Source organism: Balearica regulorum, chromosome 5 (genome assembly GCF_011004875.1).
Source record: "Balearica regulorum gibbericeps isolate bBalReg1 chromosome 5, bBalReg1.pri, whole genome shotgun sequence".
Classification (NCBI taxonomy): domain Eukaryota; kingdom Metazoa; phylum Chordata; class Aves; order Gruiformes; family Gruidae; genus Balearica; species Balearica regulorum.
This window is the reverse complement of record NC_046188.1, coordinates 22964247-23100855: the sequence shown is the minus strand read 5'-3', so window position 1 is coordinate 23100855 and position 136609 is coordinate 22964247. Positions and strand designations below refer to the sequence as shown.

The following is a 136609-nucleotide window of genomic DNA, read 5'->3' as shown; positions in this document are numbered from 1 at the left end:
TTCCATGGAAACTAGCAGGACATGGGAAAGATGTGGTATGTTGGACTGAGCACAGTATGCTCTTGAATTAATACAGCTGTTTGCTGTTACTAATGGATAATGGATATATTTGCACATTAGTGAACTTTCTTATCTCCCATCGTTGCATATATTTTGGTCTATTGAAAGAAATCTGTGATACTGCCTTTATGAACAAAGTTTGATATTCTGGTTTGTGTCTTGCATATTCTTTCTTGTGCTTGATAAAAAAATATTTAAAAAGCTATTGGAAAGATCCAGGCAATAGACTTTAAATAATTTATTTGCCAGACCTTTTCTTGTAAATGGTTGTATCCTATAGATATTCTCTTGCATTTCTGCTCTGATGAATCCCTTTGGCCATTTTTGGTTTTGTGTATACCCTTACATAATACTTGCTATTTTAAATCTATCTCAGCAAAATGTATTATTTCTGGCACTCATATTTTCACTACAATACTTTAGAAATAATGCAGAGCACTGGAATAAAATGTTTTGTTTGAAATTGTAAGAGGCTCAGCAAGTTTTTCTGAAGGTTTTAAAATATTTTTCCTCCAAAGTTAATACTATTTCTCTTGCACTCAACTTTACTGTTCTCCTTGGCTGGCCTACAGCCAGAAAGATTGACCACATGACACACTCACAGAGGTTTTGGGTTTTTTCCCCACCCCTAGCTGGGAAAGAGATGTCCTAAATGGCCACCTCAATGCAGCAGGGATGGAAAGGAACACTAGTAGCACTGCTGAGCTCTGGGGTTCCAAAACCATCACAAATTACATCCAAGATAATCAGAAGAATCACCTAACAGCCATGAAGTCCTCCTTAAAAGACTAAACCTGGAATCTGATCTTTTCCATTCTCCTTTCTAAACGTAATGTGCATGTGACAGCCACAGTGACTGAGGATTGGACACTCCGTGAAAAAACACTTGCATAGGAAGAAGTTTGTGTGGTGGAGAGACTGTAGGAATTCTCAGAATAACTAAATGAATCTGCCCATAAGCAACCTTACAGAAGATCCCACCCTCCCACTAGGTCTTCCCTCACAGCAAATGTCCCTTGTGCCGTATTTGCCAAAATTTATGCTGCTATTTTTATGTTCTCATCAGTGGGGGTAAAAAAGCGATTATCTTTGCTATATGGATCCTTGTATTACCTGGGAAAAAAACCCATGAGGGACAACTCCCACTGCTGAAAACTGTCAAATGGCTCAAATATCAGTTACCTCTTGACATACCCTCCCTTTCCCAAAAAACTCAGCTGACTTCAGTATCCATGCACCTTGCCACTGCCTGTAATTGTGTTCCGTCCTACGTGAAGCTCTAGGGTGCAAGGAAAGCTTTTTCTCAGTTGTAGATGCTAACTGGCATCAGCTAGGACAATTAAGCTTATAGGCAAGAAGAAAATCCAACTGGCCAACAAGTGACAAGAATAAATATTTCTTTCTAGGAGGCCTATGCTCTTCAGTCTATGCATAAGGGACTGGAAAAAGGATGTGAACAGTAAGATAACAAAGTTTGCCATAACATTAAGATATTCATAGCAATAAGATAAACAGATGGCTATGAAGAAATGTACGGAGACTTCTTAAGACTGAATGACTGGCAAGAAGAATTCAGTGTACATAAATATAATACGCATGGTAAAAAATTACAAACTGACATCTTAAATGATGTGCTCTGTGCTGACAACCCCAATTCAGGAACAAGATCTTAGGGGTACAGTAGGTAAGTCCATGAAAATACCAGCTTATGCTTCCTGCAGATCAAAAAAGCAAATCAAACGATATCATTGGGAAAGGACCAGAACATAAAAATGGTAATTATTGTATCACTGTATAAATCTGCACCTTGAATAATGTAGCTCTTACCTCTCCAACAGAAAAATGATATAATAGAACTAGAAAAGTTTTCAGAGTAGGGTAGCAAGAAGAATGAAGGGCTTGGAGTTACAGCTGAGGAATCACCAAGTAAAGCGGGACCCCTCGGACTAGAAGGGAGATGACAAAGCTCGATAAAGTCATCAGCAGGCTGGAGTAGCTGTTACTGAACTTCTTGCCAAAGGCTGCTGTAGGTTATAAAGGTTGCACAGGTTCATGGAGAGACTGAGAATTCACAGAAGAGAAATCTGTGGAAAGATTCTAAAACCACAAAAACTGTGTCTCAGGATGCTTCTGAACTGTGAATACACGGCAGATGGGAGGGAGTACTTGGGGAGTGCATCATACACACCTGCCTATCCTCTCATGCTTCGCTCGCCACACACTGTCAGCAGGTATCACTGTCAGGATTCTGACATAGATGGACTTTTGGTCTGTTCCGTGGCAGCTGCTTTTCTTGTGCTTTCACAAGCAAAGACAGCTTCAGCCGCACCGTCCTTCAGCAGGCCTGACCACAGAGCCCACGTAGATAAAATATCCAGCTGAGTGAAGAACAGAGCATCCCCTGTTCGCAGCACTACCTCCATGGATTTGACCCCACGGCTCAAGGCTAGCTGCCTTCTCTCAAAACCCCGCACAGAAATGGGAAGAGCCAATGTTACCACTCTTCAGGGCTTTGTCCGGCTGTGAGATTTCAGATCGGAGAACAGAAAATCCTGTTTCACGGTGGCAGAGAATGCCATTTTTCTCTCTACATAAATGTCTGTGGTTCTATTTGCATAATTTGGTGGTAATACATACACTATGAAAGATTTCCTTGCTCAGACACTGTAGGAAAAAGCTGTAAAGTTGAGCTGGAGCCTTAGTTAAGAAGACTTGGAACTTTCTCTGAGCAATTTAATTTAAACTGGCTATAGCTGACCTCTGCTAGTCTCCTCTCTCTCCACCTACAGACAGACGTAGGCATCTGTTCTAGATGATGCCATCTGCAACAGGTCACTACAGTCAAAGTAAAGCACACCCTGCTATGGTATCCTGGAATCTGAAAATAGCACAAGTAATGAAAGGTAAATTTCAAATCACTACCATAGCATTTTGGTTTATTAACATAAATGAAATGCATTTTCATTTCCTTTCTTTGCTGTATAATTTAAATATTAATGCTCACAGCATAGTCTTTGGAAAATCTGTAGCAAAAAAATCCTTAAAAAGTGAAGTTTGATTTGAGCAGTCTTCCTATGCTTATGTGTTAAAATGAACCAAACCCTCCCTTCCCGGTGGTTTGGCCAGGCTGATGAGTGATAGCAGCATAACCTGTATTCTTTTTCTCACAGATGCCAGGCATCCTCACTCCAAAACCGCCAAGTAATCAAATGGTTTCTGGGTTGCAGTTAAAATGGACAGGGTGAGGCACAAAATTAGCTGCGTATCACGCCTTTCTGTTACACGCTCCCCTCCTCCTCGGTAAGCATTCTGAAAATGTATGACGTTGTACTGCACTTGGGTGTAGGCTTTGTGGGCTATGGCACAAGGTATTGAAGGGCCATCATCATGCCATGGAACAGAAGATGGTTAAGAGGTCCTAGTGACGCACACCGAGGGATTCTTACAGCATCGTCAACCTAGAATTCACACTGGTTCAATAATACATCTGCATAAAGCTGAAATACTTGTTATCTGTTCAGTCATCTCCATCTGACCCGACTTATTTTTCTGTGACTAGAAATAATGATGTGAAAGTGAACAAATGGAAGTGCTATGAGGTCAATACACAGTATGTTTCAGCAGCAGAACCTGTTAGTTCCAACTCCCTATCCCCATCCCACACCTACCCCCCATGCACACACATTGGTATGAATTGTCACAGTACCTCAAATTATCAGGTTCTCAGATTAGACAGGATACCAATCCTGTGGAAATGTGTATTTTTTGTGACTGCCAGTCCTTATTTTCCACCCTGAAAATATTGAGTAACTATTCCAAAACATGTAAAAGTCTCATCAACCGTAGCACAGGACTTGGACCTCACTGAGGCCATCCTGAACTTACTCCTTCCAAGAGCTTACCTTCTCCAGGATGAATATGAATCAACTTGAATCTCACCGTACTTTTTGGGTAGGAGCTTTCTGTGCTGTCCTGATTATATGCAATGCCAAGCCTTGTATGTGTGGTCATCTGAAGTCCTATCCTTACTGTTGCACATCTATGCAGTTCAGTTGAAGCTCGCAGAGCTTTGTTAATTAGTTAGAGGAGGAGGAGCACACCCATTTTGATTCTCAGCTATTCACTACACAGCTGGGATGAGGACAATCTCCTCCAGGTTATTTTTCTTCTCTCTTTTAAGGAATTAAATCTGTTGTGAACATCAACTTAATTCACAACACATATCTAAGAGCTCACTAAACAGTCATTACAAAGTGATTGGAATTGTTGGATTGTTACTTGCATATATACTGTGATACTTTTTATAAGACCTACTTTGCTGCCAAGAAGAGCCTCCCTGTTGCAAACACTGAGACTGGTAACTGGCTAGATTGGCAAACCCATGCTCACTGTCTTAAAGCTGAACTGTTTCAGCTGAAATGACAGCAGCTTTTCTTTGAAAAGTGAAGAAAAATGACAGTACTCCCTGTCTTTTGTGAAGGCAAAGGTGCAGCAAATCAAACCCAAGCAGTAACATGGCTTTTGACAAAAAAAACCTTCTCACTGCAAATTCTGAGGCGGTGTCTGAATGTCTGTCTGCTCCATGGCTTGTGGCTGGCTGGCATGTGCACGATAGCACTGAAATACCAAACAGCATGAAGGTTGTATTTGTGCTGCGCTTACAATGCTGGTTTCAGAAAGAATTCCCTAAATCATATGTGGAATATTGCTGCTGCCTAGAGGGAGCTGTGGAAACAACAGATCATGTCTGTTTTAGCCAGCTACAGATTTCCAGTTAAACTCAGCAACAATATGTCAGCATAAAGCAGCAAGAAGTACTTTTTGAGAAAAGGCAATTAGGAAGGGTGGCTGGCACACTGGCAGATGTGCCTTCCACAGAAAAGTCCAGGGGAAAAAAAAGAAGTGTTTTTTTCTTCCTTACATACACTTCTCTTTCAACAACTGAGTATGTTTGCATTCTATCTTTGATACGTAGTGTGGCTACCTCCTTTTATCTTTATCCTCTGTGCCCTCTGTTTCCTTTTTCCACATTCTCTTTACGTCTACTTTCTCTACTATGGAAGAAACGCCACGCCCTATTTGATGGAAGTGCTTTACATTTTCCATCTATTATCTAAAGTTATTTAAGCTACATGGCAACATAGACACAGCAACCTCAGGGAGAAATTAGAAACCTGTTTAAGGATATGACAACTATTTAGGACAGAAAATGAAAGCCAAAAGATATTCTGAATAAACATTAACAGCAACTTGATCTGCTAAAATTAAGAACTGCTCCACTTTCGCTCTGCCCCCTCCAAAAACCAACTGAAGTAATATGTGCAGAAGTGTCTGCAACATGAATATATTTCTTCTTTAGCCAACCTATTTTTAACATCTGTATCATCATCACGCTTATCAAGCCATTTTTCAACTCTCTACACATACGCAGAATTTTACTGGATGCTGCTTTAATGTTTTAAGATTAAAATTACTTATTAAAACCAGACAAATTGAGTCCACAAAAAATAGCAGGTCAGAAATATTCGCAGCACTGCTTTGTCCTTGTTAAAAGCTCAAACAAGGCAAGTTCAGAAGGAAAGAGCTTCCATCCTGCAAAAATTCGACTTTTCTGAAAAACAGGCAACCCAAGACAGAACAAAACCTACAAGCAGAGTTTCCACAGGGTGAATTCTGCAATACATCCTTTTTAGAAACACAGAACACTGGTTTCCCAGGAGACCATTACCTGTTGAATCCAAACAGCCCACCTGGAGTCAGCCAGTTGTTCCTCTGAGGGGAAAGGTCTGTACGAAATCCTCGGACATTGGTACAGCAGGACACACGAGGAACCCTATCTGCAGGGACCTTGCAGCAGGATTCCTAGGAGAAATAGGAATAAGCCTTTGGGAAAATCAGGAAGCCAGGTGGTGTGGCAGAAAAGACAGCCTGCCTTATTTTGGTAGTCCAAACTGGTTTTTCCATCACCAGCTAGGAAGGGTTTTTCTTTACCTTGGCATTAAATCCTGAAGAGCTCGGGCACTTGTAAAGCAGCATCCCAACTCTCTTGGATTCAAACGTATCTTCTGTTCCAGACCTCTAGAGGGCTTGTCCTGCAGCACAGTTTCTGCTTCGCTTGGTACCTCTAGCAAAGGGAAAGCACTTCTGCCTTGACAGAATCACGCATCCGCATGTAATGCATCTTTTGTGTGACAAGATTTTTTGATTTTTGTAATTTATTTGTATCTTTGTTTTGGATTTGCATCTTTGTTTTGGATTTGCTATTGAAATACACTTACCCAAACTGAACACTTGCTGTTTTCAATTTCAGTAACTTTTTGATTACAAATGGAACTGAAAATGAAAACAAAAACTATGAAATGTAAACCAAATACATGCAGCTATGTGTTTTTAAAAATAGTTATCACTACCAGGCATTTTATACTACCAGTTCACCAATATCCATTTTCAGAGAGGGGTTTTTGACCTATGGACCCAAATGGGCAACTCAGCATCATTTGTAACACAAAGCGCTATTTTTCAGTTATTTATTCTCTCTCCCCCATTACCTCATTATTTCAGATAACCTCTTTCAGGTCAAGCCAGGACATGCACATCTATACTATGTAGAAAGATGTAATTGCACAGGCATTTCACACAAAAATAATTGGGAAAGTCTTCACTCTAAAGAAAAAAAATTGTCATAAAAACACTTTTCTGAATGTTATATAGCCACACTGAAGGTCAAAAGTAGTTCAACTGCAGTTCATTTGGCTGTACTACACAGGTCACTACATCTGAAAGGATTCGAGTGTTTTTGGCATAATCCCATTAGTGGTAAAAAAATAAGTTTGAAAAGCCGAGTGACAGAGTCTACTTTGAAAACAAGTGGCAAGACCTTCAGTCTTCAACACAGTATTTTACAAACAGATCTCCAGGTTAAAAAACTAAACAAAACATGAAGTCCAAAGCTGATACAGTTTAAGACAAGGGATGATGAGCCCTTGAAACTAAATGGCACATACTGAAAGCTACGCTAATAGCCCGAGATTCTTATCCTCTCACACCTCTACAATTAAAATAATAAAGCCATAAAGAAATCATACTGATAGGAAAAAATCAGGTATTTTAAAATATACTTGGTTTTACGCCAAAAATATCCTTAAAATACTGTGCTCGCGCACAGCTGGGAGAGCACAATTAACATTCACAATTACAACGTTCTCACCTTTCCTAACAGGGATGAAATCCAGGGGTTTTGTTTTGTGTTTTAACTTGAGTTTGCTACTAATTTGTCACCATGTTGCTTTCCCTCCTCTTTTTAGGGTCCTTTTGAAAATATTTTGGCCAGAACAACAGGCCATTTTTCCAAGCTGTTTTTTTTTGGTAAAACATCGTAATTTCTGATACTTATTTATGCAGAATCATCTCCACATCCTTTTCAAAATGACAAGTAAGACAAATTTTATGGGAAAAGCAGTAGTTTGTTGTTTTTTCTTTAGACTTGGCCAAGTGTTGAGGAAAGGAAAGTGTTTGTGAAAGGAAAGTATTAGGGGGAAAAATATCCTCGAGTATTAGAAAAAACCAAACCACCCACTCCTTATGATTCTTGCTTTGCTATACCTTTATATCACTATAGCTAAAAGATTACTTCAAAATCACCGCATTCCACAGTACAACCCCCCATACAGGCAGTACAGCCGATAGCTTACATTCCTTCTAATTACATTCAGAATTTCAAGTTCAAAATTTAGGTTTAAAAATAAAGCACAAGCCATGCCTCAAGATACTGCTTTTAGCCAGGAACTAAGATGTCACCTGCTTACCCTGGAATGCAATTCTGTCAAATCATTTTCACTGGTGAAAGAGAAACCTTTATGATCAGCCAGCTCTCACCCAAGAAGTCTGTATTTTACTTCTCGATATTGTCTTTCATTTCCATTTACAGGACTAACATCCAGATGGCTCTCCAAGTTATTCAACCAATTTTGTCTCAAGACCTAAGTCTCAAGTTACCATAGGGAGAAAATTCTTAAATAAATACGGAAGTCTGGCCTCAAGATTAAAATGTGAATTTTTTTATAACATTGTGATGATGTTAAATGGAAAGTCTACAAGGCAAACTCAACAAGTAGGTGACAGTGAAGTTACCTGTGTGTGATGAAAATAAATTCAGAATCTCCAGCGTTATTACATAATAGTCATTAAGCCTCCTATATTAAACAAATGCACATGCAAAACAGTAAATGAAATGGCAAACATTTTTAAATAACATCTTTAATTAAAGTTTTTGCAAAGGCAAAATATTAAACTTAAAATAGGTCTTAGTACATCAAAATACTAAGTTCTCTAATTGTATTCCAAGCATGGCCTTTGAAACATATTATCCTGTATATCACAGAGGAGCAACCTTGATCTGCAATTGTACAGAATGAATTTTACAAACATAATAAATATATTTACCCCCTTACACATAACAGTATATGTACAACAGCAGTTGACAATAGTAGCTCAGAACAGCAAAAAAGGATATTCCCCCACTCCGTAATCTATTGGTACCCTATGCACTCTGGAACATGTCTCATCAGATGGCTGTACATATAGCTAACCCAAGGTAGTTCTTCCTGTTAAAAAAAGCTCCTTTTGTTCCACAATGTCTAATCCACCAAATAGTAACTAAAAGACACACTGCATGAATTGCCTGAAAAAAGTAGACAACAGGGAATCCAACGGACTGGTTTTTACACATTTCCCAACCAATCACAGCAATGGGAAAACAAGACTTTAAATGCCAGACACCAACACATAATAATGTGCAACTTTCTTCTTCTTGTATAGTCACTAATCTCAAGTCTGAAAAGAACTCTAATTTCAGTTGGGGGTGCGTGGGTGGGGTGGCACACGATAAACTCCACGATGCTGTGTAAGGCAGCCCAGTATCAATCCAGTGTGCCTTATCCTAAAACCACTGTTCGCTTCCTGGACATCTTATTGCATTCTATTAGGAAGCTTTTGCTTTGGGGGGAAACTTTGGGGGGCTTTATTGTTTTAAAGGAGTTTTCACAAATTGAAGAGACTGAATCAAAATGAACTTTAGTTAACGAGGTCTCTAACTCCTTCATCGGAATTAAGAAATTTTACTCTGGTAGTGTTATGTGGTGACATAATTACTGTCAAGCGCTGGAATTATTTTCACAGACTCAATGAAGTTTACTTTAACACTCCTAATTGTGCAGCAGAAATAGAAAAAACATTTATTAAAAAAATCTGTTACATGACACAACATGTTCTTGGCTCTTTTCTAGAAACTGTGCTTCAGAATCACATATCATATTCTTGGAACTAAACTCTGACCACAATTACCACTTTAAATCGTGTTTAGAAAACTGAATGATGTTCAAATGCAACTTGTGAGTACAGTACAGGAACAGGGAGTATGAAGCCTCAAAGAAATCTTGTTGCTAACCAGCAACTGGGGGAATAAAAACATATTTTATTTAAATAGTCCAATATAAAGCTCCTTATGTGACTAAATTCTCTATTATCTCCTTAACAGAAAACATATTTCAATTTGTTTTCAACTTAGATGTTTTAAAATGATTGCACACACTTAAAACCCAACAGAATTAGAGCAAAAAAAGTTGCTTTTCTGATGGAAGCACTGCAGGAAATTTACTCTCTCAGGAATCAAAAAGAAGTATTGTCATACTGGCAAAACAGGTACTCTGCAAACTGAAAAGGCACAAGACTCCCAATTTTGCCCAGTTGCTCTACAAGTTTCCATCAGCCATCATGGTTATAATTATGAAGTTCTCTTTCCCCATTTTTCCATCATAAAAAGGTGCTCCATTATCTGTGCAAATTTTAACATAAGCCCTCTTGAAATCATTAATTGTTTCCATAATACTGAACTATTTAAATGGGAAAAAAAACCTCAACCCAAAAAAAAACTATTTCCAAGGGGGAAAAAAAAAAAAATTATGAACTATGAACATGGGAATCCCTTGCCCTCTGAAAGGAATGGTTTCTTTGGAACCTAATGAAATGGTCTGTTCAGTTACATTATTAAAACCATGATTAAAAATTCAAGTACAATAATAAAATTAAGCAAACTACATTCTTACAGCAAGCTGCTACAATAAAATGAAATTAAAACATGCTTTTTGATTTTAAAAAAAGGAACACTTGATGTAGCAATAAGAGCACAGTTTGGTATGTTCATGTTTGACTGGCTTTCCGCAAACTTCACAGGTATTTGTATTTGAAGACAAAACTTCTTATCTGAAAAGCATACCATATAATTAGCTTGCTAGAGACTGTGCAAGTTTAGAAAGCTACTAACATCCTTCAGAACAGGCTAAGCTTAAGTTACCTTTAAAGTTCTGCTATCCCTTAAAAAATAAATAAAAAGGCTATGCAGCTTCTAGTATATGTATGTGGATGAAAAAAAAAAAAAATCACTAAGATGTATGGAAACAAAGTGTTGTACAAGTAATCTGGGTTCCAGTAGTATAAACAGGAATCTATAGCTAAAGGGATTTTTTTTTCTCCTTTTATTGGTTTGGTTGTGCAGCATTAAGGGAATTTTGCTGAAGTCCACTACTTAAGACTTACTGGAAACAGATATGGAAAGGTGAGGGAAGGAATTAGTTGGTACATTATTGATTTCATTGCAGTTGTACACAGAAGTGTCAACAGTGGTAAAAAAATAAAAATAAAATATCTGCTTTGTTCAGAAGAAAGCAAACACCGATCAGTTTGAGATACCTTGAAGCCCCAAGCCAAAAATTGTCTAAATTGTCTAAATGACAATTCAATTACTTAAGAATGAATTAGAAGAAACATCAATTAACTTTTCATAAAGCTTATGTATGTAGATGGCTAACAACCATATGGCTCTAGACATAGCCGACAGGCAGTTTTAGTCTGTGTCAGTGAGAGCAAAGGTGTACAAAATCACAGCAAAAAAATCCTGTTTTGAGTTTTCTATGTACTGAGACTATGAATGCACTTGGAGGCAAGCAAATCAGAATGAAAATTAGAGCAGTCATTACACACTGCTAAAATACACTTGTGACTTTGTTAAATGATGTTTAAGAAGTTTCATTCTCAAGCAAAAAAAGGTCAGAAATCATGGTTCAAATGTCTGCTCCTGAAAGTCTTCCTCAATTTAGTTAAAATTATCCTTGCTGTGTCCTTTATTAATCATCTTTCCAAGCACCCAATGAAACATAAAATATTTTTTGAAATGGTGAGCCACATGAACACTCCTTCCTCAACAGTTTCTTAAGTATAATGCCCATTCCCTCTCCTCATTCAAAAGTAACTGCATTTCCAAAAGCAGGGTTTGCAAGAATAACTTATGCATGAAGAAAAGGTGTTCACTTCTCAGGAGAGGAAGGGAAGGAGGGGAGAACAACCTTGTTGCTTTTCATTAAAAAAACAAAACAAAAAACCCCAACCCAAAACAAAAAAAAAACCCCACCACAAAACCACACCTCTGGAAAAGGCAAGTGAAAAAGTGACTACACAAGTTTAGTGCATCCGACTGCTTGATCTTCTGTTACCAAGACAGTCTAAAGATACTCTAACAAAATCTGTGTTCACAAAGCTGTGCAGCTCTCTTCATGAAATTACATGCCACCTGGAAACTTTAGAGAGATTAACTGCTGCAGGTAACTTATGGCTATACTTTTTAGTAAAGTGGATCTTTAATTAACAGAGTTGCAGCCAGGATGTTAGAATTATGTGATTTTCTATATTAAAAATTTAGTCAGTCTTGTCATCTGTTGAATTATTTCTGGATGTCTGGACTACATATGTAGTAATCAGGTGAAGGAATGCATCTATTATGCTGTTACCTACACATTTGATTCAAAAGGTCTCCAAAGCCTTTTTAAAAAAAATCAATGGAAACTATATTATCTGTTTCAGTTCAGTGATGCTGAACCACCACCAAACAGCAAGAATACAATTAACAAGTTAAGCTATCTGACTTTTGTAGGGGGGAGCTACAGTATTTGCTTAGTATTTAAAAAATACAGCCCTAAATAAAAGGTATCACGTACATGAAATTAAAATAGTTTCGAAATATAAATGATCATTTTACCATTTTGTAACTGCTAGGAACAACAACCTGCTTATGGGGAACTGAATTGAAAACAACAAACAGATATAATAATTAATGAGCATATCAGAATTAAAAATATTTTCCTTATACAAGTTATTTAAAATTTAACACCTTAATTCTTACCCTTCTGTACAAAGCTTGCACGCAGTTTAAGTAATATTCTGACCATCCTCACTACCAAAAGGAAGTGTTCAAAGCAAAGATTTGTACACACAATAAGCATTTTCAGATTAATAATCTATCAAAGGGAAGAGTTCCTTCAATCAGTGGAAGAAGTATTTTAAAATCTTAAATCAAGGGAAGAAGAGGGAGGGGGACGGACAAAGCCTTACATGCTAAATACCAGCTGTAGGTACCTGTATGTAGAATTGATAATTAAGGTATTCCTAACACACAAAACCAGCTCCCAGACAATGCTATAGCTGCTACAGTCCATGGCTTGCTCATCTGAAGTAGTGTCTTTGTTGCCACATTTTACCTTTGTTCCAATACTTTTGTTTATTGTTTATTTCTGATGTGCAGATACACATTTTGATTGGAGTATACGTCCAAGTCTCAGCCTTTCCTGCTTTTGCTTTTTTTTTTCCTTTTACAGGGAGTTTTATTGTTTTGTTTTGTCTTTTAAAACTTCACCATTCTGCGTCCCCAATGGCTTTGGAAAATACATAATCTCTTCCATTAAGATTCATGATGCCATCTTTGAGATGAAATTTCCATTTGTTTTTACTTCTGTGAATCTAAAAACAGGGAAAAAAGTTTGAACTATTACTTTGCATCAGAAACAGGTAATAATGTGTAAGTAAATTATAAGGGCAAGGAAAAAAGAGTAACTATTAGGCATACATTACTAAATTACTACAAATATCTTGAAAATCAATTCTGCATTTAGCTATGAAAAACAAAAACTAATTAGGCATATAGCAGTATTTTCTGTTTTCATTTTTTAAACCAGGCACAGCAACTGTCATAAAACCATGCAAGCACAGACGCATTCCAAAATCCAAAGCATACAGCATATTTTTAGAGGTGGTTGGAAAGGAAGAAGAGGAGAGATATATCCTATATCCACCTGTGATGCTTTAATTTTATCATCTTTGATTGTGACAGCCACAAAACTCCACTTGAAAGCCAGAAATCCTCATTTCAACCACTGTAACAGAAAGACTAACATTTTAAACCAGGCCTGAAAGGGTCAAACACTAAGTTTTATGTGCACCTCTTGTCTAAACCCCATTCTCACGAAAAATAGTTTGATTATGTTATGTATAGATGGATAGCAGGCCTATTTAACTTTCTACTTCTAATATTAGACTTTGACTCCGGGTTTCTGAAAGTTAAGTTTTAGTTAAAAGGCAAGTGGATTATTTACAAGGTTTTCACTCTGAAAATCTCTATGATACAAAATGCACAAGCTGATACAGAATATATGTGCTAGTCTTCTATAATTTCTCCGCAACAGTGAGTCATTGTGTATGATTTACATTCCAATTCTCATCGTAAAGTATCAAGTGAGAAGAGTAACACCTCCAGTATTGGGGATGATGGCATGAAGCTTCAACCTACAGCCTTCTCAGTTAAAACACTGACCCTTTTAATGCTTTCTGTAAAAGGAATTTGTAAGATTAAACTGAAGAATAAAACAACAGTTTTATTCATATTGTCTTTACAAAAATATTCCGTACAGAAGTAACTCTTCTTTCTTCATGCCCATTCCCAAATACTACCTGACTACAGGAAGCAGGTTGAGCAATAAGGTGAAGATCAGAGAAGATACAAGGACAAGAAATAGCTGTAGTATTGCAAGACTTCAATTATCTTATGCCTACCGTGTAAACATCAACGTGCAGCACTGAGGCTGTTTCAGATATACTATACAGTCAAGTCAAGCTTCATGAAGAAGCTAAGTCACAAAGCACACAATCCTTTTTTTGGTTCCAGACAACGTGCAGGTCTTGAGTTAGAAAATATCACCACAACTAACAGCAACTATGCAAGATAAACATTTTCCCAGGAGTAATAAGTTGTCAGTAAATCCACTAGAAGAGTGTTTAACTAAATTTATGTTCTTATGTTTAAAACTCAAGGAAATTAAACAAAAGTCAGTCTGAAGGTAGAAGAGTACATTTTGCAAAAAAATAAAAAAACCAAAACCAAATCAAACAAACAACAAAAACCCCCACCACGTACTGTAAATACAGAGCAGATAAATACCTGCCAGCTATCAAAAAGGGCATCAGAAAAAGCAAAAGACCACCAGTACAATTAAGCAGCAGGACAACAAGACATTCAAAGAAAGCAAAGATCTTTCAGAAAGTTGAAATGCTGTCCAAAAGAGAAAAAGATTACGATGAGCTTTTGCAGATAAAACATAAAAATTTAATTACGTGATCTAAAAATGTTAAGAAAATTTTACAAAAGGCATAAAACCAAGGAAACCCCATTGCAATTTTTCAATTTCCATCAAGGACAGGAAGTCTCATCACCTACTATTAGTGCTGTAAAAAAAAACAGTACAGGAGCACCACAACAGATATGACCATAGCACTCAATCAATTATTAGTGCTATTGTTTGGTCTGTGCTCACTTTAAGCTAAGAAGTCAGTGGTAACAGTAAATAAATAAACAAGGAAAGGCCTGTCTTATATACTCTACTTGCCCTTCCAGATGGCATTCAACAAAAATCCCTCATGAGAAGCATTTGAGCTGCCATGAGGTAAGAAGGAAGGTCCTCAGATGAATAAATGAATAAAGATGTGAAAACAAGGGGTAGGAACACTGTTTTTACAGTGAAATGAGATCATTCCAGAAGAGATTTGTGCTGGCTGGAGTCCTGCATCGTTTTAAGAATTCACTAACCATCTGGAAAATGACAACAACGTCACTGATGATACAAACGAACAGTTACTGAAGAGCTGCAGAATGATGTAACTGCCCTAACTCATTGTGTAATAAAACAATGGTGGCATTCAATGTATGTGAAGGTAATAAGGATGAAAAAACAATTCCAGCTCACATGGATAGAAAAAATGATGGGTTTGACTTGACAATTACAAGTCAGGAATGAGATCTCAGTATTCTAAGACTTTCCCACGAGAACATCAGCTCTGTGTTCAGTGGGGTCAAAAGCACACATGAACTATTGCACGACATTGCTGCATCACTTAATAAATTGAAGGTTCACCTGTGTTATGAATAGCTCTGATCCTCCTTCAACCTTATCTACCTGTATTCAATAAGATACAGAAGAATAAAACAGATCTGGAGAATGAAAGTAAGACTAATCAAATATTTGGACAGCTGTACAAATAATAACCAAGTAAAGTGTAGCTCTGGTTTCAAAGAGATGACTGAGGAAGGTTATGGTGGTCTGCAGTATCATAAAAGGCACCCAGAAAGCAAACCAAAACACTCTTCCCAAATAAAGAACAAGGAGGTATGATATGAAGCTAATGGGTTAAGAACTAGGTAATTCTCCACACGACATAATTCATTGATGAAACTTCTTGTTATAAGACAAAGTTCACAAGGATTCAAAAATTAATCAAATTAATTTCTAACATATTAAGGAAAAAAAATCCTCTGCTGGCCATCTGATACAAAGCCACTATCCCTCCCTCAAGAGACAGTTGCAGAAGGATTGTAAAATGCTCTACATGAGCATCACTACCTGTTTGCCCTTGTCTCATTGTTCCAGAGGCACCCATCATCAGCTGATGCAAGACACTGCACAAGAGTGAACTCTGAGCAAGAGGGAACTCACAACTGAGCTGATCCTGTGTATTTTATAGAGGCAAACTGAACAATGATCGTTTGGTAAGTGATGAAGGCCTTTCAGAGCACAAGGCAGTAGAGGTTAACGATGGACGCTGCTCCCTACTGAGTTCACATTCTTAACTTTGAAGAGGGTGAGGATTTCAGAGTAGTTCCTGTTGCTCAGCCTTAGCAGCTCCTAACAAGCTTTTCTGACTGCTATTTGGAGGTCCCTCACTATCCTCACAAGCTGTCTCGAAACTAACAGTTTTGGATTGCAGTCTGGAGGAGACAGATGGCTGGGATGTAGATACTGATGCCACTTTCCTCTATCTTAAATTCTCTGTTGAATCTGATGACAAGTTTAAGCAGAGTATGGGCATAACGGAAGATTTTCTAACCAAGACATTCTTCACAACGTAGTAGATTTTATGCAACAAGCTTACAGCTTTCTTCTCCTTTAAAAAGGATTCTTATTCATTGTAGTCCAATTAATATAGCATAGGAAAAGGAAGAAAATCCACATTGAATAATCTTTCTGCATACTACCTCAGTAAAAAGATGTCTGATATCCTCTAGATACATTTAAAACAATTTCAGACATGGATGAATCCTTGCATATTCCAGGGCAAATATGCAAGAAGAATTTAGTCACTATAGAGGAGGCAAGACAGTTCAACAGAATTTAAAGCGAAATAAGCAAAAGCATTCCACATTGCCATTTCAGTGAAGAATACATAGCACAGAAAGAACCTTTGCCCCTGATAACTATTCTATCATCAAGAAGAAATATTTTTAGCGATCAAGGAACAGTTTTCCACAAGTCTAAATCGTTATGACTGCTTCTTCCATTCATGGCCACAGCAAACGTACAAACTTAGTTACAATACTTCACTTCTGAGCCCAGAGGACTGACCTTTTGTTAAATGTCACAGAAAGATATGGTAAAGAAAGAGAAAATGCAGCCAATTTTTTCTAAGCTTTACTCATTACCAAGTACAAACATATCACACAAATCTGTTTTTAAAACAAACACTAGCTAATTGTATATTACCGTTCACATTATAATCTTTACAGGTCTACCTGTACTTAACAGTCACAAAGATATTAAAAATTACGACTTGATAGGAAGAAGAACAGAGAAAGTACAATTATTGGATTCTGTTCTGTAGAGATTACCTTATCATACTGGCACACAACAACATTTTCCGTATCAAACAGTTCTTGTCCTTCCTCATCACTCACATCATCTTCACTGTTAAGAGGCTCCTGAAACACATGCGAAAAGTTAAGCTGCTAAGATCAGAGCTGTTACTTTGATTATTCACATGAGACTACAAGTCTAGTCTATGAACTACAGGACCTAAAATGCATTTGAGGTGGGGAATATTAGGCTTTCCAGCAGAGGGCTGATGTACATACATGCTTCCTTCCTGCCCTCCATCCTGAGATGTCCTTACCAACTTTAGTCTGGAACTTCAGTGTCCAGGCCAGAGTCTGAGCACTGCAGCCTTTTGTCACTACAACCATTCTTGCTCCTTTACTGTAAATTTTCTGGTACTTGCAATTTGTCTTTACCAAAATTTGTCATTATGCAGATTTGAATTTTTCTAAAGCATCTAAGCAGCGGAAAGGCAGCATTAGTTACATCACTCCCTATGTGCCATTAAAAATAGAAACTCCATGACTTACATTTGATGTACCACAAACAGAAACAGACCTCAATACATGCAGAAAGTTTTTACAGGAGGGGAAAAAGATGATGATTTATGATGATCTTGCATAGATACATACAAAGTAACTTCTCCAGACCTTCTAGAATGTATTTTCATGTCCCTTAAAAATTACTTTCATTTTTTTCTTCTTTCTGCTAACACTGTTCCAGCAGAAATTTAGTGGGGTTTTTTCCATCTCATGCAAATAACAAACATTTCAAAAGCTAAACCAACTTCTAATAAATGCAAAACAACTCTTCTGAAATCTTCTGTATAATCCTCATCTTCCCACCTAGTTCCAAATATATAAGCTAAACGGGAGAGATGCTAGTGAGAGAAGAAAAGGAGGGACTAGAGGTTCTAATTCGTTCCAAAGTAATGCTGTATTTAAGTGACTTCAAAAGCTTTAAGAAAGTGGTCCACTCATTAAGTAACTGCTTATGAACAAAGGTAGCAAAAATAACAGCAAAAATAACTCTGGCATGCTGACAATAAAGTCCTGGCATATAAAAGAATTTCCATGAGAACGCTAACATTAAGGCACTATTAAAGAACTTAATATTTAAGCATGATGACCTATACTTAATAAGGCAACTATTAAAACAAACTGACATCAATGCTGATCAATACAATGGAAAAGTGATGTGAACTCACCCTGTAAGATGTAATAGAAAAATACTGTTAGACACCCCTGTAGATGTACTACAGAAAAACTGATTTAACTCCTTGATAAAAATTAGAAGTTTTACCTGCATATGCTGCATGGATAATACAGACTGTGAAATGCTACGTATGCTCCTCATATTGGCATTTTAAATGGAATCTTAAAATAATTAGAAAGGCTGCAGAGAACTGTGGAAGTGTTCTAACAGTTCAAAATGCATTTTAGGGACAGATTTCAGGAGTACCAACTTTCCTGTCACAGGCTGAAATAACATTACTGTTAGCTTACTAGTATCCCTCCCTTCCCCTCCCCCCCAATTTTTAAAAAATTTCTTATTCTTGTGGGGCTTGTTGGTGCAACACACCAAAACTTATCAAGAACTGCTGGCTGAAGTCCAAAATCAAGCAAATTCAAATTCTAAATTGAGCACATACTGTTAAGAATACAACAGGTTACGAAAAATATTCATTCCTGCTCCTATCTGCTGATTTCATTAAATCAAGGTCAAATGTGTTTCTAGAAGGTGCTTTATAACCAAATTTGAGTTCTCAGGCTTGTTCTGGTGCAACAGAAAGCAACGGAATAGTCAGTGAGATACAGGTCAGACCACAACCATTGGTTCCCTCAGTGAACTAAATATACGCTCTCCTTTTTGTCAATCTTCCTAACATCTTGTTTGTGTACGCTCTCAGTCCCAAGTGGAGTTGACTATTTCTGTTTGTTTATGAGGGTTTCATAATTTCATGGCTGACCTCTCCAAAACATCAGAAATACTACTGCTGAAGTTTTCAAAAGGGCATTCATGACAATTAACTGTTTTTGCTGTGTCCCTCATCTTCTCCAGCTGCATTTCAAGGTGCTTTGCTAATACACAGTTTCCACAACTTCAATATGGGAAATAAAGAACTTGAAGAACAAGGATAAAGTATTCTCAAAATTATTGGAATATAGTATTATTTGAAGTATACAGTTTTCTTTCAAATACTGCAAAAAAACCCCAACAAAAAAACCCACAAGCATACTCCAGTCTGAAACAGTGTTAAGTTTACCTCTTCGACTTGGCCATCTTCACCCCCATCTTTTTCTTTATCTTCCTCTTCATCATCATCATAGTCTTCTTCCTCATCTTCTTCTTCTTCAGATGATGTGTCCCCTGCTCCATCAACTTGCAGAACAAGTGGTGCTTGTGGTTGTGCCTGCTGTTGTTGTGGTTGCTGCTGACCAGCTGCAGGAATCTGTGCTTGAGCTGGTGTAGGGGCAGCCACTGTTGTAGGTATGACTTGTGTTTTATTTCCTGTAAACAGGATCTGCTGAGGCTGAATAATCACTCCTGTCTGCTGGGGAATCCCTCCAGGGATAGGAGCTAAAACCTGATGGAATACCATTGCAAGTACTGTGGCTGCTAACATAACAGACTACCACATCACTTACTTCACAGAAAACAATTCAAGCATATCAATCTGACTTGCACTAATTAGAGAAACAAGAGTTACAAATATTCCCCCTATATCAGATACATAATTTAATCTTCACTAACATACCTTCTTTCACTACTCAGTGTTAATTTTCTGCATTTTACATTGCTAAATCTAAGAAAACCTACTGTCTTTCCATTCTAAAATGCTAACTCTACCACCTCACCTGAGTTCCAAGCACAGCAGAGGAATGTTTAAATTCAAGTAAAAGACTATTTTTAAACTTTCTATATAAAATATTTAACTTTAAACTCTCTACAAATTGTTATTCATGCTTAAACTGCAGGACTCTGACACAATGCTCAATTCAATGCTTAGAGAGTCTGGACACACAGTTGACCTTGTAGCTGAACAAAAATCCTTGTAAAACATACTGTATTCACTACTAAAATAACTAAGGGGCGTGTGTATGTGTTTGCTTTTAGGTATTTTCTTTGATATGTTATGTAACACAGAATAATTTTAACTGATAAACACATTTTTAACAGTATGTAGACTACGATTATGCACATAATGTAATTGTCTTTGGGGGCGCACAAAAGAAATTTTAAACTGCAGCCAGTCATAATTTGGCAAGAATAAAAGTGACATTGAAAATGACATTTCAAAATTGTTCATTTTTTTAAAAATACATTTCTTAACACAATTATGTCTTCTTTTTTTAAATATACCATTTCTGACTTTGTGTTCTATTTCGATTTGCTCACAAAAATGCAAGCCTCTTTAGTAATTACCATAATGTTTTTTCTTTCAAGTGTACCCATTCAAAAATTTTTCTTTACCTGCTGTATAACAGGTGCTTGTACTCCACCAGGCTGCATTTGCGGTATGACCTGCTGCTGTAGAACAACTTGCTGCTGTGGTTGAATGATATACTGAGCTCCATTTGCAGTTCTAACTACTTGGAGGATCTGGCCTATAATAAAATAAATATCAAATTAATCAAATGTAGAAATTCACTTTAAAAATTATCTTGGTTTAGAAGCTTGTTTCCTGGAAGAACATCAATGACAATTAACGGAGAGATACTATGCTATAGCAGCTGTGTCAGAAACAAAAAACTAATAGGGTTGTTTACCATCTAAATACGATGGTTGTTTAACATCTAAAAACTCACACCTTTGGAGATGGCCTCCAACTCTGAAAAGCAAGAGCTAAGATATATTCCAACATTTCTAATCAGTAAGATGAAGGAGGAGAAGGAATTAAATGAGACTGAACTTTATACATTTCCCTCAAAGACTGAATTTATTTCCTGTTCTCCCTCCACAGCAAAATGCAAAGCCCTATCTACTGAAATAGCTTTGTATGTCTGAAAGAAGGGACTATCCCAGCCCCTTGCTTAAGAAAACATACTATAAATATTTGTAACTGAAGAAAAAAAAATTCTGACCATAACAGAAGTAACAAATGTGAGCTGCAGATTATTCTATGCTATGACAAACATAGATGTGATTCCTTAAAAATCAGAAATATTTGAATTTCTGGAATAGCTACACATTTAAATTTTATTTCAACTGCATATCTGTTAAACATTCAAATGTTTAAAGCAGGGAGGCTAAGTCCCAGGTGATTCTGAGCAGACTAAAAATGATCAATCTAAAATAAAATTAACATTGCCAGCAAAATTAGAAATTCCATTGTGTGTGCTTAGCAAGTATGAGAAACCTTAAGACATTCCTCATCTGAGTCACAAATGAAGTGAATCTGCTCTTTTATAACCAGTCCAGTATCTGTGCTCAGATCATGCATCACAACGCTCAGAAACACGCAAAGCGGAGAGACAGCAACGCCTGCTTTGTTTCTTCATGCGCTTCTCTAAAAAGTGGGGAAAGCTCACACAGAATCTAACCCACACCACTGTTAAGTCAGAACTACAAGGTTCATAAGACTAGCAAGTCGGTGAGCAGAAGAGTCCAGGAGTCTAGTGAAGAGATTGCACTACCTTGTAGGGGTAAATTCCCAGGTTCTGCTTTTCAACAATATATAGCAGGGAATAAAACCCAGAATTTCTCCCTCCCAAGCACCCTCAAAACCATTGCTTGATCTCAATGTTAAGACAGTTACCTGAATTTGTAAGGATCTGCTGAACAGGAGTAACGCCAGCAGGGAGAGCCAACGTAGCTGCAGTGGCTGCAGCACTCTGAAATACAAGAGAAGCTTTTTAACCACAGATGTTATTGTCAGTATTTCATCTCACAACATACTGCCTGGAAATATGTAGCTTTTTGTTGCTGTTTACAATGTTTGCACACAAGTTTCTCCAGCTATTGAAATGCAGGCATTAATCAACTGTACATTATACTACATATAAAAATTATTTTCCTTCTTCCTTAAAACGAGGAAGACAGAAGGAACAATCACTAAGCATCACACCTTAACCCAGCTCCACGTGGTTTCTTGGTTTATCTGCAAGCTCAGCAGATGTTTTTCTCCTCTGCCTTCTCTGCTGATCTACTAATAAGAGTAAAACGTTGCATTGCTCACGTGGCAAGTTTACTTATGCTTTTTGAAAGCAGCTAAAGATATGGGCCTACAAGTCTGAAGAAACATAAGGTATTGAAGCAATGATCATGTTCGCCTGTCTTGTTTTCACGAGGAGTTGTAATCAGGTTTGCACTTTTCTTCATTCTGCAAATGATTTGCATTTCAAGTCCTGCATAAAACAGCTCTTTTGAGTGAATATACACATACAGTGTACTGACTGTTCACAGAATGACTAATTTTTTCTCTCAAGACAGCTGGTTAGAAGAGAAAGCCAAAGACTCTCAATGGGTAACGATTTGAACTTACAAGGAACCTGAATTCCAACACAACTATGGGAGCTCCAAACACAAAAATCTGCATTAAGTCCTTAATTCACAGGAGATGGACTTCTCCAGAGGCCTCTCCATTTCAAGGGTCTAACTAACTTCAGCTGCCTATGGAAAAGTCTCCCTCTCCCCACTATAAAGGAACCACGGCCAATTACTCTTTGCTACTGAAAGGATTTAAACTTTATTCCTGGGTAGAGTGCATACTTCCTGTTTATAAGATGTACGATGTCCCCATATTGGCTGGTCAATGTAATATTTACAACTGCCAGAATTAGAGATCACCAAGCAAAACAGAAGAGTGCTTGCCTGCATCCTCATGTCCCAGACAAATGCAGATGAATAAACTCTCATTACTCTCTGCCTTCCAAGATATTCTTTAATATCAATTTAAGTGTTTATTAGAAACACACAAAATAATTCCAAATTGATTCTGTAATTATTTACTGAACATTAGTCTTCTGCAGTATACAATTCATCTTCATTTTGACAGCAGCAGTTTTAAAAGCATGGCATGCTCATTTTTGCAATACCCATCAACAAGATCTAACTCAATGAGACAGACAAAAAACGTTTACGTGTTGGACTTGGGAAGTTACAAATCACATTGAAATGGTTGTAAAACATGGAAGAAAAGGGTAGATGTTAATGTGCTCTTGGCCTCTTGGTAAATCACACTATTTGAATAATGAAGTTCAGGTTCTTTTCTAGAATAAGGTCAGCAGGTACTGGAGAAGCGGAGGGTAAGCACACTGCTGCAGCTTTGACTAATCATGAAACTTTGTTTCGCATGCTTTTACTATGAGAATGATAAGAATGTAATGAATTCTGGTCTTAATATACATATTTAACTCATATTAGCCGTTGTTTTCATCACTTTGCAAGCAATTTTTTTTTTAATTAAGCCAGGGTGTTTAAAGCAAGGTAAGATAACCAAAATTAACCTCTAGAGAGAAAACCTTCAAGAAAAGGGTAAATGACCAGACTCAAGTTTTATATACTATTACAAAATTAGTGAATCAAAATAATGTGACCAGAAAAGATTGATGTAAATTGATAAATAATCTCTCATTTGATACAAGCCTAAGTTTCAGAGTAGTTCATGTTTTTTCCTGCATCTAGCAAATACAATATGCTTGCATCATATGGTTGTGGCAGTATATGACAAGCACATCACCATGCAGATTCATACCAACAGAACTCCAGTTTCTGATTTAAGAAAAGTTTTAGTTAAACACATTTAAAGCAGATGATCAAGGCAAGTCCTAGATTTGTTATCAAAACTAAAGTCCTGGATTACTGTTCCTAGATTGTCAATGCAGCAGCAAAACTCAGAAAGATGGTAGATAGCTTTACCAGAGTGTCCTAAATTACTTTTAAGCACCTGATGACTAATACCAGATTTGTGCTTACTATTTTATCAAAACAACTTAGGTAATGACAGTGTATGCATGCTTTTCTTACCATGCCCGACGCATTCATGTGTGGTATCAGCTTGGAATCTGGCACAATAACCTGCTGCTGAGGTGCTAGAAAAAAAAAAAAAAAAGCATTTCACAAAAACTATGCAGTCTGCCCAAAATAACATCCAAGCCAGAATAACTTAGAAAGAACATCACCCAAATATCAGCTGAACTACTGAGTAGCTACAGAAACGACTACTGAGCAGTCTCTGATCTTATTAAGTTTTACTCTCAAGACAATATACAACAGCAGCTCTGAGCAGCAATACAGCTATCTTGGTTTTACAGATCTTATTTCAAGGCTTCAGTTACCTATTCTGACCCTACATAAAGCAAGATTTAAAACACATTTCTGAAATTAAAGGTGTTAGTGAAACATTGATAAACTTGATGTTCAGTTATCGGAGTTCTCCAAAAACATCAATTGACTCATAAAACAGACTTAACTCTTTTAACAGACAGTTAACTCTTAAAACAGACTTAAGCAAGGATTGTAGCAAGATGAACAGTACATTAACAGGATGTACCAGTTAGCTTGAGTTAGGTCTAGTTAGCATAAGCTCATGATCTTCACGGTCTTTCTAATGTAGCAGAAGCAGATGAAATATGATCAACCACCTGCCCCAAACAACAAAATAGTTTTGGTGTGCTAAAAGAAATAGATAGCTAAACTATGCAAACAACCTGTTGATCATCTAGAAGTGAAAAAGTGTCCTAGTCTATGGAACAATCAGGTTGCCAGTGCTAGTATCACTGACAGCACATTGGAAAATGACAGGGTAATTTGAATAAACTAGTAACTGACAAGGTATTCTCCATCCAATCCTATAACCAACAACACTTAAGAATACTGGAGAGAACTGAGAGTGAAGCCCCACAACCTTGCACCAAGATCTGAGGCCATCTCTCCAACTTTCAGGGGACCCAGGGAGGGCAAAAGAGCCCCAGGAATTCTCACGACCCTGTGCCAGGACCACACACAGGACAGCAAAATCACCATGCTGATCGTCCTGATCTCTCTCTGGGACTGCACCAGGTTATATAAGTAACTATTACACCATGTCCCCCATGGAACAGGGAAGTCAAGTAATTCATAGAAGTGCATGTCTGTGATTAAAGCGCTTTGATATCCTAATTTCATTTAGTCTCCACACTGTCACTTGGTCATAAGCCACAACATTGGGCAACAATAAATCAGTGTAAGTGAATTGCTATAGGCAGGATCTTACTCTACCCTGACACACAAATGGAAGGACAGCAACCTCCATATTAGTGGAGGCAAACCTGGTCAGCAGAGTACAGCTATTCAGCTAAGGAGCCACTAGAGGTCTTGGTGAGTAGACTTTCCAGGTTCTGCTGACTGTAACTTAAGCTGAGACACCTGGAGCATTTGAAGCCTCTGTGTATTTAGGGGTCTTAATCTCAAAATGAATTTTATCCCAACAGTTGAAACTGATTTATGTCCAGCCAAAATACGAAGTACTGTAAGAAGAAAAAAACCAAACACCACCAAAAAAAACACCACCAAGGAAAAAAGCCCCAACAACAGGTTCTTGTCACACTAGTTCTCTCCTGTTTTGAATACATACGGTATGGTTGGCCTTTGAGGTTTTTTGGGGGGGGGAATCATGTCATAACTATCTTTTGTGCCTATGACAACACAGGTTCTGATCCATGAGATATGATAAAAAGACTCAAGTCTGTGATGACTACTACAGATAAATATTTTATGCCACAATTATATACACACTGAAAACTCAACTCAAGCATTTCACAGGTGGCAGATTTGTTTACACAGCATATCTGCAGTAAAGTCCAGTAGTATTTATCTTGGTTTTCAAATGAAACTGTAATTGGTGAAAATGTTTCCGTTAAATTATTAATGGAGAATACACAAGACAATAATTACAAGAAACAATACTGTTATGATGAGCTAAAATATACCTTGAAAATCCACACCTACACAGTGTGTAATCTTTTAAGACCACAAAAATACCCAGCCATTATGCTTTTCACTTGAAACTTGTTCTAACATGAAAACCATCTCCTACATATACTCAAACTGTTATACAAGTATTTTTCATGTCCTAGCAACCACTTGTACTAAACAATATTGTATTTTTAAATTAATTTGCTCCTAATGACATTACTACCTCATGACTAAATTGTCAACTGCCTATGTATATTGGCTTGAAATTACAAAGCTAATGGATTTTTGACAGAATCTGAAAGTCACGTATTCTGAAAATGTAAGTTACATAGAAGACCAAGAGAAGAATTCAGCTGTTCCAAAATCTTCTGAAGATTATGACTAGCACAAATACCAGAATATTTTTTGCCAAGACAGCTCTCTTGACCCATTAAAGAGAGGCAAGTAGAGACAAAGTTTAACATAAAGACACAAAGTTATCCATCCGATAAACATCCTGCCCTAGATTTATAATATGCTAAGGAGTTGGTCTAACTTGAGAGTCTTGTGCCAGGGCAATTAGAGAGTAAGTCTGACCTTGCTGAGACGCTGGAATAAGGACCTGTTGTGGCTGAGACTGCTGCTGCACAGTCTGCTGTGGCTGAGGTTGTGTGTGATGGTGGTGGTGATGATGCTGCTGTTGCTGCTGCTGCTGCTGCTGCTGTTGCACCTGCAACAAAAGCTGCTGCTCTTCTGAATGGAAGCCATCTACAGCCTTGGACTGCATCAGCTTGTTCTCCCACAGCTAGTTTGGAAAAGGAAAGAGAAATCTCTGTGAACCATGTTTACTCATCAGGATTTGTAACAATATAAAGACAGTACTCCAAAACTGAATTTGTTTTCACTGTTTATCTTGTGCAGTCTACTTAGCCAAAAAGCCCTTAGGCAAATACAGACTCAAGAGATAACTCTACAGAGCTAATGTTTTAAGAATTAAAAGAAGAATTAAGAATTAATTAAGAATTGTCAGTGGAAGGTTAAGCTTTAACACTCCTTCCTTCTTCCAACTGTGGAAGACTCATAATGACCCTAAAAGAAGCAGATAGAGAATAGAGATAAACTGGTAACTAAATTAGCCTTCAAATTTTCACTTCTCTACCTTCTTTCTTTCTGACCTCTTTAATCAGAAAAATAATTCTCTGTTACAGCTTTCCTCAAGCCATTCCTTCTTGGAACTCCTCAGTAAAAGCTGCTTGAAGACTACTGTCTCATAACACACTCCAACAGAAACTACCAGTGTACCTAAGATAATACCTCTGTACAAGCATTTACACAGTTTCTAACACAGTATCAAATTCAGCTTCTCCAGGCCTTCAGATCTTGCTGTCAGCTGACATGTCTCCCAAGAAAACCACAGATGTAAAAAAAGTAGCTCTTGCAAAAAGACAGCAATGCAAGCATTCCATAATACATCAGCATCAAAAAGACTACAGGCAACCACAACTCCTGAGTTCAAATCCTGCTAAGGGCTCCCTAAGCCTTCCTCTTCAATATGTTGTTTCCCTTCTTGTCTCTTTCCTCATTAAATCTTTTCTGACATCATCTGCAGAACATATCTGTGACACAAACACCAAGGTGCTTTTCTGATAGTGCTCAATCTGTTTCCACCAAGCCAGGTTATGGTTTCATGGAAAAAAAAAGAAAGTCTTCACCAGTTTCTGTCTAGCCAAACTCATAATTCCTTTCCCACCCCATCCATTTTTTAATACTTCAAAAATACTGAAAGTGCAGGACATCCCGCTTTCTGAAGAAGTCCTTATTCAACAACTGAGATAAGCAGGCACCTATTTTCCCAGTTTCCTTTTACTTTATTTCTTCCCTTTTTTTTTTTTTCCCTTTTTTTTTTTTTTAACCTTTCCCTGTCTTTTCCCTTTTGAAGGGCTTCTTTTACTTGGGAAGAATTTGAAGAAAGCCATAGGAGACCCATTAGAGCTCAGGTCAACATACTGCCTTTCTTTTGGACCCTTGGTAACAGTTCAAACCCACTGTATGTAAAACAATTCTGAATCTGAGAGCTTCAGAAAAGTGTGATGCACACGGTGCAATTTATTATGTACCACCCCCAAAACCAATACTTTTGCAAACAACAAAACATACATGCAAAAATCTGACAATGCATCCAACAGTGCAACTCCTCTTCTTCAGAAAGACAAAAACATCAAGCAGAGCAGGCGTTTTATTTTTCCTACAGAGAAGCCTTAAGAATTGTCTGCCTCTAAAATAAACATATTCTCCCCTTTCTTTTTTAAAGATGTAATGTTTCAGGGACTGAAATAACACTGTGAATTCAGATGCCTGCTGTTAGTTTATGTCAAGTTTGACATGCCAGATTAGGGAATGTAAACAAGGTGAGCAGATCTCTCTATACAGCAGTGTAATTCAAATGATATGGGGCTGCAGACATGCAGATTAATACAATGCTTAGCTAACTAAAAATTAGTATTTTTACCGAGTACAACAGCAAGCAGATCTGAAAACCAATTGCTGTATTGGTCTATTAAAAAAAACCTTTTAAGTTGCTACTTACTGTTTTGAGTTCCATAAGAACTTGTTCATCCACTCCTTCATCCAGAAAAACTTCTCTGACATCATTGATGACATCTTCTATCACAGATCTGTACAATTTAGGCTTTAAAAAAAAAGTAACTAGTCAACGTTGTTTTGAAAGATTATCACTTTAATATTAAAATAAGATTCCCCCCCAAAAAAAAAATCCTCTGCAAAGTGCATTACAGAATACACTGCATGTTTCTGAGTGACTAAAATATCCAAGAAGGTATAAATCAGCAAGAACAGTTCAAACAAGGTGAAAAGGGAAGGCATTGTTTGCTATCTTTTGTGACATAACTATGGCACGAGTTTTCAAGCCACGAGGAACGTAATTCAAAACAGAGAAAAGGAGATTGTTTTGCATTCAGTATATTTGTTTCCTGCTTGCATGCCTGTAAAATACTCATGTCAAAATATGTTAAAAGTTCAAAAGGAGATTAGATAAATGGAGAGAAAAGAAACTTGTTAGTGCTTGCTAGTTCAACAGGAACCAAATATGCCTCAGAATGATCTCAAGCTGAAAAATGTTGAAGGCTCAGAAAACTGGAAGCATTCATCTGAATGTTCTGTTCTTCCTTACACATCTGTTTACAGAAACTATTGAAGACAGGACACTAGGCTAGACAGACTTCTGTTTTCAATCAGTACTTACTTTTTTACATTAGAAATTTCTCAGGGGAAATACTACAAATACATTATTATTCTATTATGCTGATTTCATGCCTAAACTGTCAATGATAAAGTGAATTATTAATTCGCTTTAGGTTGCTAAAAGAAGTTCTGGAGTCTCCAACCCTGGAGATACTCAAAAGCTGTCTGGGCATGGTCCTGAGCAACTGGCTCTAGGTGGCCCTGCTTGTAATGACCTCCAGAGGTCCCTTCCAACCTCAACCATTTTATGAATTTTAAAATGACGGCACAGTTTTAAAAAGAGAATATAAATACTTAACCTTATCAATTAAAGTGCAAAATTTAACTCATAGGACCACAAGCGTACTATGCATGTGCTGTACCGTTTAAACAGTACAGCTTGGACCTCTCTACATATATGTGAACCTCAACAGAATTTTGGTTGGGTTTAAATATCTGTGCTATCTAATTGGTAGCACTACGAGCTCTGAATTACAGTTAATTGATCTGCAGCCTGTGAACCATATATACTTCACTGACCGAGGCTGTTCCTTGGGGTGGGGGTAGACCCTTTTTAAACTGATCTGAAAGTAGCTACAACTTTGTGTAAGCTGGCATCTTCCTCTACCTTGTTCCACAACTTCCTTAAGCAAGAAATCCCAAATGACACCACACACATCAGATATGTTGTATATACGCAAATCAATCATTCTGTACTCATCCAGTGGGCTGGGCACCCCAGGAGGGCTGTGCCTCCAATACACACACAGAAAACCTGCACCAAGCACATGCACTTAGTCCAGAAGTGCTGGAACTACACAAATTCACTGCACGCACTTGAAATGTTTATTTCATGCATACGCAGTTGCTTAATGCATCCCAGAAGTGTTGAATCTATGACAGATATGCTAAAGATTATATTGCACACATGTTACGGAATTGTTATGACTATGTTATGGTATCAGGGCAGGGGAATAGCAGCATGTGATTTACTAGTCCAGGAAAAAGCTGAGTGGTCAATAAGCACAAAAAGAAGTTTGCTTTTAAATGTAAAAAAAACCCCAAACCCAAGCAAAACCAGCCTACCCTCCTCCCCCAAAAAAAACCCCAACAAAACCAAAGAAATGTATTGATATTACAAGAGGAGAAACGAACCTATTTAGAAGCCTAGAACTAAGAAATAAATACTTTCATGGCTGCTTAGCGCATGATGTCCTTAGTGTTTAAAACAAACTCCACATTGGGGCATACTCAAGTGATTTTTCTTACCAAAAAAACCCCAACCAACCAACCAACAACAAAGGAACAAGGGGAAAAAAAGAGAAAGTAAGAGAAAATTTTAAAAAATCCCAACAACCAAGCAAACACCACAACCAAACCTGACATACCACTCTGTGTTATTGACCACACATCAGTATTTTGGCAAATGGCATGCTATCAGCACCTTATTTTTTTCTTCATTCTGCATTTCATCAGTTTGCCATTTTTCAGCTTTAAAACATGCTGCTCCAAATCAAGTGGCTGATATAGTAGAATTCATCCTTTTGTCACTTGTCTCTCAAAAAGAAATTCTGGCCTCAAGTAACAGGGTAAGGTTGCCATCCTTGAAACGTACATTTACAGCACCTATGTCCAATTCTTAACTTCTCCAACAGAACCAAAACATACCAGACTACTTGCAGGTTTTTCTTCTTTCAAAACAATATTGCATGCTTATGCATCCAAACTTCAAGCACAGCATTAGTTGTGCTTACAGAGACATTTGAAACAGACTTTCAAAGCCAGGCTACTCTTGGGCGCTAGTATTTTAAATCTGCATAGTGTATAACTTAGAAATACCAAGCATCATTAACAGGATTATTTTTCCACTTAGATTTAATTCATAGCAGATGCAAAAAGACATTCTACTTAATAACATTAAGTCTTATTATTTCTATAATTAAACAAATTGCATAAAGCTTACACAATTCAACTAGCACAGAAATGCTACTTAACCTATTGCATATATTGTTCCTTATTGTATTAAAAGCATCTGTTTCTTAATGCCAAAACCACATTCTGCAAATAAACATGCTTAACCTCAGGCATGTGAGTTACTTAAGTCAAGAGAACTACCTGTATGTCTGAAACTACAATCAAAATTCCTGCAGGATGGGGATTACATTTTATCCTTCAACCATCTATTAGGTCCACTTTTCTAATAAAGCAGATTTTACACAAACAGCCCTAGTAATTTCCACCAGCAGTTACTGCTTCCTCTCTCCACAGTCAAACATTTTTGTCAGGTTTATTTACAAAGCTTCCCCAGTCTACAAAGCCCTAGGAAAAAATATCAATATTCAGATACAACAAACTAACCCTACAGCCCAACAGTCTGCTTGGGAACATTTCCTTTTTTCCTCCTGTGTAGTAAGGGGAAAAAAAAAGAAATTCAAAAAGCAGGATACTGGTTTCCAGTGTTCAGCATTAGTTTAGCAAGAGAGCAGAAAGGCAGGTTAAGAGCATAAATGTTCGCTCTGCCCTCGACACAGCGTCCTGCACAACTTCCAACAGCCCGAGCAGGCGTCTAAGCCCCCCAAAAGACAAGAGCAGCACAGAGGCGCAGTGAGATGAGTGCAATGCAGGTTAAGGAACCCACCAGCAGTTTGTACGTGCACGTGTCTCTCTGCACGAGCCAGAGCACTGGATCTAAAGTACACTGGATCTAAAGATGGGTCAGAATTTTTGGATGCTGTTGTAATCATGCAGTATCACAATATACGATACACTCATGGCTGCATGATTAGAAGGAAGGGAACAGAGAAGAAATTATCTGCAGGCTTATAACGAAACAGTGTCTGTCCGATTTTACCTATGAATGTTTACGTAATACTTAGAAAAAATCCTGTCCGGTTGAAAACACTCTCTTGTGTACATGCCTACTGAACGTCCAGCCCAGGCGGAGGCAATGCCTTCCACAGAGGGAGCAACAATGCCTTCAAGAGCCATCCACAGTGGAATTTTGAAGAATGTCACAGAATGCTCCTTTCCTACCTCAACAGAGGCAAATCCAGCAAGAAAGACTACAAAACAGCCTCAAGCCCTGGTCTTTAAAAGGAAGTACACTGTATTGTTTTAGATACACACTAAGTGTTGGCTTCAAGCATTATTTACATGATGTTCAAGCTGTTTATACAAACCACCTAAGACTCTGGAGTTGAACGACAAAATTATTTTCATATGCTTCTTACTCAAAAAATAAACATGGGAATACAATTGCTGAACAAGATGGGATAGCAGGTGAGCTAAGCTTTCCAATAAATTTCCACATTCAGTCAGAGAAAGCAATGAGAACATAATGGAAACTTTAAAGATTGCTATTAAAATAATCATGCTTTCATCTGGTTTATATTAAAGTGCCTCCCTCATAAAGAGTACATTGCTGTAAACTTCAAGCTCTTTTAAGAGCAAAATACTCAAATCACTCTTCAATAAACACTATTCCAAACACTTACTATAGATTAAAGACAACAATTAAAATTCCTGATTTATTAGATACAACCACAAACACATAGAAAAGATTTGAAATCTAGTACTTCCCCCTCTGGGAACATAAGGAAACAATTATATTTCACTTTCTCTGTGTATCTTGTAAAGAAAACTCTGAGTATGGTGAGACTGCTACACACGCACATACACTCCAAATCCGAGAAGCAACCAGCAAGCTATTTTAAGAAATGCCACATGCCTTTGGGGGCTTAGACTTCCTACATTCCTCCAGTTTCAAGGGTACAAAACTTGCATCTCTTTGTAATTATTATCACAACACGTGGGATTTCAGCAGTTTGGGGTTCCAATAACCAACACATTATGGAGAGATATACCGTGGCATACTTTGTGCATTTGACAGCAGTTTGTTCCTGGTTGCTTCTGCAGTTATCCCTGAAATGTCACTAATCTCTCCTGTCTGTGCAGTTACAGCTGGAAGTTAGCTGTATGACAGCTAGAAGAGCACACTGTAAAAGTTAACTAGTTTTGGTCACAATTACACCAAAGATGTGTGTAAAAAGAAGTAACACACATAATCTACATCGTAAGCATTAAAATTTGAGATTTTTATGTTGTCGTGGACTTTTACCAATAAATTACCTTTGCCAGCTACAAAATCTTATACTGCATACAACTGTTAAGGTCTTATATTTGTCCTTTATTAGGAAGAACAGATTGCTGGCAATTCAGATTTGATCGGATGCTGGTGTGATACAACTGACACATTAGGCTCAAAGTCTAGCTTCCTAAAGTTATCACCTGGTTGCAATATTTCAAAATGTTCCTATTCATCTTTGGTAACCCTAGAGTAAGCATCACGATCCTTGCTATTGAACGAGACCTGAATTTGACAAAGTTGGCCATGTACTATTGCAAGGTTTTACTACTTAATTGAAAATTAGCCTAAAGCATACCTACTTGAAGCAGGCTCATTTTAAGCTTGGCTTTTGCTGTTCCAAACACAATGTTAAAACACAGGCACCTTCCAAGAAAACTTTACAGAAGTTATACCAGTACAGAAATACAGCCAAAAAAAAGCAAGTCTTAGTAAATTGTTGAATCAAAGATATTTACAAGTACTCTGAAGATTATTTTTACATATACATGTGTATATATAGCTATTCAGTACTATCTCGGTTGAAAGAGAGAAGGTAAAATCTCTAATTTACTATACAGAGACAGATCATTTTCTTGCAATCAAAAAATAAAGCCAGAAGCTTATAAACTGAAGGACAACTAACAGATTCAGATCACACACATGCGATACACACCCCACCGAGTAACTGCCCTGCACATAATGGCGGACTACTTCGCTAAAATTTTCTGATATAAACCCTAACAAAATATCAAAGCAACGATGCTACTTTGCAATTGCAGGCAGCTCTGTAAAATTTCAGATTTGGGAAGGAAAACTAGGATGCTTTGCATTTGCTTTTGTATACTGTTTTGCAGTATAGTAAATACTGTATTTTAAACCTGGTATTACTGAAAATTCTAAAATCTTTGCTCAGCCTGGACTGTAATAAAATATTTGTACACTTTAGTGACCAGAAACACATGGAAATCATTGAGTAGTATCTGCAGCCCATGACCCACAGACAAAACTTTAACATTAGCATTATTTTTAGGGTGACAGCTGTAGCCAGACCTTGGCAAAGCGCCATGAAGTAAGTACCACATCTCTTCTTGATGTAACGGGTAAAAACTGTTTAAACTCTGCTTTCCCCACCCAACAGGAAAACTACTTCGAAGAGCTTATAGGAACACAGGAACATGCACTAGTTGTATACTACTGACAAAAAAAAGAAAAAAAAAAAAGGAAGAAAAAGGTAAACAGTTTCAAAGGCAGGAGAGGATGAATGAAAACTGGCTTTGTGCAATGCGTAAAGTCCGTTTACACCGGCTCGGAGCCACCCCCCCGCCCCCGCCGGCAGAAAGCACCACCGCTCCGCAGGCCGGTGGCGACGGGGACGGGCAGCGCGGAGGGAAGGGAAACCCGGCGAAAGCCCGGCCAGGATCCGAGGGACAAGCCGCCCGTCTCCCAGCCTCCGCCGCGGACGCATGCACCTCCCAGCCCGCGCTCCGCGGCTCGCTCCCTATTTAAAGGCTGATGTGGTGTTTAAATGGAGAGGCGGTGACGTGGGGCTGGAAAGCACCTTCCCATCCTAGCAGAGTCTATATTAGAGAGCGGCAATAGCTCTATATAAACAGGGCAGCCACAGGGAGGAGGAACACAAGGAGCAGGGAGGCAGAAAGGCAGGGGGAAGCCATGATGGATCTGAGAGCCACAAACAAGGGGGCCGAGCCCGCCGCCGGGACGCCGGGTTTGTCTCCTCCAGCGCTTCGGGGCGGGGGTCGCGGCCGGGGGGCGCGCAAGGGGGAGAGGAGCGGAGAGGAGAGCGGCGGCCGGGGGGGCTCGGTGGCTGCGCAGGTTTGTGTGACTGCTTGTTGCAAACCTCTGTGAGTACAAGTGCAGCAGCGAGCCACCCGCCAAGGTGCAGAAAGCACGAGAAGGGAACAGGGGGGAGAGGATTGGGGTTTTTTTTTCTTTCTCTCTTTTTAAAATAAATACTGCCTCGCTCGCCGGAGAGAAGTTGAGGGCTCTCGCCCGGCTTAGCCGAACCGGCCGGGCTGGGATAAGTGCTTTTCAACCATCGTCTCCTTCTTATAAAGCAACATAAAATGGCTCCAGCGGAGCCCCGGCGGGCTTCACCGACACCACAAAACCGAAACTGGCGCGGACACCGCTTCCCCTCGCCCCGGGACGGCGGCGGCGGGGCAGGCAGCAGCGCCCGCGCTCCCCCGCCGCTCGCTCCGGCTCTCGCCCCTTCCCCGGGCGGCTCCCTCCGGCGGCGGCGGCGCCCCCCGCCCGCCAGCCCTCCCCGCCGGACCCCCAGACCGCGGGCGGCGGCGCGGCCCCGGCCTTTCCCGCGGGGCTCCGCCGCCCGCCGGGCCGCCCCGCCGCCCCCGGGCCGCCGCCCCGCGCCCCCGCTCCCGCCTCCCCTCTCCCGCCGCCCCCGGCTCAGCTCTCTCCCCGCCGCCGAGGCGGCCGGCGCCGGGCGCCACAAGTTGGCTCCCCGCCGCGGGGGTGAGGCTGCCCCGCGCCCCCCCGCCGCCCCTTCCCGCCGCGGGGAGGGGGCCGGGACCGCTCGAGGCGGGCGGCGGGAGGGAAGGGAGTGCGGGGGAGGGGGCGGCGGGCCCCGCCGGCCCCCTCCGCCCGCGCTGCCCCCGGGGCCCCCCTCGCCCCCCGACCCGGTCCTTACCACGGGGTTTGTGTTAGTCGAGCTCGCCATGTCCCGAGCCCCCCGGGACGCCCCCAACCGCGGGGGGGGGAGTCGCCCCTAAAACAATAAACCTGCCCGGCTGCGTCCCCCCTGAGCCCGCGCGTCCCGCCCCGGCTCACGGGCAGACCCCGCGGCCTGGCCCGGCCTCGTTCGCCGGCCCTGGGGCTGCAGCCGCCGCCGCCAGCCGCCCGCTCTGCCCGCTTCGCCCCTTTATATAGCGAGAGCCGAGCAGCTGCGCGAGCGGCCAGGGCGAGCGGGGGACGCGGGCGGGGGGGGCGGCGAGGCACCGCGAGAATGCGCGCGAGATCGCGCCGGGCCGGGCGCCGTCACGTGAGGCGCCCGCCCCGCCGCCATGACACCTACCGAGGCGGAAGTAGCCGCGTCAGGTCGGGCACCCGGCTCTCGCGCAGCCGGGCCTACCGAGGCGGAAGTCGCTGCGTATCCTCGGCCGCCGGCGTCGAAGCCTCGCCCCTCCCCGCGCGTGACGTTGTGCTGCCCGCGAGGCGGGCAACGGGGAGGGAGGCGGTGCAGCGGATGGAGCTGGCCGGCGCCAGGCTGTCCCCGGGCCCGGGCGGGACGGGCCAGGGTAGAACGCGGAGTCCCGCGGGCCGACAGCCCGAGGCAGCTGGTACAGCCGGTCACAGCTGATGTCAGGCTGGGGAGACGTTAACTCACCTCGGCTCGGTCCTGGGAGCTGCTTCCTCCTTGGCAATCGAAAACCGCACCCACAGCTGCCTGCTTCAGGGCAGAAACGGCCCTTCCTGGCCCAGGAGAAGGGGGTCTTCAGCCCTGGCTGGGCCCCTGAGCGCTGGTGCCGTCCCTCCCAGCAGTTAAGCAGGCGCCGAGGGGCCACTGCTGTAGGCCCTAGAGTGCTGCTGGGCCCTGCGCCACCACCTACGCTGGTAACCGAGACCAGAGCAAAATCTAAGAAATGAGAGATACCCTCTGTCAGGGACCCACTGCGGCCCGCAGGCACTCGCAAATTTGCAAAATTGCTGCTGCTAGCAGTTCCTCACAGGATTGGTGGCAATAGGATCTCCCAGCTGTGCAAGGAGCTGTCAGAGCCTTGCCAGCTGCCTTAACTTCCATTTTCCCCTCTTTATTGCCTTCTCTTCCTTCTCCATTCTCTCTATTCCCTTTATCTATGGCAATCTGTGAGATGCACGTAATACAGGAAAATCTCAACCATGAGTACTGGTCCATCAAAGTTATCTTCACCACTGCCACCTTCGCTCAGGCCTCTTAGCACAACTTCTGAACCCTGCTCACCCCTTAGGTCTTCACCACTGTCACCTATGTAAGTCCTGCTCAAGCACGAGTGAAAAATAACACTGAATTCTGACTCTGCGTACACGAGGCATAGCAGGTTACATCTCTTCAACTAATACTACAGTACTGTGCTACAGACTGCATTGGTTGTGTTACCTTCAGCCCCAAGTCCCACCTATTAAGTAGTGTGAGCAACCAGGGAACACCTGTCTGGTATCTTTTGATGGGAGGGACCTAGTGACTACAGGAGACCTTCCCATCCCATTCCTCTAAGTCCTTCGTTCCTACAGTAATGAACACCCCCTTCCCTTCCGGAGAGTTTGTACATGGACATGACTGGTTTACAGGGGGCCAGCTGATGAAGCCACTGTTGACTGTGCACACTCCTGGAGCCCTGGCAGAAAAAAATAGCATAGTTTATGAAGTTTTACCATTCTCAGCTGTCAAACTCCACCTTTTTGCTGGAGTTTTCCACCTGTGTAGCACAGCCAACAGGATTGAAGAGGGTCTGCCCCCTCAGAAACTGTAATTCATGGTCTGGTGAACTACGGGGTTTGATTGAGGTGCTAGTGTTGCTTCACTTCCAATGCCTCTGACAGGAAGGGCAGCAATCTCTCACAGAGCGTACTTCGCTGTGAAGCAAAACTGCTGAAGTGACGGGCATGCCACCAGGATGGAATCAGATTGCCATTCATACCCTTCCTCTTTTCCACACGAGGCACTGGATCTTTCCCTGGAACCCCCTCCCTGTTTTTCAGAGTGAACAAAATCGAGCCCTCGTAAGAAATACCCTATTGAGTCAGACTAATGGTCCAACTAATTCATGGCAATTCAGCTGCTGCTTGGGGAGAGCAAGAGAGTTAGCCGCTTGCTGAAGGCTGTTCACCTTGGTTTTCCCCAACATCACAGCTGCCTGCTGTATCGATGTTAGGGGATTCTGCTTCATTTAGCATTTTGTTAGACTGGAATAATGTACATGTAGGTGTATAGTGCAGTAGCAACACTGATAATCTGGATAGCATCAGTAGGCATAAGCTACATAACAGCATTACTTTTATAGTTAATGGTATTTATCTGCCAACATTCTCTCTTGTTTGCCAGTCAGGCATGAATTATATTAAATTTGTGTGTTACCCTGTCTGTCTTCTTTCTCCCTAAGGTTTCTACCACTCAGGGTGGTTTCACCAGGCTTAGCGGTAATGTTGGCTTTACTGTTGGCTGGACACTTCTATTTTAGCCATTGTACTCTCTAGAGTTGAACTCCACGGTGATGATGGACATTATACCCAGGGCAAAGATGATGACATTTGGGTAAACTTTCTTCTTCACTGCAAAAATTGTGCCAAACATGGGACAGTGTAGGGAAAGCACATTTGCACACAAGGTCAAAAGCTGGTCCTTGGTGTGCTAGAGGAGGAAATAAAATTAAAAAGTTCCCACTCAGTTCTAGGCACAATCATCTTTTTCTACCAAATGTTTGAGACAAACAAATTGTCTTTTATAGCCAACTCTGCACTCAGAGGCACAGAGTCTACACTGAGTGCCCTGGAAGATTCTGTCCTGTTAGTACCACAAGCATCCCTTGCTTCTCCTCTGCAGAGGAAGTGACCTACTACTGCAACAGTAGCTTGATAAGTTAATATAAAGAGTCTAAGATACGGGGATATTTTTAGTTCATCTCCTTTGTGGTCCATCAGAGAACTACATCTTTTAGAAGAGATATTTTTGAACTTGGGGGGGATGGGGAATGGAGGGGTGGGGAATAGTATGTTTTTTGGTTTGATTGCACTTCCATTCTTAAGTTCTTGGCAAGTACTAATGCATTGTTCTTCACAGCATCTCTTTCAAGAAGATATCTTGCAAAGGGATAGCTGATATATAAGTATTTGCTAATGGGGGGAGGGATGGGGCACACTTGAATCCAGAAACTCAAAGGTGCTAAGTACCTGTGATTGCCACTGAAAAACCACCAGCTAGCAATTCAGCTGAAAATAAGAACCACAAAATCTTGATGCCAAGTCAAAATAAATTAAATTTGTGATCTTCAGTTTTTATTTGTGTTTTTTTTTTTTTTAATGGAAGGGTTTTTTGTTCATCTGAAAATGGTAAAAATAATCTGAAGCTACTCATCTCTCTCCCAAGAGCGGACCATGAGCACGGCTCATCTCCTACACCTGGAGAAATCAGTACCCGATTAGTATTGGCACGACCTCATTTTTCTTTGAAAACATTTCTGATCATACAGCAAAGCATCAAGTACCTAGTATGAGGTGTTGCTGACACACTGGTTTATAATTTCTTAGTTCTCAAAACAACAGAAAAGCTTCTGTTTCTGTGATCATGTCGACCAGTTCCCTTCCTCCCTCAGAGGGTGGTTAAGCAAGGAAAACAAAAATTGGTCTTAACTATATTATACGAGTGCAAACCTTAACATAGGTGACAGAATAAGGCTTACCATCAGCATGCCTTCCGGATCTGTCATCATAAGTCTTGTCCACAATACCAACCTGCTGTTGTAGTTGTGCTTACAAAAGCTCCCACTGTGGGCATGAAGACAACATACAATTTTCAGCCAGTATATTACACTCTTGCCTTAAAAACAAGCTAAGGCATTGAACACTTTTCAGAAGGCTTTGGTGACATAGTAGTAGTAGTAGTCATCAAGGAAGTAAACTTTCTGCCCCAATCTCTGTTTTCCCCAAGAATGGGCAGACATATATTTAACTTTAAATTGCAACAGCAAGTGTTAAAGAGATAAAACAGGAGCACACAGAGAACCAGTCTAGAAAGTCAGTCTAGAAAGTGTTAACGGGAAAAAGCTGCTTGAAGTTACACTCACACATTGTGAGTTTAGAGCTTATGTTCACCTCTATGTTTAATTCACTCTTGCTGCTTCCACACACTGTACCACAGAGACAATATAACCTTAAATAAAATTTGAGGAAAATGTGGTGGGTTTTTTTTTTTGTCATTGTTGGTGTCTGGTTTTTTTAAGTGTCCCTACAGAGCTCAAAAAAAAAAAAAAGTAAGTGGCCCAAGCCACAATCGAAAACTTTGGGCACCAGCAGAAGTTAACAACAGACACATCATAGCAAAGCTTTTCTGGATGCAACTAGCCCTCAAGAGTCAGAAGAGATGCTGACACATAATGGCGCTCATGTGATATTAATTTCAGACAGTGTTAAGGTTTTGTATAAAAATTCTTTGATTAAAAGGTATATAAATATATATATATATAAAGTGACATTTTCCTTCTAACAGCCTGCTCGCCATGATCTAGTAGCTAGGAACAAAAGCCAGTAAACATATCCCTCTTGTCTTCAGTGCTAGATTTCACCCCCCCAATTTTTTAAGCAAGGCAACAATGGAATGAAATAGCTCCCATCAACCTTATTCCAAGGCATCTCTATTTTTCTAGATGGGTTTACTTTCACATCTAGAACTTGAAGCACAGCAATACGCTTTACCAAAGCGCACAAACACCACTTTTAAGGGTCTAACACATGCACAATTCAACTGCTTTCCTCACAGCCCAGAGAGGACCAAACCTTGCCATCCTAGAGCAGTGTGGTTTGTCTCTAGGGACCTTTCAGAGGGCAGACATTAATGTTTCAGCAAATTCTCAGCTTGAAGTGCTAGAGCAGGCAAGGCCTTCAGAGAGGCTTGCTACACATTAAGCTTTTATTTCATGATGATACTTCTAGAGTCTCAGGCTCGCTCTGCTCTTGCCAAGTGCTTACTCAAGCAAAGTAGGAAGCACAAAGAATTTTTCCTTTAAGATAGACTAAGACTGTTTACTGTTAGAATACGTGCAGTTGTTTGAAAACAGCTTACATATACACCTTTCTCATTAGGGCATGTCTAAACAGGACAGTAAAACTATGCACTTAGTTATCCAGTCAAAGCCACATAGCTGCTCACATTAGAAAGCCATCTTCCCTCCTCCAAACAAAATGTATAAATCACATCTTCACAGAAGACTATGTGAACAGATGACCAGCTACTATAGTTGTTTTTTCACTGTAACTCCTCCTGTTCCCATATATCTCCGACAGACCCGTCAGGCCTTCAAAGGCTGAGGAACAACACCACAAAACCCAGAGGCCTCTACACCCACCAGGAGACTTTCTTCTAAAGCTGCTACTGACTGCCAGAGCCTCTCCTCTAAATACTGTGATTCCTCCTCTAGCAGAATCACAGTTCCCTGTCTCTTTTACACACAAACTCCATGTCAGATTTAGAAAAACTATTCCTTTTCTAGGACCACTCTTGCCCCCTCTGCTTAAGTAATTGGCTTTCCTTAGCCTCCCTCAGCCCATCCCTCAGAAAATCACTTCACACAGCTGCACCATGGTCTTTATAACAGCTGTTTCTAGTAAATGATCAGGTACAGCTGGAAAGGCACCAAACTCTTTCCTAGGCTGTTGCCACGTGCTGCGTTCATTTGCGCCTTAGCATCGGTTTCTGCTGTTGTAGGTTTGTACATCAGAGATTGTTTCTTTCACGTATCTGGTTGACAAAACTACGCCTGGTTCGTAAAGGCGAAACTTAATTGAGACACTGACCCCGTGGTTCCCACGACCCTCAAGCATTCAGTGATAATGAGGATTTCAGGCATTCGTACTTCCTTCCCGTACCACTGCGTGCTCCTTCCGTCCCTCTGCCGCCACACTCGGCTTTTGCAGTTGTGCCAGTTCCTTGCTGTGCCATTTTTATTTTTTTTTCCTGTGCTGGCTAATTTTTAACCTGGATCAGTTTCCTGATCTGGTTCATAGGGCAGCCCCACAAAAGACGTGTTAGTGTGACTGAAAGAGCTGACAGGAGTAGAAATAAGTGACCAGAGGAGGAAATGCTTCAAAACAACATTGTTGCCAAATGCTTTGTCATGTAGAAAAGTCTCCAGGCTTCCTTTTATTGAAGAAGAATTGGCCATTACTGAAATGCACACCCCGGCTTGCTGTAAGCAAGCTATAGTGCTTGTAGTAGGAAGATTACTGGTCTTAGGACAGAGACCACCCCTTTATTTTTTGCATGTGTATACATGTTTGACCTAATGCTTAGGTCTCTACAGACTGAGTGGATCATAATTTGAATACAGAGTACTGATTCTTAAATAGCTAAAAAAAGCCCCTAAAATTCTGAAGGCTAGTGCTTCTCTGCAAGGGCGTGAGCTAAAGGAGTACCTTCACCCTTCACGTTACACGTTCTGTCAGTACTACCTTGCTTAAGTGCTTTTTAAGTAGTAACATTAATCACTCGGACTGTGACTGTTATGAATCACAGCTACTCGACTGTGGTGAGATTCTGATAACAGCCAAAATATTGCCGACTCTGATCCATGAAGCCAAGCAACAAAGAAGTCAGGTAACAAAAAACCTGCACTTAAAATACCAGTTAGTCTCCCTGCACGCAATGTCCTGCATTACTGATCTAAAGCAAAGCTTGACCTAGCATGTTGATAAATGTTTTTACTGATTACTGCCATATATTCCAGCTAACGGCAATGATGTGCAAAGGTCCACAGCAAAACCGAATTCACTTCAGCAAAGTTATTCCTGATTTATATAGGCATTGGAGAGTGAAATATTCATAAGGGAAAAATTTGCACAGAGCAATCTATAGGCTTCGCAAGCCTTACATATCTCAGACTCCACGTGGTGCCTTAGGATAAAGTAATCACCCTAGAATATGCCTGTATACAAATATGCAGCGTGCAACTATGGCATGGTGCTGGTCTGTGTGCATGATAACCCTGTGATTCATTTGGGAGCGTGTGCCTGTTTGCGTAGCCTCGGCTTCCCTCACACAGCTGGGAGAGTGGGAGACTGCACAGCAACTGCCAAGCAGGGATGTGCTGTGGTGTATTTTACTCAGCGGTTTGTCCCACGGCCACACATTCACATGTCCATAAACCAAAACTGCTTTTGTGCAAGGCAGGTTTGCTGCACTTCGGATACTCGCTGCCTCTCACTTAGTATGTCCGTGAGTATGTCTGCGCCCAAGTGAGTGACCTTGCAAACCATGCAAGCTTCTGACTTGCTGAGGATCACCTGGAGCTGCTTTAAGGGCAAAGAGGCTACAGCTTTCATGGAAAATCCATGGGTGTGCCCTACACTTTACAGCCTATTCGGAGGTGATCATATGTCCCCTCTGGGACCCAGCGTGAGAGGCATCAGACAGAGAAGATGAATAAGAAGAATCTTTGCTTTTTTGTTTTGTTTTGTTTTGAGGGTTTTTTTGTTTGGTTTTGGGGTTTTTTTTCTTCCTCCTAGATGAGTCCCAGGGTTGTTTTTCACAGGACTGGGTGGAATTTGCAGGAAACAACTCCAGTTCAGTTTTGGCTGTGTTCAGCCTTCCCAGCAAGGAACAGTGAATGTGAACTCAAGTTGTGGCCAACCTGTGGCTGATGAGCAGTTAACGGGCAGTTCCCATGCTGAGGCTAATTATCTGACTGGGAAAGCTGTGTTAGTGTGAGGACTGCTGGGCAATCGGAGTCCCTGGCTTTGAGAGAAAGGAAAACAGCAGGAATGAGCCAGCCCAGCTCATCCTGTAACAGAGCTATAGGACCCTAGGCATTTATTGCCATTTCTAACCTGTGACCCATTTCCAGAGCTCCTCTCTGCTCTAGTCTTCATGCTAAATGATGTGTAACCTGGGAGTCTTGGGCATACCAAGATTTTGACAGCTGCAAATATGTAAAAAAATGTGAAGCTGCGCTTATAGACCAGAGCTCACATTTTCCCTCAGCTGCTCGTTCCTACTCCCTGCCTTGCTGCTTTGGATGAATGATTGTTTTTCCATCTTAAGCATCATCTTCCACTACAAATCTTCCTAGATTTGCAATATGACCGACTGTCATCAGCCATCTCATTTCTCCCACAGACTGACTCTAGACAGATTAGTAGTCAGCACATCTGTGTTTCTGTTGAAAGAAAACATTTCTAGTGAGGCATCCCATCGTACCCACTATACCTGCTTGCACTCTGTTTTATGGTATGGGCAGAGCATGCGATGAGAAGAAAACAGCACTGCCAGTTTATGGAGTTTTCAGACAGCTGCATTTGTGCTGGAAGGACTGATGTATACTCTGACCCGTCTGGCCAGATGCAGACGCAGTATTAACGGTTATAGGGCGAGGGCCCAACACTGCCTTTATTGGATATGGTCTGTAGGCACCAGGGATGATTTTTCCCAGGAAGTTCTAGCTGTTGCTGCAGCTGGCCCCTGGCAGAGTCTGTACAGGGCTGGGCTCAGCTCCCGTGAATGTTTTCGCTGGCCAGAGGCCAAGGAGGTGCTGATGGGTATCGTCTAACGTGAAGCAGATGAGAGTACCTTCAAAGCCAAAGTGATAATATCTCTGTCCACATCACCCGGACAGCTACATAAATGTATGAGTGGTCAAAGCCAGTCCCTTGCCCTACTGCCAAAGCCAGCTGAAATTGGAGATAAAGCTGGAGGATGTGGCGAAGTGACAGTGGTGCAGAACTACGGCCACTTTCTTTTAGACCTAACAAAGCAAGACGACCAGCAGTAGCACTTAAGCTGTGCAGCTTATTCTCTTTCCATTGCTGTAGACCTCTGCTACAAATTTCCAGATCCATCCTGCCCAGTTTCCAGCCATGGCTTTCAGGATGCAATTTTCTACATGTTGTAGCAGGCAACGTGCTATATTGCTATCAGTGTAAATTGCTCAGAAATGAAGAATACAAGGGCACAGCGCAGAGACATTCAAGGTAAATTATGCTACAAATGCTATAAGTCTGCTGAAGACCTTGAAGGGAGAAGATGTTCTTCTGGGTTAGGGAAACAATGGAGGGACATTAGATCTGCATTCAGCTGGGGCTTTATCATTCCAAGGCAGCAATTTAATGCTATTTAACTTCCTTATCGTCTGAGAGGTAGTCTTTTATTTCAGTTAGCTCTTCAGATAGCCTGATTTCTTAATGTTTGAAAAGGACTTTGTAATTTTTAAATGGAAGACGATAGGAAAGGACAAAGTGATATCCGAAAATGTATAGGCCGTGAGTTTTTGCATCAAAGCAGTTGACTCCAAAGTTAATTGTCTACACTTTCCAGCACTACTTGAAAATATCACATAACCTGGAAAATACCTTCTTAACTCCTAGGTGGAGCTCATACCTTTGACTGACTTGAATCCGAACATTCAGAATCAATGACAAAATGCAACCAGCATGAATTACCACTGGTTTTATCAAACATGTTCAGTTGTTCCCACATGACAGTGAAAAAGAATCTCTCCCTTAGGCAGAAAATTTTCCACGACAGGGAGATTCCCAACATAATGGAGCTTTTCTGGCAAACTTGAGGAGGAGGCTTATATCAGGAAGGTGACTATGATGAGTGTGGCTGCACGGTAAAGGTTTCTTTTCCAAGTTGAAAGCAACAGATGTAGCCACAAGAGGGAGGTAGCACTCCTATGCCAGTATAGTAACGCCAGCAGAAAACAAAATAAATCAGAGAAATACGTTTTCAAAATTTCTCTCTTTGTGCTAAAATCGTCCAGTAGCACTCTCATTGAGAGCAATGACTATTGGCTGTTACTTCTATAAAAGTAGGTTCGTAATGCATAGTAAATGTTAAATTATTAACTTAAGCTGAAAATCAGTAACTAGTACATCTTTTTCTTAAAAATTAGGTAAGAAATCACTTCAGGACAGATTTAAACTGATTTTCATGTGCTTTTTGTGGGTGCTGGGAAGGAAGAATGTCCCCATGCTGTAAGGGAGTTATTTCAAAGGCATATAGTTGTATTCTTGCCAGGCTTTAATACAGCAGGACCATTTTGTTTCAGGAAGGAGACTTTTTTATTACAAATTACTTCTTAGAAAATAGAGCACAAGGATGCATTTGAACACTTCTATTTCCATAGCACCTCAGCAAACAGATAAGGCACTATCCTCAAATGGTGCCACTACTTATCGTATAAAGTACTTTCACTGGGCAGCAGGCCTTCTAGGTTCAGTGAGCTCCACAGACAAAGGTATTTGTCTGGAAGGAGAGGCCAGGTCTGGTGTCTAGTTCCTGCACCGACGACTATCTCCATAATTTACTCAACAGAATTTCAGAAACTGCAATCAAGGATTGACACACCTGGTCCGTACTCTAAACCCTTGAAGCCTTCAGTCCCTCTTTTCAGTCTTGTACTGTCTCCACCTCTGTCCTGGCACTCTAGGTAGCCTCAAACAAGGAGGAGAAAGGGAGCCAAACCCGTTCGCTCACTGCAGTGCAGTGCTCTGACCACCGAGCAGGTTTATAGCACACAATGCTCATTCTGAGCACGGCAGCAGATTAGAATCCTCGAGAGAGGGAAGGTAGGAGAACGCTTGGCTTGAAAGCCCAAGCTGGACTTGGCTGTATAACCATCTAGGGCTGTGGTGGTTTGAGGCATGCACAGGAACAGGAGGTGTACGTAGACATCTTTCATGCAAGTTCATGAGAACTCCTGGGAATTTTGGTGCTTGCAGTACAAGGCAGCAGCTGCATGGGGGTTTACTGGGTGGGAGTAGTGGGCTTGGCTGCCCAGGTCGGGCTTAGCCGCAGCGGTGTCCCTCAGGGCGGTGGGGGGTGTCTATCTTCTAAAGAGCGGCCAGAAAATAAAAAGGTCAAACTACTGTTCTTTCCATCATACAATGCAGAATTGTATAGGCCCATGCATGCCTGTACAACACACATGTATGCTTTTGTTTTTAAATAGACAGTAGTTAAAAGTTATCCTTTTACAGCATTTTCTGTTGGAGGTGTTTGAAGTGCTTTATGGACGTAAATTTAAACCGATTCTGTGCATGACTCTGCAGACAGGTAAGGACTACTCAAGTGAAAAGAGCAGTCAGCACCTCTGAAAAATTTCTCTGTTGGCCTTTTCTCAGCTAATCATGAAATAAATTGAGGTAGTCGACTCTTACACCCAGTTTTGAGATCTAACTGGTTTTCAGTGTGTCAACAACGGGCCAAATTCTGCATGGGGTTCACAGTCCTGAAAACCAGTGAGACTTGCATTGGTTGAGCGTGCCCGATGCAGCGGGTCAGTAGTCCAGGGAAAACCCTGGCAGCTTGCAGTGACCACTAGAGAGCAACAGTCCCTCAGCTCCAGTGGACCCAGGGAGCTGCGCGCACAGCTGAAGGCCTTACCGTTCCCATCTGTAGTTCATGTCTCCAGGCAGGACCCGTACCACGAACCACAACTTACCAAGCAGAAATGTCACTGTCAACTCACACCTTCATCATCTTGTGTCTTTTACAATTGAGGCCCTTTACAATTTGGGAGCTGATTTTGATAATGTTGTAATGTTGTTCAGTTCCAAATCCAATTCTATTTGTTCACAAACCTTCCAATCCTTCGTAATATTAATTTTTTTACTGACTGTTTTTTTCCTTTGTTCCCAGGGGCAGTATTCGTAGACTGGGACTTCCCAAGTCACATTTTTTGCATAGTTCCTTACTTGTCATGGGACTTTATGAGGTATTAGCACACATTTTTCTCTGCTGAGATTGTAACTTCAGCGTATCCTACCTTGCCACCCGCACTCCCCTGGTTGTTCCTCTTGCACCAACTGTCACTTTCTGACTGCCAGGGACAGTTCTTCCTCCTGGGCAAAGGGTACCTATAACAGCTTGGGGCGGAAAAAAAAAACCAAACAAAAAAAAGCGCCTGCTCACTGATGCAGTGCAATTTAAACAAGATGCTATAGTGGTTGTGCTCTATTCATCTCTTAGCTGAAAACTCTCTGCAATTTTGCTTTTGTTTCTCTTGATCAGAAGCCAGAACTCTGCTATCGTTCTGCCTGCACTGTGAGCTGACATGGGGTTTTCTGATTGCATCCCTTTTTAATCTGAGTACTCTCCGTATTAATACAATTGCTGAACTGACTGTGCCCTAAGAGATTTCTTTGCTTCCACACAGAGGAGCAGAGCTCTCCTCTTCTGTTCTGCACAAGGGAAACCTTCACAAAAGAGGCTCTCACCTGAAGAAATGACTTCCAGCTGTATTCACCATGTATTCACCCTATCCCTTCAGAAACTCTTTAGGCCAAGTTGATTGATTGCTCCCAGTTTATCTACAGCCCCTGGGGCAGTAGGAGCTGGGAGAGAGCAGAAGGCCCCTGGCCACGGAAGGACTGACTGAACCCCAGCACGTGTCTGCCACATGATGTGGCACCCCGGTGCAGCCGCAGGCAGTAGTATGGTCACCCCTCTCCATCACGCTTTGCTGTCCCATTATTAAGGGTTAAGAATGACCCCTTTCACAGCTGGTGTTTAAAATACTATTCCAACTACTTTTTTATACATGGCAGTGGCTGTTTTAGGCTTCTAATACTGTGACCAAAAGGACAGCAGTTTTTTTCTGGGACTGGTGCGCTTTGTGTTTCAGACACATCTGGTGTGACACGGACCTGCACCGAAGCCGAAACAATGGGCTGCTGCTCTATCTTTTGCTTTACCTCAGCTGACCTTCAGCAGCTTTTGTACTACTCATAAATTTACAACATATCTGGATTAGATGGTAAGGGCAATCATATCAACTAAGAGCATTGAAAGAAAACTGGGTTTTTTTTTTTTTTCTCTCCAAATTGTGCTATCTCACTCTAGTGATGTCTTTTGTTTGGGTACACGTTGCACTGGCACTCTGACTTCTCCATCTCTGGTAAGGTGTTATTTTGGCTTGTCTCAAAGGACTGCACTATTGCCAAAGAACTCTGAGCTCCTTTTTGAGCTCAATTTTTTCTATGACTTCCTCTTTTTAAAACTATTTTGCATATTATCAAGCTATCATGGTTAATACAATCATACCCTCCCAATTTGATAGTAACATTTCCAAATGTCACCAAATGTCTCAATTATAGTACATAAACTGCTATTACTAACAGCCCCTGAATCTATTTAACTTTCCTTCCTTCTGGCTGACCTGATTTACTCTTGAATAACGAACATGAGGCGTTGTTCCCGGCGTACCTCCATTTTCCTATACCATAAAATGATTGACTTACTGTCAGTTGTACTGAGGCACAGTATGGAGAATGCGCTGAGCTCAGAGCAGCCCTTATGATGCGTATCTGATTTTCTTTGGTCAATGAGACTGCCGAGCTCTTCAGTCTGATTCAGGGAGTGCTTTTGAGAAAACCAGCAGACTGCAACTGGTCTCAGTGACTGGGAGAGAAGTGGAAAGATGTATGAAATGATACATGGCTTACTCAAGTTTGAAAGAACACAGAGAATCATAGCAGGACTCTGTAAATAGTTTAGACCTTATCCTTACACTTGCTTTGCAAACAGATGTTCTGATCACAAGAAGACACCGCCCTCACATGTATTCCTGGCTTTAGCGGTCGGCGAACAGAAGTAGGACCCACTGACCAGAAGCTTCAATTCTCAATTACTTTGTTTCAGGATGGCTTCATTCAAATGTTGGCTCCTCTTCTATGTTACGTCAGCACTGCTCCACACATCAGTTATGTGGCTCAAGCTCTAGGGCTGCTCCGTTTTCTTTGCAGTCTATCATTCAGTCTGGATGATCAAATGAAATAATCTCTTTTCTGTATATAGTCCCATAATTTATGTCCTCCTTTATGCCATTCAAAATACTCCCTCTTCCTCTTCTGAATTAAAGACTTCTGACTTATCAGAATATACACCCCATAGAACTTCAGTTTCACAGTGAAAATGTGGATATGCTGTTTCATCTTAACATTTATTTAAGTTTTCCCATAGTTCAAACAAAACATGACATCCTATTTCAACTGATAAAATAAAAAGAAAAAAAATAAACCACTTCTACAAAGTTAGCCAGTGTATAGACTTTCTTATTTTACAAAACAAAAAGGTAGGAACATGTTACAAAATAATCATCAAACCAATGAATGTCAATAGTGCAAAGAATGAATTGCAAGTATAAAGGGAGGGAAGGAGGGGGGGTAGGACGGATGGGAGGATGGATGGATGGATGTGTGGGTTGGTGGCTGAACAAAACAGGAAGGCTAGGAACAGCTATGCCTGTTATCACCCAAAATTTCGTATCTCAGACAACTCATGATGTAGATAGAACTTTAGTGTCAGAAGAGGGTAAGTACTTCATCACTTCACAAGTGATCTCTGTGTGCTGCAGATTCTTGCACTGGCCAGTTCTGGAGATGAATACAGCTAAACCCACAAGCTGCTAAGAGTCACTGAAAGGAATTTTTCACCCTCTGGAACAGAGGTGACCTATCAAGGGCTTGATTAGTTTGTGCATTCAAGGGCCAAGGAAATTAACTGAGAGTTTCATGCAAGCAACAGAGTAAGTACCTCCAGGCTGAACTTTGTACACCTTTTCCTCTTGCTTTCATGCTCTTTTGCATTCAACTGCTCTCTATCCTGGTAGGTGACTGATCGAGAGGGAGTTTTAGCAGCTACTGTCATGTGGACAAGTAGACCAACAGGTCTTGGATGTCCTGTCAAGTAAATATGTCAGCCAGCAACCCACCAGAAAAAGGAAGTTATTTCTGCAATGTTTTTTATACTGCTGCAATGAAGAACCTAAAATCTGTCCACTTCATAGGATGACTAAATTTGAAGCTAAATAAAATAAAGGGCAAAAATAACATCAGTCAGTTACAGTATTTCTCAGCTGAATTTGCCCCTTTTCCCCTGCTAACAGAGTGTCCATAGTTAATAAATGTACGAGGCATTCACTAAAATAAGCTCAGCTGCCCAGAGATGATGTTCATCTTTACCCCTTGTGATCAAAGACTGTTTATTTTTCTAGGCACAATTCCCTGCAATACCTCAAGTCTTACCACAGTACAAAAATGAAACAAAACCATAATGAGAAATAGAAAGAATGCTGAAAGCGGGAATAGCTTCAGGGAGTAGAAGTGTGCTTACCTTGAAGGCACATTTCTTGCACGGAGTGTTTGAGTACTACAAAGCTTTCAAATAAACCAAAGGACAGTGATTGTATCTTTCTCAAAAGGAGTATTAAACTGAAACTATTCAAAGAGATTTTTCCCCAAGATAAAAAAAAAAAAAAATCAACATCCCCACTACAGGCATAGCTTGTATCTAAATCCTCTCCGCTACTCTAAAAACTGACAAAACTCTCAGCTCTTTTCCCCTTACCCCCATCAACAGTCTGTCGAAATTACTGCTGCCCCCTATGGATAAAGAATGTATGGTTCATGTACATAAAGTTCATACACTGGCAATGTCTTAACACTGAAAAATTGGCACTGTTTAATCAAGCAAGAACAGTGGAAGCCACAAAAAGGGCACTTAGGATCCTGGTGTTCAAATGCTCAGCACTGCTAATGGTGCTGGACTGAAAAATTAATGCGGTGGTGACACCGGCCGATACCAACGCTAGATTTTTCTAAAGATTTTGGTTGTTAGTGCTCTTTTGAAAAATCAGATTACTTTAGTTCTTCAATAGAAAATAAGATCTTTTGAAACTCTGGCCAAGGGATTCATCCTAAACTCTTGAAAATTCAGTGGCAGGTACACCAGCCAAATATTCCCCAGAGATCAGAATGGATTAAAATAGCTTTTTTAAAACCCAGAACACTTTTCTAGTTTTTGCCTGCATAACTCCATGAGAACTGGAAGAAATACTTCTGTTGTACAACTAACTACATAAGAGAGATCAGAGTCAGGCCCATACTCTTTCTTTCACTCATTAACTTTGAATTAAAAAAAAAAAAAATCAGAGATGAAGAAGTAGAGAAATTAATCCAGAAACCTCCAACACATTCATCTTTCAGTTTTTGGGGTATGAAATATTGTGTGGCTGGAGTATGAGAGAGACCGAATAGTTTAAGAATTCAACAGAGATGGAAAATTATATTCCTTTGATTTTCTCCCCTCTTTAAGGAGAACAACATAATTTTGTTTATTTGCTATCACTTCTCTGTGTTTTCAAGGGCTGGGGGGCAATAGGCAAAAATTCAGACACTGAGCAGATGAGAGTAGGAAATCTCCTGACTGTTTCTTTCACAAAACATTCTCACGCTGCCTCAGCAACATCTCGGCACTCCTTCAGCTTGGTTTTGTTGGGATTTCTTGCTGGTCCTTTTCAGAAACTGTACACTAGGAGCTGCTGTGAAAAACAGAAAAAAGACCCAAAGTTCTCTGAATGCCTTTGAAAAGAAGAATGGATTTTGTAGAGAGGAGTCGCCAGCCTGTAAAAGGGCCGAGAATCAGTCACGAAATCAGCCCTGTGCTCTCAGATATTTGACAATCTGTACAAGTCATCATTTAATACATAATAACTCTTTACGCTTTATCAGTAATTTTAATCCACTGATCTCAAAATGCTTAATAAAAGTGAATAGCCCTCTTCCATTTACAGAGAGATGTTGCAAATGCTTAGTACTAACTGGTGTGCTCCGAGGAGCAACCTGGGCTTCAGTAGGACTACCTGCAGCAGAATATTTCAAGCTTATTAAAAAGTCCTAGAATGACTGAGGCTTCACATATTTACAGTGGTATACCTGTGTAAATATATATCACTAGGCTGATCTAGGCCTGAAATTTAGGTGCATGTAAAAAGGCATTTAGAAGTTCCCTAGAATTTATTTTAAATTCTACTGCTACCGGTTTTAGACTCAGTGTAATTAATCTCATGTTTTATTTGGGATTTTAACATTGTAGTGATTTTTATAGGAGTCACAGTGAAAGTAGTAAATTGACAGTGTATTAATTTTCTGCTATATGAAATGTAAAATAAATTTTTAACTTTATAAAAAAACTTTCATTTTAATTAATTATGATTTTAAATTACATTGCCAAGGCTTTCCAAATGTGTGATTTTAAAGTCAGCAGTAACCTCTCAAAAGATAAATGATTTAATAAATTACTTTTTTTACATTTAAAATTACCTGAAGACAAAATATTACGCAAGCCATGGAAACAACTACCAAAAAATTGGTACTTTAAACAATGTTTTCTCTGAAAATATATATGAATGAGTGATTTTTGCCTTCTGCATTTTAATTTAGAGAGAAGTTTTAAGACTTGCTGTTACTTTCAGCTAAGTGGCGATAAAAAATTATCCGTGATGGAAGCTTGTTGTTAATCTCTGAAAAGAGATTTTGTTTCCCAGGTAGTGGGAGTTTTATAAAGATACAAGTTACTTATATTGTAGGTTCAAGGTAGAACATGAAGGTAATATTGCGCTGGACAGATTTCCAAGGATTCTCAGGAAGGTAAACAACATTGTCTGTTAAAGTAATCGTGTTCTGACATTTTCAATAACCACCCACCTTACCCATCCAAGAAAACATATAAAAAAAACCCAACCCCAACCCCAAACCCCAATGCTTTTCACTTAAATATCTTTCTAGGCAGGAATGATCTAATCTTAGCAAAGTCCCTCCTGTATCACCTCTATTATAAGACACATTCCCTGTTACTAGCAGCCATAACCACGTTCAGTCAAGCTAACAGAACAGCCCAGACTAACAAAATTTTAAAGAAATTACACAGGCTTTCTTGTAACTTGTGCAGACCCCACAAAAATGTGCACAATGACATGTTGTCGTTCAGGGGATGAGACTGGAAGGGGTGAATAGAAGAACAGCTACGTGATTAGCTGTCCTGTCTGTAGTTCATCTGCTTGACCATTTACTGTGTTTAAGATGCAGAGTTTGTTGATTCTCCAGAATGATGCTCAGGTTTTTCACTCTGTTGACCACTTCAGAAACGAAATTTTGTATCATTTTTACACTCGATGCTCCCTGGGTTTTATTTGGCAGTTCAGAAGGAACTGAATCTGCCAATAACCAAACCAACAGGCATACAAAAAATAATGCTTAATGTAGGAGGGCAAAATTGCAAGTAAGATAAAGGCTGCTTTCTGGTTTGGCTGTGATGGTGGCCAGACCATACTTCAGTGCAGAACCAAGATGGTGAAGAGGCAGAAAAGGCAGGCTTGACTGTAATATGAGTCATTCTGTCTATACCCCAACTGTACTTAAATCGTTCCAGCAAAAGCCCATGGGTCCACTCCAAACAAACCACTGACAAGCTTCTTCTCAAAGTACGGATCATCACAAGGAAAAATAATACTCTTCAGAGCATTGTTTTAAAAGTAGTACTCCATACTTTTTTAAAGAAAAATACCAAAACCTTGCAAGTCCTTTCTTCCAGGTCTGTTAATTTGACCACCCCCCTTGGGACTTGCAGATTGATCTTCCTTCACTGCGTGGCACATTCATTGACATTTGCAGTATCTTCTCCCTTCAGATCCTCATTCAAGCTTTTTTTCTGCTCTATTTCGACCTGGCAGAGGGAAAAGGAGGAGAATATTTGTAATGAGAAAGGAAGACAAAAGATTCAAAAATCTTCCTTAGTGGCAGTTCATGTCCTGCTCAGGTGAAGAAACTTTTGGTAAACGGAGAGGGTTCTGAAGGGAAATAGACTGAGGAGGGAAAGCTGGATTTTATTTAGTGTAAGTGTTTCCAGTCTAATCCAAACAGTTTTACAATTCAACCGTGTCATGGTATCATTTCCAGAAGAGATAATGTCATGCAGAGAGTCGGTCTCACAAGATTTTATATTCATTACCATCCCCATCTGTACTTTGAATCCAAACTCAGAACCAAATCTGCAGAGGATAGGTGGCTTCCTAAGTGACAGCAGAAGACCAGCCTCAATTTTAAACTCTGCAAAGACTGATGTATAAAGCAAAGAGATTAATTTTCAAAATGCACATCTACATTTGTGTTCTAAATTTCAACAACTCTGAAAACTCAGGGATAATCCAATGTTTAATTCTTAAAAGGGATACTTAAGAAGATCAAATATCATCTCCAGGAAATTTAAGGGAGTACTAAAAATGTAATTACAATTACCATTTAAAATATTTGCCATGAGAATCTTTTCAGTATCTCTCATCACTGCTCCTGAAAAAGGCAGGTAGGATGCCAATTTCTCTGCTGAGTGATCAGCTAACATGCAAATTTTGGCATACTGAGATTCTTGGCAGGTATATACGTAGTGCATTTTCCCATCTGCTCCTCTCCTTAGAGCAGGCAGATAGAAGAAATACTTAAGCAGAGAAGTAATGCGATCTTTTTGTCTGCTGTAGCACTCCCACCGTAGCATTTGCCCTGAAAAGCAGCAAAACTCCCTATTCACACTCTTACCCCGGTAGCTGGCTGCACGTATGCTCTTCCACAAAGCAACTGCAAGCAAGTTTATTCCATCTTTGCTGAGGGATAATCCACTGCTTGTTTGCCATGAATCAATAGGCTGCACCTGGGTAGCTGCTGCACAGACCCTGGCATGTGCCAAATTCCCACCTCATTTGCCCGTGGTAATTTATTTGTCTGCCCACACTTTTCAAGACAATGAAGTATGCAAAGTAACCAGGGTGATTGCCACATGCTTGGTTTTACCTTGTAACTGTAGTGTGCTGAATAGTTGACCCACTTCCTCACGTTAGTCTTGTCCTCAACAGAGATGGACCGAACAGTGGCTTTGGACGCAGAAGTGGTGGGCATGTCAAATTCCACATCGACATAGCGGACAAAACTGGAAGGCACTTCCCGGTCAGAGCCAAGCTCTAGGTGACAGAAGAAGCAGTGAGGATGGCCAGAAGCTGGAAAAAAGAGAGCAAACAGACATGAAAGTTGTGTTGGATGGATCAGAAAACACAACATCTAGGAGGAAGCAACATCATGGAACTGCAAGAAACCAAGATTCTGCCTGGGTGAACTAGTTCATAGCAAGTGACAGTATCTTCTTACCTGTTTCAATGCTGTTGGAGTTTCCAGAGGAATTAAACAAACTGCAAAAAGGACTGCCAATCACTCTAGTTTGCTTTGCGTGGGTGAAAATATAAGACGTAAATCAAGAACAGCAGGGTAAAGGTATTTCTCCTCTTCTGATTCCCCCAGTGTATGTAACATGCTAAGTACGTCGTGGCACATCCTTCTGAAATGTCATGTACTGACAGTAAGGAAAGGTGGGATTTGGCAGATATTTCACGTTTATTTGAAATTGTTAACCCCAATTTTAGCAAAAGAAAATATACTGGATAAGGTTAAATAACTTGCCTGGGTTCAAAAAGCAAATTTGTGCACAACTTGGAGATAACTGTTTATTCCTTACTCTAACCCATGACAAGGTGGCTAGTCATTACAGATGGCAAGGTGAAGAAGTAATCATGTTTAGCTGTCATCTGTAAATGATAACCTTTGTTATTATTTTTCCCCTTTTGTTTTGCTGGACAGCACTGATGTTTACAAATTAAAAGTAAGGACTGCTAGTCAAGCTAGGTTGGTTTTATTTCTGATTGCTGCCAAGTCCCTAAGCTCTTGAGCAAGTCATTTAAGGTCTGCGCCTCAGTTTCTCTGTCTGCAAAATGAGGATGGGAGCCTTCAAAGCCATCTTGGGCTTTCTGATTGGAGGGATCCTATTATCTAAGTATGTGTAAATGAAAGTAATGTATAAATAAATGAACAGCATCCTTGTCTGCCACTATTACAAACTTCAGGATTTCTAACTACTTGTTCACTGGGGAAGTTCTCCACACAGCTCAGCAAGGTGTACAGGACAGAGACAAGGAAGGAGGAAGGCAGGCAGAGTAAAAAGAACCAGGTGGTGAAAGCCCAGAAGCTCTTCCTGGGAAGAGGAGGAACATGTTGCCTGTGAAGGACTTGCAAGCCTGGGCCTTTAAAAGGAAGTCAGGTCCTCATCCAGAGCTTAGGCCAAAAGCCAGCCTTGTTGAGCTGAAGCTTGAAAAGCAAGCTGTGGGATTTTGAGATATTTCTTGTCCCAACAGGATGAAATTGAACAGTCTTTAGAGGGCTTAGGGATTGCAACATCCAACTTAGCCTCTGAAACAAGAGTTGGAAAAAAAATTCAACTCAGTGTAAGTCTGGGTAAAAATTTCATCTAGAGTCAGCCTCATACTTCCAAACTGTCTAGGCAGCATTTCCTCACAACTGGAAAGTTTATAAACTTATGTCCGTGCAGCAAAGCCAATGAGAGGCTATGCAGTTCAGCTGAGACATGCAGCACCACAGCTGGAGCCAAGTAATGAATGAGTGGGTGCAGTATCAAGCAGATATAAAAGCTTGAGTTCTGCAAGCATTAAAATACATGACCTGCTTTTCATCAAGATTAATTATCCCAAGCAGAGTGCTGACTCAGTTACCCTGGTTCTAGTGCGACCTGGAATCTCTCTCTGATTTCTTCTACTAGGAGTACTCACTAACAGAAAAGACCATGCACAGCGCTCAAAAAAATATGGAAGTTATTAATTTAAACCAGCTCAGCGTGGCAAGCAACCAGGTGAACTGATTAAGAAAGCAACTCTTCCACCAAAGCTATAGCAAAAATACCAATCACATCAGTGTTCATTAGTGTTCTGAGTGTGAGGCACACAAGGCACAACTTCTATAGACTTTGTTTGTTCAACAGGTTCACTCAGAGCTCTAATGGACAGGTATACTTTTTAGTAAAATCAGGAGAAAATCAACAGACTGCTTTTGTTTTACATTGCTTGCTACTAACATTTCATTCTCAAAACCAAGGATCTGATAATATAATTCATAAATATATATACATGGGGTACCGTGATTGGAGGGAATCTGTTCCAAATTACTCTGATGTCCCAACATGTTTGGATTAAAGGATTTAATTTACTTCAGAAAGTATACCAGGCAGCAGGCCTGGGATCCACAGCCAAACTAAAGTTCAAATATCCAGGTCCAACGCTCTGCATAGAGGCTACTACATCCCTGCTTTGCTGGAAGAGCATTTTCCCATGATTGAAGACCGAGTGGATGTTTTCCTAATATTCTGCTGGTGGCTTAAAAAAAACCCCAAAATAAACGTGGAGTCCAGCCAGCTGCAACTGAAACTCTGCAGAGCCTGTAAATAGGTTTTCTTTATCAACTGCTTTGATCATATTAATTATGAATATGAGAAGGGCAACAAAGTTTAACAAGCTATTTTTGAAAGGATTTCAGCAATGTGCTCAGTAGAGTCCAGTCCATAGCTTCTTCTTAAGTCAAATCATAGTCAGAGTACACACAGTCCTTCATCTGACATATGCTTTTCAACGTCCAGTCACAGGCACACGCTTTGGCTACTAAATAATACAGACAGACAGTGCTGATAAAAAGTTCCTATAGTGAGAGTGCAAAGGGCCCCATTGCATTAGAAAGCACAAAGAAAATAATTTGATAAGACAGTGAAGCTGCTGAAATAATTCTTAATAAATTGGGTGCTGGAATATTACAACTCGAATGCTAGCAGTGAGCTTCAGGGGGGACCGGCTCTCCTCCCCTGCTGGGGTACTGGCTGTCAGGGCAGACCACAGGCACGGCTGATGGTGTCATACACCTCACATCTACACACAGCCTGCACCAGTTTGCATTCAGGGAATGGAGGGAAGCACAAGAGGTCCACATGGCTAACTGGAGACCTCTCGAGTTCTTGGGATTGCATTTGCAAGGGACTGATGTGTTAGAGCACACAACGTGGGTGGATGGATGGATGGATGGATGGATGGATGAAGGGTCCTGTAGGGTGTGCATATCTATGTGCTCCTCTGATAGGTACAGGGGGCTGGCAGATAGGCACATGTGCTGGAGGGAGTCATGCAATGCATATACCCCAGGTCATGTGGATGGGTTGCGTGGCCTCTGGAGGCAGGGTGGAGCTGGACTGTGGCCACCTGCAGCACTTCCCCCCAGCTGCAGTGCGATGCCTCTACCTCTCTCCTGCTCTGGAGTCCCAGGCACCAGAGCAGTTCAGCAGCAGACCAGACATTTACAGAAGACCCAGAGCGCTCTTAGGGCAGAGCTGCAGGTGCCACAGTAAGAGAGCATGAAGTGCGAGTCAAGGGAACATTTTTATACTTAATGCTTGAGAACTGCATAATTTATAGGGACTTCTGCAAATAGGTGGAGGTGAAGTATTATACGACTTATGGGTAGGGCTGGATACAGCCAAGGATGCACAAGCTTGGGAGTAGACCACACATCAGTATAACATGGTCAGAAGTGTATGTGGTCCATCAGGCAAATCTAAGAAGGAGCAGGAATCAATGCTTTCGAGTACCATTTATATCCCTCTCTGTTTGCCATATACTTTCCATAAGGAAAACCATGGGACAAGTACCGTCAGGAAATGTAAATAGTCCCTGAGAGGCAAGGCCAGATTTCAACTACACTTGGCCTGCCCTGTCATCACTTTGGGATTCCCTCCCTCTCACATACCTCATACATCCTGGCCAAGACAGTGCTTGCAAGGCCCTTCCTTTCCCTGAAATTACATCTGACCTGACCGGAGGGGTGAGGACACTTTCTTCCTCTCAGGATGTAAACAAATACTAACTGACCTGCATTCCACACAGTGACACTGATGGATAGATGCTCTGTGGCAGGGCTCCAACAGCAGCGCCAAGTCTGTGATGCATTTCTGCCCGACACAGGGTATATATAATAAAGCCTCACACTGGGAGAGATGGGATCAAGGAAACAAGAGACATAGATCAACATCTCCCTCTAAGTAGCAATGGGTAAGGGAGCATCCCCTCGCAGGAGGCAGTAGAGCCAGGAGGGCTGCCTCTTTTCCTGGTTTGCTACCGGCATGTTCTGTGATTCTGTTAAAGTCTGGGGGCTTTTGTTTTCCCAGCTGTAATGTCTATACAGTATACTGAGATCTTTGGAGAGAAGATGCCACAGAAGGCCCGATTTCACAGCATCTCGTTCCCAGAGCTCATGCAGATGGCATAGTGAGATTTTCCTCACAAGCATGTTATTGCTCATAAACAGCCCGAGGTTAATTTTTCATTGCGATATTTCTCTTGAGTTCCCAAGCTCTCTCTTCTTTCGCCCCGCACTCCAGAAAACATGGAGCCTTTTGTCACTTTTGTCAGTGATATCCATCCACATTTGTAACTTATGGTGTAAGCTGGTCGTCTTTGGCCGAAATGTGATCAGAAAGATTAAAATACTTAGATCACTGTTTTGCTGACACTATAGCTCAAACTCAGGAAAAAACATATGTCCTTAGAAAGTACCAAATCTGGTACAACACTGAACTTTCCTTCAGGGAACACTGGCTACAGAAACCCTCCCAGTCATCCAGCTGCATTACTACAGCATTAATACTAACAAGTCCGTCTCATTTGTAAAAAGCTAGTCTAGAGCAGAGAAATCAAGAAGCAGAATTCACTACAAATAAAAATAAACCTGAGTTGCTCAGCTTTATTGGAACCATGGATGAAACGCAGGAAATGGAATGACTGGCAGTGATGGCCAAAGGGAACGGTAGCTTGCCCATATTATTTGAATGTTTAATTATGAACATGTTACTAGAAATAGAAAGACTTGTGGGGTTTATGTTTGTATTCTCTCTTCAGGTTTAAGCTGTATTTACCTGTCTGCACTGATTAAAGAAACATAGCCATGAACTGGTGTTCGGAAATTTCTTTTTTCTTAATGGTTGCATAATGTCTTCTGTCCTCTTACAGTCCCCATTCCAGATACTTTATTGGCATTAGTAGTGGTATATACGCTGAAATATATAGCACTGGCCAAGTATGCTTGGCAATGCATGGAAAAGAAATCATATGTGTTGGAACTACAGCAATTTATCTGGTCCTGTCATTCAGCCCCGTAGCATAGTATCTTCTTGCAAGTTATCTGAAAAAGTCCTGCTTCCAGTTACAGTGCCAAGCACACAGAGGTGTTTGATGCCTAAGCCCCATAGTGTACTCATAAAAGCAGAGACAGAAGGTGTATTTTTGCATCCAGAAAACCTAAACCTGTTTTTATCATTATTAATGTTTGTAGGATACATAAAACTACTGCAATGAAGGGTCAGATGCATGCTTCATGCAAGTGATGTCCTTTGATACACAACAGAGGATGATTTATCCCTCACTATGTAAACCCAGTATTATCTATATTCCAAAATATGTAACTCCTTTTAGTTTACTCTTGCAGAGATGGTATGCACCACTCACCTGAGTTTTTGTCAGGCAGTCGGTTTATCCTCCATACGATGGAATTAAAGGCATGCTCATATTTGGCAGTTCCCAAAGTCACTCTCATCACTGGCTCAGAACCAGACAGACTGGTTGATCCGAAAGTGGCCCCCTTGTTCACCTTGGCTTTCAAAGATTTCTCCCCCAGAACGCTCTCTCTGCGGAAGTTCTTCACCCACTCGTTTGGCACTGGGTAGCGGATCATCACGTTTTCACAAGGGACCTGAGTTAAAGGGTCACGGTTGGAAGAGAACCCAGTGGACATCATCAGCCAGCTCTGCACCTCCACCTCAGCACCATTGATGCTGGCAGCCGTCCTCAGGGTAAAAGGCAAAGTTTTCTCAGCAAAGACAGTTCTGAATCGCATCAGTTCAAACCGGCAGGCATCCAAAGGGTTGAACAAGATAATACGGGAATTATTAAACATATCCTCATCCACACATGAATGGAACCGACAGCTGTATAATTTAATCCACTTAGTGGTAGTAGTGGGCATAATATCCTGCCTTGCAACTATTTCATTCCCTTTGATCAGAATATCATTAAGGCCCAGTCTGCACTCTGCCAGGCCAGAAAGGAAGCTGAGAACATAGATATGGGTCAGCACACTGTGCTGGAGAATCACACTGTCTCCTTTGGCCAAGATGCCATGAAACTCATCCCTGACATCAACTGTGATTTCTTCTTCTTGATAGTTTAGTCCCACTGTGCTCAGATCTGTTGATGAGGCTGGCAAGTTCATCAATGTCTCTTGTACAGCATTGATGAAGCTAAGGAAGTCTTCATAATCCGTAGTCCCAAGCTTGATAATTTGCTCTCTCTCTGCTGTGTGAGCAATGGCTGGCTTAGGCTGATACTTCTTTTTCTCCTTGTAGGTTGTGCGATCCAACCGCACACTGTGTATCCTTCCATTCTCATCATAGTTCTGGAGTTTGCGCTCTGAAATCTCATGATTGATTTCAAGTTTGAATTCCCGGAAAGGTTTCTCCAGTCCTTTCTCATAAAAAAGCTGTATACATCCACTGTCAGTCAGCTTGACGTATATTGGTCCCCAGTGCCTGGATGACATAATATTCTTCTTCTCTGGGATCCTGAGCATCATTGGCCATCCATCCTTTGGCTGAGCTGGTGCCAGGTTAAATAAGGCTGCATCCAGATCATATGGCATCATGGGGTCATCATCAGGCAAGGTAGGGCTGCTCACACGATCTGGGTCTCCAATCTGGAGTTGCTTGAGCTGCTCTACAGCTTCTGTGTGGGTTTCACTTTTGTTTGTCTCATGGAAACTGATGGTATCAGGTTCTTGATGGAGAATAATGAGAGAGTCTCTTTGGCTTTTGCCTGGAGCACTGGAGACAGAAGAGCTTTTGGAACGCCTGTCTCGCTCCTCAAAGAATGAGCTGAATGGATTGATGGGTGAGGGCTGGACATCTCGAAGAGATTCATCCAGGAAGGGATTAGTAGCACTCCATGGTGGTGTTTCAACAGAAGGCAACTTGGTTAAGGAGGAGAGATCTAGTTTCTGAATTTTGGAGAGGTCGCCCAATGTGCTTTTAGGACGTTCTCTTTTCTTAAAGGATGCAATGAGGTTAAAGTTAACATCTGGAGTCTGTGTTTCTGCAGGTGGGGCATCTGTTTTTGAGGGAGAAAGGTTCTGTGGTGAAACACTGACTTCATTGTCATCAAAAGTCACCCAGCTCGGGAAGCGAACTGTAGTTGGGGTAGATGAATGCCCATTCACGGAGGTGGTGTTCAGCTGCCAGTTGACAGCCTCCATATCTATCTCTTCATCTTCCTGGAGAGACGAGGAATTGTCTTTAAAAAAAGAGGGGAGGGGAGGAAATTTCAGCTAATTATTCTGAAGTTACCTAGTTCCCTCTGCGAAAAGAAAACCACAGTTTGCACAACAGTTTGCATGCTCAAGAAAGGCCTATTCATATGTTGGGCAAGAAAGATAGTCAAAAGACTTGGCTAAAATGCTGAAGAGTCTGGCAAGAATTAATGAAGAAATACAGTTGCACACAGAAAACGAATGCAGTAAGAAAGACAAAAGGAATGACAGCAATGATTGTACTGCTCTCATTCCAACATAATGACCTAAAAAAGACACTCAGCCCACATGTTGTAGTGATTTTTTAAAAACTTCCCTCTCTAAACTTTAGACTGCACTTCTCTCCACTTACCTTCTGTCATTTGCCTGTTTTGTTCCCTCTCACTCTTGTTCTCATTTTTTCCCCATTCTGTCCCTGTACCTAGAGAAGAATCCAGTAAGGAGAGGGAAAGAACCTTGAGGAAGAGCACTTCTCCGCTCTGTCCCCACAAAGTTGGCTGCACATTTGCTGTTACCACAAAAACATATGGGGATATGGTGAAGGCACCATAAATGGTGCCTAGGTGGCATTTTTGCCCAGGATCAGTTCAGCAAAAAGACTCTTTGGCTTACCCAGTGGGAAAGAGTTTGTCAGTCCTTGGATATCTCTGAAAAATCTCTCAGAGAAGCTGTGATCTAGGGATGTACGTCAGGATAAGGAAAAACATATTTTTGACTTGTATTGTGGAAGCTGTCCTCATCCTCTGTCAGGACGTGGCACCTTTGACTGCTATTTTCCTAGTTTCAGGCTCTGCCAAGACACTTCCCAGAAGCCTGTATCACACTGTGCTATTTCAATCCCAGCTCTTTCTGGAGGAGATAGCTGCAGTGGTAATAAGGTGTCTTCCAAAATGAGCATAAATTCTCAGAGTTCAGAAATTAAAGGGTGTTCTTCCTATTTTCTTCCCACTGGGCTAATGAATCAGAGTGCTCCTCAAAATGAGCAGCCAGCCTGAAATTATAGTCTGCGGCTGCACCATGGGTTTGTCTGCATATGATACAGCACTGCTAGCATTTGTGCCTTTTCCTTCTGATAGATATACAGATCCCATCTTTTACACAAGTCACTGTTCTTCAGTACAAGCAGAAAAGAGACTGTAAAATCTAGCACTTTGGTATGGCTGTACACCTGTGATTTGAGCATATTTTACAACCTTAACAACAACAAACTATTTAAATCATTACTTATCTTGCCACCAGTTCCAAAAAAAGATGGGCTTGATTTCCATTCTGCTTCAACCATAATGGACAATTTGAATTTTTATTCCAGTTACCATTTAGAACATGAAATAGGGAATATTCATATTAGCCAAAGTCCTGCCATTAGCTCATTATAATGTCTTGGGTAACTTGATTTTCTGGGCCTCTCATCCCAGCTGTACGGAAGTTCACCCAACCTTTTGATCTACAAAACACATCATTCAAGTTGTAAGGGTTATTATAATTGAAAATTATATGTGAAGCAGAATGATACCAATTTGTTTTTCAAGCCACAATAATAACAAAACAATAACAAGAAAAGATAGCTTTTACAGACTATCCATGCATTGCAAAGTGTATTTGAAAATAAGTGGCACAATCTCAATTTCTCAGATTTTCCTCTCTACCCTGCCATTTCACTTCCAGCTTTGCACAATGCCTCTCTGTAGTCCCTGCCACTGGTTGCACCACTGCGTACAGTGGTGGGTCCTTTATCTGTTAAGTTTTGCCATAAGATTATGAATAGATTTGTGTGGGGGGGAAAAACCCCAACTGCTTATCATCCATGACCACACCCTAAGTAAGAAAGTAATAAAAAATCCACCAAGAATAAGCTGACGTAGTTCTGATCCGCAGGTCCACACCAATACCTTCTATGTTGTCTCATGCCTTTCCAGTACTTTGGTCAGCAAGCGTGTAGTCCTTTGAAGCAAAGCAAAGGCAATGAAATAGTTGGGTAAGCGTCTCTGTTTTTATGGTGGTTCTGGGAAATCATTCCTCATTTCTTTTAGGACTTCTAACAGTCCTATGTTTCTAAGGTCAGGGTTTCTTAAGAGCAGATCACCTCTTTGCTGCCTGCAACTACCATTTTCCCTCTTCCTGTATCTTAGCTTTTGAATTGCAGAAACCAAATGTGATTCCATAAATAAAGTATTAACACTTCTGGTAAGTTTGAGAGAGGCAGATCAGAAGACCTCCTTGAGAGTCCATGTAAAAAACACAGAGAAATCACCTGAAAAAAATTCCTTCTAAACCGAACAAGTTTTATAAAATGATTTTTTTTTCAATCCAGATGCCCAGAAATACAGCAGAAGCATTAAGAGGAGATGGTTTCGTATATGTAATAATTTGTGTAATTTTATTTTCTAGAAAAAAAATCAATAAACTGTTATGTGATTTGGTATGTGGAACTGTCAAATTTGAGAAGTGAAATAATCTTTCCTTCCCAAACTAAAATCAAAAGTACACTCTTCTGCTGCCAAAGAACCGTATGGTTGGGTTTACAAATATTTGAAGAATACAGAGATGGTTCTAGAAAAGACAGGTTTTTAGCTTTGTCTGTAAGAGAATAATTAATAGCAGGGAGGATAAAAATAACAACATGCTAATGCATCTAAGCATCCCAAGAAAGTTCCTGAGAACTAGATGAAATAGTGTGGGTATCCAAAGAGAAATATTGGAACCTCTGCTGCAAAGGCAAGTACAGCACAGTGAAAAATCTTGACATTGCTAGAGGATGGCATAGACAATTACTTCAGATTTTTCCCTTCTTGACTTTTGATGAGTTCCTGAACATGGGTGATAAAGTTTAAAATGTGAACGTCCTTAGATTTGGCAGCACCCCAGCAGGTCTGGGAGAGGACACTTAAGAAAGTGGTTCCCTAGATTAGATTAACTTCTTGCTTTCACAACTGTTTTCAAAATTCCTTCCTACAAAATAAATCAAGATGATAGCTTGCTTATGGGGTGCGGACAGTCTTCAACCCAGAGTTACTCCTAACTGAGAAAGACTACATCTGCATTAAAAAAAGGAAGAAGCAACCAAAGCAAAGCACTTGCTTTTCCCTTCTTGACCGACTGACTTTGCTTTCCTAAGCAAATGACTTTGATAGGTGTTTACTTTGCAAAATTAAAGTATCTTTTAATCGTCTGACTTTGTCACACTCCACCCTGAGAGGTTGCTCCAGCCAGCTACAAAACAGCGGAGCAGATTTACCAAGGAGGTGAAGGGGACAGTATCTCTGTCTTCTTTCCCAGTGACACCAACACCACGTGAGCTCTGGGGCAAGCAGCCTCAGGCTGCCCATGTAACTATGCATCTCTGCATTCATTCTCCCACATAAGTGGTGGCTGCAGCCAGCACTGGCTGTACCTTACTACATACATGCCTGAACATCATTACTAAGCCATTAAATAATTTGGAAACTTAAGTCTCCAGTGAACAATAAAATGCCAATATCTGCACTGTAAGGTTTTTTTTTTTGGTCCACAGGCCTCTTAATGTTTTGTTGGCTTTGCAAATGTTCAGTAGCAAAATGGTTAATCATTTCAGTATGATAAACTGGAAAACAGCTTTGTTATAATGGATGTAGAACATCTCTCTGTGATTGGCCTCTTGTGACTCACTACAAGGAAATAAGGCTTTGGTTCCCTTTATTGTATCATCTTTTCATTTTTCTGTTTCAACTGTTTTGGCCAAAACCACCAGGTAGTTTCATGTTACTTATGCCTGGGGGAAAGGCAGCCATCCAGCTGCTAAAGGACATCGATATTGCAAACTGTTTATGACCAAAACTGTGCCACAGAAGTAGGAAGAAGATCTGAGAGTGTTACACACCTTTCAGAAAGAAAGGCAGATAATGACTTTAAGAAATGGACCTGAGAAAAAGCCTGGATTTTCAAATTTCTGAGTACTCATCTATTTTGCCTCCTGAGAGAAATTAGCTCAGAGCTTCATGGCATAACTGTTTCTGTTACCTGAATATATTAATTTACATTTCATTCAGATAGCTCTGCTTTACACTTTAGTCTGTAGTAGAGGCATACCCTTAACATGGTCACACTTTCCATCAGGGTACTTGCTTCCTTGGTGCAGCCAACACCAGTCCCTCACACAAAGTAAGCATTGCTTAGTGGGCATAGCTGGATCTATTCTAGGACTCTTGCTGGGAAAATGATCTACATAAAGTCCACCAGACATTGATATACAGGCAGGTAGTACTTCAGATGTGGCCTTTATTAGAGATCAGCCGGGTCGAGAGGATGCCAGTTACAAAACCTGTATTGTCTCTGTATAAGCAATGACAGAAAAGCAGAAAGCACAGATAGACAAAATATGGGAGAAATCATGGACTAGGTTGTTGTGCAGTTATCTCTCCATGATAAAGGTTATACTTTCACATACTTTCTGTGATGTCCATATCTGGTCGGTTCCTTGCATTTCTTTTCCATAACCAAGTCACAACAACTGTGTCTGTACATTATTTTTTTTTTGGTGGTCTCTTGTGTTTCTGATGCTCCCAAGACAGAGAGCATAATTTAAAAGATATTTAAAGTGAGTGAGCTATTGTTCTGAACTGATACAACTGAATTCCTATTTCCAGCCTTGCCACCAACCTGCTATGTGGCTCTGGGAAAATGCTTCCTCACTATTGCATCACATTGCAGCTTCCGGTTCTCTTCCCACTTTTTGTAATTTTTGACAATGAGAGTGTTAAATGTGGAACAGTGATTGTTCCTCTGTTACTACAATATTCAGTACATTTCTAGGACTCTCACGCAACACAGTCTAAGTGTGTCAATGTCACAGAGTTGGACATAAACTTACAAACTAATTCAATTAATATTTCTGTTATATCTATGCATTTGCAAAGAGTTTCAAGTTTGGTACAAGCTATGAAGCCAGGCCTGTTTTTGTAAGCTTTCCTGTTTTTCACAGCTCTGTTGATGGTGGAAGATCGAATCTGTTACTGCTGCAGACATCAGCGTAACCTTCTCTAGCTAAATAAAGCTACAGTAGAAAAGTGCCAGGGAAATCGATTGCAAGGATCTGCAACTCAAAGCACAGAAGACTTCTTGTCAATGGGAAGTTACTACCTGCTTATTTTGCACAGGGGATATCCCTGTGAGGATAACAGTTATTACCTCCACGTGCTTCCTGGGATATGCTATCAGCATATAGTAGCATTAAGGGACTACCTAGAAATGTCCTTTCCCAACCTGCCGGACACTTTCTTCCCGTGAGCTTCAGAATAGGCTTTGGAGACAGAAGAAGAGGCAATCACCTTGCCTCCATGAAAGACGATTATGGGGAGGGGCTGGAAAGCCCCAAACCCGTTGACCACCAACACCCGACGGGCTGGAATATAGATTTGTAAGCATTCCTGCAGATTTTGAGTGTCTCTACAAGATCTGATGTGTGGAAGAGATGACTGGTCGCACAGTCCTTGCCCTCTACCCCTGCTGCTGAACACACCACATACAAAAATTGAACAGCAATCTAGTTCTCCAGTGTGTTGAACTGTTAATACAAAAGTTATGTTTTTAACCTCATACTTTATGGCACAGCTAAGAGACATTTCAAAATCATCACAGACTAAGTAACCATCAGGAGAAGGTGCAAGATGAAAGACTGAAGTCACAGACCTGATCTCTACGGTTCCCTTTGTTATTCCTTCTCCTCCCACTTGACAAGCTTCTCAGATCATGTTGGATTCATCCTTAGATAACTTTTCAGTTCATCATACTCTGTCATATTCTATCACTACATCTCCTTGAACTTGGGTGTCTAAATTTAGGCCATATAAATCAGTGGCCTGATTAAACCTGGTGTAGTTTTATCCCAAATCTGCAGTACTACATAGTCTGTTCCCAGCAGTGAGCTAATGACTACTTAAGTATGATGCCTGTTGCTTGGTTAACTGTTGCACATTCATCACAAGTCCCAAAAGAAGTTTAATTGTCAAAAGAAGTTAAATCATCTGAAGTTACAAAGAAGTTTTATCACAGAGCTTCCAGCTTTATTTAAAACACAATGAATTTCATCTATGTTCAATTAATTTATCCCCATGAGTCTCTAATCTTTATAAGAACTGCTATATTTCATTTTAAATGTAAGCCATCATGCAGATACTAAACTGAAGATGAAATACAAGCAAATTATGACTCAGCCTGTCACAGCTAGATTGCAGCAACCATCATATTGCAAGAAAACTGTTGGAAAGGACTGACCTCCGTGTACTATCTTAAAGGACCCTAGAAGTATTTGTGGACTTTGTTCGTTCATGTTTTGACATTTTCTTATTATTCTATATGTACACAAACATATGTATTTATGGGAAGGTAGGAATGCTGCATTTCAGGCATTCATGCTTATTGTACTCCACTGCCATGAATTATTTGCCTTGTGTCTCCTTCACTCATGCTGCCTCTTGCTGCTTGGAGAGGGAAGAGAACATCTTCCCAACAACCCGAGCCTGACCTAACCATTAAGAAACCATTATCAGACTACTCATAAGACAGTGGTAGTTGCAGCTGGAAGTCGCATTGCAATCAGCTATCTATGATGCTATTTGAGTGCCTTTTTTTTGTCTCACCTGTTTTCCTCTCCTCTGTTTTTTCAACCGGAGAAACTAAATGTAGACTGAAATTCAATCAGAGCCCTGTCATTATTCGTTCAGTAAAGAAAATGTTCAAGATAACAAAAACAGTTTGCAACTTAAACTTTCCTGCATTATTTAATTGTGTTAGTTAAAACTCTGGCTCATGAAAAACCCCCAAATAATTTCAGATGTGATATGAAATAACTGAAACAATATTTCAGCAACTCGTAATGTATGTACAGTTTTCTTGTACAGATCTCAGCTACGCCGCCTGCTCTAGGCTATAACTATAGTTTTGTAAAAGTTTCTTACATGTTCTGCTGTCTGTACTGTGCAGTAGGCTGGGCAATCAGAATGGATCTGGCAAGTCTTAAAACAAAACCAAACGTGTGTAACACACCTCGTGCACAAAACTGGTAAATTAGATTCCTACAGCAGAAAGTGTATTTTCCAAATATACTGCTTAGGTTTTAGTCTGTAAACACTTAGAAGTTAGTGTACTAATACTCTTAGACAGAATTACAGCCAAGAACAAACACACAACCTATTGATAAATCACCAAAACATTGCAGCCAAGATACATACACAGCTTTGAAATAGAAGTGCCTGTATGCCTGGGTCTCCAATTAATACCAATTTATCATTTGAACAGTAGATTACAAATTAGACATAGTTCACACAAGTCATGGACAAGGTTGTTAATGTCTTGAAGAAACCGTTCGATCTTCATGTCAGGTAGAAATTACACGGCAATAAGTTAGAGGCAATCATGAACTTTAAAAGGGAATAAAACTCTCCTAGCTAGAAGAAATCAGGTACTCTAAGAAAAAGCAGTTTATCACTTAAAGGCAGCTTGCTTTGTTCTTTTTTTTTTTTTCAGTAAAGAAATTGAAGTAAATGTTTTGTTCTTGTAACATACTTAGAAAAAGTGGAGTTCTCCTCTTAGGTTTAAACAATGGTAGGAATAGGTCCCAAAACTGTTACAGAAAAGAAGGCTTTTTGATTTAAACCCATTTGAGAGTCATAGATCTAGAAAGCACGCATTCTTCCTGAAGATCAGTTCATGTGCTTCCATTAGCTGGCCAGAAGGTGGTACATTAAGACTGGTATAATTAGAAGAACTCTTCAAGATTTTTACAAGATTTAGACAAGACTATACCTGTTCAAAGAATTCACAATATATATGTCACATAATACTATTGTTTTATAATTAAGAAACATTTAAGCCAAGTTGTGAACAGATCTCACTTAACTGGTGGAGGAAGCATTAAAACCTGCTTGGTTTCCCTTAGAACATATTTCTATTAAACAAATATAATATACTCATAAAGTAAACGTCTTAGCAACTAAGCATACCTACATGACTCATTAGAAAGCAACTTCGTTTTCATCCCTGAAGACATAGCATAGATACGACTGACATATTTTTACCACTATGTCACCTAACTTTGTTCTCAGCAAGGTGTGCTCAGGCTAGAGGTTACCAAGACTATGACTACACATTAGCTTTAGTCATTATTACTACCATCGGAGAACTTGTGCTCCCAGTTTGGCTAGGCTAGATAAAGCCTGTGTGTGAGATGACAGAGCAGAGCTGGGAAACACAAAGCTGAACCTGTTCCAGCAGAGGGATCAATAAGAGAACAACAGGTTCTCTGGAGAAGAATGAATCCCTCTGCTTCATCTTTCATCCAAGAGGAGAACAAGGAGCAAATGAGAACGACGGAAGACACGCACATGGCATTTTTCAGAAACAGTAACTTTCAAGGTACACTGGCGAAAATAAACGAAGTCAATTTGCCTCTGAATGTACTTTGGACTTTGCTTCTCTCCACAGAAGTCTGCTTCGCTCTCTGATTTTAATCAGCAGTACCTGCAGCATATCTCAATAGTGGAACCACCACCGAGACAAGGTTGTGAAGAAATACTCTGAGACCAAATAAGGATAGAGAAATGCTCCTGCTAGCCCAGGATGTTTCAGGAAGTTAATGATATTTGGCAAGCAGAATAAATCTGTAGCCATTCCTACAAATGCAAAGACAATGCCACTCCAGCTTGTTGGAGCCGATACTAGCATCCATTGAACAAGGGCTCTTTTGCAAAGAGCAGTTACATAAATCTCTCATACGCAGACGATATTCTACTTCATTATGCCATAATTTTACAAGCAATATATGATGGACTGGTAACAAGATACAGAGGTTTGCAGACCTCTTAAGTTTTGTCTTCAGTGCTTGAGATGATAGTACCATGTGGAGTAAGCCTGACATTTGCAGTGCCAGATTGCAGGTGGAGATGTGCCAGCTAGCGGATCCTCTCAGAATTTGGCGTCCCATTAAGCAGCATAACCTTTGACTGCAAAGCAACACACTATGGTCTCACGCATCAAGTTATGGATCCAAAAGGCAGCTGCAATACTGCATAAGCATGGGGGCCTGGCTCTGTTGAATAAATGCGAGAAATGTTCCCATAGCCATAGAAAAATTGAAGGCAGGAGACCATCACATGTGTTAAGTGTCTGAAACACTCTGGGTTTGCTATTGCATCAGTTCAGAAACTGTACTGGTAGTGACCACAAATAGTAACACCAGCTGATGACAACCTGGTTGTCACTGCAAAATAACTGGCTGATCTCTAATTCCAAGGTGGGCAGTTCCTGCATGACTGAAGCCAACATCACCCCACATATCTGCTCAGTCTAATGATGATTCTGTAGCAAGAAAAGACAAGTCAGTACACAGGGATGTTGAAAAAGCGTGTACCAGTGCTCAAGTGACTGCTTACAAAAATAAACACTGATGGCCATCTCTGCACATCATTTAGAAAGAGGCAGGACAAGGCATATCAGGGAAAGAAGGAGTGTGTTTTGCTTGATGACTGACATAAAAAGGTACAAAATAATTTATATTGTTAGACAAAGATTTGAACCTCTATACTGCAGAGAAAAAGGTGATTCGGGGGAAGAAGGAGAAAAAATAGACATTTGTTATTTTACATCTTCAAAATGCACTATTGCCAACACTTCTGGCTCACCACAACATTTAAAAATAGTAGCACCAACTTCCTCATTCCAGCACCCAAGGCATTTCCCAGGATCAAGTTTTATATCATATCAAGTCAGCAGCTCACATCCTGTCTGCCAGATTTGTCTGTATATCTCAGGTTATCTGTGCAAGAGGTAATCTTATATTTATACACTACCTTTATCCTGAGCAACATCAAAATGATTTACAAGTTATGCCACTGCTGTTATTTCAAAAAACCCAAAGACCCATTTCCCAATTTCTAATGTAAGGCTCTGTGGAAACTTCAACTTCAGCTACATATTTTAATAATTTAGTTACCTGATGAACTCTAAAGACCGATTTGTTCCATAGACAACACAGGTGATACATATAAATTATGGAAGTTAACAGTGCTCCACTTTTGCCTGAAGCTTATGCTAATATTTTTTCCCCCTGTAGCTTGTTATGCAAACATTTTCTGCTTAAAGTGCAGAGAAGACCATGTAACTACGTGAGGGTAGCCAGTTTGGCCAGTCCTTCTTGACTCAAAGCATATGGGAGCTCCAGGCTACAGTGAACTTTTATGAATTAACAGGTGAGGTGCTCAGTGCAAAGGTGAGAGGAGCTATAACAAAGCCGTGTGTAGGTGAATTTGTTTTTCTTTAATTCCTGGAGGGATTTTTGACACATAACACAAAGGATTGAAGGAGACTAGCTGGAAATAGTGTGAGAAAACAGAAAGGACAGCCTGATCTACGTGTAATGCCTGACCCATATCTCTAAGGATGCACCTGCCAACACAACATCCCCATCCTCAACAAATAATGATAATTATAGGTGCTTGAGAAGCAGCATGATGCAAAGTTATGACATAGGAAAAGGCTTAGGTGCTCACCTGAACTATGTGTTGTCTAAGTGACCTTCAGCTAGAAATTTATGCCCTCTGCTCTGCAAGTTTCCTCTCTGTAGCAAAGCAAAAATACTGATGTAATGGAAAGTGTTAATGGCTGTTGTCAAGTGCATTTGATGAATAGGCTATCATAAGTCATGTGAAAGCTTGTGGGCTTTCTAAGGACCATGCAGGATAAATGGAAGAAGCAAGGGAGCTCCTGTAGGGAATAAAATAATTGGAGACGGTAGAAGCTGTGGCCCTTGGCTGAGCAAAACTTAACTCATGCATGCCAAGGAATTTCCTTGTGCGCTGGGTACTTGCAAGTAGGTGTGTCTGGATAGAACAAATAGCAAGGTGAAGAAGCTGCACCAAACAGTTGAGATTGGATGCTTAAGTAGAGGACTGGCTGTGAACTGCAAGGAGAAATGCTGGGCATTTGCTTCTTACTGTTTGTTCCTCCCATACGCTGAGCAACAGAGCACTATCCACATTATCAAGAAACAAGGAGTCGTCCACCAAAAACACTGGAGGTAAGCCAAAAAGGCCTCTAGTTACCAGTCAGCAATACTCTAATCTGAGATCTAAGTATGACAAATACCGTTTTTTCTAAAGAGTGTATGGCATGGTTCCCTCTACCAAGACTGACCTGATATTAATTGGGGGCAAAACTGATGATAGATAGAAAGAATATATCTGTCCAGTTCTCAGTGGAAGCTATCATATGAATTAATGATTTAAAATCCAGTTATTTTTTTAATGCATCTGCCTTGCACAATGTTGGATGTTGGAACACTAAAAATTATGATCTGGGAGACATGTTCTTATACAAAAACAAAATACAGAAAACACCCCTATTATTTTGTTAAAAAAGCGAAGTATTTCATGCCTGATTTTGCTTCAAATAAATGACAAGGACTGGGATAAAGAACAGCCTGAGACATGAAGATCGAGTGGTAAGGTGGGCTGGAGAACAGTTATAAAATGGAGAGAGATTTGGGAGTTTACCAGGAATGTAAGGTGGGCATGGGGTTACTCCTCAACCTGGGTCTGTAAGGGCATGAAGACTATACCTGCTATTTTAACTGTGCACCTGAAAGACCTAAATATTTTCTTAAGTAGAAATTGAGATAACAAAAGTAGGCTGCTCAGAGATCCCTAACAAGAAAAGCTTTGCATTGAGTGAAAATACTGAGAGAAACCCTGTAGTTTCCAAACAGTTACTAAGACCTTGGAAAGCAAACTCTCGCTGCGATAGATACTGAAACATGCTTGTTAGTCAGACAGGCACCCCTTTATTCTGGAAATAAACTTTGTCTTCAAAATCCGTATTACACTGTTGCTAAAGCAGTTCCAGGGTTGAGTCATAGTGCTGCATTGCTGGGTTTCACCTCTTCAGGCCTTTCATAGAATCACAGAACAGTTTGGGTTGGAAGGGACCTTAAAGATCATGTAGTTCCAACCCCCCTGCTGCGGGCAGGGACACCCTCCACTAGACCAAGTCACCCAAAGCCCCATCCAACCTGGCCTTGAACACTTCCAGGGATGGGGCATCCACAACCTCTCTGGGCAACCTGTTCCAGTGCCTCACCACCCTAACAGTGAAGAATGTCTTCCTAATATGTAATCTAAATCGACGCTCCTTCAGCTTAAACCCATTACCCCTTGTCCTGTCCCTACACTCCCAGACAAACAGTCCCTCACCATCTTTCCTGTAGGCCCCTTCAGATACTGGAAGGCTGCAATTAGATCTCCCCGGAGCCTTCTCTTCTCCAGGCTGAACAACCCCAACTCTCTCAGCCTGTCCTCACAGGAGAGGTGCTCCAGCCCTCTGATCAGCTTTGTGGCCCTCCTCTGGACTCCCTCCAACAGCTCCATGTCTCTCCTGTACTGGGGCCCCCAGAGCTGGACGCAGTACTCCAGGTGGGGTCTCACAAGAGCAGAGTAGAGGGGCAGAATAAGGGTATGTTTTGGATATATGCTGAGCAAGGTGGTTTAGGGAGACAGGACATAGTAAGAAGAAATATTCCCACTGGTGGTAATCTAACTTCAGCCTCCTTTATGGTGACACTTCTCAGTTTTTGCCATCCAGGAAAACTATAGTGATGTTACAAGGGCTCTCTTGGAGAGTGTTTGTTAAAGCACAGCTCTATCGGCAGAGTTCGTGCCTGCCCTGCCAGTCTGACTAGCACAACCACGCTATAGACAACTTCAGCCAACTTTGGAAACTAACGGAGCTGACCCATCTCACCGTCTGTATGCACATAACGAAAGGACTCCCAAGGATGGCGGAAGACAGAAAACTTGTCAGCACGTTCATCCAAATACATTTTAGTTAACTGCTCCTGCTATACGGCCCTCTGACCCAGTCTGAGAGTCTTGTTATTGTCCCATGGTGCTATCAGCACCTCATCTCCAACCTCAAGGCAGCTGCTGACCAGCCGGGGAGGCTGTTATGATGGAATGGCTTGTTTTACGATGTATTGCTCTGATTGATGAGGCCATTCCCCCCTTTCCACACTCATCTGTTCCAGGTCTGGGACTCCCTTGGCGCAGCCTTTCCCTCAGCCCAGGCTCCCACCATAAAAGCCCAGCTGTTGTGCAGCTATTCACAATTGCAGGAAATCAACAGAACCGAATACTGGGCTGTTATCTATCTTATGTCATTTGGAGTTTTGTTTTTCCTTTTTGTGTGTGTGTTTGTAGCCACCACGGTACATAGGATTACTTAGGGTCACTCCATAGAAGCAGCCAAACAGAAATGATCCAACAAGCTGTTTCTTCCTCTCTCCCTTGGGCCATGCTGGCGTGACTACAGCAAACAGAAAGGCATGGGCCTCACTGTTAAATGTGAGAGTTTCACCAAAAGAGACCACGCATGAAGAATGGAAAGAAGTAACTCATGAAGTTACCACAGTGCTCTGTGGCGACAAGCGAAGAGGAAACCCATATTTCCTTCCTCTCTGCACAAATTGTAACTTCCCATCTTCCCATCTCTGGTAGGCATCTTCCCTCCAAGCTGTGATTCTGCCTGGGGGCAAACACAGGGTATACAGGACCCAAATTCCCTTATGCTAGCCTTGCATGACTTCTCAGCCATGCTGATTTCTTTTCTTGCTGTTAAGTTTTAGTTCCCCGCATCGCCGCCGAGTCTTGGCTGTGTGTCCTCTTCCTTCCCCAAATGACGCTCCCCATTCTTTTGATGGGGGTGCAGAGGGAGAGGAACTCAGCTAGTGGCTTTGCCAAGTCATCTCTTTTTCTTTGTAAGATGGAAACAAAGAGTGGAAAACATTAAAAGATGAGACCTCAAGTGTCAGCCATCTTACTTAGTGAGCCCCTTGCCATATATGTGTCTACACACACATGTGAAACAGTAAGTTATCAGCTTTCAAGGTGATGAACATGGAATCCTGAAAATTTCTGTCCTGGGGTAGCAGTTACTAGGAATTAGGCAGGTTAGAGGGGCCAGATGGAACAGGACTCTGACAGTGTCAGAGCAATCCCTGTATGAAATACACCACAGAAAGCTAAGTGGAAATAAACTTCTGCATTCTTGAAATGTGGATGAGACCTAGCAGGTCTTCAGGGTACAGGACAGTATTTGGGGGAAAAAAAAAGAACAAAACAAACCCCCCAAAAAACAATGCGACAGGAAACCTTACTGCCACCAAACTGCGTAGCTGGTTGGGCGGTGGCTGAGAGACAAGAGCTGCTGAACACAGAATGTGACTGATGCGAAGGAAAACAAGAGGGGCCCCACAGCTGCTGTGCCCTGTAAACAAAGCACGGCTTTCTGAAGGGCCACGTGAGATTTTGCAGAAGAGCCCTGAAAGAACTGAGGTCTGCCCAAAGGAAACAACAAGGACTAGAGAAACGAGGAACGTGGGATAATAAGATAATGTGAGGACTTTATTAAGCTTGAAGAGAAAGGTACCCAGATTATAAAATGAAAAAATAATTATTAATGTATTCTTATAAACAGATGAAATGGACATTCGAGAAATGAATGGGCAACAAACACTTAACAGGTAATTAAAGTACCCTAAAGCAGTATCTTAATATATAGTGTCACTGACTGGTGGAGGAGATTTGACAGGAGTTGCCTAAGAAGGAGAACACTGCTATGGACAAGAATGACTGCCTCAGTTCACTAGTGAGCATTATATTCTAACACTTCAAGAAACAAGCTGTTGACTTCCTAGCAAAAGAGATTTTTTTCTTCATGAGAAACATGAAATATTATGGAAATGAGGAGTTGGGGGGAATTTTTTTTTTTGCCCACTGGCTTACTTGGCTATGGTGGATAAAGTACATAGATAAAGTGTCAGAAATAGATGTCAGTTGAAAATGTACCATCAGTGGACTTCTAGTAGGTTAACAAGTCTAGAAGAAATATCTAAAGGGGCTTAGGAACATGATGTAATCTGATCTTTTGTGCTAGCTCTCCCCAGTTCGCAGGTTCATACACTCATCTAGGTCAGATCAATGTCAAATGGTGGAAACAAAAAGGCTGGTCGTGTGGACAAGGACATGCACCTTATGGAAAGCTTTGAATTTAACATCGCATGTGAAATGGTATTTTTTGTAGGATTTGTTAAGAAATGTGCATATGAGCTCTTGAAGTCATGAAGGAGAATTCTGTCCTTGCTCTGCCTTAATGAAAGCGTATTTCTGCTTGGGACAAGGAAAGAGATTGTACTGGAAGGGAGTGTGTTTATTTGAACCAGAATTTTAATGTTCTAGAAATGCTGACAGCTTGGAAGATTAAATCCTGTATTTACTAACTCGGTAGTATCCTGCCCGCTAAATTTCCCCATTATCTGTGCACCACAACATAAGGGGGCAACCCCAGAAAACAAGATACCTACTTGAAATGTGGCAAAGTCTGCGCTTGAGCTCTCTGAGCTGGATCTGAACAAAACTCTTCCTTGAGGTCAGCTCTGCTGATGATTTTGGATATGAAAATTGGTTCACCCATAAAGCAAACTGTAAGCCAACTCTTTTATTATAGGATCCAAGCAGCTGTCAGACGGCAGCAGCCTGACTATGCCGGGGTAGAAACTGTGCCGCACAGTCCTGTGGGCGAGCTGGGCTCCTTGTGAATAGTTTCATGAGGCAACAGGAAGCGATTACTGAATCCCAGCAAAACCTAATTATGGCCCCTCTCCTCCTTCACTAACTATCATTTAGGAGAAGCCAGAATTATTTTCCTCTGCTCTCCCCTACAGTTAAAACATAAATTAAGGGGATTCCCCCCCCCTTTAAACTTTTAGCCCTGTTTAGTCTCGTCTTTGTGCCGGGCCTTTTGTCTTGGGGAAGAAGCTGCTTGGCTGGAAGCTGATGGAAAGACAACTGTCCGGCAGACAATAAAGCTGCCTGCAAACCAGACGTTTCTGAATGGAGGCAGGGATGGCCAGGCGGAGGCATTCCCAACCTGTTGCTATAGCAGCGGGGTGAATGGGCAGGACCAGTGGCCGCTGGCTGCCCCCCCCCCCCACCGGGGCTGCCCCCTCCCACTGCCACAGGGCTATGCACAGGCATTAATGAATAGGAAGAAATGTTAACCCCCTGCTTGCTCTCCACCAGCGAGGCCAGGGAGGCAGGATGGCTATGCTGGGGTAAGTGGTGTCTCCTCTAGACGGGGAAGGTAGCGGGAACAGATCTGATGTGCGAGGTTGGTGCAGGGTGGGTGCAGGGTAGCTTTCATGAAGGGAGTTCCTCTGCGGTATTTGCTTGTACAGGCAAGCCTTGGCACTAATTACAGAATTTGAAATAGCTCAAAATAACAAGCACCAAACAGGTTAAAAATGTAGCATGCCTGGAACTGGCATCCTTCTGGGTCCACCACAAATCGTGGAGAAAACGCGGGATGTCCTTGGTTGTAGTCATTTCCCAGGAAGCTCTGGCTGATCAGGGATGCCGAGTGGTGGTTTTGCAACTTTAACATATGGCAAGAACTAATCCTGCATATTTTATCTCTTTCTCCTGCACAGTATGTTACAGTGTGAACCATTAGCAAGTCATTTAATGGAAGTGGCAAACACTTCCCGAGCACAAAGAATAAATATAGATAGCATTATCCTCTGTAAAATCAGGGTAGAGTTTAATAGGAGGGCAGTTACTGCAATCCTGTTGGCTTTAACTAACTCTTGGCTCTCAGCATCGAGTCTCTGTGTGTACATGCAGCTCTAGATTATGCAGATTTATACAGTCCACACCTAAGACTCGCTGTCCAAATGGAAAACTTCTGGTTGCTTTTGTGATAGGCAAGACATTTTTTTATGATCTTTGATGGAAAAAAAAAAAAAAAAAAAAAAAGCTCAATTGCTATCCGCTTATTTCCTTTCTTATTCATTGTGATGCCCGGGTACAGAAATGGAGGGAACAAAGCAATTCCCTTCTCAGCCAAGAGCAGCCTTACTTTTGATTTGGTGGGAGCAACGAGGATCCTGCCTGCAGCAGCTGTCTACTCCAAGAGTTTGTAAACTACGTTCATTTAAGTACACCGAAGCCTGAGCGTTTCTTCATTGTCTTTTTGGCCTGCAAAGCAGACTGAAAATCTCTTGAGAACAGGAGCTCTCATGAAAGTATCTGAACTTCAGGTCAGGACAGAAAGTCTCCTGGATCAGCCCTCCTGACAACATTTCAGTGATTCTCTGTTGGTCCCAGCTGGAACCTGTACGTGCTGAGGCAGCTGCAAAACAGACAATAAGCTAAGCTCAACTGAAGAGCTTCCAGCTTCGGAAAAGCTCTGGAGTTTGGCTTACATTTGTGAAGGAGAAAGTTCAGGTTGATACTTTTCAGCTACACGACTTCATTCACTTCCTAGCAAGGGACCACCTGGAAAGGGGATCGCCACGTCTGCCCGTGGACGGCCAGATGCCAAGCAGATTTCACTACTCACTGAAAACGCTCCTCGGCTGGTTAGGCTGTCTGCACTCTGCACGATGCAGCAGATAAAAGAGATGTAAAGCAGAACTCCTGTATTCTGCGAGCAGCAATTTTGCTAAAGAGACAAAAGGGAGCCAGTAGGAGCCACTTTTAGATGGAAATAATTTTGTACATCTCATTTACTGTCATCTGTAAATGTGTTTTACCGTGAATGGTATGTTCAATAGCATGTACTTAGGGATAATGTGCATGGATTTTACCCAGGTAAGGAGGGCCAGGGGGAAGTAGGGCAACATTATGGGATGGAGGGCACCTTTAGAAGCAGTGATTCTGGAAAAGATTTGGATGATTATCACCTCTGGCGCAATTCTGAGGCTAAACAACTGCTGTAATATTAGGATTTAGGAAGAGAGAAACACAAAGCAGAAGGGAAATTATTTCACTTGCGTATGTAGCATGGCCTGGTTCGGCAGACCATTACGACCCATTCTTTTGTCCAGAATTCAAGGATATAGAAAAACTGAGGAGGGTTCAAAAAAGATCCACAATAACTATAAAGGAATAAAAACCCTACCACACAGCAAAAGACAAAAGCTCGGTATTTATGATTTAATCTGCTCCGCAGGAGATTCAGGAACAATCAGTCTGTAAGCACCTACACAGAAAATTACAAAAGAAAAATTGCTGTGATCTACTAAGTGATATGTGATAGTTGGAAGGCAACATGGAGAAATGGAGATTAGATATCATGCAGAGTTTTAATAGTGAGAGCAATTAACCATTAAACTGATTTACCAAAAACTCTGCACAGTGAAGTCCCACGTCATGGGAGTGCTTTAGGCAGGTAAGATTATTCTAGTTCTCACAGGAACTAAGCCAGGGATGTGCTATGGTTTGTGGTACGCAGAAGCTCCAGCTACGTGATCGCTTTAAAGCTTTTTGACCTTTTAATCTGCATGGGAAAAAATACAGCAACAGTTATTTAAGCAGCTCCATCTCACTCACCTGTTGCATGATGAATTTAGAAATAGCTGAATGAATTTTAGTGCTGCTTCCTCACAGCAAAACATTAACGTAACTAGATTAAGAATGGAGAGTTGATGTCGAATTGAGCATTTTGGAATTGACTGTAAGGAATGGAAAGTAAAAGTTACAAAGAAAGCCAGGCTAGTAGTCTGGAGGCCAAATGTAATCGTATCTGTGAGGATGTCCTCACACAACTTGATCTCAAAGTGCTCAGACATACACGTTCCTATACATAATGATACTGCAGTACACACTGCTGTTTAAAAATAACAGAGAAAGAAAAAAAGGAGTTGCATCAAATTATCTTTTCTTACAGCTCACAACATAGCTGAATTTTTATTTTTGCACTTCAGAACTTGGTTCCAAATGTACACTAATGTGTAAATCCAGCTGCTTATTCCTGTGTGCACAAGGGCAATGCATTTCTTGTGTTTTCAACAAATACCGAAACACTGAAGTCCCCTAACAATGCAGCGCTTGACGAATCTGACTTGCTCACTCACCCACTGAAATTCTATACAGAGCAGCTCAAAGCTGTTAATCTCACAGCAAAACCTGCTTCCAAACCTCCCCTTTCTTGAACACCTCAGTGGGCACAGACACAGATTTCCATTATCCCTTCAGCAATATTTGGAGAAAATTAATACAGCTTTTTTTGTATGTTTCGGTTCATCTTCTTACACCACAGAGAAGCTTTTATCAACAAGGAAACAGCCTACTTTTCCTCCGTCTGATCAGAAAAGAAATAACCTCCCACAAAAGTTCATGAACCAAACTGCTCTCCTCCCCCACATCCTTCTTGATTTTAAAACACGGTGCATTTGTATCAGTGCAGTAGGCACTATGAATAAGGCACAAGAGGACATTACATGCTGATTGAGTTGTATATATACAACTTACAATCTCCTTTTTAATCACTTGTTCCCGGAGGACCAAAAGTCAGCCCTCTGCCTCATCCTATCAGTATTTACAGCATCAAAGTCTTCCTGTAAATAAAACTTTCCCAAGTCAGTGGTATCGTGTTAGAGGTTCCCTTTGGACTTCATGGGCTGAGATGTTTCTTACAGTCTTCTCTCCCTGCAGTTCATCCATCAGCCCTCCTTCCATCTACCCACCCGCCCACCCAGCCCCTGCTGCTGTAGCACCTCTCTTCTAAATGAAGTTTATACGCTCCTCCTCCCGCCGATATAAAAACCTAAACCCAGATTGCTCAGATGAATGGATTCTCTCCTTGCCGCACTTACCCGGGGCTCAGATAACTTTAGTTTCGCGGTGCCAGCCGCTGGTGTGTCAGTCAGGCTGGCTGCCTCTGCCTGCATTTGTCCATGGCTGCCTGCTGTGGGAGTTGAGCGGGGAGGTATGCGCCCGGCGTGCCGGAGCAGGAGCCGTGGCTCGCCGCCTGCCAATCAGTCCCCCTCTGCCGGGTGGGCAGGGCGGAGGGATGAAAAAAATGTGCAGGTTCAGATCTGGCACACCCAGAAAAGCTGGAGGTGGGAGACAGACAGAAAGGCTGGGAGCAGTAGGCTCAGCAGGAGCGAAACTTCACGTTAAACCCTGCCAAACAAAACCCCTAAGTTTCGGTTTTTTCCTCTTTCGTATAAAAGCTACCTTTTAGGAGGCAAAACTAAACCAAACCAAACCCCAAAACATTTCAACTGATCACCTTGCAAGAAATGAGCAGGCTGTTCCCTGTGTCAGCAGCTGAATCACCGAGTCCAATTAACTCTTCAGGCACCAGCTGGTTTTAGGACTGGGATTTTCTTTTGTCTCCTCAGATGAACTGGTTTGGATTTACTCCAGATTGGGTAAATACAGAGATAACTTTTAAATGCAAAGTACTTACCACATTTTAAAGAAGTCAGTCAGCCAGTCATTTTTAATCTCTACTTTTGTACCTCCTTGGAAATATTTTCCTATATCTCTCTCAAACTAAAGGACATAAATTAGAGGACAGTTTCTGATCATTGGAAGTATATGAGATTCTAGTGCAGTCTTACAGAAGGAAAATGAAGGGCATAAAAATCCAGCTTTTAAAGACAAATTTATGACAGTGATAACAGGATATGTCCATTTGTGACAGCAGGGGATTAGACTTTACAACCCAGGAAGTTTTTGCCAGTTCTTCCCATAAAAGCCAAATGAAAGAAGGAAACCTAACCTACCCGCCAAGCAGCTGGGTCCACCAACACGGAGTGCTCCACCTGCCAAATACACCTCTGGGTCTTCCTAAATGTCCCATTTTAGCTTACATTGTCTGTATCCTTGCCCTCACTCCTTCCCCAAGCATTTCGGATGTAAGACTGAAAACCACAGGGACAATCTGTCAGTGCCTCTGAACAAGAGCCAGCATCCTTCCGCTCCGTTGTGACATTCTAGGGTCACTCAGGTTCTTCTCATTTCCCCTTAGTGGTTACTATGGAGAAACAAAATGTATTTGGGATTTTGACACACTGATGAAAACAGATTGTTTGAAGGCAAGGTTATCTGGATAATTTGGACATCATGCCAGAACGTATCTGGCTTACAAATTAATTATTGATTTGACATTTAACCATTAAAATAAATCAGTATAGAAATATTTTTAAGTACACTAAATTAACTGCAGAAGGTAAATGGCTTTATGGTTTGAACAGTGGAGCGTGACAGTGTGCAGAATCAACAAGGAAAGACCAAGCTACAACTTTTGGGTTTTGGTCTAATGGTGAGCGTGAATGAAACGATGAATGGGGGACTAGATGATGGAATGAATGACTACGTGATCAGGTACTGTAGGGACAAGCGTGTTGTACAGGAGTCATTCAGGTGGGAAAGGTGCAGAACAGCATGCAGCAAACCTGGTGCCTCCCAGCCTGCAGAAGAGACACGACTGCCTTATTAACGGGGTACATTTCTGTCAGTAGGCGAGGGGGCAGGATCAGTGGTTAGATGCCTCTGCTCAGGTAAAAAAATTAAGAGTGGCCACATACTGTCCCCCTTTGTGCCAGCCTCTCCATCTAGGCCTTTGCAAATTTGAGCCTGTACTACTCATTGAAATTAGCTAATTAAGGACAGAGCAGCTAGAAGATTAGTTTTCTCATACCCCCAGGTCTGCCAACCATGAAGCTGTCCCTTATGCAACACTGTCATTGCTCACTTCCCTCCTGCACCTTGTTGTAACAGCTTCATGTAACAGATAGGGCTTTCTCTATCAGTGTAAGAAAAAACCCTTTTTGTTTCACAGAGGCTAAAAATTCCCAGGCTTGTAGCAAGTTGAGGCTAAGGCACAACATGATGGAGAAATTAGCCCAGGGACAAACTGTTTGAAGAAAAACTTTTAAAGGTGTGGGGCTTAAACAATGTGCTGGCTGGAAAAGATGAAAACTCAGACCTGCTCTTGTGACTTTCCAGATGAACAATGATCCTTTTCTCATTTTATCCTTCATCTCCTCAGCCAAGGGAAACCTTTACGTAGATAATTTTGTCTGCTGTTCTGCCTGTTGCCTCAATCTTTTTGTGTGAAACAGCAATGTAACATGATCAGGGAGATGAAGTCATCTTCCCCTGGACTCCTTCTTTTGTTTCTTGTTCCCAATTAAAGTCCATAATTAATCTGGCCACCACGATGGAGCACTGCATGGGGTGTTGGGATGTCATGGACATACTGAAGCAAACTTGTTTCTCAGGAAACAGTTTCTTCCCCTCATGCGGTATTAGTCCCTTGACCCTTTGTCTAATACAAAAAAGTTTTAAAATGTGCACGGCAATTAACTCAAATTAGGAGTAGAATCAGATTTGTGGAAAAAAAAAATCTGCTTTTCAAACAATACATGCACTAAAGTGCTGTTGTTATCTCTAAGCTGAACACCTCAAAGTCTCTCAACAGCCTTTGTGAAAAATCAGAACGATAAACTCACTCCAAAATGCCTGTTAGGCTGGTGACTCAGGCTTTCTGCTTGGCTGTGGGAAACCTATGTTCAACTCTATTCTTGTTCACACAAGAGCTCAACTTGAGCTTCATATCCTTCACCCTAGAGAAGGACCCAACCCACCCTGCTATTGCCAGTTTGGGTCCAGTCTGTTAAAACCCCACCTTGGTCCTTGATGGAAGTTGTGTCGAAATCAGTAAGGCCACAAAACTTTGCCAGCAACCCTGCAGAAAAACTAAATACAGCTGATCAATATTGGGTGTCCAGTTCACCCATTCCAAGATGGTCCTTTTGATGTTTGACGCTTCTCTGGCAGCTAGTGTTGTAGGTAGCTAACCAGTGGGGCTTTTATTCTTACTGCTGGGGCCTGTTTGACAGCCCAGTGGATCTCACTGCAGAACAAATCACTGAAGTGTCCCTAAGCTCTCCCAGCTACCCACAACCAGGTCTAGTTTTCATCACACCTCACCAGGCTTTATTCATATTCATTCTTACAAAATATGAAAGTCTGTTTGAACTCTGTTTCCTAAGGTATTTGAAGTACAGTTAACAGATAAGAACTTGCTCTCAGGCAGTATCTTGTCACTGGTGGCCTACGTTCATCCTGCAGCAGTTGAGAAAGAGAGAATGGACCAAGCCCAGCCCATACAATTCAGCTGAACACCATCCTGTCAGCTGCGTTTGGCTTGTGTTTATAATTTATCTTGAAACCAGTGACTTCTGAACAGGAACCATCCCAAGACCCTGTTCTTGTGAGGAAGAGATGGCAAAACTAAAGCTCAGTGGCCCAGAACAGGTTTCTGGAGTACCATTCTGGCAGGACAAGATGGTTTAGGGCAGGATATATTCAAAGCAAAAAAAGGACGTAAGGAATGAAAGGCATCAAGATACATTGGGAGGCAAGATTAACTGAAAGCCAGATAATCCTCAGATATATAACACAGGGGTCAGTCCAGGCACTAGTCAGAGCTAAATATGGCTTCTCATGACTGAAAATAAGAACAGCCAGACCCACTAATATCCGGGAACTCTATGAGACATGGTCTCAGATGGGTTTCTGCTTGTTACATGTTTTCCACACAGCTGAAGCAGCGTGTTGCCAGTAAGCGTTTAAGGTCTGTCAGAAGAAGACTGCATAGAGAAGTTCACAGGCAACAGACCGCTGCCCAGCTGGACAAGTTCTCATGCTGGGAACCCTCAGAGATGTCTCCTTCACTTAGGATGCCCTAACCATGCCTGCCACTTGCACGCCAACCTTGCTGTGGTTAGAAATGGATTCTTTTGGATGCACCTCCTGTCACGTGTAACCAAGCCCTCCTCCAACTCTGAGTTGCAGGTAGGATCTCTGTTCCCCTCAAAGATGAGGCTGGTTCAGAAGAGTCTGAGAATGTTATTTTCCTCGCACACTGGTTGGATGCCACCTACAGAAAAGGGTTCTAGTGTGGTGAAGCAATCTGTGCTGTGGGCTGAGGAGACCTGTATCTGTGTGTGTAGAGGGGGATGGAGGTGGCCACAAAGCCAAGCGTGTGACAGGGGTATTATTTGTAGCATCGTTAAAGACCTGTCTGATTCAACAGCCACTCGGTTGGGTTTGTCTTATGCTCACCCAGCCCTTCCAACAAAAGATGTGACTTAGACTTTTGTTTGATGTCCTGCAAGAATCTACAAATAAGAGCATGTATACGTGCACGCACGCACACACACACATATAGAAATAATTATATGTATAGACACACAGAAAGAGGGAGCACCCTGGCTCACCTGCTGCTTGCTTCCACCGCCTTGTGACTTTAAGGCACAGAAAAGGGAAAGGCTTAAACAGCCAGCGCCTGGAGGAATAAACCTGAAATCTTAACTCCTGACCGTAATGAATGGAAATCACACCGCTCCCTCCAGCGCAGTAACACCAAAGGGAACAGAAACCTAATTTGAAGAAGCAGCAAAACCAGTGCCAAAGTAAATGCATCATCCTCAGGATTTATGATGAAGAAATACAATTTAAAACTCTGGCCTTTCATTCTTCTGGAGCAAAGCAAACTCCAACATGCTCAAGGAATTACATATTTGTGAAACAACTCCTAAGGCTTTAATGACTATTACAAAAAACTGTCTGCTTTATTTGGTATTATTTGTAGCAACTTTATCTTCAAATGAAAGGTGATTTTTAAGCAAACACTCATGTAGTCTGACACAATATACAGATGTCATAATTATTGTAACTTACTCCTGGTCGCTTTGGAAGCGGAGAAAAGCATCAGTCACCCTAATGACAGACATATTGCATAACTGAGTTTCTTTACACCGATTTAGAGGACATTTTGGCCTATTAAATTTCCTAGCTGGTTGCCAGCACAGACAGTACAGAGTGACTATGACAACTGGGTGTAACCAGCTTTATCCTCATCTGCTGCTCATTTCCATGGGATTGGGAGTTACATGGCTAAAATCACACGCTACTGAATTGCTTGAGGGATGCTCCAAGTGACCTACCTTGAGAGCAGTAGTTACACCAAGAGATGGTGTGACCCTACCTTGCCCAAGGAGACGAGCTGCAGAGCTACTAATTGTGTTAAGAATGCGAGAAGCCCAACAAAGGCTTTTCACATCTGAGGCATCACGGTTGATTTGTCCAGGTCATGGTCTGAATGGATGATGGGGCCAAATAAATTCTCCAGTTCAGCAACAGGAAGTTTAATGAAGACTTGTTCAGTCAGCCTTATTAGCAAAGAACTCTGCAGTGCCTACGGAGGAGGGGCTGCTCTGCTTTCAATAGGACACAAAGGGTGCTAATTTCTAATCTCTGCTCCATTTGATGCTTTTTAAAATTCACAGCTGAATTATAAAGTATGAGAAGCTGAGGAAAATAAACACGCAGTTGATAAAGGCAGCCTTTGTATTCAAAATTCTGCCTGAGAAAACACAGAGTAGAAAATTATGTTGGAGGATCTTCACTGTTCCCACAATCTTACCTCATCAAAGGAATTAAAAATTACTTTATCCTTATAGTGCTGGTAATAAAGAGAATTATCAACAGTCTGGCCATTCATCACAGAGAACAGCAAGATAGCAAGGAACCTATGTGGCTGTTCAAGTCCCAATTCATTGCCTTAGTGATTCTAGCAGTTATTTTCACCATTTTTGCCATTTGCTCACCATTTTATACAGATGTTAACTTGAAATTTACTCTAAAATAAACTATACTGGCAGATTTGGCATACACCTTGGAGACACTGTTAAACATTTCCATATATTCATTATTGTGTTTTCCTCTTTTTAAACATCTTCCCTTTAGGTTGCACATAGTCAATGTGGAAACTGACTTTGAGAAACACATTGCAAAGCCAACTCCATTTATATGAAAAAATACAGAATATAGGATTTTCCAAAGCAAGCTGTGATTTTCTGAGTTGAAGGCTTTTATAACAAAAAACCTAAAGGGACTGTTAGGCTCTTAAATTTTGGAGGAAAAATAGCAAGGAATATTTACCTCCCAACAATTACTATGCAATTAAATTAAAATCACAGAATGGTTTGGGTTGGAAGGGACCTTAAAGATCATCTAGTTCCAACCCCCCTGCCATAGGCAGGGACACCCTCCACTAGACCAGGTTGCCCAAAGCCCCATCCAACCTTGAGCACTTCCAGGGAGCGGGCATCCACAGCTCCTCTGGGCAACCTGTTCCAGTGCCTCACCACCCTCACAGTGAAGAATGTTTTCCTAATATCTAACCTTCCTTCAGCTTAAGGCCATTACCTCTTGTCCTATCACTCCATAGCCTTGTAAACAGTCCCTCTCCAGCTTTCCGTAAGGCCCTGTTTAGGTACTGGAAGGCTACTACAAGATCTCCCTGGAACCTTCTCCTCTCCTGGCTGAACAACCCTAACTCTCTCAGCCTGTCTTCACAGGAGAAATAAAATGGCACATCAAAATGGTACAAGAAGTTATTTTACATTTTTATTTTGGTTATATGACAGGTTTAGTGCAACTCTAGCAAATTGGCCTGTATTATGTGGCTCTCTAGCATGTTGCATGGAGCATGGTAGGTGAATACACTGTAAAGCATGATGATCAGTTGGCTCCAAAATATGTTCATTGACTTGAGTGGCATTTTCCCAATTGAAGTGGGACTGCAGTTTTGGTGTTATTGAGTATAGGAAATAAAGATTTTCTTTTGGGGGGGTTGGGTAGGGGAATGATTTAATGAATTTTAAAAAATGAAAATATCCAGAAATTTTTCATCCAGAAAACTGAATTTTAAAGATAACACACTTTTCTTATGCAACAGTAGAAATCCAGATACAAGAGTCAAAGTCCAAGTCCTGTAAGGTGCAAAAAAATATTATCACTGATGAAATTTAAATGACACTGCAGGGCACTTCAGTACAGCATTAGCTAACTGCTAGAACTGGTATGTATTTTCTCAAACAGTACCATTACTTCATTACTTTGCAACACAACTACTGTAATTATCCAGTCAATGAACAACAATTTAAGTTCTTAAGCAGAATATGAAGAAATTCTTCTGCACGCAGAGGTGTCTTCTGCCAAGTAAAGGGGAATGACCATCCCTTTACCCATCTTACCTTCATTGCCAGAAGGCAGGTTCACTGAAGCAGCCTGCATTACGCTTCTTAAGTATTTTAAGTTATTTTAAATTGGAAACGAATACAAGTAACGCAGCACTTAGAAGAGGAAAAGTGGACAAGAGAGAAAATCCTGAGGTAGAGGAAGGGAAAGGGACCTTGTGGGTAAAACAGCATTTCTTAGAGCTAGGTGATGGATTTTACAGATCTCAGCAATTGAAGGCAAAGTTTTATCTCTGCCCAGAATCTCTCTGCATCATAGGTGTATAAAAGTCACGTAACAGAGCAAAATAAATCCTGGACAACACTGGAAATTTGGATGAAGCCCACACAGGTAGAAGTATTACGTGGCTTTATTAAGATGGTGTTTCAGTGCAGTCTGTACAACAGACAGGCTAAAGGGCCATTCAGAAAACATATTAACTGCTTTGTCCAAATCTAGTAAACACATAAGGTTGGCAATTCTGAAGGAAAAGAATGACCTCACTTATGATCTTATCTACATACAACATGGCAGTTTCCAACCAAAGTGATCCCAGAGCACTGCATGGACTTCACTAACTGAAGTATAAACTTTATATCATGAAATAACAGTCACCTCAGAGAAAGAATACAAAGTCTTGCTAGAAGTGTATAAAGATCAGCAAATGAAAAATAGCTTTTTTTCCTTAAAGCTGCAGGAACACGTAAAGAGGCAGTATCATTTACAGTTATCGTACCTGAAACAGAGCTGCCTTTCACCAGGAAGGCTTTGCTGGCTCCCTTTTCTCTTCAGAAAGTACTGGCAGCCAGGAGGCTCAAGAGCCACCTTAAACTTTTCTGTAAAGCAGGGGATGGGCTGGAGCATGTGGATTAAAGCTGTTCACTACTTAACATAGTAAGAAAGAATTAAAAGGCAGAAGAAGTATAGCCTAGCCACCCATCCTCATATTTCCTTCCTCCTCACTTCTTCCCTGGAAAAAGAAGTCAATAGATACCTGAGCAGGGTTTCCAGCTCTGGGAGGAGAAGCCTGACTGTGCTGCTTGACTTCAAATCTCCTTGGAGGCGAGCCCCGGGAATTAATGGGTTAAACTCAAGTGCCTTTGCTCACTGAAGAGCAACTCTGCTCCCTGCCATTTGATGAGGGGTGTGTTGATTCCTACTGACCTGCTTTTCCTTTTATCCAACAGACAAGGAGCTACTGGTGCAGGCAAAACCCTTCTCCCTGCACACCTGTTTGCTCCATTAGTTCAGGTTTGGGTTGTTCAGACAAGCAAGACAAACTGGTTTTGTTCTGTGGACGCAGCTGGACTGTCAATCTGAGCAGAGCACAGCTAACCCTTTCGCCCCAGCAGCACCCCAGCCCCCTGCCAGGCCAGGAGCAGCTCGGCAGGGGGACGGAGGGCAGAGCTGGAGCCTCAGCTGCAGGCAGCAGCCAGCTCCGCACAGGTACAGGGCAGCCTTGCAAGGCAAGAGGCAGGGCGGTCAGCATGCCCGCAGCTCTGCATTACAGCAGCTGTGCCCGGCATCCTTTGCTGCGAAACTCCTGCAAAATGCACGCAGCCTTAATGTGAGCACACGGAACAAACTGCCTGGCTCTTCAGCATCAAAGTCTCTTGCGAAGTGAACCACCTGGTGAAAGTAGATCGCACTCAAGACACCTTCTCTGCATTTCCTTAACCACCTCACTCTCCCAATAGCCCCCCACTACCACCCCAGCATCACTCTCATGGGAACCCTCACGCGCCTTGCCTCTGACTCTGCTCCATTATTGAGATGCCATCTGGCATTGATGCCTTAACTACTGGCACACTGACCTCTCTCAGCTAACCTGCTCTGACCTTTATGGGAGATCAGTTCATCTGACGCTGCCTGTCTCTGGACACATACGTGACTAATCGGGAAATCAAGTGCTTTTCACAATGTTTTAACTATGCTGTGACAAAGAGTCTGGTCCCTGCAAGTCCGGGATGCAAAACAGCCAAAGGAGCTGAAGCAGGTTTCTGAGGAATATCGAGTCCTGTAATATCAAATTGCGCAGAGATGGAAAGCGTACCTACAGGGTCTGACCACATCATGTGGAGGCTCTTGTAACCCTTGTTCATATCTAAACAATTTGCAGTAGCACAGGTTTTGGCAGAGACGTATGATCTTAACAGAGTCCTGAGTACATACCCGTGCTGTTACTCTATGTTACTGCATCTTCGCTGCTTTTGTAGCCATGCTAAATCAAGCAGAAAGCTGCTTGTGAATGATGCAATCTGTATTTACCTTAAGGGCAGACATACCCAGGAAGCCTGAAGCCTACCATCAGCAAGGACTGACCTGTGTATACAGAGACAAGTGCACAGCCCTGCTGAAACCTCAGCTAAGCACAGCACACTGCCTGGTTTCAAATACAGCCTTTAAAGCAGTGCGGCTTGGTGGCTTTACCAAGAAAAGTCTATTCTACTGAGATGAAGAAGTAAGATGAAGATTGCGGAGTCCAGTTACAGCATTTGCTGAAGAGATGCAGCAGCATTCAAAGGGGAACAATGTACACGCAACTGTGTCAACAGAGTGAAATGCCTTTGTGTCCTTCCCTCCTTGGAGACGAAGAACTCAAAAGGTTTGCAGGGAATCCTGCAGATCTCCCAGGATACACCATAGTTCATGCTAATAATGTGTTGCTGGAGGCAACCAAGCCTGAACAAACAAATCAATCCCGGGGAGGAGGAGTGACGGGTTCATGAAAGCGAAGCCTCCAGTAAAGCCCCCGTACCTCTTTTGTGTAAGCTTTCCCACTCAGACCCCAGTTCTGGCTGGCTGCTGAAGGGCTGGCTGCAGAGGAGGCACAGCGAAGCACCCTGGGCCAACCTCGTGTCCCACTTTCGGAGCCAACTCGCTGTGCTGGAGACACCACTCTGGAGTGCTCTGCTGCCCTGAAGTGCAGCGAAGCAGCGAAGCTGGCGTGTCAAATGCATGAACACCCTCCAGTTGTCTGCTCTGCCGGATGGACCACGTGCGCCTCTGTACCCCGCACCCTGGCACGTGCTCCCTTTCCAGCCCGATCCCTCCCGAAGACAGCACGTGCCTACCACACAGCATACAAATGCACGATTAGGCGGAGGCAGAACATAAAAGGCACAAACATGCAGAAATCCTTCTGCTTTTTTTGCACCGAACAAACATTTCCGTTGGGCATCTCAGGAGGAGGAGCAGGCTACAGGTTTTGATGAACAGAATCAAGAATATTCTTGGTGCTTATGCAAGAACATGAATTTATTTTACTTCATTCAAAACTGACACTCTTCTTACCGCATTTTTCTTGTAAGAACATGTATATCTCATCACCATACTCACCATTATGCAACTGCATAAAAACTTTTCAGAAAAAGGGGTTTCATTTCAAATTGGGGACATACTTAAAAAAAAGCATATGGAAAATGACCTAAAGCTTGGCAGCTGCCTGTGCTAGGTGCCTGTTCTTTGTGTAGAGACAGAGTTGTACAGATTTTTTTAACTCCTATCAGACATCTGCAGTTAGTGACAGTTTGGCATATACCCCATCTTTTCCAAAGACTCACAGATCTATCAGACCAGTCTGAGTCCAGAGTCAGAGCTGCCCTGCTGCCTCCACCCATGTCAGCGTTGCTGTGGAGAGCCATCCTCTTCATGCCACCAGAAAACCAAGACTTTTAAAGGTCCATTTTAACATAACCTGAAACCTGGGAAAGTGGCAAGTCTAAGCTTGCGCATTGTCTGCATTTCAGATAATCAAAATAGCTGCTTGCTGAAACACCTACTTCAGCATGTTCACTTTATATTATGAGTTAACCATTGTTAGTAACCGTTGATCTCCTCCTGTCCTACACTTCTCACTACTGGCACGGAGCACTGAAGACATCCAAGTGTTAATTTATCTGTGTTTATGCTGCTCGTACACTAAATTATTCCACTGCTCCAAAATCCACCTTAGGATGTTTCAGGAAACAGCGCACTTTGTAATTACCATGTTTGTGAAAACGATCAACGAACCCTAGGGCTGGAGCCAAAAGGTGTCTATTACAGGCACCTACCTTCTCAAAGGCTATCCACACGGAGGTTTCAACGAGCCAGGAGATTCCTGCAGGCAGCTGCACCCGCAGAGGTCACAATCTCACAGTCTATGCTCAGCAAGTTTACGACGACTCTGAGTGCCAGCACGCACGCTGGTGTCTGCGTATGCAAAGCCAGCTAAAAGCAAAAGGCAGCCAACGGTACCGGACTGCCAGGCGCGGCAGGCTGCTGGCTGCCCTGTGCCAGGGACGGAGATGGTTTGCTCTGCCTCCAACAGCCAACTCCTACCGGCTGCAGCCCTCTGGTCCTTGCCCCAGTCCTGCCAAGGGTGTGGGAGGTTCTCCTGCAAGCAGCAGTTCCTACACCTTAACAGGAGGTGGACCAGAAAGATGTTGTGCAGCTGCACTAACGTAAGTGCTGAAGGTGTGTTTCTTTCCTTCACTCCCAAACGTTAGTTTAGTTATGCGTGCACTAATCAGCACACAAACCTGACAGAAAGGGATCATATCCTAACATTTTAATTTTCAAAGCAGGTTTAGCTTCATCCTTGGTCTAATGTTTAAGTCACCAAAATGAGGGATTTTTTTGTTTCTTACAAAGATGACTTATTTTGTCAGCCTTGCCATTTAATTTTCCCCTACAACTAGAACTCACATTGAAGATAAAAACTCAATAAAACCAACACGGGACTAGTCAATGTGGAAAGCTGGGTTTCAATGGGCCCTACCTTTCTCAGAAATAACCTTTGGTGCTATTGTTACATATTGGAGCTAAAGCAAACCACATGTATGCATATATAAAGAGCAAGGAAGTGGGGCTGCGGTGATAATGAAATATTAACGCATCTAGATATTGTGCCAAAACCAATGAATGCTTTGCCACTGCTCTTTAATAAGAATGATGATGCAGAACATAGTGATAAGGGTGCAGGAGGCAGGCTAGATAACAAAAAGGAGGGAGTGGAAATGGAAATTAATGTTAATGAGGTATGAAAACATTTTGGAGACACTACTGTGCTCAGATCAAGAGGTCTGATAAGCTCCATTCCTAAACTCTAAAAGAACTGACACATGTAAGTACAGCTTTCATCACAAGCATTTTAGAAGAATTGATTCAGATGGGGATGGTTCCTTACAACTGGAGAATAGCATATAGAGTAACCATATTTATAAGAGGTAAAAATGACTTCAGAAAATACAAGTTGAAAGTCTGACCCCAATAGTATGCAAGACTTTGGAAGGAAAAAGTGAAAAGCAGAAGATATAAAAGGGGATGGAAGCTATCTTTAAAAGAGGTAGTTTGTTCCAGCCAAACCTAACAGATTTCCTTGACAACTGATTTTCTGAAGAAAAAAATAAATCTGTCTGTATTAGAAGCATTTAATGTGGTGCCACCTGGAAAGAAATTTAAATGGAGACTGATACCAGTATTAAGACAAAAGTAAAAACCAAGCTAAAAGGAAGATCGTCATTAAGTTTTAAGAGAAATACTAGTTTAGAGCAGCTACAAGTAGAATTTCTTGATTAAGACTACCTGATTAAGACTATGCTTATCCATATTTTAAAATAATGATCATGGCACAGAAATGAACATGCTAATGGTGTTTGCTGAATGCACACAATTAGGAGAAACTGGGTAAATAAAGGAAGCTCTGAACACCATACTGAAAGGAGTGGTTCATCTTGAGGACGGAGGTAACAGAAATGAGATGAAATGTAATAAACAATATAAAGTTCACAATCAGCCATTTAAGGACAGATACATTTGTTATCATGAAGGAACTCGTCAATTATGTATGAGAGAAAGTGATCTAGGATATAGACACTCAATCTGAATATAGGGAAAGGGTACTTGCGTGATGCACTAGTACACAAGGAAGTAAGATCCTGGGATGTATCAAGGAGAGAATTCCAGAAGATGGGGAGACAGTAATATCCTGATATCAGGCTACAGTGAGACCTCAGTCTGTGCACAGTTTTGGTCATCACATCCAAGAAAGATTAATTCAAACAGGAACACAAGCTGAGAAGTGCTTGCTGGGATGAGAAGAAGAATGGAGAACCAGAATACTAAAGACCTTGTCTCATTCAGTTTAGCAAATGCAAACAGAGAGGGATATAATTACACTTTATAAATATATTAAAGGGCTTACACTGGAGAGGGCAAAAAGCTATTTGAAAGACAATATTTTCACAGGAACACGTGGACAGGAAATGGTCATGAATACATTTAACCAGTGTCCTGGGTAATAGCTTCCGTTCCTACAATCTGAAGTGAATCATGTTCAAAGCTCTCTGAAGTGTCTACGTGTGAAAATACACCAGCTTCAATAAATTGGTGACTAAAGTCTGCACTTAAATGGCGTAATTCCTACAAAACCTGTAATGTGCACGAGGACACAGCTACAGGACATATGTTGAAAGGACCTCTGCTCTCCTTCTAGGCACTAAACTAAATGGCTGGATTTGGAGAGGAGCACACAGAGCTGCAGCTATTTGAAAAAATTTTCTGTGCCATAACAGGAATAGCTGGGACCCAAGTATTTTGGAAGTAGTTTTAGGTGCCAAACCCAGATCTGGACTCCTTCACGATAGGTGCTGAGCACTTGAAAGATTTTTTTATAAGAATCAAATCCTAAGTGATTAATTCAAATCAGTTCCCAAGAGATTTAGTGCAATATCATTAGGAAGTTTACGACAAGTAAATTAGACTGACATCCACATCACAAAATCCAGGATCACTCTTGGTAACCAAGATTAGAATGAAGAAAGTAGTATGAAATCTCTTCTTCCTCTCATGTAACGAGCACGGTCACAATGCAAATGTTAGTTTATATCTGTTCTAAGATTAGGCAGAGGATTTTGGTCTCATCTGTCAAACATAAGGACAATTAAGATCAAATTGCTTCTTAATAACTGACGAACAATCTCATTATGCAAGATTCATGTCATATCCATGTTCAAGCATTATTTGGTTTGATCAAGAGTAGATCAGCTAGAAAATAGAGATGTTGAAGTAAAGGCATACATCAGCAGTCTCCCTACAGCACTCTCATCCAACTCTCTTCATTTCTCTGGAAGAGCAGAAAGTATTACATCTTCTCCCTAACATTGGGGCCAAATAAAAGAATGAAGGAGACAGAAGTTCTAAAAAAAATGAACATTAAAAAAAAAAAAATCACAAAAAGTTTCTAAGCACGCACAAAAGAATAAATTGTCACCACAGAAGCCAGAGGTTTTGCTTAAATGATTCCTACATTCTTCTTGTTTTTAACCAACCTGCTTCCCATTTTATCCCAACAGTCCTCTTTGAGGAGGAGACTCTATAACTGATCCCTAAAGGCGTTCATCAGCACTTTTCCAATTTCTGTGCTATGTAGTCGAGTGATCCTCTGAGCCTTTCTTAGGTTTCAGATGATACCACAGTAAGGGAGAAACAAGCAAATCCATGCATTTGGGCATCATTTGTCATTCTTACTTGCTGTCTGCTCCTGCCAGCCTTTTTCACCTGCTGTTTTACACTGCCAATTCCATCCAGCCCCTTCGTATTCAGACAGGAAATTCCACACAGAACCGGGATCTCTAATTAAGGGCACATGAAATGATTTACAGCTCCTATTAATTAGTACTGCTGCTGAAACCTCGCTCACTTCTCTGCCTCGTAGAATTAATGGTGGAAAATGCGAGTTCTCAGGTGGGTAATTTCTCCACGGAGTGAACCCCGCTGCTGTCTGAGAGCTGTGGCATTGGGTTCCCCGGGGTGCAGCCAGCTCTGCAGGGGACTGGCCACGTCACCGGGCAGCACGAAGCTGGGACAGTGCTGTACCACTGCTCTATCACTACAGTGCCATTTTCACCTCCTGTCAGTGGTACAGCAGCGTGCTGCCAGGAACTGAACGCAAACGGCGAGATAACGCCGCTCAAGATTGCCACTGATGTTTTCCACATCCTAAGGGCTGGATGTGGGGCGATGCCTTGATGCTTCTCCCTCCCAGAGGATTTGAGTTCAGAAGCTATTTAGCATCCTGCAGAATTGCTCCAAACAAACCTAGTCTTTCCCCTTTCAACACAGCAATCACAGATAGCTGCTGGACTAGAGTATTCCATCTCCAATTAAGCTTCAAACTGAAATGTCCTGCCCAGCTGCAAAATCTCCTACTGAACTCCTCTGGCTTATCACAGAGGCATGTGGCTTTCTGCACTCCATCAGAGAGCAACTGGAGCCAATGTAAACACCGTGGCTGAGGAATCACAGCCTTACAAACACAAATAGAGGGCTTCATACCATCTAGTCTGTCTCAGTGGCATGAGATAAACTACAAAGCCTCTACCCACATTTATTCTCTTGGGATATTGCCTATATAAAGGGAGAACAGCAGGGCAGTCCCATGACTGGGACTGGAATTCTGTCCACTTTCCTTTCAGCCAATCTGACTATATAAAACTATAAAACCATCAGTGAATAGGTGTGGAAAGAGTGAAACTCATCAAGAATACCACGTAGGCTCAGCACTTAGCTCTTGTATAACTAAATATAACCCTGCCCACAGTTACTGCAGCCTGCCCTTCACAATAGCCATGAGGAGAAAACAGCACCTGAACTAAGAGATGCTCCTTTAGCTGTTTGCAGCACAGGGCCAGTGACATGGATGAAATCAGAACTGATTCTATACTGGCATGCAGGCAAGAAAACACTCCATTAAACAGCAGAATTACTATATTTTTTTAATAAAAATGTTTTTAATTAAAACATTTCTAAGCAATAATGAAAATCAGACCCAGTTCTTCTGTTACTATTTTTTCCTCTCACACTTTGCCTCTTCCCTTAGACCTGGTGTTCTCATCAGAATGTGGAGGAGCAAGGGACGCCAGATTAATTCACATGTGTAAACAGGATAAGACTCAGCCTAGTAGGAATTAGTAGGAGCAGATCCTTTTGAGCTTCCTTCTAACTCCTTTCTTGCTATGAAACCAATGTTATATCCCCTCCTCCTGTACCCTGAAATTCCTCATCATTCCTGATGAAAAAGCAAGAATCTGATAGTCCTACAGCAGCTTCAACCACTCTTCTTTGGGAGGCAGGGTAATAGAGAAGATAACTAATCAGTGTTGTTTTCTGGGCCATAGAGGAGGCAGATGTTGAACCTCCTGAGGTTAGGAGACTACATTTAGCCCCTGCTAAGGACAGAAGAGCTGAGCTCAGTGACATCTCAATTCTGCTTTAAGTATTATCACTAGGACAATCCTTTTGAAAACTGAAGCTTTGAAGGGTTGGAGATGGCTGAACAGGGGAAAACTGTGCTGCAGTTGATGTTAATCAGAAAAATATTATGGAGATATTTGCTCAGGATATGCTGTATCTCAAACCAAAGTTACGGGTTTGGTGCAGAAATGACTGGGTGAGGTTCTTTGGCCTGACACATGCAGGAGGCCAGATTAGATTATAATAATGATATCATAGTCCTCCCTTCTGACCTTAAAGTCTATGAATCAGATGACTGCTTGTAATTCTCTCTACTGAATAGATAGAAATAAACTTTTGCTTATTGTTGTACCTGTTCTGAGGCGCAACTAAGCTGCAGGCTCCCACACTGCGAAACAGGGATGAGGATTCCACACTGCTGCAGAGGTCATTGGGATACTGCGGATTCCTTAAAATGGCCAGGAAGTTTTGAAGAGGAGCTGATTTCCAGTGCACAAGTCCAATTTGGGATCAAAACTTTTCTACTGCTATGAATTACCTTGACCTAGCTTCCCAGTTCTGCCCTACTGATGCATTACTCAAAGAAGTCAGCAATGCCTTGAGAAAAACATGGGATGACAACTAGGATATAAAACTCCTGAATTGCTAGCTGGTGTCAAACACGACGACATAAAAAAACGCTGCCTCTGGTGCTGAATTTAGCCCTTACAGGTTGGAGTTGTGCAAGAACATATTTTAGGTGCTATTTGCTTGTGGGAGGCTGGAGGAGTCCTCCTCCTTGAAGCAAGGGTTCCATGTTCCTCTCTGCAGTCTCTCCAGCTGGCTTTGGCAGGCTCTCCCACACAAATTTTTTCATGTGTCTGGGTCTGGGACACTGGAACAAATTGGTTAATAGTTTCGCAGAATAATTGAAGTGCAGTTCTGGGCGGAAGGTAATCATCAGCATATGCTATTTTCCCCTTTGCTCTGGTAATTAACATGGAATATCTTCAGAGCTTATAGCCTGTTTCTGGCATTCAGTGCAAACACACTGCACAGCTGTATAATCCGTTCAAAGTTGCTTGTTTGAAACCTACAGAACACCATTCTTGCCAATTACCATATCAGGACTCGGTATCCAGCTGGCTACAGTTACAGAAAAAAATATTTGTAAGAGAACTACAGCAGAAAAGTGTTGGAAAAAGGCTTGAAAAGTTAGTACTTTCATTACCTTCAAGAAATAGCTGGAGCTGAACTTGGCAGAACTGTCATCTCCAAGTTTTAAAACAGAAGCAGCAGAACCCCCTTGAAACCATGCAATTTACTTTGAAAACAACAACATCCTCAGAATGAATTCCTTGCGCTATTTATTAACTTTCTGGATTTTGAGCAGTTAGGGGTCACACATGTAATCTTCTATCTCCAAACATGCAGATGTTCTCAGAAAATAACAACATAGTGATTCCCTCAGTATCCCAGTAGTCCCAGAGCTTCAGGAGAATGCCAAACAGAACAACTGGTCAGCAAATTGAACTGTCAACATCAAACATGGCGTAGCTGCAGCTCTCCTAAGATAAAAATCACAACAGAAACAACAGAACTAGCGACAATGCACCTAAAACAGCTATTAGGGTACTTATGTCTACAAGGCTAATCAGCTTTTTATATACATATGCAGACACAGAGCATTATTATATAATATAGATTTTATATATTCTATTAAATTTATACTAGAATATATAGTTTATGATCTATGCAAATATGTATTATATAGATAATGTATATATATGATCATATACAATTTACTTTATATACAAAAACATATTTTTTATTTTGTATACAAGTCAATATTTAATTTATATAAATGAAAATTATTTCACAGATGAATGGTGAAATGCAGAAATCCAAACCAAGCTGTGAGGTATTTGTGCACAACCTCAGAACAGATCCCAGTAGTTCCACATCTACAATCATAGCTACAAGAAGGCCTCTCCCTTGCTCCTCTGACCGGTAGACATTTGGCTTTTTTTTTTGAAAGCTGAGACAGGCATCTGCTTCAGAATGACTAAACACTTGTATTGTATCAGTAACAGAGACATCCCATGTTACTTCTCTTGCAGAGTACGGCACAAATACCACAAGTTCCCGCTCCTTTCCATGCTCACTGATCCAAGCTGAACGACACAGCGATGCCTGGTAGGAAGCGCTGAGGCAACGGGCCACTTCACCAGCACCAAGCACAGCTTCAGACACACTGTGAAACCACAGCTATTGTAAACGTGCTTGTTGTTATAACCATATAAACATGCCCACATTAAACGGGCAGTCTGCTATCACTTGACCCAAATTTATTGGCTAGCTGCTGCAGACTAAAATAGCCCCCCATCCCGACAAAGATGAAGATAATATAAAAGGTTTCTTGGTGTCGGAGCTCAAACCAGCACAGGCAATAAAGTGTAGCGTCTTCTAGCCGCACTTTGAAAAGCAAATCATCTGTCTTCTGCAATATTTACCTTCACCACTGTGAACTCTGCTGCCTTTACAGGACGTCACTGAGCTTATCCTGACTCCATCAGTCAGGAGGCTTTCTGCAGTCCCCCGCAGCGAGGGTAAACTCTCAGGCTGGGATCATTCAGGTCTCTACCACCTCTCTCAGATATCTTCCTAGGTCATATCTTACATAAACACATCCGCTCAAGCCCATGGAATTGTTTTACACTCAAATATTGTGTCAGTTCCGAGCAAGTTGATTCCTAGCCAATTTTACCTGCTTGGAGCCTACCAGCCCCAGACACCGAGACATTCATTCTCACTCTGGGACTCGGCGCTGTGTACGCCTGCGGTCAGAGCTACCTCAGGCTTTTATCTGCTCCCACACAAAACCCCATGCCCCGAACTTCGACAGGCAGTTGAGGCTTAAGCATTTTTCACGCAGGCTAAATTCAAGACAAGTGATTAGTATCCAGGATTCTCTCCTATGTTATTCAGGCAATAAAAGTTTCACCATAGCTAAAAGTTATTTTACTCAGTGTCTGACCACCTAGTAGAATTTTTCATGCTTTTCTCACCGATCTGTTTTTCTCACTTGAAACAATATTAAACCCGAGCTACTCTTATTGACCTGATTCTTTACCATCACTAAGTAGATCAAAAATTGATTTCTTATTTTTGTGGAGATCTCAGCAGTGAAATGAATCTGGTTTTTTTTCCCCTCCATCAAGTTTGACCTTGGAGTCAACATACTGACTAACAGTCAATATGACTTCACCATTACACAGAGCATGAGAATTCCTCTCTTTTCCTTCATGGAAAAAATAAATGTCATTTCATTGCTTGATAGAGTTTTCAAACTCCACTGCAGACTGAGGGAGCCGGTCTTTTGAGAAGTGAAATGCAAATCAAATACTTGATTCAGGTCAGGTTTGAGTAACAATTTCTGAAGAGGGGCAGAGAGGAAGGAGAGAAGAAAGTGATCGTGCATTTTTGTCCACTTAAGCACTGTGAGGGTGGGATGAAGGCAGAGTGAACAACAGAAAAGCAGCCAGAACTGTACAACAGTTTGGAGGCCACCAGGTCCTCAGCTCCGTCTCCTCCACAAAGGTTGCCTGATGCCAGCAGGCACCTTGAGGGTGGGTTGTGAGCCATCCCATGAACAGGAACAAACAGATGCACTTTGCTCATGCTGCTCTTTTGCAAACTCCGTTCCTGGTGGTAGGAAGACTCAGTGTATTTCTTACTTCAAGTTCCAGTACCACTAAGGTAGTGTATCTCATGTTTTAGCTAATGACACAACCTTGCCCATATTACCTGCTTTTTTACTTTCAAAAATTTATAGGTGATCAGAACGATTTTTTGTACCTGCTTTGCTAATAAATGTGTCAGTTTGTGACTGGGAAAGAAAGAAGACTAAGAAGGTTACATACAAAGTTTTTACTGAAGTATCAACTTCTCTCTAGGCCATATATAGCAAATAATTCTATAAGTATGCCAGTGATACATAGCAGCACTTTTGCCTTTCATTTCTCTATATGATGCAAAGTTACATAGGAACTGGGCATCCCTCATTTTCCTTGCTCACGTGGAGACAGTCCCAGGGACAACAGCCACCCTTTGGCAAGCTATATATACCAAATTAACAAAGCAGCAACATCCAGCACATACTCCAGATGAAAACTTAAACTTCATCCTAACAGGCATGAGCTCATCAGAACAGAACTGATGCCCACGCTGGCATCCAAACAGCTGGCACACGATGCCAGCTTGCCTATTCTACCTTTCTGCCAGTGGTTTCCAAATTTGGAGGTACAGACAAGCAGAGTAATCTAAACCAGAAACAGTCAGATAGACTTCTGGTAACTGCATTATTTGAAGAAAGAAAGGTCTCTACTTATCCAAAGTAAATACCACCTCTCCACAAATCCTTTGTCTTAAGCACCCAGCCAGTATCTACCATGCTGCTGTTAATGAACCTGCCTTGATGTCCAACCCAGTTTCACTGAACCATCAAATAATACTCTTTTCAGGTGATGTATGTATATGTTTCTTATGGAAGGGACATATGACCTCAGTGGGGCTTTAGAAAGTCCCCACTTAGGGTAGCTACTGACCTTGCTCAGCTTGGGGTGAACAGCTTCCAACATACTGCAGGTGCTTCCTCCTGGAGCTGTACATTTTTTTCCGTTTTGTGTCCTGACATGCCAGCTCTTTTCGTGCTTTGTGGAAGTCTGCTTTGTCATTCATGAGTCCTCATCATCCCAACTCTGCATGACACGGGTGGCACCACTCTGCTTTATTTCTCCTGCTTCAGAGATTATCTAGAGTACAACTGAGGAGCAGCGAGCTACAATACGATGCAGCACATTTTTCCACAGTCAGGATGACATCTGACTAGACCCCTACAAGGTCAGATAAAGGATCCTTAAATGATCAAAATCTGCTAGTGAACCACCCTCTGTCATCTCCCATACTCTCTCTGCATTACGTTACAGTACGAGTGCAAAGCACAGTGCAAAGAACGCATCCAACAGCCTGGATCTGTGTCTCAGCACTCACTGAAACAGAGAGGGACATGCAGAGCTGGACCTGCCTCAGCTGAATACACTGGTGAGTTAAGCAAATTTCTTCATGGAAGTTTAGGAAGGGCATCCAGCTTCTCCCACAGTCTACTGAGAACTAGCTCCTAGATCAGCTTAAGCTGATGTGGTATGCAAAAACCAGAAATACTCCAACATCTCACTCAGACAAGTCCACCAACAGGTACACAGTTGCATTTGGCTCTTACTTTGGAAGCCTGCACATATCAGGGGTGTGTCAAATCCAGGTCTGATTTTTAGGGAATTGGACTAGAACAAAGTGTTAGTCTGCCTAATCCTTGAGTTTGTTCTGCTTTGGATCCATTCCCTGTAGCTCACTTCTGAGCAGTGAGTATGAGTTGCATCAAAAAGATTGAGATGGAAGCTCGAAGGCTTCCCTCTTACCAGCTGAATCTGCTGCAGACGTTCCACCACTGGTCAAGTCCTCAGTATTAATTGACTGCAGATCTGTGTAGGAGGGAGCAATGCTTGGGCTGCTGGTGTCCTCCGAGTTGGTTGTCCAGCTGCTCTCTGAGGCACGGGCTTGCCTCTCAGAAGAGTTGGAGGAGGGGGAAGTCCAGCTAGGTGCTTTTGATGGAGACACTGGATGCAAAAACCAAACAGCTATTGGTTAGAGGCTTACAGGGCAATCTTCCAGAAGATCACAACTATTCCAAAGACACGCTATATCAGTGTACTGAGACTCTGTAAATATAAATTCCAACATCCACAGCAACACAGTTATTTTATAACAAACACACAGCAACTTAACCAGTGCCTGGCACTGCCACCCTCCAGCACTACTCAGCTGTCTGCCTTAGATCCCATACTGCTGGCAGCTCTATGTTTTCCTGTTGTTCAAGTATTGCAGAAGCTGTGACTTTTCAGAACAGGAAGATTTCGTGTTTCTGCAACTGCTGGTATGATTTGAGTATCTTTGTTGTGTAACGCAGTGGAGTTTTTATAGTACCATGTATTTTTATAAAGGGTTTTTGTTATATTTAATTAAGCATTCCCTATCTGTGACACCCACTCAAATGCAGTCGTCATTTCAGGAATGCTCCACGTGGGAGGAGGAGCATAAAAATAATCTGAAATTGACCTACTGATGTGCACTAGAAATGACTTTTGTTTCTGAACATGCAGGATGGAGTGCCCCAATGTGAATAAACTGCATAACATTTCTGCTCAGTGTAGGCCAAAAATCCTATTCTACTCACCTGCCAGACTTGCATGTCAAACAGTTAAAGTCCTGCCTAACCATCATCCAGAGTTCAGAACACAATCTTAGACATCCACTGCTATGAATTTGCATTGCATGCTCTCTATGTTGTACGCTCTTTGCCCACAATATCACTGAAATGTGAGGAGTAATGGGTGACTCTAGTGAGGAAAAAAAAAATGTGGTAAAAAAATCTTTCTGAACTAAGGAAAGGTGTACTGATAGAGACTAATTCTAATTTAACATCAGCATAACAACTGTTTTCTAAGTTAGTACATCTATGCTTATCTTTTAAACCAACAAAGATCTGAATGCGCCCCAGGTCTTGCAGTTAGAGAACAACTACTGACACAGAGCTTCTTTTCTTAGTGTGTAATACATAAACAACCCTTATTAGGTTGACAGAGACTTTGGAAGAAAATGGCAAGTTACTGTTAAAGAGGATTTATCTCTCTCTACTCCATCCATGGCATGATGGGACACCACCTCATTATGGAAACCTTGCTGTGTGCAGAGGCGCAATATCCAAACAGTGCTCCCTGCCTTGCCAGTTGAGAAGTGCAAATTTATTTTATATAGCTGCACTGTTACCCTCAGGTAAGCAGACACTAATATATTTATAGTTGTACAGCTGTGAGTCTATGTACTGAGCTGCTTCTGAGTAGAGTCATCCCTAAGGATGATGAGCTGAAAGTCAGGAGATCGGTCTCATTGCACACGTTGACAATTGGTGCGTTAGTGTGACATGACCAAAGCCCCCCACTTCTCCCCAGTAATTCTGCACTGTGTTGTGCTCAATGCCTGTAGAGAAAGGATGACAAGCGTATGATTATAATCTGCCAGTCCCTCTTTCAGCCCTTTGTTAAACATGGCATGAGGCATCTGAAAAGCTACTTGCAAAACTTCACCTGAAATTGCTTTGACAGACAGAGTGCTTTATTTGGACATAGAGGACAAGCTGAAAAGCTGAGCTCCATATGTGAACCAGTAGCAAGAGCCCAGTGTTCTTTTTTTTTTTTTTAAAGTGTGTTTTATATCTGGAATTCTAGAAATTGAGGAATTATTTTATTTAAAAAAACCCTTAGATTTGCAGTGTTTCTTTTTTTTTCTTTGTTTGAAGTCAGTCACAGAAATATGAAAACCAAACTAATTTAGAAACACATAAGATTTCATAACTCATATACTGTCAATTCATTTTGTGCTTTCCAAAACCAGATTTTGTCTAAGAGGGAGACTGACTGTAACAGTGTTGCAGAATTCTTCTATATAAGGGCAAATTAATTTTATTCCAAGTAAGTTGTGCCACTTTGGAAGAATATAATTATTTGTTTTTTTTCTAAAGAAAGAGATTTGTACTTTGGAAAACTGTAACCATAGAGAGCTTTTTCTGCAACAGATGTTCTTTAAAATCTTACCACAGTCATCTTCCACCTATGACTGTTCTAGGTTCCCCAACACTGACTCTTGGAACTAGTAGAAGTGCATTTTCCCATATGCTGAGCCAAACAACTATCTATCATTCTCAAAAAGCAAGACAAGAAAAAGTAAACATCTGCATATGCTTAGGTCCCTCTTCAGATGCTCCTGCTGCTCTCCAGATTCCTGGAAGTGCTGAAACCAAATTCCTAAGTGAGGTAGGGTTTTTTTCCTAGAACTCTGGAATTTGGTCTCTAATTAGTCAATTGATGCAGAGTAACAGCCTTTCAGCTGCAGGAATTTCTCAGAAATCTGTTTATGTTGAAAGACCAGTGCCAGAACTGTCCCTAACATGCAAATCCTGTAGCATGTGTAGGGTACTGAAAATCAACTCATTGTTTCCCAAACTGAGAAATGTTTCCTTCCACATGCATCTTAATTTCTTGATGTGTTTGTTCCTAACACAATGCATTGGCTTTTAATATGCAGATTTAACTTTAAGCATTCATTTCTCTCTGATGTTTTGAGGACCCATTCCCACACTGTATTACAATCAACCTTGTTAGCATTGTTTCCTTTCCTATCGCACAGGACCTCAGATTTTTCTGATTTTAGGACAGCATCACAGTTGGTCTCATTTTCAGCTGCTGATCTCATGTTGCATGTACTTCCTATTTTCAGACAGAACAGCACAAAATGGTTAAATTGAGATTTGCCTTACTGTGGGATAGCCTCTCAAGGGACATAGTGAGAGTCCAAGTTGCTGCAGCCACTTAAAACCAGACAAAGCTCTCGGGAAGAAGCGGGGGTGTGCGTGGGGGTGGGTGGGGGTGGCTATGTGTGGAACAGATGATGTAACAGATCCTGCCTTGCTCTAGTTTTGGTGCTTTGCTGAATACCTCATTGAATTCAAGAGCACAGCTAACACCGATAGAATATGAGATTGCGAGCTGGAGACCCATTGTGTAACAAATGCAAATGTTATGTCACCGGCTGGCTGTGATCATTTACAGATTATGTAACATTTGTGATAGGAACATTTGGGTGAGCCTAAAAATCTTGTTTTTTCACTTTTCAATATCAGTTTGACGAGTTTGACTAGCCTGAGAGTAACTATGACAAACACACAATTTTTTTCTTTTCCCAACAAAAGGAAAATGGGGAAGAGGGCACCACAATGCATAATTTCTGTGGCCTCACTCAAGATTTACTGCTTCCCAGGGACAAATCCACATGACATAGCAGCTCTCAGTTATTTATGCATAAACCTGAAAAGCAGAAATATTTTGAAAGAAAGATTTTGCCTAGCATTTTCTCTGCCTGAACCTGGCAGAATGAAGGGTTCACAAGAATGTCCTAAATAATTTCCACTATGAGGCTAACAACGGGTGCTTTTCATTTCTATATCTCAGGTTTTCACCTTTCTTCTCACCTTCCAAATTCTTTGCCTGTGTTTTCAGTCCTGTTTCTTGCTATCTGTCCCCCTAATTTCTGCTCCTCCAATAATGCCTTTGCTTTTCCCAGGACAACAAAGGTCCAGCATTAGCCTTGGTTTTCTTTTAAATGTATTTCCTATAGGATAACCACTACGTGGCAGTTTTCTTTAAATTACTATTTTTTTTGGACTGTGAGCAGTTTGGGACGAAGATTTGCTTTTGAGGGAACCTGTGCAAAACTACTGTAGCCCTAAGGTCAGAGTAAGACAGCATCTCTCTCCCCTAGGGCCCATCCTCTCCGCTCTCACGGCACTCTGGAAATGCCACTTCACGAGCCATTTTCGAAACGCGTTTCCAGGCAGTCTGGCCATCAGCCTGGGTAATTATCTACTCAGCTGTGCAGCTGCTTCAGTGCGGACAGACACAGATGATTTCCTAACAGCACTGGAGCCCCGATAGGAACGTGGCCAGGGGCTCTGAGCCTTCAGGACATCGCTTTTCACAGCTGCCTGAACAGGAAACAGATTTCAAACCTCTCCATCCTTCTCACACCGATCCGTCTGTCCGTACTTGGCCTTTGTACTCTTCCCCCTCCCCGTATCTGGCTGTTCGCTATTGTTCTTATGTGGGCTGTTCGCTACTGGAAATGAATAATTGCTGTCACCAGGGGCTTTCCACTGAGCGTGTCAGCGTATCGTGGTTATAGCACAAAGTCTCCAGCTTTGCTGCCGCCCTTAGAAAAAAGACGTGACCTGCAAATTAATTGAGAACAACAATGCTGAAGTTTATCCTACTACTTGCTGTCAATGCCCCCTTCAGAGTAGAGGGCCAGAGACAAAAAGCTGTCACCAACTCTGCCCCACGACCTTCCCTTTAGAGACTGTCAGCTGCACTGGTTTGGCCATCTGTAAGAGGTGGTCCACAACAGGAGTGGGGCTAGCTCGTCAATAAGGATTTTAAAAAAGCTACATCACCTCCTTAGGGTTCTTGCATAGTTACAGAAAAACTGCCTCCCACACAAGGGTTCATGGCGTAAGAAAGCAAGGGTCCTGATCTGATTGCCAGGGGAACCATCCTCCTCCATGAAGCTCAGGTGCTAGAAGTTAGCGTGCAAATACCACCCCCGGTGGCACGGATCACTTGGGACAAGCCTTTACAGCGGCACAAATGGGTGCCTTCTTCAAAACAGCAATGCTTTTGGAACATCTTCTCTGATCACCTCTTTCAGTTATCCTAGACCTCTGCCTACAACCTAGTGTCCCCTGTGACTGAAAACGCAAACCAAGAGGCAGTGCTTTTGCTAAGCACACTGTAAGACTGCGCCACATCCCTTTAAGGATGGAAAATCAATAATACACCATGCAATTACTTTTATGGAAGTCTCTTTGTTATGGCTAGCTTTATTTAGGCTGAACAAAGAATTTTTTTTCATTTAATAAGAAGGTGCACTTGGAGTTTTCCAGTCAACAGGGACATTCCAATATTAGGAAGGAAATATGGTGTCAGAGCAACCAGCAGCTCCATTTGAAAAAGTATGTTGCTGAATGAGCCTGTATGAGTAAGTATAACCTAATCATGAAATTACTGCAGAAGCTTTGCATGCACGTTTAAAGTATGTCAGAAAGAACTTTTACATTCGAAGAAAAGTGCATGCGGTCCTGGAATTAAGGTCAACTTTGGTTGCCTTTGTGTTTCTCCAGCTGCTAATCATAGCATCAAAAGACAGCAGTACTGATGGTCACTGGCACACTAGTTGTTGGTCTCACTGAGCTTCTGGCAAAAACCACATGGGGACTATGAGAAGATAAAAACAACAACCACAGAGGACAGTGATCACCATTGTTTCAGTTCCAGATTGCAGAGGCAAACACGGCTCATACTTTTGAGATGGCTCTTCATACCTCTACATAAGAAATGCCACTACTGAAAACACCACTACCCTGTTTCCCCATGAATGCATTTTGGCAGTCTCCAGGGTCAAGACATAGGTGCAATGAATCACAGATGCTTTTAATTTTCTTTACAAAAAGAACATACATTTGGTTTATACTGCTAGTTCAATCCAGAACGAAACTGTGAGCCCTTTTTGAAACTCTGATAACTTTGTGTTAAAATACAGTGCAAACTAGTCAAAGCTCAACTCTGAGAAATCAAAGAGCAAGGAAAAAAATCCTGTAGGCTTCTCACTGTATTCCGTTATGTTACTGGAATGGACATTTTCATGCATTTGCCTCACCTGCTTGTGGGTGGGTCGATGGAGCACTGGTCCACGGTGCATCATCAAACTGCACCCAAGCACTGATGGATGACGACAAATCAGTGCTGGGGCACACATGGTTCCCAAGCACAGCAGAATCCACCTTGGGTTTGTCAGCTGCATCATCCAGCTCTGTGTGGGAGAGGTCCTGAAATTCTCCATCCACATTGTGATTGTCTTCTGAGGAGGTGTCTGAAGAGGAAAAACATTTCTCTAGAGGCTCCTCAGTGCTAGCTAAAATAGAGACAAAATAGATGGGTAGAACTCACCATTAGTTCATTGTTTTTCATTGAAATCTCTAAAATTTGCTATTAAATGTAGGTAGAAAATGTTCCTTCACTTAATGTAGTTTTTAGTCTAACACTGGGCATAGTTTTGTATTTGATTATAATAGGTGAGACTTCTTTCATGGTCAGTTGGATACTGCCTTGAATCAAGAAGGACAGAACCAAACCCTCTAATAGATCTATGCTCAGAAAATCTCATATGAGGAGAGTATTTCACATTTTTGGCCCAAATTCTCCTATCACATAGGGGGAGCTGGAGATAATTCAATCTCTGCACATACTGCTTCCACTTAGAAGGCAAGCTCTCTCATGCTAGATATATGACAGTAGTTGGTCTTTCAAAGAAAGTCTGACAAGGTTCAAAGAAAACCAGAGATAGCTTACCTCGTGGGTTAACAGGGAGGAGCAGATCATCAGTGAAAGACACCCACTCAGATTGGTGGGAGGCAATGACACCAGTCAGAGATGTCATATTTGCAGCAGGCTACTCATCTTCACTTGGGGATTATAAGGAGGAAGCAGAACAGGATCGAGGTTCAGCGAAGATGAGGGGAAACACCTCCTTTGCGCTTTTTTTTCAAGTGCTAAGATAAGAAAGGAATAAATTATGTCTTCTAGAAAAATTAAATGGGAGAAATGAGTGCCACCATTTTAATAATACAGAATGTTAAAAGAATTTATGTACCACAGGCTCAGTACTGTCAAAGTGCTGCCACCGTTGAGACAGGAATGTCACCTGTGGCTAATGGAGAGTTACACTTGAGCAACTCCCTGATTAAAGCATCTGAAGGTCTTCAAATGTCCTCATGTTAAAACAGTCAATCCCCAAAACCAATGTTTTATTCCTTACTCAGCCAGCCATACCTCCCATAACTCCAGCAAGAGAGGTGATGAGGGATTCTCCCAGGTCTAGCAAACTTTGATTATGACTAATTCCAAGATGTCAGTATGTCCTTGCTCATCTTGCTGCTTACAATGTCTGATCCCTCTCAAGAGCAAGCAATAAGGTGCATGTGTCCTTATCAATAACATTTATATAGCTGGTTCTGGGATCGGGATGGGTTGCCCACGATTCTCATTATGAACTAGGTATGAAGAGATGCTCTCTCTCACCTAGCTGCACTTTCAACTCCACTGCTTGACTGGAACTTCACATTTTAATTTTAAAACCCAACATCTTAAAACTTGTCTGGAGCTATAGCCCAGCAAATGTTTTCACGGACATGGCAACTTTAATTAGGATGTACTCCAACGGGATGTACCCCAGGCAGATCTGGGAATCTGCTGGAGTGAATGGGGCACTGCAAAGGGCTCTGGTTGTTGGCTAGTAACTGGGAACGTCAGGTCTGAGGAGAGAAATTCTCTTTGAGGAGAACCCATGACCGCCTCAGACTGCAGACCACTTTAACACTCTCAGAGGACTATTGCTTCCTCCTTGGGAAGTGTGTGAATTCTGTCCCCAATTATCTCCAGCATTGAAGCACTTGTTGCCATGGTATTCAAGTACTTGAAAATACTAAAACTCAGACCTGGCTATTTTAAAGAGCTTTAAGTAGCATGTCTTGCTCTGCTGCCTCTCACCTAACTAAAGAGGTTTTTTGGGTGAAACTTCATGGTGGTGTATGAGAACATATACTTTACTGAGACTTCTCTTTATCCTACATTAACAACATTTACGTCCAAAGAGCAGACCAATATTTAAATGCATTCACTTTTTAAGCATTTTCTGCAGGAAGCAGAGCATTAAATGGCTCCAATATGATTACTCTCTTCATGGCCACAAAATTATTAGTCTGCTGAAGGTAGGCCAGCAAATCAGAGCTGCATTAAAGAGCTGAAAACTTGAAGAGTCTGGAAGTCTCAAACCAGCCTGACACCCAACAGACACAATTCACGGGTCTACGTTCATTACCTGAAGATGAACCTTTTCAAGCAGAATTGAGCACAGAATGTAAAATTTCCTGCAAACAAAAAAGGATTCCTGGAGACAATCCTGATGGTGAAGTGCAGTTTGCCAGAACACTGAGCCCCTCTCCGTAGGTTTTCCGGAGCCTATGGCCACCCCAGAGCCAGTCATCCCGTGTGTCTTCCCCTTGCAACACAACCAATTCCCTAACGCTGGAGGAAGAGCTGTGCTTGAGCCCCAAGCCCGTCTCCTCCACTCCCACGGCAGGATGTCTGCCTTCACGCAGTCTGGGCGGATACCTTTGCAGGCCTCGCACAGCATCTACTTTGGGTGCTATTAATAGAAATTACAAAGCTAAACATAGAGGCAAGCTAAGAGAAAAAGAATTATCAAATGTTTAGGGTCACAGGGATGCCATATGAGGGAAGGAGAGGATGACCATGGTATCTTGCTTTCCTTATGTGACTAATTAAGCTGTTTGTTTTGGGCTTGTTTAAATATCTTTAACTGCATCTTCATTTCCTAAACAACTGAATACTGACCTCTCCTTTCTCCTGGAAGAGTCCTGACGGAAGCATGAAACGGCAGGAAATGGAAAAAACAAAACAGTTTATCTTGCTCTTAACACACAGAGAGTCCAGTAGAGCTCCTCTTTTTTATTTTTAAATGTCAAGGGGAAAAGCCATGAAAGAAGGCAAGAAAATGGACTGTTTCAGCTATGCAGATGTGTGGGAGAATTATACTATTATTTTAGGATGGATTTGGTCTTTGACCGTACTGCCCTGCAACAAACATACTCTTCTAAACTCACTGAGCAAAACTGAAACACTTTATAACAGCTAGTGAGCCCTATGAGCCCAAGAAAGCATCAGAGTACTGTGCAGTGCACCATTAAGCACATACTCCAACTATACAACTTCCCCACGGCTGGAATTTGCTACAGACTTCCCAGCCTGGTAAATGAAGGGGACCGTGTTGACTCATCAGGGTTATCACAACTTTTAGACAAGCAGCCAGGAAGAGAGGAAAGTCAGCCTGAGTAGATCATGGCATCAAAGATTCTCAAATAGAGGCACTCTGAGGGTGCGTGTATTAGGATGAAAAAAAAATATTAAAAAGATAGAATTTTGCATTCTCTCAGCTTTCACAAGAAAGCATTAATCCCACCTGCTGACCTAAATGCCTGTACAGAATTACAAATCATGTACAGCTAATTCCTGTGCAGACTATATGGAAAAGATACAACTTCATCCCTAAATTATTTTTTGCCTCCCTTCGCTTTCAAAAACCCTCCTTAGAAAAAAGCCTAAGCCGCTGTGAAGCAAGGAGCCTGGGCCAGCACAGCACCAAATACTGCTGTGCATTCAGTTAGCAGAGGTACATGTCTCCAGGGGAACCATTTGACACTGTGGACAAACCTGAATCCTCTCCATAGCAAAGCAATCAGCACTTACTATTTAAACACTGCAGCAAATACACTGCAAGCGAATTCTGGAGTTTTTCTCCCTGTCCCATCCATGGCTATGCCTCGAGAAACGGATTTTGGAGCCTACAAGGACTAAGGGAACAAATGGATGCTCTATACTCCACGTGAGCTACAGCAGAAGCAAAAGTTTATGCTGTACAGCCCAAGCAAAAGGAGATGGAAACACATTTCTTGAAACAGGATATTCCCAGGCCAGCATTATACCTCTCTACATGAATGGGATTTGTATCAGTTTGGATTTTGTTACTTCTGGATTTGTTTTATGTGCATTAAGCTTTTGGTGTTGAATTGGTTAAAAAAGAAAGTTAACTGATTTATCAAATTTTTGGTAAAAAAATTACAAAGAAGTAGTTTGTTTATTAGTATTACACAGTAAATACAAGGCAAAGCAGATGTTACACATGCTGACCCCAATGATCCTTACTATGAATTCCAGTGCAGTGATTTGACTATGAGGCAACAAAACTCTAAGTAGCTGAAATTTCTATTTCAGGTGTCCTTTTTTTACATTACAGTTTCACAGTGGGACATGTAAATCTGAGTAACAAGTGGGTGACAGTTTTTTCCAGTTCTCCAAAGGGCAGAGATCAGAGAGCTGGAACAAAACTCCTTGCCTCTTTAGTCCTCCTCATGTTTTGATCAACCACATTACATAAGCCCTTTATAAAACTGATGAAGTTTTCATTCTAAAATGACAACATTACTTTGATAACTAGAAACATTCTATCATTTCAAATCTATGTAAAGTCACAGTTTATAGCCATTTCTTCTTATGACATGCTTACCTATCTGCCCTTTTCTGTGACTCCGCTCCAGCAAAGATGAAAAGAAGTATCATCATCCTTCTCCGTTTATTTTGCTAAGCCAAAAACATATATTTGAGCAAGTGACATAATTACCTTGTGCCAGAAGTCTCACACCCAGCACCTTGTACAATAAGCCTCACTTCAGGCAGGACTTTTATACACTATTTGAGTACAAACACCAATAGCAGTAATGCTATCAATTCATAGCGCTGTTGAGACACTTTAGAAGTATCTGTGATGGAATGGTGTTTTTGTAAACATACCATTCAAAGTATTGAATTGCTCATGTGTTTGGACAGCACACTTGAATACTGTTTTTCAGTACATTTCAACTCTGCTCCAAAGAAACAGCTTTGCACAGTTAGTAATTTTAAACACTAAGGGTCATTTCTCCAATTGCTTCAAGTTACATACGTATGCTGCATGCTGCAGTAGGCTCTGTCACCCCTAATCCAGAGTTAAATTACAGTTGAAAACAGAAGGAGAAAAAAAAATTAGAATAAAAATTGAGAGGATTAATTTCAGGTTTTGTTTTGCAAATGCAGTATCAATAGCAAGTTTAGGCTAAATTTATAGACAAAGTATATTGCCTCACATGGCAGCACCACCGAAAAAACTCTGTAATACATACAGTCATACTGTTTTTCTTGCTTATACATTCCCTTACAATCCCAGGGACCTAAAAATAACGGGTTACCGTACTTTGCATTTAGTTATTGTAGGAGACCACGGAAGGGAAAACAACTGGACAAGCTGTTAACTTCCACGTAGCAGAAAAAGAAACTAAGCCAAAGGGACAGCAACAAAGGAAAGACTCTGACCATGGCTTTTGCTGTAACAATCAAGTTTCACTAACACCAGGAAAGTCTCAAGGAAAAATATGTAATTTTATCTTGACCACGTGTTTGGCAAACCTGTACAGACGAAACAGTTCTAGTAGCACAGACTGAGGAATGATTGCTGCCTTGGGCAAATTTCCAAGCGAGGGAGAGCTCGTGGCTCTTCCTCTCAACTTGGCCTGTAACAAGCACTGGCCATCGGCACAACGTGACCTGAATAATAAACAAACTCCAAACTGGAAATCTGTTCTCAAGTATCAAAAGAAAGTCCCAAGTACTTCAGTGTGTGATAGTAAAAACAAAACCCAGTGATAAATGACAGGGAAAAAAACCCCAAACTTGGAAACCCCAATGAAATAAAGGAACCAGATTTGGATTTTTTTATTATTACTGAAAAAAATCATTGCACCAGCCTCTGCCTACATGTCTGAGGTAAGACTACCTTATGAATGATATAGACGATGAAAGTCATACTTGCTTATTCGATTACTGCATTCTTAATATTGACAATCCTATTTTCTCCATGTATACAGCTCCCCCGGCTTATAAATTACCCTGAGAAAATCTCTGGTAACACCAGCTTTTAGAACCTGCACTTGACTCACACGTGCCATTACACGACCTCCATGACTTCAGAGGTAGCTTTAGAAGCTCAGCCACTACCTGGTGCATGTAACACTCACTCACTATGAAAGCTCTCAATACGTAAGGAAGAATTAGGGCTCAAGGGAAGCCGAATGTCCCTTGTGAAACTCCTGCAGCCTCTCTGGAGGCAGGGATGGCTTTGCCCATTACAAATTACACCTAAGGGAACGGTGACAAGAGCCTTGATAGTGCTCTGTCCTCAAAGCCTGGTCAAATCCACTTGGTGCCACTACAAGGCAGGTCATTACTACTGTCCCCTGGCAACGTGAGACAGAGACAGAGCGAGGCCGAACACGGAACTGAAGATGACTAGAGACATCTGGCACGCTGGGTGACAGACAAGCGGTTGGGGTGTCCCTGGGCACAGGACCCAGTGCAGACACACTAAATAATGCCCATACCCAATTATTCCAATAGATATGAAGCGACCGGTCTAAATCCACACTGCAAGTCAGTGGCAGCAGCAGTGTTAAAGCTGAGATGACCTGGAGTGCCCTTATTTTCTCTAGGCCACAAGAACCCAAGCACCACACACAAACCCAGGTCCCACAGATACACATCCAACCTTGCTGGAAGCTCACATCTCCTGACAGTACAGGATGAGAGCCTGAAGGGGATGTGTTGGTTAGAAAGTCATAAGCATCTCTCTCAGGAATATTTGCGTCCAGGCTAATATCTGAAAGGTCAACAGCTGCTGGTTTTCTACTCCACAATTTATCTGCCACAGAAGCTCCTCTGTTCTCCAGAGAGAGAAAGAAAAGACACCTAAGATGTTCTCCTGCAGGCACTACCAAGGTATTTAGCCAGTTCAGAAGGCAATGGTTTCTCTCGTTCTGCCAAGGCCATGCCTTAGAAACACTTCATGGGTTCTGGATGCCTCATACCGAGAGCCAGTCAGACAAGGTATTGTTTAGAGGGATTCAAAACCTGACATTGGAGGAAAATTGCACAATCTCTTCCTCTATTCCTTGTATTCCTGAGAACTTGAGAAATGTAGAAAGGCACCACAGAAGAGCAGTAATACAGGAAAAATAATGGGAATCTAATTCTTTTTTTATTTTTTACAATTAGAAGTAACGTATAACAGGCAGAAACCAAGGAAGCATGCTAGACAAAATGTTTGGCAGTGATAGTTCACATCCCCAGCCACATCAGGGAAGTAGAAAATCTACATTTCAGGACTTTAAATATAGCTCACTGTGGGTCCATGATGTATTCAAAATGTAACTGAAGCCTCCAGTCATGTAATTGCATTAAAACTTGAAGGAGAATTTCCCAAATTGCCAGCCTTGCAACTCAAACTGGAATCTGAGGCAAAAATCAGTCAAATGCTTCTCTTACCGTATAGAGCAACGGTGCTTTAGAACTAGACTGGGAAAAGATCACAGGAAAGAGGCAACGTGCCAATTTGTTCAGTAGAACATTTGCACTTCTAAAATCTGGGATTTTTTTCCCAGTCAGTATTGCACAAATAGGAGAAGAAATAAGCAAAACACCTAGTTAAGGGTTTGACTTCCCAAGGGCTAGACTAATTCAGAAACACTTTACAGATCAGGTTTTTCTTTGTTCAGCGAAATTCTGTTGGTAGTAACAGTAGGCAACAAGTAATCTAAATGCAGTAAGGGGGGAGAGGTTGGGTGCACAGTCCTTACTACCACTCCTCCTTGTCTTCTCAAGGCCTCCACAGGGCAGAACCCTAAAGCAGCACCCCAATCCCAGACTTCCACACCTGACCACTACAGGTATCACAAACCTTCTCAGCTTCAGGATAGTGAATTTGCAAGTCACAGCTATTGCACAACATAATGCTACAATAAGCGACGGTCCAATCCATAGTATGGGAAGGGAACTGGGTTTATAAAATGTTTTTTCTTTGAAACCTGAAAAACTGAATCAGACAAGGAACATGTTTTCAGAAGAAAGCTCCCACTGAGCACCCCGGTTTGCACATCTGATATTGATGCTATCATATGTTCCTGTCTGAATTGTGCACAGACAAGCTAGCCAGACGTATTCCATTTACCAAACCCTCCAAAAGCCATTGCACTTCACTTGCTGTCGTGATGATTATCAAGGTGTGTTTTTTAAGTTATCTCACTGACGTAAAAAGCATAATCATTCTACAATTAATCACCCTTGAACCAACTATGTCATCACAGCCCGATATCACTGAAGTCAGCTGTCAACAGGAGAACACAGATCACGAAGCCCTGTCTGCACCCATCCTTCTAAACTGGGACAACAAACACGGAAGCGAGTAAGCGATCATAAGTCTACTGGAATATTGTGCTGGATGACACACACTCTTCTAGTAAACACACATCCTGGTTTGTATGAAATGCCATCCTGTTCTGCCAGGTACTAACATTCCAGCATTGCCTATATGCCTTGCAACAAATAACTGCTTTACTTGTATTCGCTGTACAACTCAAGAATTGATCCTGCCTCCATTAGTAAAAGGAGAGCCAGCATAATTCTTCCTGTGCCTCAGGGCTGGTTTCAACTGCACAAATGAAATCAGGGCTGTATCTTCTGAATTACAGCTAAGTTCACGCTAGCTGTTAGGTGAAAAATCTTCATTGAAAACGATGGATGTAATTAGTTGCCATCAATCAGTATAAGTTAAACACATTTTGGGCTAAGAAAGCTGGGGGAAGAAAAAAAAAACCCCACAAAACAATGAAGAAAGAAAGAAGTCAAGTCCTCAAACACTAGCCACATTCAAGACAAGGCAGAAACTGGATTCTGTAGACAGAGATGCTTCACTGGAGACTGTATGCCTACAGAGAGGATGGGCATTCATCTAGCTGAGCTGTGAGCATGCACAGAACGGGAGAACAGATTCAGAGCGAGGGAAAAACACAGAATCCAACTGTGAAAGCATCAGGCAGACAAGGACCATTGAGGAAGTGATGCAGCTCTCAAAGAAAGCAAAGAAGGTTTCCTGCGCTGAATGTTGGCTGGAAAGGGAGATTAGGACCACTGAGTGAGAAAGCCATCTTCTGTTCAAGCCTTCTCTGTATTTCTATGTAACTAACAACTCTCTCTATATATATAGATAAAAATAAGTTCTATATAACTGTACTTCTTTGTAACATCTTTTATAACTTCTAAGCTGTATCAGCAGCACCTTTCCAAGGCAAAGAGATTAAAAAGCGATTTTCATTGTAAGGGAGATCCTGTTTGATGGTTATATTTAAAGGCAACCTTAAAACGTGAGGCTGTCTCCCAGTTTAAGAAGTCCTGCTTGATTATTTAAAGCCAGACCAAAAAACAATACTCTGGAAGAGGTATCATAGGGAACAAGCCTGCCCTGGCAGAAAATTCCTTGGAGGATCCAACTGGTCTTTCCTGGTTTCCAGTGTCTGGAGAGTCAATTGAGATTATGCAATTTAGTGTGATTCCAGGACACTGCAGCCCCGCAGGGCAACCCACAAATACCAGGTTTGTTGTCACTCTCTATTTTGGACACTCTAAATATAGGCCCATTGGTGTTGATAGCGCTGTTCCTTTAGCAGGACTACTCCTGTTTCAAGAGAATGACAAGCAACTGTAGAAAAAACATATGCTTGAGCAAAGACTGAATTTAAAGGGACTCAGTATTTTATATACTATTACAAAAAACTATGTATGAAATAGAAACAAGGATCTTGACAAGTCAAATTCATACACAGTACAAAAAGTATGTTTGCAACACTACTAATACATTTGTGTCTAATTTGTCTAATTGTCAAAACATGAAATAAGAATGCATGGTATAACTAGCATGATGTAGAACAGGGTATGAGAAAATCCTTTCTTTTTTGTTGTTTGGTTTTGGTTTTATTAGTTTTTTTGTTTGGTTGGTTTGTTTTTACTAACACACTAGTAAGTGGTGTTGGTAAAAATAAAACATGTTTCAGGTCCATACCTAGAGAGCAGGGCTAGTAAGATGACAGTAGAGGCAATATTCGTTCCTGAGCGTTGCCTACTCATCTCTGGACATTCACAGGGAACAGAACACAAGAGGTGGCTTTCCTCTGGTGCAAAGCGGTAGAGCCCTTTGCTGAAAATGAACTTCAGAATACTCTGCTTTCTACCAACACTTTGGCATCATCTGGTTGTGGTACTACCCTTTGATAGTTAGCTGTGCCCATGAGACAGCAGGCAACCTTGCGCATTCCAGAAGGGGCATCCAAGGTACGTTGCCATCTATCTACATGAGATATCTAAGTGTTGCAGGGGTACACAGTGAGAGGTAGACCTCTGTGGCACATGGAGGCAGCAAATCACTCATTTTATTACACTTGGTATTTTGCTGAGGAAGCTACAAGAGGAGTGAGTCTCAGTATCAAAAGTAGGAATGAGGACCTCATGCTCAATAGCATCATATAGTTAATACCAACATTATTGTATGGCTTTCCATGAGATGCTCATCTTTTAATTTGACACAAATGCCCAGTTACAAAGCATTCAGGGTGTTGAGAAATATAGAGTATTATACACTGAAATTCATATGAATCAGCTCCCACAGAGTGTGGCACAGTCCCTGGTTTCACGGTGCTTGGAGTGGCTCAAACAAACAGTCGGTGCACCAATGCATTTGTAAGGCTATCAATCAGCAGATCATAAAGCACAATGATTAAGAATGAAAAAAAAAAAAGACACGGACAATGGCTAATCACTCAACGGTTGGGGCATTATTGTCAAAGTAAACTGGCAAAACTGGAATAGCAGGGAGCGCTGCACATAGGGTACGCTGGCAGATACCCTGGGGAGTAGGACCAAGCTGTTTGCTGGGGAAGCTTCTGCGATGGCAGCTCCTCCTACGTCCAGCTTGAGCCAGTGGTACACAAGCGCTGTAGGTATATGTACTTGCAAACGGTACACAGAATCTAAAACTAAACAAACTGCTATTTATAGATGCTAAAAAAAAAAAAATCTCCAGTTTTCACAAAGAAATAGGAATGTGATTTGATCTTTCAAAATTCTGTGTTTTGAGGATGTAGAATAATTTAGCTGGCTACAACAAATCAACACTAAAAAAGCCACAAACAAACCACCCAAGCCTATACTATTCTCTCTCAGAGAACTAATTCTTCAGTTTCAAATAGCAGACATTTGTTTTATCATTAAATTCCATAAAGTTTAACTGCATTAGGTAACCAGCCATTCTTATATATCTCGAAGCATGCTCTACTTAACTAAACTTTCAAATTATGCATGTGGAAACTAAAAGAGAAAGATAAAAGTCACATGGTAAGACAAGTGAAGTCATGAACATATTCAGCTCTCAACGGGACTTGGGTAATGCAATATCTTGCTTCCCAAATTTTTAGACGAGACTTTCATTCATGTTACATTTCTGGGTGCTGTCAGACATTGTGTAACCCAAAGTTAATTTTCTTTAAGGAAAGGCATCAGATCTGGTTTGTGTATGATCTCTTTTGTGTTATCCATGTGCTTTAGAAGAGCAACAGTGTAAAGAAAAAACCTCAACAAAATATAAAACCAAAAACTACAAAAAAGCCCCCAACCCCAACACTCCCTTCCCACCCCAGTCCCCAGAAGTTTAAGACAGAATTACTACTTTTGCCTTGAAGGCTCTGGGGTCTAATCGGGAGAACAAAGCAGAAAGAACTTCATGAAGACTATGCTCACTTCATTGAAAAATCAATATAAAGCATAGCAGACACGGAGATGGATGCTGGGCACTCGGGTAACACCGGCAAGGCCTTTTTTCATTAAAAGGTTTGGAATCTGAATATCCTCCTCTATGCAATCCCTCCCAGGTAACGCTACCAGCAGTGGTCTGGAAATGGAAGTAATGCAGTCAGGTCACCCCACCTCATGCAGCCATAAGCGACCGTGGTTATTCTGCTCCTCAGCCCATGATTCGTCTCAGTTGCACAGCACTATGATATGTGGAAATACCAGTTCATGGCAACGGTAACACAGCTCTCTCGCCAGCTCTAGGGAAGCTGAGTCCAGCTGACCCTTGGCAAAAACTGCCTTACCCAGTGGATGAGTTTTGGAAATGGGATGCACCCAAGCATATTTTTAAATATTTGAGGTGTTTAGCTCCCTCTTTCATGAGGGCACAGACCCACAAAGGGACTGGGACTCTCTGTTACCAAGACTGGCAGTGACTGTGGCAGAGTTGTAAATCTGACACCAGCATAATTCACAGAGACACAAACAAAAGCATGTTACAAACTACTGAAAATTAGCAGAATTAGAAGATTTTTTTTTTTCTCCCCCCCAAGACAAACTTCCTGAAAAGAAGGGATTATTACTTGAAAGTTAGTGATACTTGTTTCAGTGACACTGAAGAGCTTAATGCAGCAGTTTGGAGCTGCAGTTCCCAAAGGTCTGTGGCCACCCTCAATCAGTCTTAGCTCAAGCATACTCCTATCAGTAGCCTGGATAGAACACAGGGAGAATTTGCAATCTTTTCTGGGAAAAAAGCAAATGCTGGTGCCAAACTCTGAGCACACATGTAGTGTGGTAAACTAATGCAGCTGCTTTCATTCAGAGAGACTTGGAAAATTAAATTGCAGAGGTCAGAGATGAGTTATTTAGGAGGGGAAAGCCCAAATTTGCCCAATCTATTCTAACTCAGTTTTAGTCCCTTCAGTGACACTTGAGATTCTAGCAGTGAATATCCCAAAAAGTTCCATGCACTTATCAGCTGAGATCTTATTCCTCATGCTGAACTCGCATACCTTATAACTTGGAATAAGATTTAGGAACATGCACCTGATGTTTCCTCCATATATAATTTTTATATATGAGATATAATTTTTAGCTAGGTAAATATTTGAACTCCGGTGAACTGGAAAGAACATAGCAAGGATCAGAGAGAAAGGAGCATTTCTGGTGGAAAGCTTCTGTCCTCAGAAGAAGCTAGCAATTAAACAGCAACTAATCATTAAACTTCATAGCCCAAATTCTTCCCTACAGCTGTTCCATTGGAAGTTCTTTATTAGAAAATAGACTGGCCTTGTGCTGTGGAGCTTGACCAGCTCAAGTTTCAGTTACACAGCTAGTAATAGGTTTTCTCTTCAAAAATGCTTAGCAGTACTTTTTCCATGCATTTCCATCACCCACACAACCACAAAACCACCACGCAGTTCTGCAAAATGGTACCTTCTGTTCACAAGAGGCCCCTGGTTCAGATAGCAAGAGAACAAAATTACTATATCGCATACCCACCCCCATTTTCAAAAGTAAATTAAAGATAATTCTTCCATTTCATTTCACAGCTGGCAAACTCAAGAGCCCACAGAGAGAATTAGTTTCTATAAATATTCATGTCTATAAATGCCAACTAAAACTTGGCCTAAAAGAGCGTAATGAAACAAGAAACACAGCTCAGCAAAAAGACATCCTTTCTCCCCAGCTCACCAGGCAGGTCTGCTGCCTTTGGACCAGAAGCTCCACTGCCAATCTCAGCCCCGGAGCACACTGCCTGCTCTTTGAATATGAGGATAGCTTTGTACTACTGGAGCACCTTCATAGGATCCTGAAGCACACTGGCCAGTTCCGTCCTCTGTTTCAAGCCGAAGGAATTGTGCTGAGACATTTAGTTCAGTTACCTTAATAAAGCAAGATGAATCACACCTCATTTAACTCCGGACGCCCAGTTAGACATCCGAGATAGTCATCCGATGCTCTGTTTATAGTCAATAGAAGGAACACAACACCTCCAGAGGATCCTTCGTCTGATCTATTTTCGAACGAGGTGAATGCCCCTCCAGAAAGACTATGGCAACTAACTTAGGCTTGCATGTCTTTTTCACACCCAAATTAAGGCAACCGAATCACAGCCAAAAATAACGTTGTACCAATCAATACTGTCACTGATATGCTGTGTTAGTGTAGATCCTCCCCTCTTCCAGGGAGTCTAACTAATTTCCCAAACTCTACAGCATGGTCACACAAGGCTTCTATGTGCGTATTTATTGTTAGTACTAAATAACCTACACACACACACGTCTTCAGGTTATTTTCCCATGCTGCCTTTTGGCTCCCTCCTTCGTTACTTCTAGGGCTGCTATTTGTTTCTTTCAGGACTCTTTCCCTGGAGTTTCACCTAGTTTTGTCTTCCCAGAGGGAAATATCTGCAACAAAACTTAAACTCCACATTTAGTATTCAAGATAAATAACTTTAGACAATAAAACATGCCCGTAGGATTGCAATCTGTCTATCCCATCTTCCCCAGCAGTATCAAACACAGAACAACCACCTTACTCTGCAAAGAATGAACAAGAGGCACTTCAGCAGCGGTTTGTTACTCAGAGACTTATTTCTCATTTCACACGAATGCCCCCGAGAGATCCGCGATGAAATCACCAAGTGCTGATATGAAATAATGGCACAACTAATCAAGATGTCCCTATAGCATGACCTCTTCCAATAAATAAAAATGTAAACTTCAAGAAAGTCTTACACACGTTTCTAGACATGTCACTGAAGGGGACCGATAAACCTTAATATATCACTGCTGAGATAATATTTTCAAGATTTTAGGAAATATTTACTGTCAGAAAAGTACCTACTGAAGGATTTTCAGGATGGGTGAGGGCAAAAGCTTTTTAATTTTATGGCTCCCTTTCACCAACTGTATCTCTATAGAACTGATGTTAAGAAACCTAGACATTTCAGCAACCTACTTCCTTTAAGAGTATTTTCTATTAATAAAGCACTGTTTGTTTCTATAGTTCTCTCAAGGACATTAACTTTTTTAACATTATGCTATGATATTTATATTCTCCTCTGTATTTTTTCTGTAAATATATACTGAGAATTGTGTTACCTTTAAAAAATTGGTAACAAGTTGGTCAAAATGCTATATCCTAAGTTTACACTTAGGAATGTAAGCAATGTAAAACCTTACCAACAGGAGCAGAGCTGTAGGGTGAAATACTTGGCATTAAGGGCATAGCTTTCACACTACTTTTTTGTGGCTTTTACTTCCAATTATCTCCAGTCTGATCCTGTAGACTGAATTTGCATTAGCACTTGGAATACATTAAACGAGCTCCTGGAGTTCTTCTGACTCAGTTTTATCCCAAACAAAATCAGTTTACGTGCTCTGAGATGGAAACTGAAGTGCAGTAAGTGCAGATCATCAGGATATTCATTTCAGAAGTGCATCCCTGCTCTAACTAATGCACTAATGTATTTGCAACCACAATTTTTCAGAAAAGAAGGGAATCCTGGAACCCTGATGCTTGTCCCCTGGTATCTCCACAGGATTGCATTTTCTCAGTTTTTGCAATCTCAATCTCTGAAATTTTACACCCTTAAGTTTTGAAAGAAATAGGACCTTCCACACCTTTCACCTTATTTGCACATTTAAAAGACAGTGAAAATTGATCACAGAAGTCAATAGGGGCTTCATAATCCCTACCTGGGAAGCAACCTTACCCGTATAGACACCTTCGGATGTATTTCGGCCCTGTTTGAGGTCCTGGAAAAACTTTCACCATCTACAAAGAGCAAAGATTTAACCCCTAACGTTTCCAGATGTATGTGCCAAGCTGTAAGGCTTCTAGTTGTGTTTGCTAGGGCTCAAATTCATCTGGTCACAATTATAGCCATAGCCCTGAAAACAACACATGCTCATACCCAACGCATACAAAGACAGGCATTCCTTCCTTGAGGTTAACCGCTTGTGAGGTTATTACAACCATTAGAAGAACTTGCAATCCTTTAAGAAACCATCCAGCACAGTTAGACTCCAAAGAAAATGTGTTAAGAAATCAGAGGACAAAAAAAAAAAAAAAAAATCTGGTTTTGCTACTACTTTATGGATTTATTTTTTTTTTGTAATGCAACTAACAATTCAAACAAATTGCCCAGTAATTGCCTTCTGAAGGTTCTCCTTTCCTAGCTCACTGCCGAGTGAGCTTAAGAGATTGGCTTAGATACGTCCAACTTTCAGATGGCCAAGACTATATTAGAAGATTACCACCACCATATGAATCCCTACAGTTCTATGGCTTGTTTCCTGATTATTTTATTCTAGCTTTCCAAGTTCCAAAGAGAAAACTAACATTGCTGCAAAGCTTCTGAGGCTAAGACCCTTACTTTCAGCCTGCCTTTAAGAATAGGGCTTTCAACAATTCAAAACTCACTTATTCTGTTAGTTTATTGGCAAAGACCAGGACAGGTGCTTTGCACAAAGCCTCGGTGCAATACCTGGATTAAAAGCTGAATGAAGAAAGGTTACTACCAGGGCCAAAGCGTCAGAGCAGGAGAATCCACAAGCTATGACCTTGTAACTGATGCCACTTTGGCAACTGCCTCACTGACTGGAAAAGTCACCACTTTTACAACAGGGGCAACAGAAGCCTTGCAGAGCAGAACATCTTGAGAGATCTCTAACACATGTAGATACCATTCCTCATCTTCATTTGATGATGCCAGACTTGAGATAGCTGAAAATTAAAGACTCTATAAACATGATGTATCTAGCCCACTCACAATATGGTTTTAACCCTGACACAGTCTGGGTTTCTCAACCAGGGAACTGTACCAGCTGCCAGTTCTTAACAAGATAGCTGGCAAGGCAGCACAAACAAGGACCTGAGATGGGGACTTGGCCACTATTGAGATGTAGCTGTTGCTTTTTCACCTTCCGTCCCTCCGACTGTTATCTAAACCAACCACACAGCAGTGTATTAATGCTGCCACTGATGTAACGAGGGGATCCAAGGAAGCTGTGTAAAGGAGAGATCTGCAGTTAAAGACCAAGGTATGCTGTTCAGTCCTTAATGATAATTAAGGACGTGAATCATAGGAGAGTACAGCTAGTCAAAACTGAGATACAGCTCACTATGCGAGAGAAAAAAAATCCAACCTTTTTTCTTATTGGAAAGTTTAATGGTCATGCTCTTGAAGGCATTCATATTTTATTTAAAAGCTACAATTATAAAAGAGCAGCCATCACTAAAGTTGCCAGCTGTATTCCTATATTTAAGGAAAACGGCATGTGAGATCTGCTTGAGAGTTATTGCTACTTGCTTTGTACTTGAGATCTCCACAGGAATAGCATGCAAAGCCTTTATGTTATACATAAAGAGCCAAAGCTTTACCTGACAAAAGCATGATATAAACAGATTAAACATAATTCATAGTGAACACTGTTTTATATTATAATCAATCAAATCTGAAAATCCTTTGAGAGGCAACCTAGCCATTTGGAAACTAAGCATTTAGGAAAGTCACATGCGTTGCATAATCCCATGTACTACATCTCACTGCAGATGGGAGAAACCGCTCTTCAAGCTTCTCTGTGATAACACAAACTTCGGTTACTAACATAAACCTGTTTATCCAGAAAATACTAAGGCAAAGTCCAGAGCTTACTTGTCTGTGTAACACAAGGTATGTTTCAGTCATCTTGGCAGAGAAAAGAAAAAAAGAAATCAGAGTCACATGCCACCATCAGTGAACACAAGCATTTTGCAATTAACTTTCTAGCTTGAAATTACTTGCCCAAACTAGTAAGTTTACAAAAATGCACATTTCACACAAGACAAGAATGATTCATAGCTGATTCACAAGTAAAGAAACGCCAATGTTTGCCAAATTTTTGCCCTGACAATACTAAAAATGTCCTCAAAGCAATACTGTGAAGTTATTCTAAGGATAATTCCCAGCAAAAGGTGCAACCAAGTACGGGAAGATGAGAGCTGTAAAGCATCGCCTGAGCTAGTCAAGCAGTCAAGTGTTTTTTTTTTAAAAACTTGTTTCTCTCTGAAAAATTGAAGTCTCAAAAAGGATTAAACCATGGGGAAAAACACTCAGAAAAGTTGAGTCCGGTTACAGACAATTAGTCAACAAAACAATTAACAAAAATCAACAGAGAAAAGTGGAGCTGCAGTACAGAAACGCTATTTAACACAAGAACTAGGCAAATGTGCAGGGAAGGGGCTGTCTGGTTGTATATCAACATAAAAATCCACTTTGCACAGAAATATGTAATTTGAGCTTTTTTTAATCTATAATTTACATAGTGTATTCAAACAAGACGACAGAAAGATGAGTGGTGATTTTTCTTTGCCTTGCAGTATCTTAACCACAGAAAAACATTTCAGAAGCAGCACAATTCAGCAGACTCAAGAAAGGAAAAATCCAAAACATGAGTAATTGCACAGAGCAGCTGAGGGGTAGGTGGATACAAGCAGCTTCCACATGCTGCTGTTAATGACTCATTAACCCTTCTGCAGACGCATAGTAATAAACTGCGAGCAGCTACAGAGAGACACAGCGTGCATTATTACAAATAATAAAGGAGAGCACTCATTTGGGAGAAGATGGCTGGGGAGGGGGGGAAGTTGCTAGGCTGCCTGTCATAAACAGTCTTCATCGTGAACAGCCATGACGGAAGGTGTAAGGATCAAGGGGGGACAGGTTGAAACACGGTCCAGATGGTCACTGCTGGGAGCGGGGCCGTGAGGGGCCGGAGCGCGGAGGGGAAACTTCAGCTTGGCCAGGGCGTGCAGCTGAGACGTCCCCTCCCCTGAGCCGCAGCGAACGCCCCGAGGGGCAGGCGGCAGCCCCAGCTCCGCCGGCGGGGCCACCTGCCTTCGGTTTAGGTTTCCTCGGCTCCGGTTTCTGGATGTCCTCCACCTGCCTCTGCGCTAGCGCGGCCCGCAAACCCGTACCCGCGATACCCCTTCCTTGGCTGTCAGGGAAAGCACTGCGGGCGCGCACCCTCCTCCTCCCCCGCGGGGACCGGCCGGGCGGCCCCGGCCACGCAGCTCTCCCCGGCCCGCGCTCGCTGCCGGCTCCTCGGCCGCTCCCCCGAGCCCCCCAGGGACCTACCTGCCGGCGGCGGGCGAGGCGCTCCGCGGGGCTAACGCTGCCGCCGCCCGCGCTGGCGGACGGCGCGCTGAGCCGAGGCGACGGCTGCACGGCCCCCGGCCCGCCCCCCCCCGGGCCGCGGCAGTGCGGGGCCGCCGCCATTGGGCGCTCCCCCGGCGGCGCCGCATTGGCCGGTGGCGGCCGGCGGGGCCGGGCTGGTCCGACGGCGAGCGGCAACGGCGAGGGCCGCGGGCGAGACCCGGGCGGGGAGCTGCCCTCAGCACGGGGGCGGCTGAAGGGCTGGAAGAAGCGGCTGTTACCTTAACTGCCGGAATTAACGCAGACCTCAGTATAAATCTGAAGTATTCATCTTACGTCTGCCTTTAAAGAGTTCGGATCGCTATTTGCATATGCAAGTGTCCTTACGGAGGCTTTAATTTCTAACCCTACCACCATGTCAAGGCTTCTGCTGAAAGGCAGGTTAATGCACCTGTGCGGCACAGGCGCGCACGTATCCACCCATTAACAGATGCACAGAACCCCTCTGGAGAGCTGAGGAAGTATCAGGCCACCACAGAGCTTCCTCGAAAATTAAGCCTTGTTAACAACCCTAATGTTTGCATTAAACATTATCACAACAGCCTTAATTAGTTCCTAGGGACTAAAGTTATACAAGTTTAACTCTCCTCCAAGTGAACTAACAGTTTTAAAAGCGCTCTTGTAAAACACTGGAAAAATGTTAAAAGTTTAAGATAACATCAGTTACCATCGTTGTGTGGTTATGATTGGCAGTTTAGCACTTCTGGTTCACCCGATTGTCTTGAAGGAGCTTTCAAAGAAGTTTGAACTTTATTATTGGTACATACTAATCTGGGGACATGCATTAAAAAGCACACCGCCACTCGAACAAAAAAACAAAGCCCTTGTGATACAAGTCGGGGATCTCCTCTGGCACAAAACGTTGACACGAGTGCCAACTAGAGGTGGCAGGGAGAAAATAACACGCCATTCAAACATTTCCAAACAATATTTGCAAATCATTGCACAGTCTTATCCCGCAGTATAAAATGTTGATTACCCAGACAAAACTAGCAATAAATAGATTTAGTTGCATATACTGCCCATGGGCCATGACACATTTAGGCTGGTAGCCATGATCATTTACATGTGTAAAAGGTTAACTAAAACAAGGACACAGGCTACTCCTGCTCAGGTACAACTGGTGTCTATGTTTCTTCTCACAAGCCAAAAGAACTATAGATTAGTTTTCCAATTGTTTCTATTTTCCCCATCTTTAATAAATCCAGGATCCAGAACAACATCATTGACCTCTGATGTACTGGCCTGGGAGATATTCCGACTAGAAAGAGACTCCAAGGCCGTCAATCCCTTCCTGGTTTTGGTCAAATCCTGAACCCCATTTCTTTTTTCTTCCTTTGTTTTCTGAATAGCAGCATCAGGATCAGCCATTACAGAGTGACTTTAACCAGCGGTATGATGAGCCTGTAGTCAAAGAGGCAGCTACAAATGCTATCACAAACAGTCCAACAGTGGCAGCGGTTGTCTTATCTCACATTGCTAAAGCACACAGCATGAAATTTTATCAATCAGGTTGTAATTAAGACTCAGCACCAGAAATATGTTATGTTTTCCATCTTTGCTGTCCTTTTCTCCCCCAAGCATGTTTACTGATAGCCTGTAGATGGCTTAAAGGTTGAGGAGATTTTTCTTCATTTAAAAAAAACCATTAAAGGAAAAAAGGCTTACATGTAATGTATTGCTCTTGTACTACTTTTCCCTCTTCTATATAGATTAACAGGCTTAAGATGGCTCCAGCACCAATTAGTTTTTCTGATATTAAATAAGCTGAAGCTCCTGTATTTAATATCCTTTTAAAATATGGAGAGGCAGGGCAGAAGATTATTTAGAACATTTAATTCTCTTAAACTATTTATTCCATCAAAGTGATTACACCATTACTGCAGCATCAGACAGCTCTGCTTAATACCACTATTCTATTTGGACTTGTAAGGTTTTACTTTTTTGTTTCCAAAATACTTTTACTAATAAGATCTAGAATGGTAGCACTAGCAGGTAACATACCTGTTACAGGTTCTTACGATTTCCCGAGTAGTCTTAGAATTAAAACCAGACAGAACAGTTTTGGTCAGCCCTGAAGTGGTCAGCCAGTTGGACTAGATGGTCATTGTAGGTGCCTTCCACTCAAATATTCTATTACATCAGAGAATCAGAAACAAAATTACTCTATTTGAATAATTATACCTCACATTTCTGGTTGAAAACTGTTCATAAAATAGAAAGAGAAGTTAGAACATACTTGAACTCCCCTACTCGCAAAGTGAGGAGAGGAAAAAAAAACAAAACAATCCAAAACCCAAACACACTCCTGATAATCTGGTTTGCCTACTGCAAATAGTTTGGGTTTGAAGAACAAAGATTATATCCTTCCATTTTCCAGAATATGTTATACAAACCATAAAAATACAGCATTTTATTGCTGGCATTCTGACCTATGTTGAAAATTTATGATGAGACTCTACAGGGTTAGAGCATGTGAGATCATATTTGGTATATATGTTTATAGTTAATTAAAGGCTAGAATGATCCTGATTCTAATTTATTTTGAATAGACATGTCACCTGACTTTTTGTTCTTTCAACTTGACAGGTAATTAGGGTTTTTAATGTTAATATTTCATTATTAAGATGATATTAATAATTCATTACATCTTGAGATACTCTTAACAATGCTGTTTTATTCCAATGTAAACCAACAACAATTCTCATGCAAGCTTTGCCACGGATTTAACGGAATTCATCAGTTAACAAAATTAAATATATTTCATTGTATTAAATAAAGTGAGGAGGTGTGATTTAACCCTTGGTGGTATCCCAACAGAGGCCCAACCAAGAAGCATACAGAAGCACTTCCAGAATTTTTTTACCCATCTGGACCTGCTTCCACAATGAAGTCAGTCTGCACTTCACATACTTCTTTATACCGTGTCACAAAGTACAGCCTCGCAGGAGTGTTTGTTCATGCGTGCTCCTCCGCCCATGGGTTGACACTGACATGACACAGAGAGCAGCAAGAGAAAATAAATGCGTTGTGCCAAAAGATTGTTTGCTTACCTTCCTTACCTGGTACGCATGTGGATGGCCTTTGCTTCAGCCGACACAGGCAAGCCTGAAAGAACATACTTCAGGACAGAGTTGTGTAATTGTATGTCTCAGTTATGGCAAGATTAGTTTAAAACCAATATTGCTTAGTATAAGAAGCACAGGGAGAGTTAAAGACTTACCAAACATATTCATTTACATAACTTGAAAACTTACATTTCTCTAGCTGCAAGAAAGTCTTTATGATTTGGCATCTAGAAATCCCGAGGAGACAGTGGAAATTAATATTTTATTTGGTGTGTTTAGATAAGGAATAGTATTTTAAATTGATCTAGTCTATCTTTTGTTCTAGCACCTTTCACAATACCAAAGAGAAGACTAATGAGACACTAGATCTGAAATGTTAAAAAGGGGATTTATTTTTAGTTTATTTTTCTATTCATTTTTCAGTATTTACCATAGAGTTTTTAAATTTTCGGCCAAATTATTTGCAAACTCTTCACTCTAAGTGTGAAAGCTATTTCATGATGCTGAACTAGTATCTCCAGAAACATTTCCTATCAATCTATATTTTGGAGCTGAATTAAGAGTGACAAATGTAGTGAAGAGCAAACTTTTAGAGCCTTGTAAACTCAAATGTAATAATTAGGCCCCAACACAGAACAGTGACAGAAATAAGTTTTACACGTGGAGCTTTTCACTGAATATGCAAGATACCAGAGTAGGCAAACATAGTTAATATACAGCATTTGCTAAAGTGTTTGTTAGTTGAGAGATAATACATTAATGAAGAAATCCTTCTTTCTTGCTCTGTTTTGAAAAGTTCCTACCTACTTGCACCCTTTGCCTTCTATGGAGTAAAAAATCAGACTCCTAGTAAGAAACTCAGTAAGGCTGTTTGTTTAGCGAAGGGGTAGAAAAAGCCAACACAGCTGCATGCAGTGAGATCACATCATTTATCTCACTGGGTCTGAATTCTCTTACTATAGTCACCTCCCTTCTGTGCAATGTTTCCCAGATTTCAACAATCATGTCAGACTCAAAATTGAAATGAAAAAATGAAAACCTTTGCTTATCTGGTTACAGATGAACATTTAAGATTTCACTCTGGATTCCACAATAAAACGTATATATATTTTGGTGTGGCTATATTCTTCCTAATGGACTGTCCAGTCCTGTAATCAACATGAAGAGAACCAGAGATGAAACTAAATACAACCTGAAAAGAATTAACTCAAGTCCTCTTGATCTCTCAGCATGGGTAATGGGAGTAATCAGCTACTGGAAAACTCAAACATGTAGATTTTCAGGCCTTTAGCCTTTGAATTCAAAGCTGTATAATTCTCCAAGAAGTAGCCTTTGTATAATCCAAAGTTATAAGCTTTAAACTTGAATGTGCCAAATATTTCTTTGGTAGTTTTAATGTCTGTCCTGGCTAAACCATGACAACATCAGCTATAAAGATGAATTTAAAGTCTATGAAGTGTATTTGATATCCGCGCCCCGCCCCCCCAATATCCATATTTAATGCTAGTAATGCAAGCAAGCTTTTCCTTTAAAATTGTTGTTGAATACATCTGGAGAAACTTTCCAAATAGAAAAAAAATCTTAATTATTTTAGGTGCTTCTAAATAATGGAATTTCAGTATATAGCAAAGTACAGAGCCTACAGAAACAAATACTGTAAAATATTGTAAAATACAGATTTCAAATTATTTGGATAGCTCAAATATTTCACCAGATGGTCTCTGTGAAAAAGTGATTTTAAAACAAAACTTCATCACCTGTTGCTAAGTGTTTTCACTTGCTTTAGTGAGAAAGAATTTGTACTCTAAGAAAATCTGGATTTAACTTTGCAAAAGTAGCCACTGTCCTGGAAGCTGTGCCCATCTAGTCCACATTTTATCTGTACGTAATATTCCAAAAGATGTTGCAAGACAGACTAGTACAACAGCAGGTTGATGGCTATACATATTAAAAAAGCTTTAATACTCCAGGGAAGACAATTCTTTACCAGGTCTTTCCAGAAGCTACAGTGATTTTTAATTTTGGACTCTACAAATATGAGAGAAATAGGAGTACTAAATTATTTCATTTTTTAAGTAAGTTTCTGAAGCTCCTGCAACCAAGCACTCTTTTCTATGTATATATGCATGTGTGTAGATATACACATGCACATATGTGTAGATATACACAGACATGCTCCCATGATAAGACAGTGACTGAAAGCGTGGAAGTTACTTATTTCCTAATCTTTTGAGACCTAAAATATTTTTTAACAAGTCTGAGTCACCATTTAATATCTGATGCCCCCTTGTGGCTGCAAACGCAAACCCCAGGTACTTTTTTTTTTTTTTCAGCAAAAGCAATAAAAAAATTTTACTATGATTCTTATACAGAAATAGAGCCACATTCATAAGTAACAGATGGGAACTGGAACATCTAATTTTACAGTGCAGATTATCCCTGTGTTCAGGGGAAGGATGAGTATGAAGAAGTATAGAAAAAATAAGGAAGGAAATATAGAAAATGTCTGACAGCAGAATTAGAGATATAATTTAAGTTTTTTTGCAACACAAAAATGAATATTATTCTGATTTATTTTCAAAAATTGGGAATTGCAACCCATGTTATGTGGAAAGCCAAAAAAGTTGGGTAGCAAAGAAATAAAAATGTGAGCAACCTATCCCTTAAGTGGAAGTCTGCCTGAAATGCTGCTGCACTCAGAAAAGCTTACCAGAATAAGCAGCAGTGTCACCAGTATCTTTTGGGGTAAAACCATTCTGTCTGAGAATGTCACTACAGAATTCAGTTACTGTGCTGTGGAAGTTAAATCACATTTACCTCTTGCTACCTGAAATGCAACTACAATGGTGCTCCACATCCACTTATTTTTCCTTCTGAAAATGAAAAATAAGACTAGATGTTAAAGTATTCATCACTTTACCTGGATAGACAGTACACCGCCCTCCTTCAACTTAGCTTTGGAAGAAGTAATTTGCAGTCTTCTGAATTTTTTTTTTTTTTTGGCAACAAGTAGACTACAGTGACTTTGTTCCTCAGTAATTCTTGATAAAAATAGGAATTAAAGTCAAGATTCAGAAATGCCATTAAGCTCATGATCATTTAGAGACAAGGAAGAACATTTTGCCATTATACCAAATACTACATTCTAATGAAACAGGTGTTGCAGGCTTACAAACTATACTTTCTATTTTCATTTTAAATTATGTGTCTTACACTGAGGAGAAAGTAACAAAAACCAAAACCAACCAAGCCAGGAAACCAAACCAAATAGACTAGTTTTTGATGAACATTATTCAGTGGCTCTTTCTTTAATAAAAAAAAATAATCAAAAAAACCCCAAACCCACAGCCATTTATATGCCTGGTACTCTATTCCCACCACAGAAAACAACTCCCCATTGACTACAAGCTACAAGTAAAGTATCTATGCTTCTGACCCCACCTGACTTAAGCACATCATCAATCACATCTCAAGCCACCAGCCCTTATAGAAGGTGAGGGATGACCTCACTCAGCTTGAGCTACTTCAGTCAGGCTCAAGCAGGTTTTAGTACCAGCAGTTCTGTTTCCTACCTGCAACAAGTGCTATCAGCAGCACCAGACAACATGGGAAGCCTCCAAATACTTCAGAAAAGTATGTAACTTGGGCTGATGCCCAACAGTTCCTCTAACTGATGCCTTCCATAGCTGTTGTCATTGCTCCCTCACTCTCCTTACTTTCCTTCTCCATAATGGTTTTCTTCCAAATTAATAAGCACACTGGAAAGTAAAACAACATAATACATTTACAAGGGAGGGCTCAGAGTCTCAACAGGTGGAACCTGAAGGGGTGAGTGGGTCTAAAGGCCTGAAAAGCAAGCAAACTTGTCAGCTTGGAGTAGTCCCTCCCCCAGTATCTGTTTCTAGTCACAGTATTATCCCTGTATTAGTATCAAAAAATGCAACAGTAATCCTAAGTTACTGGTCACTATTCTCAAATCACACAGCAGTTCTGTGCCTGCCAGGCACAGTACAGATACTGTATACACCAAAGAAAGGGTCACACACACAC

General features: G+C 41.3%; 2 protein-coding genes and 1 long non-coding RNA gene across 6 annotated transcripts; 1 reads left to right on the top strand and 2 right to left on the bottom strand.

Annotated features, from left to right (window-relative positions):
- Positions 1–8300: 8300 nt before the first annotated feature.
- Positions 8301–36286, bottom strand: GTF2A1 (general transcription factor IIA subunit 1). Of its 2 annotated transcripts, none has more exons than XM_075753764.1 (9): positions 35990–36286; positions 28546–28647; positions 26556–26763; positions 24051–24115; positions 21841–21916; positions 20556–20689; positions 19348–19668; positions 17099–17188; positions 8301–12906 (listed from the first exon to the last, which is right to left on the bottom strand). In XM_075753764.1, exons 1-9 carry the CDS (start codon positions 36017–36019, stop codon positions 12799–12801), a joined length of 1134 nt encoding a protein of 377 aa, XP_075609879.1. In that variant the 5' UTR covers positions 36020–36286; the 3' UTR covers positions 8301–12798. The 2 variants fall into 2 exon arrangements, with proteins under 2 accessions (XP_075609879.1, XP_075609880.1); XM_075753765.1 differs by lacking the exon at positions 35990–36286 and adding an exon at positions 31837–31857.
- Positions 36287–49958: 13672 nt separating this feature from the next.
- On the bottom strand, positions 49959–129560 carry STON2 (stonin 2). Of its 3 annotated transcripts, XM_075753760.1 has the most exons (8): positions 129414–129537; positions 127953–127985; positions 111299–111498; positions 110607–110861; positions 104702–104899; positions 61254–63089; positions 55666–55868; positions 49959–54547 (listed from the first exon to the last, which is right to left on the bottom strand). In XM_075753760.1, the coding sequence occupies exons 3-8, from the start codon at positions 111384–111386 to the stop codon at positions 54464–54466; spliced, it is 2664 nt and encodes an 887-aa protein (XP_075609875.1). In that variant the 5' UTR covers positions 111387–111498; positions 127953–127985; positions 129414–129537; the 3' UTR covers positions 49959–54463. The 3 variants fall into 3 exon arrangements, with proteins under 3 accessions (XP_075609875.1, XP_075609874.1, XP_075609876.1); XM_075753759.1 differs by lacking the exon at positions 127953–127985 and having other exon boundaries at positions 129414–129560; XM_075753761.1 differs by lacking the exons at positions 104702–104899; positions 110607–110861; positions 111299–111498; positions 127953–127985; positions 129414–129537 and adding an exon at positions 103832–104205.
- LOC142602002 (uncharacterized) lies at positions 50447–57853 on the top strand. The gene is made up of 2 exons (XR_012835609.1): positions 50447–50570; positions 55728–57853. It is a non-coding gene; the product is annotated as an uncharacterized LOC142602002 (long non-coding RNA).
- Positions 129561–136609: the final 7049 nt, after the last annotated feature.

Bases quoted from the DNA above. Each gene is read 5' to 3' on its own strand.
- GTF2A1 (XM_075753764.1), bottom strand. From the start codon at position 36,019: ATGGCGAGCTCGACTAACACAAACCCCGTG. The intron at 26,764-28,545 runs GTAAGTAGCAAC...TTTCCAAACTAG, and splicing joins TTCTTATGGAACTCAAAACA to CTGTGGGAGAACAAGCTGAT. The intron at 12,907-17,098 runs GTAATCTCTACA...CCCTGTTTTTAG, and splicing joins TTGTGTGCCAGTATGATAAG to ATTCACAGAAGTAAAAACAA.
- STON2 (XM_075753759.1), bottom strand. From the start codon at position 111,386: ATGACATCTCTGACTGGTGTCATTGCCTCCCACCAATCTGAGTGGGTG. The intron at 63,090-104,701 runs GTAAGAGGGAAG...CTTTTTTTAAAG, and splicing joins GTCTGCAGCAGATTCAGCTG to ACAATTCCTCGTCTCTCCAG. The intron at 55,869-61,253 runs GTGAGTGGTGCA...TCTTTTTTCCAG, and splicing joins ACTGCCTGACAAAAACTCAG to CTTCTGGCCATCCTCACTGC.